This window comes from Musca vetustissima, unplaced genomic scaffold (genome assembly GCF_032173495.1).
Source record: "Musca vetustissima isolate MV318-11 ecotype Yass unplaced genomic scaffold, APGP_CSIRO_Mvet_v1 utg10441, whole genome shotgun sequence".
NCBI lineage: Eukaryota > Metazoa > Arthropoda > Insecta > Diptera > Muscidae > Musca > Musca vetustissima.
This window is the reverse complement of record NW_026880011.1, coordinates 182,641-284,428: the sequence shown is the minus strand read 5'-3', so window position 1 is coordinate 284,428 and position 101,788 is coordinate 182,641. Positions and strand designations below refer to the sequence as shown.

Sequence of the window (101,788 nt, the reverse complement as noted above, 5' to 3'; positions counted from 1 at the left end):
TGGAGTTTGAAGAATATTTTTTAAAAAATCAAAGCCTATAGTGAGGTTTAAAGACATTTTTTAAAAATCCAAACCTATAGAGGAGTTTAACAAAAAAAAAACATAATCTAAAAAATCCACGCCTATATTGGTCGTAGGAAAAATATTATTTAAAAAATCTATGCCTATGATACAATAAATTGTAATAGTTTCAAATACTACTAATTGTTATGAATTACTGTTCTGTCACTTAGTATCATTCAACTATAGAACATTAACTAAATCCTTACAAGAGGCAGCCGTTATAGAAAGTTAACTAATATTTAAGCCTAACAATTTGTACAATCACTTTTTATCCCAGCAAACATTGCCGAAAAAAGGAAGACATTTTCAATTTTTAATACCAGAACCAAAAGGGACCAAAAGGGTCAAAATGTCCCACATATCAGTACCCGCTGTTTTTACAGTTTGATTGTTTGGGGCCAATTTTCCAAAAATATGTTTACATCATATTTTTTCATCCACATGCATGATAAAATTGGACCTTGTGGCTTCGTGATTTGTCATTAAATTCGATGTATATACTCCAGAATAAAATTTCAAAATAGGTCTTTACGATTTTTATATGATGCAATGGTCTAATGACCATTGCATCATCCGATCCAATTTTTTTTAATTTACTCAATAAACAAACACTGGAATATTTTACTGGGATTTAAATCACAACCCCTAGTTTTACACTACCAACTTGCTCGCAAATCCCTCTTGTCGTACGGCATCACAAGCATCGGGTGCAAGCACTGATGTTTGGCCTTAATTTTAAACGGATACGGAAATGAAAACCACAGCTACGGATGTGGTTGTGTTTTTGTTTCTTGTACACTGCCACAGTAGTAGACAGCCAGCTAGCTAGTCAACTGTGAAGTGGCAAGAATGGTTTTAAGTTCTCTGCTGTTGTACTACAGTGGCATTCAAGTCACCCCGACATTGCCCTTAGCATTGCGGGTATGCTCCACTCATTTAACTGTCTGACTGTTTGTCTACTAGGGGAAAGAAAAAGGGGTGAAGGGTAATAAGTTTGGGGAATTGAAGTGTAAACATTTCATGATGCAAAGAAAATATTTCCTAGAGAGTTACGTTCTTTACCCACTGGTGGATATGCAAATTAAAACCATTAAGGCCCAAATTTGTATGGTGTGCAATATGCACCCCAAAAATTTTGAGTGTATGAAAGAGGTCCTGCTGGGGGCAAAAAGTACCGATGTTAGGTTCCCTTAAAATAGTTTTAAATAATAAATGAACCTATATTCAGAAGTATTCGGAATATTATCAGAAAATGATGGGGCTGCCATCTACAGTAGCATAGAATAGAAGCCTCCTTGAAGTTTGTGCAGTGGTTGTGATCCTTGCTTTAGAGTTATCATTTCCCTCCGGGTGGTGATATATATATATATATATATCCATATATATATATATATAGTGTTATCCTGATGTGTGGTTTCATTTCATCTATTTTTTATTTATTCCTCTGGTGAAATTCGAATCCGGGATCGATCGGTTCGTAGTCTGACACATCACCCATGCGGCTACAATTTTGAAAATTCATAAATTGGAGACGACCTTTTATATTTGATCAATGTCCAATAATGAACTTATATTGGCAAAAAATTCCGATGTTAGGTTCCCTCAAAATAGTTTTAAATAATAAATGGACCTATATGCAGGCGTATTCAGAATATTATCAGAAAATGATGGGTCTGCCATCTATAGTAGCATGGAATCGAAGCTTCCTTGAAGTTTGTGCAGTGGTTGTGGTCCTTGCTTTATATATTGGTTGGTTGTGGTCCGTTTATATATTGTGTTATCCTGATGTGTGGATTCATTTCGTCTATTTTTTATTTATTCCTCTGGTGAAATTCAAATCCGGCATCGATCGGTTTGTAGTCTGACTCATCACCCATGCGGATACAATCTGGAAAATTCATAAATTGGAGACTACCTTTTATATATGATCAATGTCCAATAATGAACTTATATTGGCAAATATTTGTTAGGGGGTACCCGAATTTTAGTCAAAAATATTTGAAATGTGGTATTAATCTTCCAATTCGCAAAATTAGAAGTATCATTTTAATTGGAAAACTCGGTGAGAAAAAACGGGTCGAACTTTGCACACACTCCACTATGAGGTAGACATCAGTATGTGGGGGCTATGCTGAAAACCGGTAAGGAAAATAATGAAGTCGGACTGGGCCGAATATATGATAACCTTCACCACTACGGGTATATTCTACATATGTATCCTAATAATTGTTCCATCGAGGGAAGATTGACATGAAATTGAATATGTGATCCTTATTTATAAGTCAACCGACTTTGGAACACAATTTACATTAAATCGGACGAAAATATATATGGGGGCTAAATCTAAATAGATTTTTAAAAAACCTAGCACCCATCATTCTACACTTAATTCAGTACACTATGCCAAATTTCGTCCAAATCGAAAGATATATAGGGACTTTCCTGCACCATTTACATAAAATCGGACGAAAATATATATGGGAGCTATATCTAAATCTGAATCGATTTCCACGAAACTTAACACGCATTATTACAAACTTAATTCAGTGCGCTATGCCAAATTTTGTGAAATTCAAAAGATATATTGGGGCTTTGGTGTACCATTTACATAAAATCGGACTAACATATATATGGGAGCTATATCTAAATGTGAACCGATTTTCACGAAACTTAGCACACATCCTTCTAGACTCAATTAAGTGCGCTATACCAAATTTCGTGCAAATCGAATTATATATAGGGGCTTTGGTGCACCATTTACAAAAAATCGGACTAACATATATATGGGAGCTATATCTAAATTTGAACCGATTTTCACGAAACTTACCACACATCATTCTAGACTCAATTAAGTGCGCTGTGCCAAATTTCTTGCAAATCAAATCAGACGAAAATATATATGGGAGCTGTATCTAAATCTAAACCGATTTTTCCTAATTTCAGTAGGGTTCGTCCTTGGGCCAAACAAATGAGCTGTGCCAAATTTCATCCAAAATTGGATTATAAATGCGACCTGTACTTCGTTTACAATTTAACACCAACAGACGGATGGACAGTCGGACATTCATAAATCGACTCAGAAAGTGATTCTATGCATATTCTCAAAAGCAACCATGGGTCTATCTCGTTTCCATTTGCATATTACAAACATATGCACAAAGACATAGTACTCTGTACCAGCGTGTGTTGAATTACAATCACAATCACTTCGGTTGGACCTTTAATAAAAATAAAGCGGCTCTTTTATGTGGGATAATTCAAAATTACGGACCTGTATTGATTATTTTCTGTGAAGGTGTCTATCACCCTGAAAAATACGAAATACCAAATTACTACCACTTCGAATATAAAAACGCGACTTAAACCTTCCGAAAATAGGACGGGACATTTATATGGGGTCTATGCCAAATGGATCTGGTTCTTGCCCTCCAAGAAGTCGGAATATCACATTATGGCCACTTCGGATGGCAAAATAGGCTAAGATCTCTAGAATATATCAAAAAGGGCGGAACCTTTATGTGGGTGTAAACCTGGACCTATATTGAAAATTGTATGTGAATATGTTTATCTCTCATCAATCGAGTTATTGGTTTACTAAAAATCCGGAATTGCAAAGGTCAGTCTCTTCGTTTGGAAAATGCTACTGAAACATTCAAAATACCAGGACATTTATATGGGGGCTATTCCACAACATGGACCTATATTGACAATTTTCTGTGAAGAAAAGTTGGAAAATTCGCCTAAGACCGTTAATATGCCTCAAATAAGCCAGGACCTTTATATGGGAAATATTGTAAACAATGGACGTAAATTGACGCTGTTCTGCGAAGAAGTATATTACCCTCCATAAAATGGCAAGTTCCAGCCTTTTCGATTGGGAAATTTGCTAAAACCTTTAAAATGTCGAATGTGTCATATGGGGACCATGCACCGACATATTCCTTTTTCAGTGCCATACATCCCAGAAATATGCATATGTACAATTTCAAACGGCCATCTTTCATATTGAAAGTTATATCTGCCCGTCTATTGAAAGCCTTCAAAAAACTTCCCCGACTTTTAGTACTATCAAAACTCTACGCCTCAATAAAAATTCCTAAACTGTTTATGACACCCACATCCTAATATCTAGAAAATATCAACTTGTTATTGCAACATCCCGTTGTGCAACATCTTGCTTGCGGATGTTCGGTGTTCCCGTTACGAAATACCAAAACATTGTTGTATGCGTTTAGCGACGAGTCTCGATTCGGGCGAAAGAAAAGTTGAAGGTGTTCTTGTATTGGTTGGGTTTCATTCCACTCCATTCTCTCCGGGTACTTCATGAATGAATTCCTGATGCCACATTCCATGTACCAAAAGTCAATGTCTTTATTTTTTGCACAAAACGAAAAAGGATGCATGGAGCGCAAGGACACTTTAATCGTTGTGGGAGGTGGTGGATGGGGACGGTAATATTCGTAAACATTCTGTCGTATTGCTGCTGCCGCCGTTATTCGTTTCATCCTTGCCATTTGTTTTCCACACTTTCCAAAATACGACCAAGTCAAGCAGAAGATAATGTGGATATCCTGACTCCATCTCCATCCATATATAAAAGAGTTTAACTGCCGGCTATGCCATTTAGTTTGAAGTGGTCTTTCAATTGCAACGAATGTGCAGCATCCTTACAAAAGTAGTTATTTTGTAGTTAGCGCGGGAAATTTCTATACGCGAAATAATAAATTCGAATATTGAAAACAAGTGTTATCGGTTATTGGAGTTAACTTAGAGACCAAAATGTTCATTGTCAATATTGTGATAATTATTTGTTCAATTACAAAATATAAAATATCCGTGCAAAGTTTCCTGCCACTGGGCATTTTTGAACCATTAACCTTGCCTGTTGCTGCCGCAGATGCAATGACATTCGGTAGTCATGGAAATAATAGTAATAATGGATCAATTGCTTTTGTAAATTATGGAACACAGAATCCTTTGTGTTTATTTGGTAGTACTGTGGCGCCAATTGATTTGAGAAATACAACAACAAATCGTAAGTTAATTAAGCATTTTCGAAGTTGTTTGGAATATTTATACCCTACACAACTATGTTGTCAGGGTATTATAGCTTTGTGCAGCCCCAAATGTTTGTAACGCCGCGAAATATTGGTCCTAGACCCACTTTTAAGTATACCGATCGTCATATCTCGACTAGCTGAGTCGATCTAGACATGTGTGTCCGTCCGTCCGTCCGTCCGTCTGTCCATTATAATTTGTAAACACTATACAGGCCACAGTTATGGACCAATCTTCACGAAATTTTGCATGTAGGATGGGTTCTGGCCAATGAAGACCCCTATTGTTTTTGGTAAAGATCGGTTAATATTTAGGGGATGAAATGGACCAAATACTAAATTTTTGTCGGTTTTTCTGGCCGCTCCAGAGGCCGCAGTTATGGTCCGAACGTCGTGGAATTTTACATGGAGAAGGGGATCGGGCCTAAGAATAAGCATGCCTGTTTTGATAAAGATCGGCCAATATTTAGGGGGTCAAATGGACCCTGACTTTTGTGTGAAAAATTACAAAATTTTTATTCTGGGGCGTATATACTTGCTCCTGAAGGACATATACTCGAGATGTTGATAGTTTGTCTAAGATGAGTTGTTGACCTTCAAATTGATACCAATTATATGGCTGTATGTACTCCCATGCGGGAGTTATACGTAATTAAGTAAATATGATTATGTGCATATTATTACTATTACTCCATTAGAGGACGGAAATGTCGCGCTGATTGCTTTAAAATTGTACATGAAGTTCCGATTATGGTCAAGGATTCCGCTTATAATTTTCGGTGAAGTTGAGATTTCATTCAGGGGGTGCAATGAACCGAAAACTTTAATTTTGTCAGATTTTCTAGTCGCTCTAGAGGCAATTATTATATGCAGAACATCACATATTTTACAAGGTGAAGGGGATCTGACAAAATACTTAAAGCGGCTGTTTAGATGATGATCGGTCAATTTTCTGAGGGTCAAATCAACCAAAACCTAAAGTGACCAATTTTTTATTTTATTGCGTAAAAATTCACTTCAAGAAAAAACATTTTGGAAAATATGCAAGACATAGAAAGATGAGTTGTTGATCTATAATCGGTACAAAGGGTGCAAATATCACGAAATATTGCCCTGGCTCAGAATATAGAACCGCCGAAAGTGTACTTTTCGTGGTAGTTGTGTAGGGTATCATATGGTCGGCCCCGTCCGACTATACTGCTCCGCTCACTGGTTTTTATCTATTTTTTTATATATTACTAAACCAAAGGCGTGGATTTTTTTAAATAATATTTTTTATGGGTTAACAAAGGCGTGGAATTTTTAAATACAATTTTTTCATGGTGTAGATTTTTTCAATAAAATTTTTTCATGGCGTGGATTTTTGAAATAAAATTTTTTCATGGCGTGGATTTTGTAAATAAAATTTTTTCATGGCGTGGATTTTTTAAATAAAATTTGTTCATGGTGTGGATTTTTTAAATAAAATGTTTTCATGTCGTGGATTTTTTAAATAAAATTTTTTCATGGCGTGGATTTTTTAAATAATATTTTTTCATGGCCTGGATTTTTTAAATAATATTTTTTCATGGCCTGGATTTTTCAAATAATATTTTTCCATGGCCTGGATTTTTTATATAATATTTTTCCAGTGGCGTGGATTTTTTATATAATATTTTTTCAAAGGCAGTGGCGTGGATTTTTTATATAATATTTTTCCATGGCCTGGATTTTTTATATAATATTTTTCCATGGCGTGGATTTTTTAAATAATATTTTTCCATGGCCTGGATTTTTAAAATAATATTTTTCCATGGCGTGGATTTTTTAAATAATATTTTTCATTTCCCTACCAAGTTAGAATTAATCAAATCAGACATCAAGGCATATTGATTTGCATTAACGGCGTACGAAACTGAATGAAGCAAACAGCTGATATTTTTATGATCTGTCCCAAAACAATTTTTTGCTTTAAATTGACATTTCTTAATTACGCCATTCCATTGTGGTCGCGTCTTCCCTTTTGTGCTGCCTAAACAAATTGATTTGTTTTAAAGTTTCGAAGTTTTTTTGTAATTAGAAATGGATTTGGGTAATGAAAGTGGATTTGAAAGTTTTATAATGGAAGATGACTTAGATGCGAGTTCGCCAGACATATCGGAGGAGTCTCCTGATAGAAACGAAAGGCATCTACCGCCGGAATTGGTAAATTTCACACATTAAATTATATACGGAAAATGTTGTCTGGTCATCAATTATATATTTTTATAATGTATAGATAAATTCCCCGAGAACTCCCAAGGGTGTGAGTAACTCTACATTAAAATTGTTGCCGTCATATCGTCTGGGACGTTTGCGACATCATTTGGATGCTCATCGGCCATATTTGGCCCATTAATATTTTGAGTTTTTATTTTTTTTTTTCTGTTACGTATTGTAATAATTTATTTATTGAAATGTTTTAAATTTTTGTAAATTTTCTTTGTAAATAAATGTATAGTTTTTAAATAATTTATTTCAGAGACACCATTAGGTCAATAGGCGTGGACTTTTAAATAATTTATTTCAGAGACTATCTGGGCAATAGGCGTGGATTTTTTAAATAATTTATTTCAGAGACTATCTGGGCAATAGGCGTGGATTTTTTAAATAATTTATTTCAGAGACTATCTGGGCAATAGGCGTGGATTTTTTAAATAATTTATTTCAGAGACACCATCAGGTCAATAGGCGTGGATTTTTTAAATAATTTATTTCAGAGACACCATCAGGTCAATAGGCGTGGATTTTTTAAATAATTTATTTCAGAGACACCATCAGGTCAATAGGCGTGGATTTTTTAAATAATTTATTTCAGAGACACCATCAGGTCAATAGGCGTGGATTTTTTAAATAATTTATTTCAGAGACACCATCAGGTCAATAGGCGTGGATTTTTTAAATAATTTATTTCAGAGACACCATCAGGTCAATAGGCGTGGATTTTTTAAATAATTTATTTCAGAGACACCATCAGGTCAATAGGCGTCGATTTTTTAAATAATTTATTTCAGAGACACCATCAGGTCAATAGGCGTGGATTTTTTAAATAATTTATTTCAGAGACACCATCAGGTCAATAGGCGTGGATTTTTTAAATAATTTATTTCAGAGACACCATCAGGTCAATAGGCGTGGATTTTTTAAATAATTTATTTCAGAGACACCATCAGGTCAATAGGCGTGGATTTTTTAAATAATTTATTTCAGAGACACCATCAGGTCAATAGGCGTGGATTTTTTAAATAATTTATTTCAGAGACACCATCAGGTCAATAGGCGTGGATTTTTTAAATAATTTATTTCAGAGACACCATCAGGTCAATAGGCGTGGATTTTTTAAATAATTTATTTCAGAGACACCATCAGGTCAATAGGCGTGGATTTTTTAAATAATTTATTTCAGAGACACCATCAGGTCAATAGGCGTGGATTTTTTAAATAATTTATTTCAGAGACACCATCAGGTCAATAGGCGTGGATTTTTTAAATAATTTATTTCAGAGACACCATCAGGTCAATAGGCGTGGATTTTTTAAATAATTTATTTCAGAGACACCATCAGGTCAATAGGCGTGGATTTTTTAAATAATTTATTTCAGAGACACCATCAGGTCAATAGGCGTGGATTTTTTAAATAATTTATTTCAGAGACACCATCAGGTCAATAGGCGTGGATTTTTTAAATAATTTATTTCAGAGACACCATCAGGTCAATAGGCGTGGATTTTTTAAATAATTTATTTCAGAGACACCATCAGGTCAATAGGCGGGGATTTTTTAAATAATTTATTTCAAGGCTTCAACATAGGTGGGGATTTTTGAAATAATTTATTTCAAGGCCTCAACATAGGCGGGGATTTTTTAAATAATTTATTTCAGGGACTATCCGGTCAATAGGCGTGGATTTTTTAAATAATTTATTTCAGAGACTATCTGGTCAATAGGCCTGGATTTTTTAAATAATTTATTTCAGAGACACCATCAGGTCAATAGGCGTGGATTTTTTAAATAATTTATTTCAGAGACACCATCAGGTCAATAGGCGTGGATTTTTTAAATAATTTATTTCAGAGACACCATCAGGTCAATAGGCGTGGATTTTTTAAATAATTTATTTCAGAGACACCATCAGGTCAATAGGCGTGGATTTTTTAAATAATTTATTTCAGAGACACCATCAGGTCAATAGGCGTGGATTTTTTAAATAATTTATTTCAGAGACACCATCAGGTCAATAGGCGTGGATTTTTTAAATAATTTATTTCAGAGACACCATCAGGTCAATAGGCGTGGATTTTTTAAATAATTTATTTCAGAGACACCATCAGGTCAATAGGCGTGGATTTTTTAAATAATTTATTTCAGAGACACCATCAGGTCAATAGGCGTGGATTTTTTAAATAATTTATTTCAGAGACACCATCAGGTCAATAGGCGTGGATTTTTTAAATAATTTATTTCAGAGACACCATCAGGTCAATAGGCGTGGATTTTTTAAATAATTTATTTCAGAGACACCATCAGGTCAATAGGCGTGGATTTTTTAAATAATTTATTTCAGAGACACCATCAGGTCAATAGGCGTGGATTTTTTAAATAATTTATTTCAGAGACACCATCAGGTCAATAGGCGTGGATTTTTTAAATAATTTATTTCAGAGACACCATCAGGTCAATAGGCGTGGATTTTTTAAATAATTTATTTCAGAGACACCATCAGGTCAATAGGCGTGGATTTTTTAAATAATTTATTTCAGAGACACCATCAGGTCAATAGGCGTGGATTTTTTAAATAATTTATTTCAGAGACACCATCAGGTCAATAGGCGTGGATTTTTTAAATAATTTATTTCAGAGACACCATCAGGTCAATAGGCGTGGATTTTTTAAATAATTTATTTCAGAGACACCATCAGGTCAATAGGCGTGGATTTTTTAAATAATTTATTTCAGAGACACCATCAGGTCAATAGGCGTGGATTTTTTAAATAATTTATTTCAGAGACACCATCAGGTCAATAGGCGTGGATTTTTTAAATAATTTATTTCAGAGACACCATCAGGTCAATAGGCGTGGATTTTTTAAATAATTTATTTCAGAGACACCATCAGGTCAATAGGCGTGGATTTTTTAAATAATTTATTTCAGAGACACCATCAGGTCAATAGGCGTGGATTTTTTAAATAATTTATTTCAGAGACACCATCAGGTCAATAGGCGTGGATTTTTTAAATAATTTATTTCAGAGACACCATCAGGTCAATAGGCGTGGATTTTTTAAATAATTTATTTCAGAGACACCATCAGGTCAATAGGCGTATCAATTTCTGAGTCGATTTATGCATGTCCGTCTGTCCGTCCGTCCATCCATGTATTTTTGTTAACAAAGTACAGATCGCATTTATGATCCGATTTGGATGAAATTTGGTGCATGTCACTTATTTGACCCCAGGATGAACCCTATTGAAATTGGAGAATATCGGTTCAGATTAAGATATAGCTCCCATATATAGATTCGTCCGATTTTAGGTAAATGGTGCACCAAACTCCCAAAAATTGTCCGATTGAGACACAATTTTGCACAGAGTATTGAATTAGGTCTAGATTGATGTATGTCAAGTTTGGTTAAAATCGGTTCAGATTTTGATATAGCTCCCATATATGGTTTCGTCCGATTTTAAGTAAATAGTGCACCAAACTTCTAAAATTGGTCCGATTGAGACAAAATTTTGCACAGGGTATTGAATTATGTCCAGATTGAGGTATGCCAAGTTTGGTTGAAATCGGTTCAGATTTAGATAAAGCTCCCATATATAGTTTCGTCCGATTTTAGGTAAATGGTGCATCAAACTCCCAATGTTGGTCCGATTGAGACAAAATTTTGCACAGGGTATTGAATTATGTCTAGATTGAGGTATGCCGAGTTTGGTTGAAGTAGGTTCAGATTTCATATATAGTTTCGTCCGACTTTATGTAAATGGTGCACCAATTTCTCAATATTGGTCCGATTGAAATAAAATTTTGCGCAGAGTACTGAATTAAGGGAACCCCCCCCATTCACGATTTTAATTTTTCAAGATTTTCAATGGGCTGGTAAATCAATACCATTGATTGTTAATGTTTGTAACTTTACACATATATATTTGAAGATTTAAAATAAAAGAAAAATAATTTAAAAAAAAAATTTGTTGTTGTTTTGTTGTTGTTTTTTGTAGTTAAAGAAAAGTCCTTATTTTTGATGGCGGGCATGATAACTCCTCACTGGAACATCGGAATCCGAAAATTCCAACGGTGTTAGAAAGACTACATGTCTGGCTCTCGTATGAACTAGGATTATTGACTTCGATCTAAAATTAACAAAATGGCGGACCTTTGAAAAAATATTTTTGGAAAATCGCCAATTTTTCATCAAAACCAAAGTTAAAAAATAAGGAAGATCTTCAACGATTGGCTTCATCCTAGTTCATACGATAGCTATACACTCACAGAGAAACGTGTAAAAAGTTGAAATCGATTGGGTTATTAGTTTTTGAGTTATCGTGCCCGCCATTCGCAAAAAAATGTTTAGAGAAAAACGCGTTTAAAGTTTGAGAAGTCCTTCAGCCGTCACTTGATGCTGACACAATAAATCGGCTATATCTTCAAGAGTTCTTGAGATTTTCATTTGAAAATTTGTAGGGACATTCTTTAATTAGTGTAGATTCGAATTATATCAACAAAATTTTTGACCCCGAGAATGGGGGGTCCCCTTAAGTCCAGATTGATGTATGCGATGTTTTTTCTTGGAATCGGTTCAGATTAAGATATAGCTCCCATATATATTTTCGTCGGTTTTTATGTAAATGGTGCACCGAAGAGTCTATGTTTGTTCTATATTCACGAAATTTTGCAGCGTGTATTGAATTAAGTCTCGATTGATTTAGTTAAGTTTGAAATCGGTTCGGATTTAAATATAGCTCCCATATATACTTTAGTCCGATTTTATGCAAATGGAGGAGCCTATGTCTGTTCGCTTTACATGAAATATTGCATAGCGTATTGGATTGAATAAGTTTCAAGTTTAAATATAGCTTCCATATATATCCGATTTCATCAAAATAATGTACCAAATGACTAAAGTTTGTCCGCTTAGGACGAATTAGTGCACAACGTACCAAATCTAAACTAGAATAACGTGTATTGGATTTTGTGTCGAAATAAATTTTGGGTAGCGCATAGTGTTGCAGCATACCAAATGTTGGATGCCATGGTTGTTCAAAGACGTCCATTTATATATAGATCTTACACATATTTTGCTCGATGATTGACATTGAATTTTTCATAGATTTCAGATTGTATCTGTATGAGCTGTTTTAATTTAGTTCAAATATCTACAACTTCGCTCGATTAATTGCGTTAGATTCCATTTCAACGGTCCTCCAAAGATGATATGTATTTTCTATCTAAACGATATTGTACATATGCGAATTTCTAGTATGTACCCAAAGTGGTGAAGGGTATCATATAGTCGGTCCCGTCCGACTTTTGAACTTTCCTTACTGGTTTTTAAATAATTTATTTCAGACTTTAAAATATTTTCCTATCATGTTAATAAAATGACCACCGTGTACTTTTCATACTTCCCAATTACTATGGAAGTGCTCGTATGTAAATTTTACGGAAATTAATTGTGTATATTTTGCCGTTGTAATAATTACTAAGCATGCTTAGTTACGTTTTAAAATTTACTCAATATTAATTTCATCTCGTGTAATTTTATTACACTAAAATCTCTCTAACCTAATGTCGATATAAACTGAAGAGTTTATTACGTACTAAAAACCTGACATTAATCTCTTTATAATAGACAACAACAAAAACCAAACACTTCCAATTTCTCCAATTCCGCTTAAATTCAAAAAATAAAAATTGAAACAATACCAGAAATAATAATTTTATTCTAATTATAAACGACTTTGTTTCTTTTTATTTTTAAACAAAAATTTCCATTGGCATTTTTTCGAAAAAAAAAGAAAACATGTTTTTCAATTTCAAGTCAAAGCACTGGACAATTCCGCTTGTACTTCCATCACCAGCATGTTGTTGTTGTTTTTATTGTAATTGTTGCCACAATAACAAAGTTAAGTTCAAAGTATTATTCATTAGACGTGGAGTTTAGTTGTTTTTGTATATGAAATGAAATTGACTGTATATCTATCTATCTAGCCAACGGACGGACGTCTAATAAAAACATGTTTTAATTTTTCGTTTTTGTTTTTCTTAATCTGATTTAAATTAAATTGACTTAGATGACTAAATTGTGTAATTTAATGGTAGAAAGGTATCTGCTGTGACGTCACGGAATGTTTACAAACAACTGTTAGGTTCGTTGACAACCATTATTGTGTGACACATTGCCGACAGCGTATGGTGTATTGATTTCTGAGGCACTCGCCAATCTTGTACGTCACATTCAACCGGGAGAATATTTTTAGCTTGAATTCTAATTGAAATTCGAAAAAATTCCAATTTTAACAAAAATAAAATTGATTTAAATTTAATTGTTGCATTGTCGTTTACATGCTATATTATAAAATTCGGAATTATTATGTATGAAATATAATACACAATTGCACGATTTATATAGTATTTATAAGCCATTGAGTTTGAATATTAATTTTCGAAAATTTAGCTTCTTGTGCGAGGAAATTTAATTTTTATTAAAAAAAATTTGAAAATTTTGACGTGGATTTTTTAAGGAATATTTTTTCAAGCCTCCACACAAGAGGTGTGAATTTTTTCCAGAATATTTGAATTTAAATTTTACTTACCTACTTAGCTGACTTGTGACAGAACTTTCGTTCCATAAGCCGAGCTTAGAAAAGATTTCCAGGCGCGTCGGTCATTTGCGCAGTTTTTCCAGCATGAAAGACCATTTTCGGCAATGTTGTCTTCGACTTGATCTTTCCATCGTATTTTTGGCCTTCCTCTTCTGTGTTAACCATCAGCTGGTTCGCTCTTATATGCCTTCTGGGCTGGGGCATCTTCATCCATTCTCACAACATGACCTATCCAACGTAGTCGCTGCAGCCCAATACGTGAACAATGTCGATGTCTGAGAATAGCTGGTACAACTCATGGTTCATTTGACGGCGTTATTCACCGCCAACGCAGATCGGAACATAGATCTTTCGGAGAATTTTCTTTCAAACACTCCAAGAGCTGAATCATCTGCTTGCACAAGTACCCATGCTTCAGAACCATATAACAGCACGGGTAGTATCAGCGTCTTGTAGAGTGTGAGTTTGGTCTGGCGGGAGGTGACCTTGCTTTTGAGTTGTTTGCTCAGACCTTAGTAGCATCTGTTGGCCATCCTTCTCCTAATTTCAAAACTGATGTCATTCGTTTTATTTATGGCGGTACCAAGGTATATAAAATCTTTGACTACCTCGAAGCTGTAGTTCTCAAGTTCCACAGTTGGTCCGAGTCTACTGGACGTCATGATACCATCGCTTGGTCTTCTCGCCGTTTACTGCCGCATCCACTTTAGCAAACTCCTTCTCAATTTGTTCAAAGGTGGCTATTACCGCTCTCAGTGTTCGACCCATTATGTCGATGTCATCGGCGTAGCCGAGTAATTGGTGTTGTTTGGTGTTCAGAGTATCATTTCTGTTCACATTTGCCTCTCGTATGAGCTTTTCCAGCAGGATGTTAAAAAGGTCATACGACAAACTGTCACCTTGTCTGAATCCTCGTTCGGGCTCCGAGAGGTCCTTTCCGACATTAACTGCTGATCGTGTGCCAGTTAAAGTTATCCTGCATAGCCGAATTAATTTTGCAGGAATGCCAAACGCAGACATGGCTTTAAACACCTCTGAACGAATAGGACTGTCGAATGCGGCTTTATAGTCGACAAATAGGTGGAATGTGTCGATGTGTTTTTCGTGGGGTTTTTCCAGGATTTGGCGCAGAGTGATAATCTGGTCAATGGTGGATTTGCCAGGTCTGAAGCCGCATTGGTATGGTCCAATAATGTCATTGACCATTTGCTTCAATCGTTCACACAGCACACTGGATAGCACTTTATATGCGATTGGAAGAAGGCTAATTCATCTATAGTTAGGCTCCGTGAGGTCCTTTCCGACTTTAACTGCTGATCTTGTGCCAGTTAAAGTTATCCTGCATAGCCGAATTAATTTTGCAGGAATGCCAAACGCAGGCACGGCTTTAAACACCTCTGAATGGATAGGGCTGTCGAATGCGGCTTTATAATCGACAAATAGGTGGAATGTGTCGATGTGTTTTTCGTGGGTTGTTTTCCAGGATTTGGCGCAGAGTGATAATCTGGTCAATAGTGGATTTGCCAGGTCTGAAGCCGCATTGGTATGGTCCAATAATGTCATTGATCATTTGCTTCAATCGTTCACACAGCACATGTGCTATCCAGCACTTTACATGCGATGGGTAGGAGACTTATTTCTCTATAATTGGCACATATCGTCTTGTCTCCTTTTTTGTGCACGGGACACAGGATGCTGAGGTTCCAATCATTGGGCATGCATTCTTCTAGCCAAATTGTACTAATCAGCTGGTGAATGCTCCTTACCAGCATCTGACCACCAGTCTTGAATAGTTCGGATTGTAACCCATCGGCACCTGCTGCTTTATTATTCTTCAGTCGATTGATTGCTATTCTGACTTCATCTTGGCTAGGTGGTATACACTCTATACCATCATCTCCTATTGATTCTGGGGTATCCACTTCACTGCTACTATTTGATACCAGAAGTTTTTCAAAATGCTCCTTCCAGATCCTCAGCACGCTGTCTGTATCTGTCACCAGGTTTCCTTCTTTATCTCTACAGGAGGATGTACCAGCACCAAAGCCTTCGGTTTGGTGTTCTACTCGTTGGTAAAATTTTCGGAACTCATTCTGACTCCTCTACATCTCGATTTACTCACGCTCACGTTTTTCTTGCCCTTTCTTTTTTTTTTTTTTTTTTTGAAATTACGTTTCTCCTCTTCTCCCGATAGTTCTCCGTCGCATTGCAGGAGGATGTGCCTGCACCAAAGCCTTCGGTTTGGTGTTTTACCCGTTGGTAAAATTTTCGGGCTTCATTCTGACTCCTGTATATCTCGATTTGCTCACGCTCACGTTTTTCTTGTTCTTTCTTCATTTTTTCTGAAATTACGTTTCTCCTCTCTCCTCTTCTCCAAATAGTTTTACACCGCATTACGTGTTGCTACTGTCCGTAGGGTTGCCCTATACGCTGCGTTTTTCATGTCCGTAGCATTACGACACTCCTGATCGTACCATGGATTTCTTGCTGGTTGTCTTTGGTACCCAAGTGTTGCTTTATTGAAAATTTAATTTTCGAAAATTTAGCTTTTTGTGGGAGGAAGTTTCGTTTTTATTACAAAAAAATTGAAAATGGCGTGGATTTTTTAAGAAATATTTTAAAATAATATTTCTTCAAGCTCTAGATGAGGCGTGGAGGCGAGGATTTTTTAAAGAATATGGTTTTCAAACTCTACAACAGACGTGGATTATTTAAAGAATATTTTTTTCAAGCTCTACAATGTTTTCATATCCAGAAAGGGAGGTATCAACATACAACAATTTTAAATCTTTATATTCCTAAACACTATGTAACTATGCGTCGGCGTACAGTTTGCGTTACGCAGAGCGTTCAGTTTAAGGTTAACCTCAAAACTGAAGAGTCTAACAAAAACATATGATCAAACATCATGGGATAAATGTGACAATTTAAAAGTTACAATAGACAAACTATTTTAATTAAAATAAATATTTAACTAATTAAAATAAAAAATACAAATATTAGTAATATTAATAAATAATAAAAAAAAAACAATACTGACGTCAAAAAAAAAAACAAATTAAAAATAAAAAATTCTAAAAAAAGTTCATCGAAAATTTTAAAAATGGATTCACATAATTCCTGTTATAGTGTGGACACTATTCCCGACTATGAGAATTTTCTGCATAGAAATAACAACTATTTTCAGATGAATTTGGAAACAAGCACCCCATTGGACTCCATGACAATAATAATTGACGATATTTCTCCCGCAATTGAAGATGACGATGGCGTAGAAAATTATGATAATAATGATGACGATATTATAAACTGTGATGAATATTCACCACGTACTCCACTGGAACAAAGCCATCGTCGAGTGGATCATTTGATTCGCAGTAATTATCGTTTGAATCAACACGAACGGAAACGTTCTACAATTGTGGACAATACAAAGTTGCATCCCTACACAAATGGCAATCTAATTACACCATCGCCAAGAACACCAAGGGCTATGCCCAGTATATGGAAACCATTGCCTAGTTATCGTCTGGGACGTTTACGACATCATTATGATGCTCATAAGAGACCACAATATAGCTAATTTAATTAGTCATTGAGTGTTGAGAAAAATGTATTTAAAATTAGAATATTTATTTAAATGATTGTTATTAATAAAATTCGATTTGAAATCATAAAAATGAAAACTTTAAAAATCTGGTAGGCCATGGAAAAATATTCTTTAAAAAATGCACGCCTTTGGTAGGTCATGGAAAAATATTACTTAAAACCAGTAAGGAAAGCAGTAAAGTCGGACGGGGCCGACTATATGATACCCTTTACCACTTTGGTTATATTCAACAGATGAATCCTAACAGACGTCGAATTTTTAAAGGACCAGTAAAATGAAATTGGATCCATAAATATGTCATTCTGCAACCGATACTAAATTTTTCATTTGGTCAGATATAGAAGCTATATATAAATCTGAACCGATTTCAGGAAACTTAACACACATCATTCTAAACCTAATTCATTACGCTGTGCCAAATATCGTGCAAATTGAAAGATATATAGGGACTTTGGTACTCCATTTACATAAAATCGGACGATAATATATATGGGAGCTATATCCAAATCTGAACCGATTTCCACGAAACTTTGCACACATCAATTTGGGCCTAATTTATTACGTTGTGCCTAATTTCGTACAAATCGAAAGATATATAGGGACTTTGGTACATTAAATCGAACGAAAATATATATGGCAGCTATATGTAAATCTGGGCCGATTTTCAGAAAACTTAACACACATCATTCTATTCCTAATTCATTACGCTGTGCCAAATTTCGTGCAAATCGAAAGATAAATAAGGACTTTGGAGCACCATTTGTCTTAAATCGTGACGAAAATATATATGGGAGCTATATCTAAATCTGAAACGATTTTCAGGACACTTAACACACATCATTCTAGACCTTATTCATTACGCTTTGTTAAAATTCGTGCAAATCGAAGAATATATAGGGACTTTGGTACACCATTTACATTAAATCGGACGAAAATATATATGGGAACTATATATAAATCTGAACCGCTTTTCACTAAACTTTGCACACATCATTCTAGACTCACTTCAGTACGCTATGCCAAATTTCGTGCAAATCGAATGATATATAGGGACATTGGTGCACCATTTACATAAAATCGAACGAAAATATATATGGGAGCTATATCTAAATCTGAACCGATTTCCACGAAACTTAGCACTTATCATTTTAGACCTAATTCAGTATGCTGTGTCAAATTTCGTGCAAATCGAAAGATATATAGCGACTTTGGTGCACCATTTACCTTAATTCGGACGAAAATATATATGGGAGCGATATCTAAATCTGAACCGATGTTCACGAAACTTTGCACACATCATTCTAGGCCTAATTCATTATGCTATGCCAAATTTCGTTCAAATCGAATAATATATAGGGATGTAGGTGCAGCATTTACATAAAATCGAACGAAACTATATATGGGAGCTATATCTAAATCTGAACCGATTTTCAGAAAACTGAACACACTTCATTCTATACCGAATTCATTACGCTGTACCAAATTTCGATCAAATCGAATGATATACAGGGACACTGGTGCAGCATTTACATAAAATCGGACGAAAATATATATGGGAGCTATATCTAAATCTGAACCGATTTTCACGAAACTTTGCACACATCATTCTAGGCTCGATTCAGTACGCTATGCCAAATTTCGTTTAAATCGAATGGTATATAGGGACATTGGTGCACCATTTTCTGAAAATCGGACGAAACTATATATGGGAGCTATATCTAAATCTGAACAGATTTTTCCCAATTTCAATAGGGTTCGTCCTTGGGCCAAATAAGTGACCAATGCCAACGTTCATCCAATTGGCGTCATAAATGCCACCTGTTTATCTAAAATCTAACTTCCTGTTGTTCTATATTCTGAGCTTGGGCAATATTTTGCGATATTTGCACACTCTTGACCGACTAGAGGTCAACAAATATTACTAATATTCAATAAAACCCTTCTAATTACTTGGCCAGATTCCTTCCCGTGGGTTGTGTTGTAATGTTCGGCTTTCACCGATCGTGTTGTGATGTCGTGACTATTGTTATCTGATCATCACCGAAAATTACAGGTGTTGTCCTTGATCATACCTGGATCCCCATGGAATATTCCAAAATATATTTCCGCCCTCTAGTGTGATAATGGGTTACTAAATAATATATGAATACATAAGTACCTGTAAATATTTAAGTGTAACTCCCACATCCGAGTACAGACGACAATATAATTGGCATCAATTGAAAGGTCAACCACTGCTCTTGGATATAGTATCAACTTCTCGGGTCTATGTCCTTCAGGAGTAAATATACACGCCACAGAATACAAATTTTGTATTTTTTCACACACAAATCAGGGTCCATTTGATCCGCTAAATATTGATCAATCTTTATAAAAACAGGCATGCTTATTTTTTGGCCCGACCCCCTTCTTCGCGAAGTTCGGACCATAATTGCGCCCTCTGGAGCCGACAAAAATTAAATATTTGGCCCATTTAACCGATCTTTTCCAAAAACAATAGGGGTCTTCATTTGCCAGAACCCATCCTACATGCAAAATTTCGTGAAGATTGGTCCATAACTGTGTTTACAAATTATAATGGACAGACGGAAGGACGGACACACATGTCTAGATCGACTCAGCTAGTCGAGAAATGTATTTTGCGGCCTGACAACATAGTTGTGTAGGGTATAAAAATCGACACATTTAATATTCCTAGAAAACATATATTTTTTAATACACATTTGTAAAATTAAGTTTTTTTTAATTTCTTTAAATAAAATCATTTTTATTGAAGTTATAAATTAATCTCTTAAATATTTGTGTCTAATCTTCTTATAACTAAATGATGATTATGAATTTGTATAATATGACCCCTGAAAGGAACACCACAAATGAGTTATGCATTTAATTAGGTAGATTGGTTCAGGAACTATAGGAAAATATATTTCAATAGACTCCATGTCAGCCACAGCATACCGCCAATGAACAGGGCATGGACAATGAAGTTAAGGGTGCGGAATCTGCAAAATATAAACACGTTTTTTATTATTTGAAAACTCCATATCCTAAGTATAGCTCTACACTTACATTCTCAACATTTTCATACCCTGAGGTATGGACTTGGGATCCTCTTTGGCAATAAAACGACGCATGCCCTTCAAATCGTCATAGAAATACCGGCTCCAATCCAATTTGGACATATCGAAATTATAGATTTTCTTATCTTCCGCTGACATTGAATCCCACAGGTTATAGCAATTGGTCATGTCAAAGGTAAAATCGAAGGCCAAAAAGTAACGTAACATACTGCATTGTGTGTGGATTTTCTTATAGGTTTTGGTCATTCTGCAAGAAGATACATTCAATTATAAAAACAGATTTTCAAGAAACAAGTATGAATTCTTACCTTGTAGGTTTTCCCATTAGTAGCAAAACAAAATCAATTAAATATCCCGGCAGCGTATGATAAATCAATGTCAATAGCTTGTAACCAATATATGTTTCAGCAAACAACAATATCGGATACCAAATCATATTTGGTAGCGGCATTTTGAAACCATGTTCCACAGCATAATGTTTAAAGGTACCCCAATCCAGTTCGTTTGTTTTGTGTGGCACCAAAGTATAGATGCGTGGTTCTTTGGGTGGACTAAAAATACAAAATACTTTATAAAAATTTCGATGAGGTCTTCAGAAAGCTTACTTTTGTATAACAGTAGTGGCAGTTTCCCAGGCGCAGGCCATCATCATATTGGCACAATAATCCACCGGTACATAGGCAGCATTTTGATTAGGTCTGGCATACATAACCCGCAACACACCATAAGCACAACCATAGACAATACTATTGGGACCATATAAATTATCAATCCAGCCTGGTATGGGATCCTCACTTGTGGCCAGAACTAGAAATATAAAAGACATAGAAAACAATTTTTTATGAATATTTTCATAATTTTTAGTTATTTTTTTCATATTGTACATGTAAATCGCTAGGATACAAGTTAAAATTCTTATAATGAAGAGAATGTCACAATTTTTTCCAAAAAATGTAAACATTTCATTAATATCACATCCATGTTCTTACTTTGCTCAACTTTACCACTATTTGCGCTCATTTTTCCTCTCTCTCTCTCTCTCATTGATAAAAGCCGTTTTGCTTGACTACTGTTTCTGTTGCTAATAACCGCCGACTCATACGATTGTAACTAGTTTTGCATTGCATTGTTTCCTTAAATTCAGAAACTTCCACCGACCTCTGCATTGATGTTACAAAATTCGCATATGTATTTTCCAAATTATTTCGATATTATTGCTAAGTACAATATATCAAAAAAGTGTTGATACGACAAAGAGCGCAACCGAATGTTTAAAATTGAATGTGATTGTCCTAATGCCGCAAAACATGAGCATTAAGAACTAAGAAAAAAGGGGCCAGAAGATCTAAAAAAGGTCTACCTTCGCTATTGGGCGATTGATACGAAAACGGAGGTTGGAAACCTATTTCAAAAATGTACGGATAGTGCTATTATGTACTGAATTTCTTGGATTTTTATACCCTTCACCACTCTGTGGTGTTTGTGCATATGTTTGTAAGAGACAAAAGAAATCGAGAGACCCATGGTTCCTTTTGAGAATATGAATCGAATCACTTTCTCTGTCGATTTATGAATGTCCGTCCGTCCTTCTGTCTGTCCAAGTTAAATTGTAAACAAAGTACAGGTCGCATTTGGGATCCGATTTGGAAGAAATTTGGCACAGTTCACTTATATGGCCCAAGGACGAACCCTATTGAAAATGGAGAAAATCGGTTCAGATTTAGATATAGCTCCCATACGTAGTTTCGTCCGATTTTATGTAAATGATGCAAAAGACTCCCAATATTTGTCCGATTGAGACAAATTTTTGAATCAGGTGCATGCTTATGTGTGCGGAGTTTTGTTGGAATCGGTTCAGATTTAGATATAGCTCTCATATATAGAGTCGTCTGATTTTATGTGAATGAATGCACCAAACTCCCAATATTTGTCCGATTGAGATAGAACTTTTCACAAAGTACTGAATTAGGTCCAGACAGATGTCTGCGAAGTTTTTTTAAAATCGGTTCAGATTTCGATACAGCTCCCATATATAGTTTCGTCCGATTTTATGTGAATGATGTACCAGACTTCCAATATTTGTCCGATTGGGTCAAAATTTTGCACAGAATTAGGTCCAGATTGATGTCTGCTAAAAGTTGTTAAGATCGGTTCAGATTTAGATGTAGCTCCCATATGTACTTTCGTCTGATTTTTTTGAGTGATTCACCAGACTCCCAATATTTATCCGATTGGGACAAAATTTTGCGCAGAGTACAGAACTAGGTCCAGATTGATGTCTGCGAAGTTTTGTTAAAAATCAGATCAGATTTAGATATAGCTCCCATACATTGTTTCGTCCGATTTTTTTTGTGAATGATACACCAACCTCCCAATATTTCGCCGATTGAGCAAAATTTTGCATAGCGAATGCAATTGAGGAAAAAAAATGATGTGTGATAAGGTTTGTTGAAATCGGTTCAGATTTTGATATAGGTCGTATATATATTTTCGTTCGATTTTATGTAAATGGTGCACCGAAGGGCCTATGTTTGTTCGATTTACACGAAATTTGGCAGAGGTTATTAAATTAAATTTAGAGTGATAATAAAAAACAAATGGTGTATGCAAAGGTTGCTCAATTAGGTCCATGTGTTTATATATAGCGCCCATACATAATTTTACTCGATTTCATACAAATGGTACACCAAAGAATCCAAGTCTGCAAGTTTGACATGCAATTTTTCATTGAAGAATTGTATGTATATGTATATGTTTTTTTTTCAATTGCTTCAAATATCTATCTAGATAGCACATTTAATTTCGCCCGATTCCATCTCAATGGTCCTCCAAAGATTCTATGTCTGTTGTATCTACAGAATATTGTAGATATTAACATCTCGTGTATGTACCCAACGTGGTGAGGGGTATCATATAGTCGGCCCCGTCCGACTTTTGAATTTTCCTTATATTTTTTCATGGACTACTATAGGCGTGGATTTTTTATTTATAATTGACAGACGAACGGACACAGATAGCTAATTCAATTGGTATTAAAAGTATATAATTTGTTCTATACTTACTTATTCCAGGTCTAAATATGCATATTGGTATGGAATTGCCAACTTGTTGTACTGCCTCTTCGGCCACCGATTTGGTATAGCAATAAGTATTGGGATATTTTCCAACCAATTCTTTTTCCATTGCATCAAATGCTATTTTGCCTAATTTATCTTTCAAATCCAATAACTTATCACTCGTAATACCCAAATGTTGCGTATAGAATTTCTCTTCGGCATCGATGACCACACAATTGGCAAAGGCTGAGGAAACGTGGACAAAGGACTAAAATAAAAAATAAATAGGAAACTTTAAAAAATAGGAAAAATGCAGTCTATTTACAATTATCATAAAGAATAAAATAAAAAGAATAGAATGATTTTTATATAAAATATTTAAAATGCAATTTGTTATAACACCTTTTCCTTACATTTAATTCTTTTATAAACGCACACTCACCTTCAAGTTTTTCATTTCTTTGGCCATGTCCAGCATATCTCTTGTCGCTGCCACATTGATTTGTGTTGCATTGCTTAGCGGTTCATTGAACCGCACTGTGGCCGCACAATGAAACACCACATCAACCTGTTCGATTAGCTCTTTACGATCTTCGGGAGAAATACCCAATTTCGGCAGCGTACAATCACCTTCTATGGTTTTTATATATTTCATTGGATCCGATCGTACGGTGTGTAATTTTTCAAAGAGCTAGAATTGTGAAATTTGATTTTTTTTATTTATTTCAATTACATGTCGAAGATTTAGCAACTATGACTTACTGGATCTTTTAAGATCTGTGCCATACGATCGGTGGCTGTAGTGCCACGCTTAGCTCGAGCCAGCACATAAATACGTTCAACATCTGTGGTGCGTAGTAGTTTCTCAATAAATACTGTAATGAATAGCAAAAAAAAAAAAATAATAATACATTAATTGCAAATTGAATTACAAAAAATACATTTATAAATAAAAATTGTATCAATATTTACATATACAATTTATTACAATTACTTCAAAAATGGTGAAAATTTAGAAGCTTTCTTATTTTAGAGATTTGATCAAAATAAGCACATTAACGAAAAAAACGATATTTGAAATCACATCTAAGTGATTAGAAATTGGACCTATATAAATAACACAGTCAGAACAAATCGAGGCCATGGTCTGGGGTGAAAAATTCCAATTGGAAATAAAAAAAAAACCCAGAAGTGGTGGTGTTATAATTTTTTTGCTGTCGCCTTTATTTTACACGAAGAGATAGCTTCATATCTTGTTCTGTAGCTAAAATATGAATTTTTTGATATTATAATTCAGTAAAATCGAATGAGGAATTTTTGTGTAGAACTTTCGTCCGTCTAACTCCATTCCTTGTCCTTCGAACTAAATTCAATAGACATCCCTTATTATGTAGAACTATCGGATACGTCCGAATTATTCCAAATGCTTCACAAAACAATTTAATAAAATTTCAACAGGCCACAGTTATGGACCAATCTTCACGAAATTTTGCATGTAGGATGGGTTCTGACCATTGAAGACCTCGAATTTTTGCCCAGGCTTCGAGCGCGAAACTATATATGGGAGTTATACAAAATCTGAACCGATTTTAACTAAACTTCGCAGACATCAGTCTGGACCTAATTCAGAACTCTGTGCAATATGTTGTCCAAATCGGACAAATATACGAAACAATATGGGAGCTATATCTAAATGTGAACCGATTTCAACAAAACTTCGCATATATAAATCTGGAACTAAGTCATTACTATGTGCAAAATTTGTCCCAACCGCACCAATAATGGCAGTATGGTGCTCCACTTGAATAAAATCGGCCGAAACTATATATATGGGAGCTATATCTAAATCTTAACCGATTTCAACAAAACTTGGCATATATCTATCTAGACCTAATTCAGTACTCTGTGCAAAATTTTGTCTCAATCGGACCAAACTCCCAATTTTGGTGCACCACTTACATAAAATCGGACGAAACTATACACGGGATCTATATCTCAATAGAGTTCGTCCTTGGGCCAAATAAGTGACTTGTGCAAAATTTCATTTAAATCGGTCTATAAATGCGACATGTATTTTGTTCACAAAAATACATGGACGGACGGACAGACGGACATGCTAAAATTGAATGTTGCGAAAGTTGTGTAGTGTTTCATATGGTAGGCCCCGTCCGACTATACTGCTCCGCTCACTGGTTTTAAGGTACCTTTGGACAAATGTACACTTGGACAAAAGTTAGAATTTTTTAATTGTTCGAATTTTGTGACAATAAATATTAGATACAAATATTTTGTTTTAATGGAATGGTCCACGATATATACAATATCACCTCTTAAAACATTTAACTACCTCATATTAATTATAATTATTTGATTAGTTCGGACCACAAATATGGCCAGAAGACGGCACAACAAAACGGAAAAGAAGATATTTATAATTGTCATACCCCTAGATTTTGGTATATCTTCCGTATACGACCACATAAAAGTCATCACATCCACGTTCATAGACCCTAGACTTCTTCAGGACAGACATGCCATAAAATTTTAGTTTCATTTTGCCATCCATCCATCTTGATCAGTAAAAAAATTTATGTCGATTTAGCCATATCCGTCTGACTTTCTACCAATATCTCTGTTGAAATCACGATAGTGTTCCCCGTACTTAAGATAGAGCTTTGAAATGTTGAACGTACATTGCTACTATTCCGAGATACACTACCTTCGGTATTTTTTGGAAGTTTCGAGATTGCAATTGGCTGTAATTTTGTACTTTTGAGCGGGTAGAAAATCTTCTAGCAAATTTTTCCAATTCTTAGGGTTACCAGAGTACCTACCAATTTTCGGTATCGATATTTTGGATAGTTTTAACACATTTATAAACTACGCGTTCTTTTCGGGTAGCAAATTTCCCGGCCAAAAAATAGTAATGTCGTTACGTTTTTCAACCGAATTGGATTTGATTTGTTATATTGTATTTTCGATGTTTTGTATCAAAAATATCAAAATTGCTCTACTTTTATTGCTCGGCACCTTTTTAAGAATTTCATGTACAAACTTCATTGGAAGTAGCCTCCATGTAAAGTTGCAGAACTTATGTAGGTATATTGAATTTTTTTAAAGAAGTGGCTTTATTTTAGCATAACGGAGTGGCCACATTGCGAGACCTCCATAGAAGATTTTCAATACAAGTTCATGTTTCATAGCCCCCATACAATGGTCACGCCTCATATTCGGTATGTTGAAGGTTCCAGACCAAGTTTCCAATTTGGTTGTCATTAGTTTGGTATTTCGTTTTATACTTCCAAAAAGTTCGGTCCGTCTAAAATAACCGACATTTCTACTTATTTGTTTAACCGGTTTTTTGTTCTGATAATAAAAAACCCACTTTCGTCAATTTTTGTGTCCTAATTTAATATGCATATTTCATACCAGAACATCGGACCGGAATCCAGTCCAAAAGTCCATTTCAGGTAGAGAGAATGAGGTCCATAGTGTAAATCTGGTTCAATTTAAAGGAGAATTGGCATGTGCTAATCGGTTTGAAAACACATATGGTAGCTATATATATTCGAAATCGATGGTATATATATCTAAATCTGTATCGATTTATTACAAATGTTACACACGATATTTCATAATTATTTTTGTACGCTGTGCAATAGAACAAACGTTGGGTATTATGTGGATAATTTCAGAAATATGAACGGGTATAACCGAAATTTAATACCAGAAACTAAAATATATATGGGAGCTATATCTTAATCTGCATCGATTTCGACGAAACATAGCATATGTCATTCTATGCTTAATTCAATAGGCTATGCAAAATTTCGTTTAAGGGAACCCCCCCCATTCTCGATTTTAATTTTTCAAGATTTTCAATGGGCTGGTAAATGATTACAAATGCTTGTTAAGGTTTGTAACTTAACACATATATACTTGAAGATTTAAAAGAGAAGAAAAATAATTTACAAAAAATTTTTGTTATTGTTTTGTTGTTGTTTTTTGTAATTAAAGAAAAGTCCTTATTTTTGATGGCGGGCATGATAACTCCTCACTGGAACATCGGAATCCGAAAATTCTAACGGTGTTAGAAAGAGTACATGTCCGGCCCTCGTATGAACTAGGATTATTGACTTCGATCTAAAATTAACAAAATGGTGGACCTTTGAAAAAATATTTTTGGAAAATCGCCGATTTTTTACCAAAAACCAAGTTAAAAAATAAGGTAGATCTTCACCGATTGGCTTTATCCTAGTTCCTACGAGAGCTATACACTCCCAGAGAAACGTTGTAAAATGTGGAACCGATTGGATTATTAGTTTTTGAGTTATCGTGCCCGCCATTCGCAAAAAAAATGTTTAGAGAAAAACGCGTTTAAAGTTTGAGAAGCCCTTTAGCCGTCACTTGATGCTGACACAATAAATCGGCTATATCTTCAAGAGTTCTTGAGATTTTCACTTGAAATTTTGTAGAGACATTCTTTAATCATTGCAGATTCGAATTATATCAGCAACAATTTTGACCCCGAGAATGGGGGGGTCCCCTTAAATCGAAATATATGCAGATTTCAGCTTTACCAAAATTCCTCAAAATCGGATCATATATGCCACCTGTATATTTTACATCAACAGACGGACGACGTGCATAAATCGTCTCAGAAAGGGATTCTATGCATACCAAAGTTCCCACGTGTCTACCTGGTTTCCTTTTGTCTGACACTGGAAGCCAAAACTTAGGACTTTTTAATTTGTTTACAGATGTACACTTTTCAACATCGGAAAATAAAACTCACAGCGTGGAATATAGGGAAATTTCGATGCGTAAAATTGAATTGAAAAATGTCAACCTTGGTCAAAATGTTCTTGAAATATTCAATTGGTCAGATAGACGACTAAAAAGTTTTAAAAATCTACGTCTGAATATTCTTCAAAAATACACGCTTCTTGGTCTGGTAGTTCCATAGAAAAACTAACTTTAAAAAGTTCATGCTTCTTGGTGAAACCTGTTAGTATTTGCTAAACTATATAATTGGAATTCTGATCACTATTGAATCTGTATAATGAAAATAAGAAAGACATTTCGGAAATTAGACCTTATGTGTATGAAGAGTACCAAATAATAATCTCGATATTAGATGTAGGAATAGTGGAATTATAGTACAACCATTACAGTATTACTATTTGGTATTCACGATTTCCATATAAAATATTATTTATTAGTTTTGTATTTTTTCCGCATACGAATTAGCGGGAACTTCGCTAGTAACTAATATTTGATCAGGATAAAAATCAAATTTCCGAATAAATTGAAACACAGTCGAAATCATTTATTTTTGGAGACGTATATGGAGGCCAATTTCACTTGTCTCATGAATGCCATTTGGCGTGACTATAATATTAATTGAAATATCGATCTAATATTTAGTCAATTTTTCCAGATTTTCCATATTATTCATAATGGATAGGATATATCCATTTTAGAAATCAATACCTATGATTGATTTCTAAAACTTAGCTTTCAACAACATTTGCATCCAACATTTAATGAGGATCGAATTAACGGAAATTTTTGTCCCTTAGTTGTACAAATTAATATTGTCTTATTTCTTAAGGATAAGGAAACTTTGACAATGATTGGGATTTAAAAAATAAAAAAATACATATTTTTTTAGATTTTCAAGAGAGATTATTGTTTTAAATCCATTGGCAGTTAAACAATTAATCCCAAATCCTGCAGGGTTTCAAAATAATGTTGTTAACCATAAGATCGGAGAAATTGTTGTGCACACAGTCATTGGTGCCATTTAATTTTTTATTAACCGAAGTACTAATTCCGATGAATCAGTTCGGAATTCGATCACATATTTCACTTCTTTTTGTAGGAGTTTTAAATATAATTTATATGAATTTTCATATTTCAAATCCTTCCAGGGGAAAATTTCTCACCAAACAGTTCTTATTTCACAATATATTTTTTATTAAATAAAAAATATTTTTTTAATAATATAGTCCATAAAATTTGTTGTATCATTTCCATTATTAAAAACACAAACACTTTTTTTTTAATTTTAATATCATAAATAAATATTAGATATGTGTGACTTTAAAAGTGTATATTTATGGCCACGTCTTATATGGATAATTTAACATTTTTAATTGATGCCCAAGTTTAGTCGATGCCAACAGAATAGAGATGACACATTTTTTTATTGTTTTAGTTAAATAAAAAAATAGTATTAATATGACACACACACCTTTTCCCAAGAATCCGGTACCGCCAGTGATGAACACTTTTTTATTACGGAAAAAATTTTGGATTTTTGTATCCATTTCTAAGACATTATTTTGCATAGTGTTCACCATGTTTTATTTTTAGAATTTTATTTTTTTTAATTACACAGAAAATTATGATTTAAATAATTTAATTTTTAAATGTATTATTTTTTAATTTTTTATTTATTTTTATTTCGTTATACTTTTCGTTTTTATTACGAAATTATTATTTAATTTTAATTATAACGCATGCGCAACTCAACTGTTTCCGCGCCGTGAAAAGTAAATTGACAAAGTGACCGCTTGCTTGCTCTACGTTCTATCAGCAAATAGAAATGAAATTTCAATTGTCGTCTTTTATATATGCACTTCTGTTTCGGTTTCGATTTCAAACCTAACTGTGATTCAAACTTAAACCGGCTCGGCTTATTTTGCGTAAGTGGTCTACAGCGAAGCGAACATTAGCCGTTGTTGCATTACCCAGCCGTACGGACGGACGTCAGCGTGTGAAGCTTTGCTTGATCGATCGCTGAGACGCTGCTAATAAATGTTGTCCCAAGAAATTCCTACCGTGGCCGTGCTGTTGTTCTTCTTCTTGTTGTTGTATGTAAAATGAAATGTATATATTCCCGACGTAAGTCATTCGTAAAATAACAAAAAAAAAAAAATAAATAAAAAATAAAAATCGAATTTAAGTAATTTTCAATACTCTTACACTTTGTACATTTCTATGTCTGTCTGACCGGACGATTGTCTGTCGGCCGGTATATGCTCCAGCTTAGTATCGTAATGATTTATGCTAATAGCAAAACATGTATCCCAAACACGATTGTGATATTTGATTTGTTGTTGTTGTTTTTTTATTATTATTTTTTGTTGTTTTATTTTTTGTTTAGTTTCATTTTATTGAACTCATTATTAGAAACGGTTAATTATTTCACCTATTTAATTTTTAGTTTTTTTTTCGTTTCGTTTTCATGTTTGTTGAATTCAATGCCTGAATTAATTTCGAATTTTTTATATAATTTGGGAATGGATCGTATTAATAAATTTATAGTTCAGCCAAGAACATCTCTGTTCGTGCATACAAATATATTTGGTACTTTTTTTCAAAACTAGCTTGATTTAGAGCCGGTTGTTAAAATATTATATTGCGGTAATAAATAGACGATCTGGTCAGTTTTGTACATTCAAAACAATTGCGGAATTTTCCCTATGTAGATCTAATAAAAATGTTGTCTTTTATTGATATTGTTTTTATTTCACCTATTTATCTTATTCTGGCGCAATTAAAAATATTTAAGATGGGGGATTTGGCTTTTAATCTTTTTCGAACGGATTTTGGAATATGTGGATATGTTAAAAATATTTTTTCAGGGACTACCAATAGATTTTTTTTTATAAAATATTCTTCATGTCCAACAATAGGCGCTGATTTTTTAAAAAATATTTTTTCATTGCCTACAAAAGGCGTGGCGTAGGAGATGATAGATACCAAGCAACGGCTCTGATTGGCTTTAACATGGCGAACTCCAGGCTCATCTTGGTCCCTCTTTCAACTCAATTGTGTGCACTGACCTCCCCGTGGTGTCACCTGGGGTAGCTATTTTCATCACCCGTTGAAATAGTGAGCTAATATGTACTGACCTGTCAGTATATTTATATACATATTTATATCTATAGACTTGTAATGAATATATAGGGAAAATACCAAAAAGTGGACTTTTACCGACATTTCTACAAGCTCATTTGGTAACCATAATACAAATTTCAGAAATTGTTAATGGATAATTATAGACTCAGCATTATGGCTAAGGAGGGTGTATACACTTTGTGAAAATGTGCATCATCGAAATATTGGTTCTAGACCCCATGTTTCTTTAAACCAAATCCATTTCAGAAAATTTTGATTTTTTCCAAATTTTGCCCATCTTATTATTTCTTCCAAACTTAGTTAAAGTTCGATGATGGGGAATATATGTCCACTCCTTCTGGTACCTCCCACACAGGGACTATACCTAAATGCGGGTTATAGTTCATTATCGAACCTTACGTTTAAATTTTTTATCTCGCTATCCTCCGCAGGTGAAAAGACAGACAGACGGACATGGCTATATCGTCATAGAATTTTAAGCCGATCAAGAGTATATATACTTTATAGGGTCGGAAATGATTATTTCGATGAGTTACAAACGGAAAAACAAAATTAATATACCCTCCATACTATGGTGGAGGGTATAAAAATGGGTTGAGGCGTCGGGTTAGTTGCCCACACTCGAAAAATCCCTCCTACTATGAAAAAACAAAAAAAAAAAAAAAAAAGAAAACCAAACCCACCTAATATTGACGACCCCCGCAAACGTATAAAGGACCACGATCTGTGAATCTGTACTTGGAATATGCGCCGTTGTACGGAACAGGCGCAGTTCTCGCTTTGTCCGATGTACTCGAGAAGTACAAAGCCGATATTATTACCTTACCGGAAATGCTATGGAAAGGGACAGGCGTAAGAGAGACGATTACGCCCTGTATTATAGTTGCCATTAAACGAGACGTGAATTTGGCTGCGGATTTATGGTTAAGAGGAGAATAAAAGACCTTGTCTCCAGATTCACTCCAGCAGATGAGCGAATTGCTATAATTCGTATAAAAGCGAAGTTCTTCTACATCAGTCTCATTTGCGCCCATGCTCCGACCGAAGACAAATATGAGCAGACCAAAAACATATTTTACGAGCGCTTAGAAACAGCATATGATCGCTGTCTTGGTCATGGCATTAAAATTCTGTTAGGAGATTTTAATGCAAAAATCGGAAGGGAAAATGTCTTTGGCCTAACCGTTGGAAAACTCAGTCTTCATGAAGAAACATGCGACAACGGCATGAGGTTGATTGACTTCGCGGCAGCAAAAAATGTGGTAGTTAGCAGCACCAGATTCAAGCATCTCGATATACACAAGATCACTTGGATTTCTCCCGATCGAACAACGAGAAATCAAATTGATCATGTTGTGATAGACGGAAGGCATTCATCCAGTGTATTAGGCGTTCGATCGATCCGAGGAGCGAATATCGATTCGGACCAATACCTTGTGGCAGCAAAGGTTCGCACTCGTCTTAATGTTGCAGTAAAGGTGCGATCTAACACAACGCGGAAACCCCATCGATTCGGCAACGAATATCGATTCAGACCATTACCTTGTAGCAGCCAAGGTTCACACTCGTCTTAATGTTGCAGTAAAGGTTCGATCTAACACAACACGGAAATTTGACGTCGAAAAGCTGCAAACACAAAAGATAGCAGAAGCCTACTCCGCTCAACTTACCCAACTGCTTGACGAAAGCACCCTTTGTCCCGATAATAATATAGTAGCACAATGGCAAAGAATTGTCCACTCTCTACAAACTGCAGCAAAAGCAACACTTGGATACCAAAAACCACCATCAAGAATCCCATGGTACGATCAGGAGTGTCGTATTGCTACTGATGTGAAAAACGCAGCGTATAGGGCAACCCTGCAGACAGTAGCAACGTGTAATGTGATGGAGAATTATCGGGAGAAAAGGAGAGAGGAGAAACGTGTTTTTTAAGAAAAAAGTAGAAAGAACAAGAAAAACGTGAGCGTGAGCAAATCGAGATGTACAGGAGTCAAAATAAAGTCCAGAAATTTTACCAACGAGTAAAACAGCAAACCGAAGGCACATCCTCCTGTAGAGATGAAGAAGGAAACCTGGTGACAGATACAGCCAACGTGTTGAGGATCTGGAAGGAGCATTTTGAAAAACTTGTGGTATCAAATAGTGGCGGTGAAGAAGATACCCTAGAACCAATAAGAGGTGATGGTATAGAGTGTATAGCCAAGATGAGGTCAGAATAGTAATTAATCGGCTGAAGAATAATAAAGCAGCGGGTGCCGATGGGTTACAAGCCGAACTATTCAAGACTGGTTGTCAGATGCTGGTCAGGAGCATGCACCAGCTGATTAGTACAATTCGGCTAGAGCAATGCAGGAACCAATGATTGGAACCTCAGCATCCTGTGTGCCGTGCACAAAAAAGGGACAAGACGATATGGGCCAACTATAGAGGAATAAGTCTCCTTCCCATCGCATATAAAGGGCTATACAGTGTGCTGTGTGAACGATTGAATCCAATGGTCAATCACATTATTGGACCATATCAATGCGGCTTCAGACCTGGCAAATCCACCATTGACCAAATTTTCACTCTGCGCCAAATCCTGGAAAAGTCCCACGAAAAGCACATCGACACATACCACCAATTCGTCGACTATAAAGCCGCATTTGACACCCCAATTCGTTCAGAGGTGTTTAAAGCCTTGTCTGCGTTTGGCATTCCTGCAAAATTAATTCGGCTATGCAGGATAACTTTAACTGGCACAAGATCAGCAGTTAAAGTGGGAAAGGACCTCTCGGAGCTCTTTAATACCGAAAGAGGACTCTGACAAGGTAACAGTTTGTCGTGTGACCTTTTTTACATCCTGCTGAAAAAGGTCATACGAGAGGCAAAAGTGAACAGAAATGGAACTCTGTACACCAAACAACACATGTTACCCGACTACGCAAATGACATGGACATAATGGGTCGAACACTGAGAGCGGTAACAGCCTCCTTTGAACAAATTGAGAAGGAGTCTGCCAAAGTGGGTCTGGCAGTAAATGGCCGATCTGCGTTGACGGTGAATTTCGCTTTCGAATGAACCATGAGTTGTACAAGCTATTCTCGTGCATCGACATTGTTGGACGTATTGAGCTGCAGTGACTACGTTGGCTAGGTTAAGTTGTGAGAATAGATGAAGATGTCTCAGCCCTGAAGGCATATAAAAGTGAACCAGCTGATGATTCACGCAAAAGAGGAAGGCCACGAATAAGATGGAAAGACCAAGTGGAAGACAACATTGCCGAATATGGTCTTTCAAATTAGAAAAACTACGAAAAACTTGTTTAAGCTCGGCTTATGGAGCAAAAGTTCTGTCACAAGTAAGTAAGTACCAAAGGCGTGGTTTTTTTAATATTTTTTTCTGGGTCTACAAATAGGCGTGGATTTTTTTAAATATGTATTTCTGGGACTACCAATAGGCGTGGATTTTTTTAAATATATTTTTTCAGGGACTACCTATAGGCGTGGATTTTTATACCCTACACAACTATGTTGTCAGGGTATTATAGCTTTGTGCAGCCCCAAAAGTTTGTAACGCCGCGAAATATTGGTCCTAGACCCACCAATCTTCACGAAATTTTGCATGTAGGTTCTAGCCAATGAAGACCCCTATTGTTTTTGGAAAAGATCGGTTAATATCTGGTCGCTCCAGGGGCCGCAATTATGGCCCAAACACCGCAAATTTTTGCATGGAGAAGGGGATCGGGCCAGTGAATAAGCATGCATGTTTTGATAAGGAACGTTCAATATTTAGCGGGTCAAATGGACCCATACTTTTGTGTAAAAAATGACTAAATTTGTATTCTATGGAGTATATGTTTACTCCTGAAGGACATAGACCCGAGAAGTTGATATTGATCCAAGAGGAGTGGTTGACCTTTAAATTAATACGAATTATATTGTCGTATGTACTCGGATGTGGGAGTTAGCATAAATATTTACGGGTACTTACGTACTTATATATTATTTAGTAACCCATTACCACACTAGAGTGCGGAATTATAGCGCTGATTGCTTTGAAATTTTCCATGAGATTCCAGTTAGGGACGAGCAAAATGCCTATAATTTTCGGTGATGATCACATAATCATTTTGGGATGAAATGGACCGAAAACATATCTTTTTGTGTTTTTTCGAGTTGATCTATAGGCCACAATTGAAAGCGAACATCACAACACAACCCACGGTGAAGGGAATATGGACAAGTAATTAGAAGGACTGAATATTAGTAATATTCGGAAAATATGTCAGTGTAAGGAAAAGGTGCTGTTGACCTCTAATGGGGCAAGAGGGTGCAAATATCACGAAATATTGTCCATGCTCGGAATAAACTACAGCAGAAAGTTAGAGTTCCGTGGTAGTTGTGTAGGGTATCGTATGGTCGGCCCCGTCCGACTATACTGCTCTGCTAACTGGTTTAAAAATATATTTTTTCAGGGACTGCCAATAGGCGTGGATTTTTAAAAAATATTTTTCATGTCCAATAATTATTCCAAAAATATTTTTTCAGTTCTGTGGTTTATTCCCAAAATTTTCTTTTTAAGTTCTGTGGATTATTCCCCAAATATTTTTTTCAGTTCTATAGATTATTCCCAAATGGACGCCTATAACAAATATTGTCTTCAAAATTATATAATTAATAAGTTCAAATTTCAATATTGAAAATTTGTATAATCTCCCATTAACAGGTTCAACAAAATAATATTTTATTAATTTCTTTCTGTTTTTATTAATTATTCAATCTCCAATTCACCAAAACCGGCAATATCAGATAATGAAGATTTAATAAAATAATGAAAACAAAATACAAATTATTTAATGCGAGACTAGAAAAATCTAAATTATTATCTATTGTAGACGGATTATTAGTGGGTATTTTATTACTGTAACGCTTCCAATGAAATCACGAACAACAACAACAACAACAACAACAGCAGCAACAACACAACCACACATAAATTCAATACAGAATAAATTAAATACCGAGAATTTAAGTATTTTAATTTACAACAATAACAACAACAATTTAAATATAACCGAGGAAATAAAGACACACTTCGATATTCATGAATTGTAATCGACAATATTATGCAATTTCCAATACACTGACCTTTAATTAAATATTGATTGAACCGTTTTTCCTATTTTTCTTGATTGATAGATAGAAAGGCGACTTGCATTACAGGTTGTTTGCCCTTTTCTCCATTATTAAAAAAATTAATAAAAAATAATACAAATGTTGTTGTTGTGCAAGTTTTGTTTAGTTACTTAAAACGAAAGCATTGCTGCTATTAATTGTTTAATAATATTTTTTTTTTTTTTTGCCTTTCCCATATTTAAATAACAACAACGATAACAATTCAATACCAAAACAAATTTGTTTATTTATTGTTAGCAAATCCATGATGTAGTTAGTAAAGGGGCGAGAAAATCTTATTAACTAAAATGCAAAAATTAAAAAAATACACATTAAACAACTAAACATAATCCACTTCCTTGGGAAATATCACTATGACAGGAAAATAAATTTCAAAAATGACCACAGCAACCAGGCAATACCGACAAAGGCAACAAGGTGTACGGCACAGTGTAAAATTTGGAATCTGAAATTAAAATAGAGAAGACAAAATAAGTAAATAGTTTTTTATATATTCTAAATAAAATATGTTAAAGGTTATTTGACTTAATTATTCATTATTATTTAATTATTCAGATTTATATGATAATAAAGGTTTATATATTACTGAATTCATAATTCAAGGGAGGGGTGTCCAAGTATAGAATTTATTGAATGAAAATCGTGGGAACAAAAAGTGAGATTTATTACAAAAAATTACTTTTCATTGATTTTTTCAATTGTGAAGAAATTATAAAATTTCTTCTTATACCCTTCACCACACTGCACTATAGGTAATTTGGACAGTTTTTTAGGTAAAAAGTCATTTTTTCAATTTTGGAAAATAATATCTTTTTTAATGGCATTAAAATGAAAACATGTCAAAATTTATGATTCTGTAAGATTTTTTGCGTAAAAGTATCCTAAATGCGGTGAAAATCGTAACTTTGAAAATAAAATTAAAGAAATAAAAAATGTAAGAAATTAAGGCGTATTTTAAAACGTTTGAAACCGCTAAATACAAAGCATAAACATAAAAATTAAACATGGGGAGTATTGGTGGTGGTGTGTGCTGTTTATTTAAAAAATAATATTTGTTAATACGTTTGTGTAGCGATTCAAAATTTACATGGTTGACTATAATCAAAGAAATATGTTTATTTGTTAAACATAAGTAATTTTAGATAGACTTTTACTAAAATGTTTGAATTTGTCTGATCTTTTGACGGCTGAAATATATTAATGAAAGCCTTCAAAATTGATTCCAATAGGTTTCAAACTGCGATTTTTTGCGTTTTACATGATATAACAGTTTTTTGTAGGGAACTTCAGAATAAAAACCAGTGAGCGGAGCAGTATAGTCGGACGGGGCCGACCATACGATAACCTACACAACTACCACGTGGCTTTAACTTTCTGCGGATTTTTATTCCGAGCCTTGGGCAATATTTCGTGATAGTTCACCCTCTTGTCGGATTAGAGATCAACAGAACCTTTGCCTTACACTGTCATATTTTCCGAATATTTCTAATATTCGGTACTTGTCCATATTGAATTCCCCGTGGGCTGTGTTTTGATGTTCGGCTTATAATTTGGCCTATAGATCGACTCAAAAACACAACAAATTTAGTATTCGGTCCACTTCATCCCAAAATTATTATCTGATCATCACAGAACATATAGGCGTTGTCCTTGACCATAACTGGAACCTCATGGAAATTTAAAAGCGATCAGCCAGATGGCGGACCCTCTGGTGTGGTAATGGGTTAATACATAATATCTGAATACGTAGACATCTGCAAATATTTAAGTGTAACTCCCACATCCGAGAACATACTATAATATAATTGGTATCAATTTAAAGGTCAACCGCTTCTCTTGGATATACTATCAACTTGTCGGGTGTATGTCCTTCAGGACATAGACACAAATTTTGTAATTTTTCACACAAAAGTCAAGGTCCATTTGACCCGCCTAATATTGACAGATCTTTATCAAAACAGGCATGATTATTCTTTGGCCCGTTCCGTTCTCCTTGTGAAAATCGCGATGTTTGGGCCATAATTGCGGCCAGAAAATCTGACAAAAATAAAGTTTTTGGTACATTTCATCCCCTAAATATTAACCGACCTTTACCAATAGGGGTCTTCATTGGCCAGAACCCATCCTACATGCAAAATTTCGTGAAGATTGGTCCATAACTGTGGCCTGTATCGTGTTTACAAATTATAATGGACAGACGGACGGACACACATGTCTAGATTGACTCAGCTAGTCGAGATATGATCGGTATACTTAAAGGTGGGTCTAGGACCAATATTTCGCGGCCTTACAAACTCTTGGGGCTGCACAATGCTATAATACCCTGACAACATAGTTGTGTAGGGTATAAACAATAGAATGTTCGATATTAGGTTTGATGAAAGAAATAAAAGCAAAGAAACTTATTGTTATTTACAACGCCCCCGCAAGTAAAGTTGAGAATAAGAAAACTAATGAAAATATCTGAGAATGAATTAGCTTTGTTCGTTATATGTGTAGTTGCGTTGTGTATTTATAACCGTTGTTCGTTATATCCGGTTTCTGCTGTGGAAATCTGTTTCTACTGTGGAAATCTATATAGCTCCCATATATACTTTCCTCCGATTTTATATAAATGGTGCACCAAAGTCCCTATATATCCTTCGATTTACACGAAATTTGGCATAGCGTACTAAATAAAGTCTAAGCTGATGTGTGTCAAGTTTCGTGAAAATCGGTTCAGATTTAGATATAGCTCCGATATATATTTTCGTCCGATTTTATGTAAATTGTGCACCAATGACCCTATATATCCTTCGATTTACATGAAATTTGGCATAGCGTACTGAATTATGTTTAGAACGATGTGATTGAGTTTGAAATGATGAGTGGTAAGTTTCGGGAAAATAGGTTCAGATTTCTATATAGCTCCCATATATATTTTCGTCCGATTTTATGTAAATTGTACACTAAAGTCTATATATATCCATCGATTTGCACGAAATTCGGCATAGCGTACTGAATTAGGTCTAGAATGAAGTAAGTTAAGATTCGTGAAAATCGGTCCAGATTTAGATATAGTTCCCATATATATTTTCGTCCGATTTTGTGTAAATGGTGCACCAAATCCCCTATATAACTTTCGATTTGCACGAAATTTGGCATAGCATACTGAATTAGGTCTAGAATGATGTAAGTTAAGATCCGATTTCGTCCGATTTTACATAAATGGTGCACCAAACTCCTAATGTTAAGCGAAATTTTGCAGATGAAGCCATAGCTGTCATATGTGTTTCGAACGGGTGTCTGATTACAATTGATTTTTAACAATGCGGCGTACCGAATAGCGTGTATCAATTTTGCTATAAATCGTTTTCCATAAATTTGTCCCATGGTACGCAGACGACTCTAAATCTGCCCCAAATGAAATTGAATTTATCATAGGTTGCATGAGTATGTTCCTTCGAGGGAACATTGACATGTAATTGTAAGGATACATATGTAGAATATATCCAAAGTGGTGAAGGGTATCATATAGTCGGCGCAGTCCGACTTTACTACTTTCCTTACTGGTTTTGTATTCCCTTCCTGGGAATTTTTGAATATTTTCGAATTATGATTTCTTGAAATCTTTGCATTATAGGTATATAGTGGCAATATTACTGATAAAATATCGAGGAAATATCAACCGACTCAGTGAAAGGGTATTTTCGGCCCCCTTTTCCAGAAGTGATTTAAAACTCATTCAAAACGGGATTAAAGCTGCTCAGAATATTCTACAGAAATGTTCGCCATAATGTTTTACTATAAGTCTCAGAATAGTCTAAATCTCAAAAATCAGCCAAAATCTCAAAAAACTTAAAAAAACAAAAACTCATTTTAGGGTTATAATCGAGCTTATACTAGTTTTTACCCACAAGATGTTCATTGTATGGAACTTTTAATATTAAAATTTGTAAAGTTTAGAGCAAAACCGGTTTATATGAGATATTTGTATCTACCAAAATTTAGATAATTTATTGAGGAGGTACGAGGAAAAGTGTACTGGTATATTCTATTCTCAGATTTGGTCTAGATTTAGTATCCAGAACTTATACTTTATTGGTTCTCAGATATTTAATTAGGTCCGGATCTAATATACACTAAATAAAAAAGAAACTGTGCAATTAATTCATTAATAAAACGTTCCATTATCCTTTATTTATCAATTTTAAACGTTATTTTTTAAATATTATCAATTTACTAAATGCCGTCGATGCGTTAACCTAATTCTAAAAATAACTTGACGTATGAAATGCAAAATAACAAATATGGTAAATGATTTAATTTTTTGATTTATATGGGAGTGTTTTTTTTTTATTATTAACACGTAACAACAGAATGTTACTAAATAAGAATTGACGTAAATGAAATTACTTATTTTGTTGAATGGACACAAACAACTTGCCGAATGTATGGAAAGTTTTTAATAATTTTTGTATTTTTATTAAACAAAACGGAAAGAACGATTTTTGAAAAAAGCGATCAAACGTCATAATTATACTATGGAACATTTTGTCGTTTGTACTTTTGTCATAAAACAAATTACTTTGCTATAATAGAGCCATATTCAGATACTAGATTAAATATCACAATTCACGAGATTATGGAACTAGTTATACGAACATTTCTTCTTCGACAAGGAAGAAATGTTTTCACTTATATTCCGGTCCATTGAATTGGTTATAAAAAAATATTTCTCTTCTATCGCCTTTAAAAACAGAAAATTAACATATATTTGTAGATAGGTACTTAAATTGATTTCCTGAATCGATTTCAGTGGACTTTCGACAAATGACAAAGGTTTATTGACTAGTCACTTGTTATAGGAGAAATGCTACATATAGTATCAAATTGTTGTAGTTATGTTAATGAAAATGTTTTTTTTTCTGTGATATTAAATTGTTTATGCCAAACAAGATAGTTATTATGATCTTTTAGTGGATAATCGAGTAATTTGTATAGAGACATATTAAACATTTTTTAATTGTAAATAAAATCTAATAATTTATTAACGTTGTTTTCTAGTGCTAACAATATTCAGAATTTTGAATTTTCAAAAATATTCTAGTAATAAAAATAATAATTAATGTTAATTAGAACTTCAGGATAAGAAATATTTTGTATTACTAGGTCAATGTGCAGTGTTAAGGGTTCATCGACTTATATAATTTGCTATAATTAAAATTAATTAACAGTCAACCACAACATTTCTATTGACATAGAAAAAATCTTACGTGCCATTAGATTTTGTTGACATCAGTTTAAATTATCCAAAACAATTTTAATATATAATTATAGAAACAACTTCAATATGCCTATGGGAAGAACTGCCTCAAATTTCCCCAGTATTTTTTTCTTGTCATTAGAAAATCAACCAAGAAAGGACCAAAGTCGGATGTATCCAACAATATGATACCCTACACAACCTCGTTGAGTATAAGCAAGAAGTTCTCCAATCATATTTATATTTGCAATTATTTGAACGGAACCTAATTTGTCATGAAAACGAACTGATGATTTGCCTTCATCTGATTTCATTAACACACGTCAATGAAATCGGACAAAATATTCAAAATATTGAATATTCATCGGCTTGAAGTAGCATCATAGTTGCACCTACTACAACAAATCAATAAAATTACTATATTCAAACTTACTTGAATCAAACTTCATAGTCTCAAAAATTGAATTTTGGTTATATCCACTATAAGTTGGAGTGCATATTCAATGTTCATTCCAATTGCAATATTCACCGGAGACCCTACAAAGTACATATATTTGATATTACTCCTAGGATGTTTGGTAACCCCAAATATACGGTATTATGGAAATTCCTGACACTTTTTTCAACCGAATTAGTTGAAATCTGTTACCTTGAGTTGTGATTAAGTAGAAAATGTTGCTACCAACATTTTAGGGTAGCCCCCATGAGACGTACCTATTATTGTTCTATGTTTTTGTTAGTTTGGGTACGTTTTTATACGAATTGGCTGTAATTTGGTACATAGAATTCACATTGGTTACTAAATCTTCCTAATATTCCTTTCTAATATATAAATTATTTGTATTGTCCGATTTTAGGGACAATAAAGCAGTACCACCCGATACTCGGTACTTTCTGGCTTTTGGGCTCGTTTTTAAACCTAATTGGTTAATATTTGATATTTTGGGTTATCACTGTGTTCAAAATCTTCCTACTAAAATTGTCAATATTGGTCCTCATTTTAGGGTAGCCCCCATATAACGTTACATCCCAAAGTTTCCGTATTTTGTTTAAACGAAATTGTAATTTTATATTTCGGATGATCTTTGGGTAGAAAATCTCCTTATCAAAAATTATCAATATTGGTTCAAGATTCCGGATAGCTACTCATGGGCGTGTCAAATCTTTCTGCCAAAAATTATCAATATCTTTTAACGTTTTGGATTGGATACGAAACCGACCCATTTTCGCTATTGTTAAGTCTTTAGATTCATTTTCCACCGATTTGGCTGTAGTTTGGTATAAATAATTCTTGAAGGTTTACATACATATATACAGCAAATGATCAATATAATCCGAATTTTGAAGGTTGTAACCGAAGAGGTATAATTTGACATTCCGGAACATTGGAATTTAAAACACATTTTTGCGTAAAATTGTCTATATTTGTCCATGTTTAAATTTTAAAACCCCATATAAAAACCAGTGAGCGGAGCAGTATAGTCGGACGGGGCCGACCATAATATACCCTACACAGCTACCACGGAGTTCTAACTTTTTCTGGATTTTTATTCCGAGGCTGGGCAATATTTCATGACATTTGTACTCTCTTGCCCGATTAGAGGTCAACAGCACCTCTTCCTTACACTGACATATTTTCCGAATATTCCCCCCTAATTACATATCCAGATTGCCTTCACCGTGTGCTGTATGGTGATGTCTGGTTTATAAATGTGGCCTATGGATCGACTCGGAAAAACACAAAAAATAAGTTTTCGGTCCACTTCATTTCAAAATAGTTTGATCATCACCGAAAACTATAGGCTCTGTCTTTGATAACTGGAACCTCAAGGGAAATTGAAAATCGATCAGCGTTATATTTCCGCCGTCTAGTGTGGTATTGGGTTACTAAATTATATCTGAATACGTAAGCACCTGTAAATATTTAAGTGTAACTCCTACATCCGAGAACATACGATTATATAATTGGTATTAATTTAAAGATCAGACACTTCTGTTGGATATACTTTCAGCTTCTCGGGTCTATATCCTTTAGGAGTAAATATATACGCAATAGAATACAAATTTTGTCATTTTTCACACAAAAGTCAAGGTCCATTTGACCCGCTAAATATTGACCGATCTTTATCAAAACAGGCATGTTTATTCTTTGGCCCGATCCCCTTCTCCATGCAAAATTTCACGATGATCGGACCATTATTGCGGCCTCTGGAGCGATCAGAAAAACTGACAAAAATTTAGTATTTGGTCCATTTCATCCCCTAAATATTAGCCGATCTTTCCCAAAAACAATAGGGGTTTTCATTGGCCCGAACCCATCCTACATGCAAAATTTCGTGAAGATTGGTCCATAACTGTCCTGTATCGTGTTTACAAATTATAATGGACAGACGGACGGACGGACACACATGTCTAGATCGACTCAGCTAGTCGAGATATGACGATCAGTATACTTAAAGGTGGGTCTAGGACCAATATTTCGCGGCGTTACAAACTTTTGGGCCTGCACAAAGCTATAATACCCTGACAACATAGTTGTGTAGGGTATAAAAATATTCGAAATTTTGTTTCCGAATTTTGGAAATTGGTTCCTGTGTTGACATATTCACTATTGTGGTAATTTAGCAATGCTATATCAGACGATGTTTAAACATAGCCCCCATATGAAGGAATCTAACTATTTTTTGTATTATCAATTTTCTCATCGACGTATAATTTGGCATAATGGATTCCTGATGAATAATTAAAATCTTCTTTGAAATTATTCAATATGCGTTTTTTTTTAATAGCCCTCATACAAATGTTCCTTTTAATGTTCGGTATTTTGAAGTTCCAATCCCAGTTTTCCAACCTGAAATTTGGAGCATAATTTTTTTAGAGTTAAACATGCTGCTACGACATCATACAATATCAAAGTTCCCATATAAAGGTGACGATCAATTAAAGGAATTTCGAATGCATATCACATGGCCGGAGGGACGCTTTTCCTTCTTTATTAAATTTATAATTTTTCATAATCATGGCCGTTTTTGTGGGAGGTAGTAGATCTGATGGACCCATATAGCCGATAATTGCACTAAATCTGTATTTCATATAAATATTAAAGTCTGTCATGTTTATATGGTATATGATTTTATCAGACACTTGACCATTTGTGGGGATGTACCTAAAGAGGTTGCCCTATAGACCCCATTATCGGAATTAATGTATTACCATGTACAAACAATGGATTAAATCGGTTACTCCATTCACTCAACATCAAATTCACAAGTTTAAAAAATTGTGAGGGTGGTACTAGAAGGTGAGGACCGACGGGTCCCAACTTCGAACTTGATCTATGTAAGTTAAATATATTACGATGAAATCTGATATATATTTCAATATATCGACTTTTTGTAGAGAGGTACTTGAAGGAGTGGAGAAGTTCCATCCTCCAACATAGGCATGATTAAAATATTAGATTGTACAAAGTTTAGTTCAAATCGGATAGCCCGTTCGCATGTTATTATAAGATTATTTTCAGCAAAATTTTTACTTCCTTCGAGCGTTATCAAGTGCACCAGCTAGACAGATAGATTTGGTCCAACATGGGTCTAAAACCAAAATTTCGATGAGACACATTTTAGCCGTACCAATATATAATCATAAGGACTTAGTTATATAAGTGTTTGTACGTGTTTTATTTTGAGATGTTTCCAATACAGTTTTCAAATATTTTTCCATAGGTCCGTCTATCTGTTGAAATTACGAAATTCATATTGAGAATTGATATTTCAGGGATCCAATGTATTTTATTTAAATATAAGTTAATGTATTCAAAGTATTATATAAAGTATTTTGATGATCCTAGCCGCATTTTCCAGCCTATGTGTCGGTAATTTGGTATTTCCGATTCTAAATATATAAGAAAGCATGAGACATTTTATAAGCTGAATCTATATTTGAAATAACCTCCGTTATGGGGTTCTATCTGATTTTATATATTTTGAATTCCACATCATGCTGGAGGGTATAAAAAGTTCAGCCGAACGTTCCGAACGTTCGGACGAATATATATATATATATATATAGCTCCGACTTTCGTCTGATTTTAACAAATGGTTCACCAAAGAGTCAAATTTAGGCTGATTGACACAAAAATTTGCACAATGTACTGATGTTAGGTGGAAAAGCGCGCTTAAGAACCCCAAAAAGACGAAAATTGGTGGGTACCGTTATAGGAGGGCTACCAGAAATAGTGGAGAAATTTAGTACTCAATAAGAACTAATTGTTCCAAATTTCAGCGAATTCACTTGAAAAGCTCGCTCAAGGAAATGTGTGGGGGCGGGGGCGACCCTTATATGGGGCTATGCCTAATCGTGGACCGTTTCATTTCATTTAGATGCTTGATTGATTACAACAGACAGACGGAGATGCTAAATTGATTATGATTATATCGGAAATGATTATTTCGTCCCGTCCTACTTTACTGGTTAATTTTAGGTAATGTACGGATTAAAAACCTCCTCACTAAAATATTAGTATTCAAATACGATTACTTACTTTCTCAGCAATTTCTTGGCCTGTGGTATTGTCGATGGATCTTCTTTGGCCAAAAAGCGCCGTAAACCATACAGACTATTATAGAAATATTGACTCCAATCCAGAGCAGCCATATCAAAATTATATATTCTGCGATCATCGGCTGACATAATTTTCCATAAATTCTTCGTATTTGTTGTGTCGAAAGTGAAGCTGTTCTGTAAAAAGTAACGCAACAAGCTGCACTGTTTGTGGATTTTCTTGTACGCCTTTGTCATCCTAAAAAAACAACAACAACAAAATTATTAAATAAATAAAATAATAAATAAATTTTCAAATATCTTACCTAGGTTTCTTGCCCATTAGTAGCAATACAAAATCTATAAAATATCCCGGCAAGATGTGATAGATTAAGATCAGGAAACGATAGAAATAGGCATTTTGGGCGAATATTAAAAATGGATACCAGATCATACTGGCCAGCGGTATTTCCACACCATGTTCTTCGACGAACCGTTTATAGGCACCCCAGTGCAAGGTGTTCGATTCGTCGGGTACCAAATTGTAAATTGGTGGATCACTGGAAGGACTATAGGCAATTTTTTCTAAATTATAATAATTGTACAAATAATCTGAAAAATTATTCCGCCTTACATTTGCTTAACCGCTGTTGCCGTATACCAAGCACAGGCCAACATCATGTTGGCACAAAAGTCCACAGGCACCAAACCGGCATTTTGATTTGGATTACCATACATGACACGCAATACACCATAGGCAGCTCCATATAACACGCTCATGGGTCCATATAAATTATCAATCCAACCGGGCACAGGTTCAGCACTTGTGGGTAGAACTATTTGTAAAAATCAAACATCAAGTAGTTATTAATAAAATGTCCCTAAAACAATATATATTTATACTAACTTATTCCCGGTCGAAATATGCATACCGGCAAATTGCCACTATATCTCAGCACAGCCTCCTCCGCCAAGGATTTTGTAAAGCAATATGTGTTGGGATACTTTCCCACCATATCCACTTCCATGCGATCAAATTTCTCATTGCCCAAAATATTTTTAATACACAGTAAATCTTCGCTATTAATACCCAAGTGCTCGGTATAGAAACGTTCTTCCCCGTGCAAAGCCAAACAATTGGCAAACGCTGAGGAAACGTGAACAAAGGCCTATATGGGAGGAAGAAGAGGAAAAAAGTTAGAACTAGTAGCTCATTGTTATTCCGTGCTGTAAATAAATCATTGATTACAAATTAAGATGTTATCGAGACAAAATTTTGTCTCACTTTCGCCCACCTCCTACAATTTGCTATATGCAAATTCTAAGGTGCAGGGCCATTAAGCGAGCGTTCATTCATTCAGTTACTGAGTTATTATTGTTAGGTGATGACACTTGGAATATCAATGAATTGTAAGAAAATAAATATTCGATTGCATTTACATATTTACAGTGATGACATGTTCCTGCGGAGAGGTAGTGAAAAAATTTTAATTAAAAAACATAACTTGTTGAATGATTTTTTAAACAAAATACAAGAGCATTTTTATGGGACATGGGACGTAAAACGTCAAAATTTTAGTTCCCTACTCATAATATAAAATTTTATGTAAATATAATTTTTATCCCCGGAAACCCCGCAATGCCAAATTACTATCGATGGGAAAAATTGACAAAAAGGGTAATTATTTCGAGAATAGTGTGGTAACGCATCGATACGAACCTTTGGGGACGTAATCTAATCATAAACTATGTATATACCCTCATTAGGTCTAGAAATATCGACCTGATCGAAATATTAGTTCAGTTATTATCAATCTTTGAAAATCGTAATATTTCATTCAAACATAAACTAGTACCTCCCCCACTGACAATTAGTTTCCGCAATTTAATATTTTTACCAGACTTTTTTAATTTTTTAATATTAGATTTATCGGCCCACTTCATATATTATCTAAATCCCCACAAAATCGAATCATTTGAATATTTGTAAACATTTGAAGATTTAACATAACAATTTCGACATGTTCATACCCTCAGCCTTATGACTAATGAGGGTATATACGGCAAAAATGTTCCTCACAGAAATTTTGTTTTAGACCCCATGGTATGTTTACAAATATCCTACTGTCTGACCGACTGGTGCGCACCACAACTCTCGACGGAAGTAATCGATTTCATCCAAACTTTACACATCGTAATATTTCTTTCAATCTCAAATCTATATCGAATATGGGGCCCATCGGTCCCCTTCTTCTGAAACCTCCCACACAAAATGGTCAACATTTTGCTGAAAATTATTTTTATAATATCATGCGATCGGACTATCCGATATAAACCAAACTTTTCCCAACTTATTATCATTACTAAACCTAGATAAAGTCCGAAGTTGAGTCCCATTGATCTATTCATTCTGAGAGCTACCCCATAAAGTGTCAACATTTCGAATTTTTTTAAATCCAAATTATACTACTGGTATATCTCTTTTAGTTCAAATTTTGTACTTCCATTGGGATTGTATAGAGATATTTGACCTTGGCTTGTACTAAATTTTAATTTGGTTGACTCAAACCGTATTAAGTGCGACCATAACTAAAAAAAAAAACAATATCGACCATAATTATATTTTTAGTACCATTTAGTACATGTATTCCTTTATAGTACGTATTCCTGCTCTATAAAATTTTTATTTACTTAGCAATATTAAACTTCAAAGTAGCTATGACATACCTTAATTAAATTTGAAATGTAACCGTTTTGGTTGAAAACCCTGCTCGAAATCTTCAAAATACCGAATAATGAAGAGTCCGTTTATATGGGTACTAATCAATATTAATAGTTTTTACTAAGAATATTTCACCCCAAATGAGAATTTTAAATACCAAATTATGGTCAATTACGACAAAATCGTAATTTGGAATATATCGTAATAGAAGGAATAAGTACAATTATCCAAAACTACATTCCTAACCCAATCCTTAACTTCAACATTTATCTTAATTCCAAATTTCAAGATTACCGCTATTTCGGTTCGCCTAAACCCAAATTGCATTAAATTTGGTTATTAGTAATTTTACATTTAATTAGTACATTTTAGTACTTTTAGGTATAGTTCGAATATCCAAAAAACCTTTGGTACATCTATTCTACACAAATACAAATAGTACCATACTAGCATATACCCGCTTCTTCGTTAGCGAATGTGGGAAGTATTTAAAATCCAATATCAACCAATATTAACACTTTTAGAACCGTTTAGTACCTATGTTCTCTTATAGTACTTTTTCCCAAAAATACCTCCATATCTCAACCCTACACACAAATTCTGACCGCAAAGGAAATCTAGCTGTATACAAAGTTTGGTGTCATTTTTTACCCTTCACCCAAACAGTCATAAATACGAATTTCAACACTTTCCACTTTCCAAAACTGTGTACATACCCCAAATCTACACCCACAGTGATCCTGACTCTAATTTTCAGGATTTGAACTCAATCGCTTCACCCACAATTCAAATTGTACTAAATTTAGTACACAGTCGTACGAAATTTTAAAACTTCCTACTTAACCTAAACATACACCCCCACAGTGATCCTAAATCCAAGTTTCAGGATTTCAACTCTATCGGTTCACCCACAATTCAAATTGTACCAAATTTTGTACACAGTAGTACCAATTTCCAAAACTTCCTACATAACCCAATCCTACAACCCCACAGTGATCCAAAATCTAAATATCGGAATTCCAACTCTATTGCTTCATCCACAACATAAATTGTACCAAATTTGGTACACATTAGTACAATTTCCACATATCTCAATCTTACACCTCAACAATGATCCTGACTCCAAATTTCATGATTCTAGCTCTATTGGTTCACCTAAAATTCAAATTGTACCAAATTTAGTACAATTTAGTACCTATAAGTTAATGTATTAAACTGAGTCCAGACCCCAATCCTACACCCCTACAATGATCCTGACTCCAAATGTCATTGTTCGCGCTCTATCGGTTCACCCAAATCCAAATTGTGCCAATTATAGTACAATTTAGTACTTTTCGTACACGTAAGTAAACAATATGTACGTAGTTTTGGAACTACGTACATATCCCAATCCTTCACTCCGACGGTAATGTTAATTTCAAATTTTACGATTCCAACTCGATTTGTATCTCCAAATTAAACTTGTACCAAGTATAGTACCATATAGTACTTTTCGTACACATGAGTACACGCTTTCGAAACCATCTCCTTACATAGACTCCACATCTTAACCCTAATCCGCATTCCAAATTTCAAGTTTTTAGCTCTATCCATTCACATGCTACGAAATTGTACCAAATTAAGTACATTTTAGTACTTTTCGGATAGTTATAGTTCGAATTTCCAAAAACCCTTTGGTACATCAGCGATTACCAATCCAAATTTCCGAGTTCTAGCTCTACCGGTTCGCCAAATACGAATTTCCAAAAACACAGCCTTATCTGTCGCCTTTGGACCAAGAGTGACCCTCACCCAAAATTTCAAGATTATAGCTTCAGCCGTTTCGTCTGGGCTTTGATGAATCGTTAAATCAGTCAGTCAGACACTTTTATTAGTATAGATTAGCACTTTTCGTTCCGTTCTAGTACGAATGACCCTCATCCAACATTTCAAGATTCTAGCTTCAGCCGTTTCGTCTTAACTAAATGACTGAATGAAGTCCATCACATTTGTTGATCTAATTACATTGACTATGGCAACTCAACAATTGTTTTCTCTTCAGTTGTTTTGTCTTTTCATTGAAGTCGGGCGCGAGGAGTTCGTCGAGAGTTTCGTCGTGTTTTCTTTAATTTTCGTATTAATTTAGTGTTCCATCATCTGTAAATTTGTATAATTAGTTTAAAACAATTTAGTGATATTAAAGTGTTAATTTGATCGCGTTTTTGGTTTATGCATAGTTTTTATTTACAAGTTGCCTTGCTGTCCATCATCTTCGTGTTCGTTTTTTGTTATTTGTTTATTTTTGTTTGTGTTCTGTTGTCCCTATGTCATCCCTCCTTGTAAATTAAAGTTATTGGCAAAATTGAAGTGAAAAGTGTTTGATTCAAGTGTTTCAATTGAATTTGTCGAAGAAATCATTGAAAATATAATTATTTGCCAATAAAAAAAAGTTGTGTCAAATAAAATTGTGCTATGTTTTTTTGTTGTTTCTATCATTTGTTCTTTGTTTTGGTTAGTGATCATTTCGTGGTGCCATTGTTTGTTTACGTTTTTCGTTTGTGTCATCCTCGGTCGTATGAACAATCGTTGTCGTCGCAGTCGCCGTTGCCGTCGTCGTTTGATCTCTATTGCACTCGTGAGCTTAGAAGAGTAAGGCTATGGGACACGAGCTTTTCTCCAAGGTAAGAACTGTATGTTGAAGAGTTGTTGTTGTTCTAATATTGCTCACTTATATGATAGGCAGGGATGGCAAAATTCGTCCACGGCAGTGTTGCCAATACTTGTGTGGGGTTATTCTCTCTAAATTGGCGTGGATTTTTAAAAATTATTTTTTTTTTTTTGGGGTCCTTACATAGGTTTTTATAACCTCCACAATAAGGTAGAGTGTGTATAAAATTTGTCATTCCGTTTGCAAATTCTCGAAATATTCACCGGAGACCCAAAATATATATATTCTTGATCAGAATGAAATCCAGATAGAGATTGCAATCTTTAAGATAAAGCTCTGAAATTTTGCATAGACATTGCTAGTACTCCTAGGATGTTTGGTATTGCAAATCTTATATATTGGTCCACATTTTGGTGTAGTCCCCATATAACGATATTCCCCAAATACTCGGTATTTTAGGGATTTAGACAGGATTTCCAACCGAATTATCTATATATTTTTTTTTGTTATTTGAGGTTCTCACTGAATGACACATATCCGTACTTAGAATTGTTAATGTTGACATAAGTTTTGGGGTAGCCCCTATATATCGGTACCACCAGTATTCCGAATTTTGGGATTTTAGACAAGTTTTTGTGAATTTCAATCTTTTTCTTGCATATTTTTGAGGTCTTTATAGACGTGTATTATTTTAAATTATGTTTTAGGGTCCTTACATCCGCACGGAGTTTTTATACCCTTCACCACACTGTGGTACAGGGTATTATGTCTTTGTGCATATGTTTGTAGCTGGCAAAAGGAAACGAGATAGACACATGGTTCCTTTTGAGAATATGTGTAGAATCACTTTTTAAGTCGATTTATGCATGTCCGTCCGTCTGTTTATGTTAAATTAACAAACTACAGGTCGCATTTATGATCCGAATTGGATGAAACTTGGCATATGTCACTTATTTGCATTGAAATTGGGAAAAAATCGGTTCAGATTTAGATATAGCTCTTAAATATATATTTAAATGGTCCCTATATAACTTTTGATTTGCACGAAATTTGGCACAGCCTCCTCAATTAAGTCTAGAATGATGTGTGTTAAGTTTCCTGAAAATCGGTTCAGATTTATCTCCCATATATATTTTCGGCCGATTTAATGTAAATGGTGACCAATGTCCCTATATATCTTTCAATTTGCACGAAATTTGGCACAGCATAATGAATTAGGTCTAGAATGATGTGTTTTAAGTTTCCTGAAAATCGGTTCAGATTTAGATACAGCTACCATATATATTTTCGTCCGATTTAAGGTAAGTGGTGTACCAAAGTCCCTTAATATTTTTCGGTTTGCACGAAATTTGGCACAGCGTAATGAATTAGGTCTAGAATGATGTGTGTTAAGTTTCCTGAAATTGGTTCAGATTTAGATATAGCTTCTATATCCGACCAAATGAAAAATTTAGTATCGGTTGCAGAATGACATGTTTATAGATCCAATTTCATTTCACTGGTCCTTTAAAAATGTGACGTCTGTTAGGATTTATCTGTTGAATATACCCAAAGTGGTGAAGGGTATCATGTAGTCGGCCCCGTCCGACTTTACTACTTTCCTTACTGGTTTTTAAATTGTTTTTATGGTCCTTACATATGCATAGATTTTTTAAAATATTTTTTTGGTCTTTACATAGAAGTGGAGTTTTTTTTTAATTTTTTTTGTTCACTTCTTTTTTTCTGTTCCATACAAAGGCCGGTATTTTGTAAATATTTTTTGTGGTCCTTTCATAGGCTTATGCTACCATTTGTATTTGGCGAACCGGTAGAGCTAGAACTCTTAAATTAGGGGTTAGTAATGGAGTGTAGGATAGATGTGCCAAAGTGTTGTTTTTTGGAAATTCGTACTGAATGTGTCCGAAAAGTACAAAAATGTACTAAATTTGGTTCAACAACATAAACTTTGGAATGCAAATCAGGGCCGACATAAGGAGGTGGCTTTGAAAGTGTATGTAATAAATTTGGTAAAATTTGTAGGAACGGATGGGGCTGGTGTCCTAAAATTATTGTAGAAAATTGTACTGAAGTGTACTCAATTTGATATAATTTGGATTTAGATGATCCGATAGAGCTTAAATCCCGAAATTGGGAAATATGATTTCTTTGAATTGTATGAATTAGGTAGTAACGGAAATTCGAACTTATGTGTACAAATTGGTACTAAATTCATATATCACAAATTTGATTATGTTTTAATCCATTTTATCGAGAGATTTTGTGGAGGAGGTACAAAAAGTGTGGTCCGATATGCAATTTGAAATATTGATTTAGACCCCAAAGAAATATGGGACCTAAACCAATATTTCTATGAGACGCATTTTTACCGTATAAATGTCTATATATCTCATTTATCATAAGGCTAAAAGTATAAATTCATGAAAAAATTCTATTAACAAAGCCACTCCCACAGCTCATATAAGCATTTTTATATTCTCCAAAAATGCATAGTCCGAACTACAGTTTATATAGTTTCCCAAATTTATATCCTCTTACATAAACTCAATTGATTAATGTATTTCCCCTTGCATTTATTGCCATTACCAATTATTAGTACTTTTTCATTGTCTTCCTTGAATATGTAAATTTTGCAAATATTTAATGTCTTGCAATAATGAAAAACTACTCCGAGATAAGTCGACTGCAACTAAGCCAACATGACACTTTCACATGTATCTGGGCATCGTATAATTTATGTCGTTGCCAGTTTGACTCCAAAGACGCCAACAACGACGTCGAACAAGAAGAAAAACACTCCATGTGATATATGATAGGAGGAGACGCCTTAACTTGAGTAAAGAAAATAAAATAAAAAATCGTGAAAATCTACACACATTAAACCATACTAACGAATTATGCAATGTAAAAGTGTGTTTTTATTTTCTTTTTTTGATTTTCTTTAAACACACTATAGCTTTACTTTATATAATGCCAACAAATAGCTTCTCAAACTCTTACTCTCTTTGACGCCTTGAGATAGTCCTTGAAAAAATATTCTTTAATAAATCCACGCCTTGAGATAGTCCTTGAAAAAATATTCTTTAATAAATCCACGCCTTGAGATAGTCCTTGAAAAAATATTCTTTAATAAATCCACGCCTTGAGATAGTCCTTGAAAAAATATTCTTTAATAAATCCACGCCTTGAGATAGTCCTTGAAAAAATATTCTTTAATAAATCCACGCCTTGAGATAGTCCTTGAAAAAATATTCTTTAATAAATCCACGCCTTAGTCCTTGAAAAAATAAATCCACGCCTTGAGATAGTCCTTGAAAAAATATTCCTTGAAAAAATATTCTTTAATAAATCCACGCCTTGAGATAGTCCTTGAAAAAATATTCTTTAATAAATCCACGCCTTGAGATAGTCCTTGAAAAAATATTCTTTAATAAATCCACGCCTTGAGATAGTCCTTGAAAAAATATTCTTTAATAAATCCACGCCTTGAGATAGTCTTTGAAAAAATAATAAATCCACGCCTTCAAATAGTCCTTGAAAAAATATTCTTTAAAAAATCCACGCCTTGAGATAGTCCTTGAAAAAATATTCTTTAATAAATCCACGCCTTGAGATAGTCCTTGAAAAAATATTCTTTAATAAATCCACGCCTTGAGATAGTCCTTGAAAAAATATTCTTTAATAAATCCACGCCTTGAGATAGTCCTTGAAAAAATATTCTTTAATAAATCCACGCCTTGAGATAGTCCTTGAAAAAATATTCTTTAATAAATCCACGCCTTGAGATAGTCCTTGAAAAAATATTCTTTAATAAATCCACGCCTTGCATATTCTTTAATAAATCCACGCCTTGAGATAGTCCTTGAAAAAATATTCTTTAATAAATCCACGCCTTGAGATAGTCCTTGAAAAAATATTCTTTAATAAATCCACGCCTTGAGATAGTCCTTGAAAAAATATTCTTTAATAAATCCACGCCTTGAGATAGTCCTTGAAAAAATATTCTTTAATAAATCCACGCCTTGAGATAGTCCTTGAAAAAATATTCTTTAATAAATCCACGCCTTGAGATAGTCCTTGAAAAAATATTCTTTAATAAATCCACGCCTTGAGATAGTCCTTGAAAAAATATTCTTTAATAAATCCACGCCTTGAGATAGTCCTTGAAAAAATATTCTTTAATAAATCCACGCCTTGAGATAGTCCTTGAAAAAATATTCTTTAATAAATCCACGCCTTGAGATAGTCCTTGATTAGTCTGAAAAAATTAATAAATCTTTAAAAAATCTACGCCTATTGGTCAGATAGTCCTTGAAAAAATTTTCTTTAAAAAATCTACGCCTATTGGTCTGATAGTCCTTGAAAAAATTTTCTTTAAAAATCTACGCCTACTGGTCAGATGGTCCTTGATAAACTATCTATAAAAAATCTACGCCTATTGGTCAGATAGTCCTTGAAAATAATTTCTTTAAAAAATCGATGCCTATTGGTCAGATAGTCCTTGAAAATATTTTCTTTAAAAAATCGATGCCTATTGGTCAGATAGTCCTTGAATTTTTTTAAATCTACACCTATTGGTCAGAAGGTTCTTGAAAAAATTTTCTTTAAAATATCTACGCCTATTGGTCAGATAGTCCTTGAATTTTTTTTAAATCTACGCCTATTGGTCAGAAGGTTCGTGAAAAAATTTTCTTTAAAATATCTACGCCTATTGGTCAGGTAGTCCTTGAAAAAATTTTCTTTAACAAATCTGCGCCTATTGGTCAGATAGTCCTTGAAAAAATTTTCTTTAAAAAATCTACGCCTGTTGGTCAGATAATCCTTGAAAAATGTTCTTTAAAAATCAAAGCCTATTGGTCAGATATTCCTTGAAAATTTTTTCTTTAAGAAATCAAGGCCTATTTCCAGATAGTCCTTGAAAAAATGTTCTTTCAAAAATCTACGCCTATTGGTCAGATAGTCTTTGAAAAAAAACTTCTTTAAAAATCTACGCCTATTGGTGAGATAGTCCTTGACCCTTATAGGGAGTCCATGAAAAAACCTTGTCAGATAGTTTTTGAAAAAAATTCGACCATTTTGCTTGACCAATTTTGGAATTTCAAACCGGCCACTATCGACCACAAATATCGAAAAGATCGTTGAAAAAAGGCTACCATGGCGATATCTTACAAACAATAACAACAAACTTTCATACAATTTTAACTACTGCCTATTTTCTTTTCGATGTCTCAGCATGGCTCAGCTTCAACTTGTCTGCTTGCTACTACCACTTTTTCTTCGTTGAAAGAAGAAGAAAAAAATTAGTTGCGTTACGTGACTATTGTTGTCTTTGGGATTTTTTCTTTTCATTCAGCCGGTTTTATAGCGTAACTGGCATAATAGTTTTATTTTAAATATATACGACCAAATCTTCATACATACAGACATACATATGTATGTAATTTTATAATACTTGCAATGTTAGTCAATTTGTAATATTCAGTAGCAGGCCGTCCTGCTAAGTCGTTACAACTGTTTTTGTGGGCTTTGTTTTGCTGGTCACACATCTACCGATTATTGTAGCACACGTTTTGACTTGGCTCGAGATTTTAGTAACCCGAAAACCTACATTTCCACTAGACCACCAGCTGTTCGGTATGTGAGTAATTGTGGCCAGACGTGTGCTGCACTCCGCCGCTTTGATGGGTAGTTTGTGTCGCGTGCTTAAAACCATGTGACGTTTATAATAAAACCGGTATTTATGCGGAAGCTGTTTACAAATAAGTTAACAATCTGATGTAAAACACTTAATTTCAGCAATATTGAAGAGTTTTGAATATTTAATGGCGATACAAAATATGTAGATATGTAAACAACATAATTACACATTGTCAATGAAACAGAAGGTATTAAGATGCAACTTGGATGATAATTTTTTATCATTATTTTTTTATTTTTTTATAAGCCTGTCGGATTCGATCTGATTTATACAATTAAATGTTTTAAATATTTATCAAAGCCATAGGCATGGATTTAAAAAAAAAAAACTTTTTTAAAAACATGTTTTCAAGAACTATCCACAGCACTATCCATAAGCGAGGATTTTTTAAGAGATTATCCATAAGCGGGGTTTTTTTTTAAATATTTTTTTTAAGTACTATCTAAAGTCGTGATTTTTTTAAAGAATATTTTCTTAAGATTTTTATATAATTTTAATTATAAATATTTCATGCAAGCATTTTTTTATATAAATAAATATTTTCAGGGATTTCTGCAATTTTTACAAGTTTAAATTTTGGAACTCTAAGGTTGGCTCTTGTAAAAACTTTTTTTTAGAAATTACCACTATCTTCGATTTTATATTATTTCCATCAAGTTTTATTGAAAACTTGCATATGCACGCATCTTCGTTAGCGAATGTTGGAAATTGCATATGTCAGAAAAAACAATCCACACATTAATATCGGTCATAGTACCATTTAGTACCAAATTTCATGATTTGAGCTCTAAAGGTTCACCCATATCCAAAATTTCCATTTAGCACACATTATTTCCATAAGTACCCTCTTCAACCATCCAACAAAACTTCATGCATACTCCGAACCTACACCCCCACAATGATGATTCCAAATTCAAATTTCAGGATTCCAACTCCACTGGATCACCCACAATTAAAACTGTATCAAATTTAGTACACAGTAGTACGAATTTTCCAAACTTCCTACATACCCAAACCTAAACACCGATAGTAATTCTAAATCCAAGTTTCAGGATTCTAACTTTATCGATTCACCCACAATTCTAATTGTAGCAAATTTAGTACACAGTAGTACTTATTTTCAAAACCTCCTTCCTACCCAAAACCTACATCTGCCACAGTCATCCTAAATCCAAGTTCCAGGATTCCAACTCTATTAGTGCACCCACAATTCAAATTGTACCAAATTTAGTACATAGTTGTACCAATTTCCAAAACTTCCTACATACCCCAATCCTACACCCCCACAGTCATCCCAAAATCCATGTTTCAAGATTCCAACTTTATCGATTGACCCACAATTCAAATTGTACCAAATTTAGTACACAGTAGTACGAATTTCCAAAACTTCCTACATACCCCAATCCTACACCTCCACAATGGTCCTAAATAAAAATTTCATCACTTCATCGCTTCACCCACAATTTAAATTGTAACAAATTTAGTACACATTAGTACGAATTTCTAAAACTTCTAACATATTTCAATCTTACACCTCCACATTGATCCTGACTCCAATTTCATGATTCTTGCTCTATTGGTTCACCTAAAATTCAAATTGTACCAAATTTAGTACCATTTAGTAACCATAAGTATTAATTTGTTAAACTGAATCCTGACCCTAATCCTACATCCCTACAATGATCCTAACTCAAAATTTCATTGTTCCAGCTCTATCGGTTCACCCAAATACAAATTGTACCTATTATAGTACGGTTTAGTACTTTTCGTACACATAAGCAAATATTTTCCAAAACTGCGTACATATCCTAATCCTACACTCCCACGGTAATGTTACTTTCAATTTTCAGGATTCCACCTCGATTTGTACCTTCAAATCAAATTTGTACCAAATATAGTACTTTTCGTACACATGTGTACACGCTTTCCTAACTCTCCTCATATCGACCCTACTTCTCAACCTTAATTTGCATTCCAAATTTGAAGTTTTTAGCTCAATCCATTCACATGCTACGAAATAGTACCAAATTTAGTACATTTCAGTACTTTTCGGATACTCATAGTTCGAATTTCCAAAAAGCCCTTTGCTACATCTGGTGCCTTCAACGAACACCAATCCAAAATTTCAGAGTTCTAGCTCTACTGGTTCGCCAAATACAAATGGTATCACATTTAGTACATTTTATTACTTTTCGTACCATTCTAGTGCGAATTTCCAAAAACCCAGCCTTATCTGACGCCTTAGGATCCTCACCTAAAATTTCACGATTCTAGCGTCAGCCGTTTCGTCTGGGCGTTGCTGAATCGTTAAATCAGTTAGTCAATCACTTTACTCTTTTATTAGCATAGATTATAAAATCAATGGTGTAACAAAAAACATTTCGGAATTAACCTCTCTTGTCAACATTGACTACACCAAATGCCAAGCCGCCATCTACTCACCTTCAAATGTTTCATTTCTTTTGCCAGCTTTAACATATCGATCGTCGCTTCAACATTTATTTGCGTTGCATTGCTTAACGGTTCATTGAAACGAACTGTGGCGGCGCTATGAATCACCACATCAACATTCTCGATTAACTCTTGACGATCCTCATGGGATATACCCAAATTGGGTAGGGTACAATCACCGGCAATCGTTTTGATGAATTTCAGGGAATTGGGGCGAGCGGCATGTAATTTTTCAAATACCTTTAACAAATCAAAAATAATTATTTTTAAATAAAATATTTTGTCAATAAATTTGTCACATAACTCACAGGCTCCTTGAAGATCTGGGCAAATCGTTCGCTAGCATCTTTGCCAGATTTGGGACGGGCCAACACGTAAATGTACTGCACTTCAGTTGAACGCAACAACTTCTCAATGAATACTGTAACAAAAGTATGGAAGCAATACAAAACAAAAATTAAGAAAATGAAAGGAGATAATATAAAAAGTAGTAAAATGGGAATAAAAAAGAAGAAGAATTGAAAAGTAACGGTAGATAAGTAATAAAAAATACACTGAGAAAAATTAAATTTAAAAATTTTGATTTTTTGCCAGTCTGCTGAGGGCGATTATTTAAAATCCTTTTATATAGAAGGCGTGGATTTTTTTAATATTTTTCTAAGGTTCAACTATAGTCGAAGATTTTTTATACCCTACACAACTATGTTGTCAGGCTATTATAGCTTTGTGCAGCCCCAAGAGTTTGTAACGCTGCGAAATACTGGAATACCTAGACCCACCTTTAAGTATATCGATCGTCACATGTGTGTCCGTCCGTCCGTCTATCCATTATAATTTGTAAACACGATACAGGCCCCAGTTATTGGTCCTTCACGACATTTTGCATGTAGGATGGGTTCGGCCTATCTATTGTTTTTGATAAAGATCGGTTAATATATAGGGGTTGAAATGGACCAAAAACTTTATTTTTGTCTGATTTTCTGGTCGCTCCATAGGCCGCAAATTTGGTCCATACATCGCAATTTTTACATGGAGAAGGGGATCGGGCCAAAGAATAGGCATTCCTATTTTGATAAAGATCGGTCAATATTTAGCGGGTCAAATGGACCCTAACTTTTGTGTGAAAAATTACAAAATATGTATTCTATTGCGTATAGATTTACCCCTGAAGGACATAGACCCTAGACTCCTCCAAGAGGAGTGGTTGACCTTTAAATTGATACCAATTATATGGTCGTATGTACTCGGATGTGGGAGTTAGGGCGGAAATATAGCGCTGATCGCTTTGAAAGTTTCCATGAGGATCCAGGCATGCCAAGGTTAACGCCTATAATTATCGTTGATGAACAAATAATTAGTTTTTTGATGAATTGAACCGAAAACTTATTTTTTGTGTTTTTTCGAGTCGATCTATAGACAACAATTGAAAGCCGAAAATCATAACACAAGCCACGGTGAGGGGAATCTGAACAAGTAATTAGAAGGGCTGTACTGAATATTTGTTGACCTCTAGTCAGTCAAGAGGGTGCAACTATCGCGAAATATTTCCCAGGCTTGGAATAAAAATCCGCAGAAAGTTAGAGTTCCGTGGTAGTTGTGTGGGGTATCGCATGGTCGGCCCCGTCCGACTATACTGCTCCGACTATAGACTGCAAACATAACCAGTTTAACCGCTGGTTAAACTGGTTATGTTTGCAGTCTACCTAAAGGCGTGGATTTTCTAAAAAAATATTTACCTAAGGTCCATTCATAGGCGCGGATTTTTTTAAAAGGTCCACCTAGAGGCATGGATTTCTTAAAAATATGTGTCTTAGATCCACCAATGGATTTTTACACCCTTCACCACACTGTGAAACAGAGTATTATGTCATTGTGCATATGTTTGTAACAGGCAAAAGGAAACGAGATTGACACATGGTTCATTTTGAGAATATGCATAGAATCAAATTTTAAATCGATTTATGCATGTCCGTCCGTCTTTCCATGTTAAATTGTAAACAAATTACATGTCGCATTTATGAACCGAATTAGATGAAATTTAGATATAGCTTCCATATATATTTTCGTCCGATTTAAGGTAAATGGTGCACCAAAGTCCCCAAATATCAGATCGATTTGCACGAAATTTGGCACAGCGTACTGAATTAAGCCTAGAATGATGTGTGCTAAGTTTCGTGAAAATAAGTTCAGTTTTAGATATAGCTCCCATATATATTTTCTTCCGATTTAAGGTAAATTGTGTACCAAAGCCCTCAAATATCTTTCGATTTGCACGAAATTTGGCACAGCGTACTGAATTAAGCCTAGAATGATGTGCGTTAAGTTTCATGAAAATCGGTTAAGATTTAGATATAGCTCCCATATATATTTTCGTCCGATTTAAGGTAAATGGTGTACCAAAGTCCCTATATATCCTTCGAATTGCACGAAATTTGGAACAGCATAATGAATTAGGTCTAGAATGATGTGTGTTAAGTTTCATGAAAATCGGTTAAGATTTAGATATAGCTCCCATATATATTTTCGTCCGATTTAAGGTAAATGGTGCACCAAAGTCCCCAAATATCTTTCGATTTGCACGAAATTTGGAACAGCGTACTGAATTAGGCCTAGAATGATGTGTGCTAAGTTTCGTGAAAATCGGTTCAGATTTCGATAAAGCTCCCATATATATTTTCGTCCGATTTATGGTAAATTGTGCACCAAAGTCTCTAAACTTATTTCGATTTGCACGAAATTTGGCACAGCGTACTGAATTAGGCCTAGAATAATGTGTGCTAAGTTTCGTGAAAATCGGTTCAGATTTAGATATAGCTCCCATATATATTTTAGTCCGATTTAAGGTAAATGGTGCACCAAAGCCCTCAAATATCTTTCGATTTGCACAGCGTACTGAATTAAGCCTACATATGTGAAGGGTATCATATAGTCGGCCCAGACCGACTTTACTACTTTCCTTACTGGTTAAAAATACTGTTAAGAGTCCTCTTATAGGCGTGGATTTTTAAAAATATTTTTCTAAGACCCAATTATAGCAGAGATTTAAAAAAAATAGAATTTACATAAAAGCGAGAATCTAAAAAAAAAATTGAATCTTCATATGGACGAGATTTTTTTTAATTTAGAATCTACATATAGGCTTGGAATTTTTTAAAAATATTTTCAGCAGTCCACTTATAGGTGTGGATTTCTTCTACCTATTATTTTATTAGTAAACGAACGCACCTATTATGTCTATGCATACATCAATCTAATTAAAGCCAATCATACGTTGGCGTTTACGTTATGCTTTACGTTCTATATTAGGTTAATCCAAACAACAAATCGTTCATCAAGATTTTTTTCCACTTTGACAAAGACTAACCAATTAGCTCTTTTTGGACAATATTAAATAAGCGAAAAATATATAAATTTACAACTTATAAGGTATTGTATTATAATTGTATACATTTTACATATAAATGTAATAAAAAATAATATTCCGAAAACAGAAACCATCAATTAATTTATGAACAATGGATGAAACACAACGCCGCTGTAGTTTAGATCTTGATCCAGCATTTGAGCGCTTTGTCCTGAATAAAATCAAACAAAAAAAGTATCGACAACTGAATTCACCATCTGACGACTCTACTGACTCACAAAACTTGATTGTGGAAAAATCACAATTATTGAAGTCTCCAAAAATTGAAATTGGTAATTATGACGAATATTCAACACATAGTCCAATACATAATAAAAAACAAGGAGAACAAATTATAAATACATTGACTTTATCTGGGCGTAGATCGCCTCATTGTGGCGGGAAGCAGCGTACACCGATTATTGACACAACAAAACTGCATCCATTTAATATCGGAAATGATTTTGCCAAGTTATCGTCTGCGGCGATTACGCCACCACTTACATGCCCACAAATCTCCACAGTTTTCTAATTATTAGTTAAAATTATTTGTTATTGATTTGTTAGAAATAGTTAAATATATTATTGAAATATTTGAAATAAAGTTTGAACTTTTATTTGGATATTACTAAACACATGCTATTAGCTGCAATCAGATTGTTTTGGTTATATGACTTAGAAAACGGCTTGATGGTGCCGTAATATGTTTCCCCTCATATTACGGTACCCTCAAATATTCTACATTTAGGAACTTATTTTTGGGTTCTTACTGGGTTACAAATCTTCAAACAAATTTTTCGATATTGGTCCACTCTTTAGGGTGTGGCTAATTTGAATTAGACATTATCAATGGGTAGCAATTTTTTCTACAAATAAAAATAATCAATCTTGGCCGATATTTCAAGATAGCAGCCATAATATTCTTGACAAAATATTCTTTAAAAAATCGACTCAGTTGGCCCTTGACAAAATATTCTTTAATAAATCCACGCCTCAGTTGGCCCTTGACAAAATATTCTTTAATAAATCCACGCCTCAGTTGGCCCTTGACAAAATATTCTTTAATAAATCCACGCCTCAGTTGGCCCTTGACAAAATATTCTTTAATAAATCCACGCCTTTTTTGGGTACTTGACAAAATATTCTTTAAAAAATCCACGCCTATTTTGGGTACTTGACAAAATATTCTTTAAGAAATCCACACCTTTTTTGGGTACTTGACAAAATATTCTTTAAAAAATCCACGCCTATTTTGGGCCCTTGACAAAATATTCTTTAATAAATCCACGCCTCAGTTGGCCCTTGACAAAATATTCTTTAATAAATCCACGCCTCAGTTGGCCCTTGACAAAATATTCTTTAATAAATCCACGCCTCAGTTGGCCCTTGACAAAATATTCTTTAATAAAAATCCACGCCTATTTTGGGTACTTGACAAAATATTCTTTTTACTCAGTTGGCCCTTGAAAAATATTCTTTAATAAATCCACGCCTCAGTTGGCCCTTGAAAAATATTCTTTAATAAATCCACGCCTCAGTTGGCCCTTGAAAAATATTCTTTAATAAATCCACGCCTCAGTTGGCCCTTGAAAAATATTCTTTAATAAATCCACGCCTCAGTTGGCCCTTGAAAAATATTCTTTAATAAATCCACGCCTCAGTTGGCCCTTGAAAAATATTCTTTAATAAATCCACGCCTCAGTTGGCCCTTGAAAAATATTCTTTAATAAATCCACGCCTCAGTTGGCCCTTGAAAAATATTCTTTAATAAATCCAGGAAACGAGATAGACATATGGTTCCTTTTGAGGATCACTTTCTGAGTCGATTTACGCATGTCCGTCTCTCCGTCCGTCTGTCTGTCCCTCCATGTATTTTTGTGAACAAAGTACAGGTCGCATTTATGATTCGATTTGGGTGAAATTTGGCATAGGTCACTAATTTGGCCCAAGGACGAACCCTATTGAAATTGGGAAAAATCGGTTCAGATTTAGATATAGCTCCCTTATATATTTTTGTCCTATTAAATGTAAATGGCGCAACAAAGTACCAATATATCGTTCGATTGCACAATATTTGGCACAGCGTAATGAATTAGGTCTAGAATGATGTGTGTTAAGTTTCCTGAAATCGGTTCAGATTTAGATATAGCTTATACATCTGACCAAATTAAAAATTTAGTATCGGTTGCAGAATGTCATGTTTTTGGATCCAATTTCATTTTACTGGTCCTTAAAAAATGCGACGTTTGTTAGGATTCGTCTGTTGAAATTACCCAATGAGGTAAAGGGTATCATATAGTCGGCCAAGTCCGACTTTACTAATTTCCTTACTGGTTATTTTTATTTTTTTGTTATTTTCAAAAACATAAACAATTGTCTGTGTTCATTTAGATAAATACGGAAATGTCAACAAAGTTTTGCAACAAGAACGTGGGCGCATCGGTGCCATATGTAGAACCCGTTTTTGGATTTCACTTTCGTTCACCTTTCATAATTGTTATCAGTTTTAAGCTAATCAACCTTAAATAGTATTATCCCATTTTGGGAAGAAAACTAAAAAACAATAACCTCGTAAAATAAATTGGCTTTGTTAAGTAATATTTATTTAGTTTCGAAGTGGGGCAATAAGTGACTAGACACCGTCCATTGAAATTGGATGTCATTTTGAATATTAGGATGTTATCAATGTCAGTAGTGTTGGCGGATTATTTGGGATGCCATTTGTACCATTTGCAAAATAGTCAGGCTGATCATGTTTTTTTTTTTTTTTTTGCTTTTAGAAAAATCTGCTATTTATTAGTGAGGAAAGTATGACATTGTCCAACATGGGGTAGTTCAAAAACTAATTAATTGATGTCATTGATTTGGTGTAACATCTTTGCCTTATAGAACACACCTCGAAACAAATATTTTTTGTTTGTTTGTTTTTTTACCTTCTGCTTTGATTTTAAAATGTACAGACATCAAAACGAAATAGAGAATTTGTACACATCAACAACAAATTAGGTATGATTTGTCAAATTGTCTGCATGATTGTTGAAATGATTCATGCTAATGGTGAAATACAATGAAATTAAAATAGTTAGCATGAAATGCAAGTTTTTTATTAGCAAATGTTTGACACCTTGTTAAACGTGTTAGTTCGGATGTTGGCACTTCTTATAAAAAACGGAAAAATAATAAGTTGTATTTTAGAAACATAAAGAAATAAGTAACTTTACAAGCATACATATTTACAAACAAATGTATACATATTTACTTTATATTGTTATATATCCTAATTATTTTGTAATACACATTTGTTCAACGATTATAATATAGTTTACAACAAAAAATAAAATTGAAAAAAAAACTCAACGATTGCGAAAAATTCGTGAAAAATTTCTTTAAACCAGTAAAGAAAGTTCAAAAGTCAGAAATATATATGTGAGAGCTATATCTACATCTGAACCGATTTCAACAGAAAAATATTGTGCAAATAGAACAGGATGTATGGTGCACCCTTTACATAAAATGGATGAAAGAATATAAGATGAAAAAATATAAAAATATAAAAAATAAAATAAAAATATATGATATATCTAAATCTTAAACTATTTCAACAAAACTTCACGAATGTCAACATGTAGTGACTTCAATACGGTATGCAAAATTTTGTCTTAATCGGAAAACAATGACTGTTTGGTGCTCCATTTAGATAAAATCCGACGAAGCTATATATGGGAGTTATATCTAAATCTGAACCGATTCCAAAAATAATTAGCGGTAATTTCAGTGCGCTGTGCAAAATTATGTCGCAATCAAACAAATATTGGCAGTATGGTGCTCGATTTACATAAAATCGGACGAAAATATATATGAACCGAAAAAAATATATATGAGCTATATCTAAATCTGAACCGATTTAAAAAAAAAACATGACATATACCAATCTAGACCTAATATTGCAATATTGGGAGTTTGGAGCACCATTTACATTAAATCGGACGAAAATATATATGGGTGCTATATCTAAATCTGAACCGATTTTCCCCAATTTCAATAGGGTTCGTCCTTGTTCCAAATAAGTTAAATGTGCCAAATTTCATCCAATTCGGATCATAAATGCTACCTGCAGTTTGTTTACAAAAATACATGGACGGACGGACAGACGGCCATCCATAAATCGACTCAGATATGCATATTTTTAAAAGGAACCATGGGTCTATATCGATTCATATTTCCTGTTACAACATATGCACAAAGACATAATACCCTGTACCACAGTGTGGTGAAGGGTATAAAAATCCACGCTTTTTTATTAAATACACGCTTTTGGATAGTCCTTCCAAATTTCCAAAAAAATCACGCTTGTGGATAGTCCTTAAAAATGTATTAAAAAAAAATACACGCTTTTGGAAACCATTTACAAAATATTTTTAAAAGTTCACGCTTTTGGATATTCTTTTAGAAAAGAATTTTAAAAAATCCGAACTTGTGGATAGTCGTTCAATTTTTTTAATAAATACTTGCGAATTCAGTCCTTGAAATTTCTTCAAAAATATTAATAACAAATATTTAAGAAAAGTCCACCCTAGACCGTTAAATAATATTTTTTTGGAAAAGGAGTGAATTATCGGTTCACTCCTTCTGGTACCACCCCCTCAAAATGGCCAAAATTGTGCTAAAAATTAATTTTATAATATCATGTGAATGGATTTCCCCACGAGTATAATGTCCGAATTGCACAATTTATTATATTTACCAAACCTAGGTCAAGTCCCTCACCTTCAAACTAGGTCAAGGCTTGGTAAATATAATAAATCCGTCGGTCCTCTTTTATAAACTTCTAAATTTATGCAATAAGCTGGAGGGTATGTAAAGCAAACACAGCTTATATATTTATTACAAATTGTATGTTTTTCCCAATTAAAATTAATAGAATGTATTTTGTTTGTCTCAATCGACCTTACCCATGGACAATGGTCAAACTTACATATGTAAATATCGAGGAAACGTTTTCCTCTTTAACAATTCCAAATTTAAAAGTTTTTTTCATATACAATTTTAGTCGAGCCTATTTCATAACTATGGGCAATTTGAAATTTAATTGAACATATCCAAAAAAGACAACATTCTAGAATAGGTCAGTTCAGTGAACTTGACTGATTGGTTTTTGTTGTTGTTGTTTGGTTTTATTTTCAAAACTACACGTGAAGAACGACATATGAACGGAAATCCATAGAATCGATTTCAACAAAAATAAAAAAAAAAAACAGAACCGCGATTTTTGTTATTTTATTTCATTTCTGTGTTTTTTTTTCATTTGCTTACTCTCATTCATACATAGCATGAAATACCATAAAGCTTCATTAAAACATCAAACAAAGATAATCATGATGATTAATTATTTAAAATAAGTTTTGCACATTTCAGTTTTTTTTGCTTGAGTTTTATTATTTTGGAACGAAAAACAATTAAATTTTAATAGTCATTATAAGACCTGTTTACACTGCTGGCATTTTTTTGCCGGTCATTGTTTATGACGCTTGGCAAAAACCGAAAGAATGGGGAAAGAACAAAAATGAAATCATGTTAAATCATGTTACTCAGAATGTAACACCCACATCCAGGGAAAGAGTGGAGGTAAGAAAAAAATTCTTCAAAATTTAGTGACATTACTAACGACTACGAGATAAAAGGGATCATATTGTTGGTAGACTTTGGAGATTCATAATTTTTAGTCGATGATGGATACAACTTTTTAAGCACTAATGACTCTTATGTTTCTCCTTTGATTCTTGCGTGTGACGTGAAATTAAATAAACACACAAATTGTTGGGTCATCTGTCATAAATTCAAATATGATACCCAATTATTTTTTATTCTTCCCTTACATCATAGAAACCAGTTATCAATTATCCATTAAGCAAATATTTGTTTTTATTTTATATTTTATTTTATATTTACAAAAATTTATTTAAAAATTTGTTCGATTGAATTATCGAATTTTATTCCAACGCCCAGAAATATAAATAGCAACCCTCGTCTATTTCCTACAATAAAATTTTTATTTTTTGCTATTTTTTACAACAAATTCCACACATTCATTATTGACAAATTGGTTGATGTAAAAACAGACACTTTTAGCACTCAAATAAAAATCAGGTAGCATGAAGTTTAGAATTTCTTTGTTCGTGAAATGTAAATTTTCGAAAAGGTTATAATTAAGACAAATACTTGTACAAATAAAAAGTAAACAAATTAAGAAATTTAAAAATACAAAACCCCCTTAAAACAATAATAACAAAAATTATCTACTATGAATAGACATTTTGTGGCAAATTAATTATTTTTAATTTTTCTCTCATTTTGAAATCCCAAAGACATTATTGAAAATTATATACAAGTAACATGCGGAATATAATCATTTGGGCAGACTATTTGATGCGCTACGTAACTACTAAGGGCAATTTGGACGAAAATAAAATAAAGCACAATTGGAAATGTAAGCCCTGCCTTAATTAAGGAAATTTATTTTCTACACAATTTCCTTCATGTCCGATATACTGATTATAGTAACCATTTTTTCGGGTTTTAATTACGAGGCTTTAATTTTGAATTTCGGATTCTTGGATTGTGAAAAGTATTCAATATAGGTATAAATTTTTAGCTCCAAATACCTTTTCAACCGAAGAGGAAGTAATTGCCGATGTGGGTTCATGGATGGTTTTTATGGTGAAAAATTCATCCTCAAAATATATATCTGTTGACGGTTTTCGATATTAAAAACCGCATTCAGTTGGGCGATACCTGGGAGCTTTAAGGTTGATCAAGAAAAACCAAACCTATTTTTGGTGAGACTGGAAAACAAGACAAAAAAAGTTCTCCTTGACCATAACCAATATATTACGTAATATTATGTTTTTGGTCCACTTCATCCCAAAATTATTATCTGATCATCACAGAAAATTATAGGTGTTGTCCTTAACTGGATCCTTATGGAACATTTCAAAGTGATGGTTTACTGAATAATATCTGAATACGTAAGTACCTGTAAATATGTAAGTGTAACTCCCACATACGAGTACATACGACAATATAATTAGTAGCTTTAACACTAGATTGCCGAAGGCAGTCATTTTGACCGTTTTTCAATTTCAAGTACAAAAACAATTGTGTATATTATGACCCAGCTTTTTAAAATTTGGTGACTTTTTGTACCACATAGAACTACGTTTATTAATCATAGTAGCTGCTTCCTCCCCTCTTTCATTCCCCGTATTCACATGTGCTATACCTATATTGCCTAAAAGCGGTCATTTTGACCTTTTGTGAAATATTAAATAATCAAACTACTTTTATTATTGTATAAAGTAAATTTCTTATATAACCAGATCAGTACAACAACATCGAACCCCATTTTCTACTATAAAAACACAAACGAACATACAAATCGGGAAAAATAAATTTTATATTTCCAGTCGATTTCACTTTCACAGTAAAGACTTCCTCTTTTTCGAACATTTTGTCCGCGCTCTTATTTTTCAAAAGGGGAAACTCGAGAGCCCTACCACCGAAAACAAATAATAACAACGTTTTGTATGATTGTAAATAATGTAAAAATATTAAAAATTTATTTACAAAATTTTCTTTACACAATAAAAATTCTTTCAGAATAAGGTCATTTTGACCGATTTTAGGCAATATAGGTATATACAAAATTCCCGTCTTTCTAGTGTTAAAGGCCTACCTACCTATGACCTATCGATCAATTATTTGTGGCTGGCTTTTCGAGTTCGGATTAACATTTGACCTAAAATTATATTTGTATACCCTTCACCACACAGTGGTACAGGGTATTATGTCTTTGTGCATATGTTTGTAACAGGCAAAAGGAGATGGGCACATGGTTCCTTTTGAGAATATGCATAGAAACACTTTCTAAGTCGATTAGTGCATGTCCGTCCGTCTGTCTGCCCATGTTGAATTGTAAACAAAGTACAGGTCGCATTTATGATCTGAATTGGATGAAATTTGGCTTAGGTCACTTATTCGGCCCAAGGACGGTAACAATCGGTTCAGGTTTAGATATAGCTCCCATAAATATTTCGTCCAATTTAATGTAAATAATACACCAAAGTCCCTATATATCTTTCGAGTTGCACGAAATTTGGCATAGCGTACTGAATTAATTATAGAATGACGTGAGTTAATTTTCCTGAAAATCGGTTCAGATTTAGATATAGCTCCCATATATATTTTCGTCCGATTTAATGTATATGGTGCACCAAAGTCCGTATATACCTTTCGATTTACACGAAATTTGGCACAGCGTAATGAATTAGGCCTAGAATGATGTGTGTTAAGTTTCCTGAAAATCGGTTCAGATTTAGATATAGCTCCCATATCTATTTTCCTCCGATTTAATGTAAATGGTGTACCAATGTTCCTATATATCTTTCGATTTGCACGGAATTTGGCATAGCGTAATGAATTAGGTCTAGAATGAGGTGTGTTAAGTTTCCTGAAAATCGGTTCAGAATTAGATATAGCTCCCATATATATTTTCCTCCTATTAAATGTAAATGGTGCACCAAAGTCCCTATATATCTTTCGATTTACACGAAATTTGGCACAGCGTAATGAATTAGGCCTAGAATGTGTTAAGTTTCCTGAAAATCGGTTCAGAAATAGATATAGCTCCCATATATATTTTCCTCCTATTAAATGTAAATGGTCCACCAAAGTCCCTATATATATTTCGATTTACACGAAATTTGGCACAGCGTAATTAATTAGGTCTAGTATGATGTGTGTTAAGTTTCCTGAAATCGGTTCAGATTTAGATATAGCTTCTATATCTGACCAAATAAAAAATTTAGTATTGGTTGCAGAATGACATGTTTATGGATCCAATTTCATTTTACTGGTCCTTTAAAAATGCGACGTCTGTTAGGATTCATCTGTTGAATATATCCAAAGTGGTAAAGGATATCATATAGTCGGCCACGTCCGACTTTACTACTTTCCTTACTGATTTTTAATTCGCTCTTTAGGCCTAATTATGATCCTAAGATCATTGGTTAGGGGAAACTTGTCGACATATTTTAATTTTATTTCTATAACACTTAATTTTTGGTATTGTCCCTGTATTTGTTATTCAAGGTTATTGGAGGATAATATAATGTATTTCAGAAAGATTTCAAAATAGCTTTTTTTGGTCCCCCTGAATTTTAGATATTTTAATGGGCTTAAAGAGTATAAATATCAGTTCTCTTGAGAAATTTCCGCCTCATTTTAGATATTTTAAAGGTCTTAGCAGCGTTTTCCAAATGTTGATAATTTGCCTTCCGGGATTTTAGAGGATTAAGGTAATTTAAGGTAATTTGAAATTATGTCAATTAGTAATTTAAATTTTCGAATATTTTAAACTTCACATATACTTCCCCTAGAATTGTGAAGATTATAAATCGACTGTTGAAATAACATTCCAAATATTTTTTTGTTTGTTTTCAAATCACAACATTGTAATTTATTGTTCACAAATAGTTGATTTATTTCTCTTTAGATTTGCCGTCATTAATTATATTCGAGCATTAATTGTTTTTTAAACGGAATCAACTTAAAATCACACAAACAAATTGCAATAATTTATATAAAATTCAAATGTTTACTATTGTCAATGCACAAAAATACAAAACACAGTTTAGACATAAATTAGACATAACCTTGTCACTAAAGTTTTTCCCAGGGCAATTTCCTGGTCATTATTGCAATTTAAAATCACTTGCATTTTTTTTTTTTTTTTTTTTTTGTTGTTTACTTCGCTAATAAAATAACAATAAAGAGGTTTATATAAACACACACCTTTGCCCAGAAATCCTGTGCCACCAGTTATGAAGACCACTTTGTTGCGAAAGAAACTTTGAATATTGGAATTGATTTCCATTATGGATGATTTGTTAGATTTTTTTGCACTTTCAATTTTCTTCAATAAAATTCTTTATATTTGCTTTGTTAAAATTTTCCTTTATTATATAATCGATACACAAAAAACAACAACCGCTTAGAAAATCCAGAAATTAGTTTTCTTTTCGCCTGTTTTTCTTTTTCACTTTAAATGCACTTTGTGTGTTAGCAGCGCATGCTCGCGCGTTTTATTTACAATGACCAACCAAACGATGGCGAAATATTCCGTTCCGCGTTGTGCGCAGAAATAAAAACTTATTTTCAAACGTCAACGTCTTTTATAGATGGCCAACACACAAAGCAACGATTCGGCCAAATTGCAACTTGCCAATTGAAATTGAAACTAACAGCTCCAGCTCCAGCTAACCATCAGACAGAGCTTAGACGCTCTAAGATGTGACGTGTGTGTACGGATAGTTAATGTTGTTGGTGTGTGGGGGCTAGTTAGTTATTCTCTGTCGCCGATTTTTTGCCATCATCCTAGTGAATATATGTAGTAGTGGGAACTTACTTTGCATTGTTGTTGGAATTTTTACAAAATTTTGCATTTAAAATATCCCATTGTGCTATTTTGGAGAAAAGTTGTTTGCCAAAACTTTAAGCTAAATTAATCGCTTTGAAGGTAAAAGTACAGTGGTCACGAAGGAGAAATATTTTAATTAAATGTATAAACTATCAATCCGAGATACAGGAAGGTATACAAAAATGGATATGCAATTTCGACATTTCGATTTCTCAGATGATACTCACAAAATTGTTAATATATGATCATCTTTACACACCTCTCCATAAGGACCACGCCCCATTTTAAGGATTTTAGTGACTGTGGTTAAAATTTTCAGAGAGGCATTTCAGATTCACGGAGAATAGAGAATGTGACTGGAAAATATCAATATGAACTATTATAAGTGACACTGGGATCTTAAGAGGATAAACGATCTTCTGGTAACCAGTAAAAATGTGAATCAATGCAAATTTAAGCATAGATACAATATCATGGGACCGATCGATCTTTTATTTATTATTTTAATGGAGGTTGTAAACTATCGAAATTTTGAATCGATTTATGGACATGCATTTACTTTTTTCCATCATGAAACATATAGAAAATTTAGCACCGAATTTCACTTTGGATTTCAATCGGATTAAAATAAAAAATCGCACACTCGATATTACGTTTATTTGAATTTTCATTGGTTAGGAATACCTCCTGTATATACCCAAAATTTTGTAGTCAGGATATTCCTCAAATCATTAAAAAATATCGATTTTTATGATCCTCTGGGGCTCTTCTTTCAATGCATTATTTGTGTTCTATAGCTACACACAGATCCAAAATTTGCCACATTTGGTGTCATTTAGCACACATTAATATTTATTTTCATAAGTACCCACCTCAACAATCCAATAGAAATCATATTTCAAAATCCCATCTCGATCGGTTCACGCAATTCAAATTCAAATTGTACCATACCTACCAAAACTACCTACATCCTCATTCATATAATCTAACAGTAATCTTTATTCCAAATTTCAGGATCGATTTACTTACCATTCAGTACACATTGGTACGAATTTTCAAAACTTCTTGCATACCGAAATTATACACCCCAAATTTCAGGATTTTAGCTCGATTGGTTCACCCAAAATTCCAAGTGTACCAAATTTAGTACCATTTATTACACATTAGTACGAATTTCGAAAACATTCTTAATACTTTGAAAAGTATAGGTAAGACTTTTAAAATATTTGGGTCTGTGTACAAATATAGACACCTCAATTGAAAAATGCGGCTGGTAACCCTAAAATCCAAAAAATATCGGTACATAAAAAAAGGACTTAGTCAAAACAAGTACCTAAATAAAAAAAAAAAAATCGGCGAGAACTCGGAACGCCAAAAATCAGACACATTGTTTCGAAATGCAAGTAGGTACTTCAAAAGACCTAAAATATTGTCGCATCTGTTGAAACCCAGACCTCCGCAAACCATATACTGGACGTATAAGGGATGCCCATATTCGACGGACCCATCTGGCAACGCCATAACTTTTGACAGAGATGTCACATCGCTTAATGACATACCGCGTTTAAAGCGTCAGTTCAAGCAGATTTTTGCCATGAACCAATACACGCCACGCGAGCGCTCTGAAATAGTTGAAATTTACATTCAACAGAAGAAGTCAATTGTGAAAACTCAACGTGCTTTTAAAACATTAAAAAATGTGAGAAGTGCGCCTTCTAAGAACACCATTAAGGGTTTATACGAAAAATTTTCGACTGGTAAGGCTCTTTCTAATCCGAAGAGGCCATATAAAAGTCGACCAAGGCGATCGGCCGAGAATATCGCTGCCATACGAGCCAGTGTTGAGAGGTCCCCAAGAACATCCCAAAAACGCCGTTCTCAGCAGTTGGGCATGGCTCGGTCCACTTTACAACGGATTATTCGCATTGATTTGCATTTGTACCCGTACAAAATTCAATTGACGCAAAGAATGTTGCCTGCGGACAAGCCTCGTCGATTGGAATGGGCCCAAAGAGTCATCGAAATGGCCGAAGATGATGAGCAATTTTGGAACAAAATAATCACGTCCGATGAAGCCCATTTCACATTGAATGGGACCGCAAATAAGCAAAATTGCCGTTTTTACGCCACTGAAAATCCTCATGAGATTCAAGAAGAGCCTCTTCATGACGAAAAAGTCACAGTTTGGTGCGACGTTAGTGCGAAAACGGTCATTGGGCCGTTTTTCTTCCAAAATGAAAATGGCCATGCTGTTACCATCAATTAGGAGCGTTATCGCAACATGATGACCAATTTTGTGATGCCAATTATTCGTCGAAAGCGTATGAGGCAGTTCTGGTTTCAACAAGACGGCGCTCCACCGCACACAAGTCGCATAACAATCGATTTTCTGAAGAATTTGTTTCCGGGCCGTTTGATGTCAAAAAGTGGTATTTTGGACTGGCCACAGCGTTCGCCCGATTTGACGCCGCCTGACTTCTTCTTGTGGGGATATTTGAAGTCAAAGGTTTACGTTAACAAGCCAAGGACCGTAGAAGAGCTCAAGGACAACATTCGTGAAGAAATAGCCGCTATTCCGGCCGAAATGTTGTCAAAAACGATGGTAAATGCAGCAAAAAGGGCACAATACGTCATCAACGCCAGAGGCGGCCATTTGAGAGATATCATATTCAAAAATAGATGTAAACAAATCTACTTGGAACAAGTTAAATGATTAACATTGCCAACCGCCAAATTTTTTATTTTTTTCTGTGATTTTTTAAAAAAAACATGGGTCCGTCGAATATGGGCAACCCTGTACATCTGCCAGTATCATCGACTGACACTTTTTTACTTGAATATTTAGTATATTTTACATTATTTCTGATCGAATATTGAAATATACTCTCAAAAATATTCGATTTAATAATCAGATACCACTGTATTTGACGTTACATCTTCAGACATAACAAAGCCAGAAAACCGCACAGTGCTCTCAAAAAGGAAGAACAGTATTACCATACAAGAGTAACTGTATGAGGGCGTATTGGATTTTTTGAAAATTATAATTTTAAAACGACAACAAATTTAAAAAAGATAACAAATTTAAAAAAAAATAAATATGGAAGATGAAAGTATTATATAATTTTTATCATCGAATGATTGGTTATAACAATAATTCTCATATTTGAGGTAAATATGAAAGTTTCAAATGTTGCTTACTTCCATTGTTTCAAAATGTTAAATTGACATTGAAAATATTTTTTTATACTTTAAAATTTAAATTTATTATACTTTAAATATATGAAAAATAATGTCCATTTAAATATATTTGTTTATGTATGTTTTGTTTAATGTGTATTAAAAAAATAAATATGGAAAAACTACTTCTGGCGACCATTGACCCTCTTAACTTACAATTAATTAAGATAGAACATTGACACTTTGCCCCCACACACGAGTGGATATTATTATCGAGAGCGAGACCAACCAAATTTGGTTTATAATGTGAAACAAAATACTTCCTTTAAATAATATTTCAGATTTGGAATATTATTTCACATTCTGGTCAATTTGTGTAGTTTTTATATGTTATTCACTAAAGCTCCAATATTATTTCGAAAAGAAACAAAGACTTGGACACAGGATGATTTTTTTTACGGAGCTTTCACATTCCTATTCATATTAGTAATATACATGAAATCAGTTAAAATGCAGGTACGAGGAGTACCATGTACAATTCTGGTCTATTAATATAGATCCGAATATTTCTAATCAAAAATTATTTATTTTTGCTGGAGACACTTCCAAAATGTGGTATTTGGTCGTTTCTACAACGTATTCTGCCGACAAAATTCGTTGATTACTTTATGTTGTGCGATAACCAAATAAAGTCATTGGGCATATGACCCGTCAATTTCCCGTTTTGATCGGCCAAAGTGCCGTTGATCTGTGTCATTGTCAGAGAGCTCGCATTGTCTTTGTGCACCATGATTGCTCTCTGAAGACGTCAGACCAATAAATATTATTGTGCGGAACAATCGCCAAATGAACTGTGATTTGTTTCGGGTGCATACGCATGATATATGCTGTTACAAAACGTTTTTGAAGCGTCTACGATCTTATTTTTCAAAATTTCTTTTCACTGATCGACAAAAATAAAATTTCTGTTTAAATCACAGTAATTTTAGAAACATAATTTCAAACTTGCATGCCGATGTGGGTTTAAGGTGTATAGATCACACCTTCCTGACTTTTGTTATCCTCACGAAATTTTTCCGAAGGATATATTCCTAAAAGAACAATTTGTTTATTTCTACAGTCATTGGTGACAAACAGATCGCAATTTTAATTATACCCTCAGCCTTATGGCTAATGAGGGTATATACACTTTGATACGGTGAAAATGTGCCTAATCGAAATATTGAGTTTAAATCTCATGTTTCTTTGACCCAAATCCGTTTCAGTAAATTTGGAGTTGATTTACACATGTCCATCCGTCCATCTGTCTGGCTGGTGCATACGAAAACTCTCTAAGGGAATAATCGATTTCATCCAAACTTTGCACATCTTAATGTTTCTTCCGAACTTAGTTTTTGTTCGATGATGGGGAATATCGGTCCACTCCTTCTTGTACCTCCTACACAAAAGGGTCAAAATTGTGCTAAAAATTAATTTTATAATAACGTTTTTAACGAAACTTAGTGCACCCTATTATCTTTACCAAGTCTAGATTAATTAAGAAGATTGGACCCATGGGTCCATTCTACAGTTACGTCCCCCACAAAGGGTCAACATACTTAATATTGTTGAATCCAATATCAGGCGAATGGAATGTCCGATTTGAACTACATTTTGCTCAACCTATTACCTTTACCAAGCCCAGATCAAGTTTGAAGATGGGACCCAATGGTCCACCCCCTCAGGTACCTCCCACACAAATGGTCTAAATTTTTCATATCTATGAATCCAACATCAGGTGAATGGAATGTCCGATTTAAACCAAACTTTGCAGAACCTATTATATTTACCAATTATAGAAGAGGGGTCCACTTCTCCCCACAAATGATCGAAATTTTCAATGTTTATAAATCCAATATCAGGCGATTGGAATGTCAGATTTGAACCAAACTTTGCACAACCTATTGTCTGAACCAAGAATAGATCAAGATTGAAGATGAGATCCAGTGGTCCATTCTTTTTGGTACCTCCCACACAAAGGGTCAAAATTTTCAAAATTTGACCCAAGCTATGCATAAACTGTTATCTTTACAAGGTCTAGATCAAGATGGGACCCATTTGTCAACTCCTTCTGGTACCTCCCACAAAAATGGTCAATATTTTCAATATTTATAAATTTAATATTAGGCGAATGTAATGCCAGATTTGAACCAAATTTTCCACAACATATTATCTTTACCAAGCCTAGATCAAGTCCGAAGGTGGGACCCGTCAAATATATAATATTTTTGTACATTCTACAAAAATATTATATATTTGATCAACATAAAATCCGAACTTTAATTAAACATATAACTTATATAAACGAATAATAAAACCTGTGTATAACACCGAAGACCTCCTCCGCAAACCTTGGGTGTCGGCAACACCGACTGACACTTTTTTATTTACTTGTTGAAATAGTTATTGGACTATCCTTCGATTTCAGGCGCCCAAACGAACGGAACTGCAGATCCTATGCTTAACCTGCCGCATATTTGAATCGATTTTATACACGCTTCGTATATTATTTAGCTTATTGATTTCAGTACCTTTACTTGCTGTGAAAGACTCCATGTTATGTCTCTTCTCTGAGAACTGACATTATTCATTATTTCTTTCAGTACACTAGTGAGCAGTAAGGGGTGCAGACCGTTTATCTCTCTTATTTGTTTCCATTTTTATACCCTGTACCACACTGTGGTACAGGGTATTATGTCTTTGTGCATATGTTTGTAACAGGCAAAAGGAATCGAGATAGACCCATGGTTCCTTTTGAGAATATGCATAGAATCACTTTCTAAGTCGATTTACGTATGTCCCTCTGTCCGTCCGTCTGTCCATGTTAAATTGTGAACAAAGTACAGGTCGCATTTATTATTCGAATTGGATGAAATTTGGCACAGCTCATTCATTTGGCCAAAGGACGAACCTTATTGAAATTGGGAAAAATAGGTTCAGATTTAGATATAGCTCCCATATATAGTTTCGTCCGATTTCATGTAAATGGTGCCCCAAAGTCCCTATATATCTTTCGATTTGCACGAAATTTGGCATAACGTACTGAATTGAGCCTAGAATGATGTCTGCCAAGTTTAGAGAAAATCGGTCCAGATTTAGATATAGCTCCCATATATATTTTCGTCCGTAATAATCGGTCAAGATGGTGTACCAAAGTCCCTATATATCCTTCGATTTTCTCGAAATTTGGCATTGCGTACTGAATTTAGTCCAGACTGATGTGTGCCAAGTTTCGTGAAAATCGGTTGAGATTTAGATATAACTCCCTTATATTATAGGATTGATTTCAAGTAATTGACGCACCAAGGATCCAATATATGGTTGATAGGAACAAAACGTAATGAAATTAGTATAACCTAACCTGTGACAAGTTCCGTTGAAATCGGTTCATATTCGGATATAACTTCCATATATATTTTCGCCCGATTTTAAGTAAATTGGACATAAAACTCATCATGTTAGTCAGATTGACATCATATTTTGCACAACGTACAAAATTGAACATAGAATTACGTAGTTGCGTTTTGTAGAAGTACAGACATAGCTCAACGAATGACCTATTGATATTTGTTTGAAGTCGATTCACAGTTAGATAAATATCACATATTTTATTTCATCCAATTTCATGTTAATAGTCCTGTTTAATATACCCATAGTGGTGAAGGGTATCATATAGTCGGCCCCGTCCGACTTTACTACTTTTCTTACTGGTTTTTCTATGCTTCCTGGTCCACATAGCTTCTATTTGGTCTGAAATCAGCTTGTTATTATTATTTTTGTGCTTCCATTGTGAATCTTCATCGCAGAAGATAAACAGCGTTTTTATATAAAATTAAACACAAGTGCACCGGTGTAGACTAAATTTGGTAAAAAAAGTACTTCTTGACCAAAGCCGGTATGTTGGACGCAACATGTAGACGAAAGGTTAAACATTACGACTTTAGTGATTAATTTATATGAAATGGGAGGGAAGTATATACAAGAATCGATTACAACAAATTTCAATTCTTGGTGCTACAGTGGTTTTTGAGAAAAACATATATTTGGGTTTCCTGATATCGAATTTTCCCGGTATATCTTGACACAAAGTATTGGTCTTCATATTCATATTATACTCTAGGTTTGAAAATCCTAAGGAGACAATATTAGTGGTTCATCAAAGATCCAAAGTTTTTAGAGTAAGTTGAAATAGTTTCTGAAGATAATTATACCAGATAATTATACCAACTGTCACTTATAATTTACTTTGCAAACTATTACCAATTCAAGCATTAGATATCTTTGTAATTGATACTCTATTTAAATCAAATCTTAATTGGATAAATCAAAACCAATTTTCATTCTTTTCTAATTTTGACAAATAAATTGATTAATTAATAATTGATTTTTTTAAATACCAAAGGTGTTTATTTAATTATTTTGAATTATTTACTAAAGTACGAATAAAATTATTTATCTTAATTACAACACATATTCACATGTCTGCATGCTGTAAATTTTAAATAGGAAATATATATAGTCAAATTTATAAACATAAAAAACACAAGCTACTGTCCCTAACACCTTTTTTTTTAATAATTTGTTGTCATTTGATTCCCACCTAAATAAACACTCAATGATCAATAGAATTAGACGAATGACTCAAAACGGAATTCGATAGTTACTTTATTATCTTTTATTGTTTATTTATTAGTCAATAGGTGCTAAGTGATAAATTAGCATAACAAATGAAAACAACAATGTGTATAGTGGAGTTCAGTTTAACATATTCAAGCAAAGCGATTGTTTTTGCTATCTGTTAAAATTAAATTAAGCATTGTTATACTACGAAACCCAATCACGCCTAAAAGTATGCTACATATTTTATCAATATTGGATATGCATGTTGCTTAAACAACCTAATCGAAATGCGTTGTATTTTTAAGGTGCCATAATAAATAAATTGCAAATATCAAATATGATACGAATAGGGTTTCAAATATATTTAGCATAAATTTTGTTACTTATGATATATTCTGATTAACCAATTCAGGAAAAAATATTTTTTTTGCAAAAATTAATAAATTAAACCCTATTTGGTTTTCAAATAAGACTGGTAATATATCAGATCAATATAGGTCAGGAAATTTTGGAGAATTAGACTTAAAATCAAATAAAAAAATATACCTCTATATAGGGCTCATAAACTAATAATACAACCTAATTTCATACCCTCTCAGAGTAAGCAAAACGATATTCCGACTTATTTTCTTTACTAAGAATACGATAAACTGGCATTCGCAGGACAGGTTTTCCTACAAACTTTGAACCAAACAAGTTAAAACGAACGGCCGAACTTTTTATTTCCTTCATCATGAGGATGACATTCAAACATGTAAAGAGAAAACTCATGTCATGATAGGACCTTGAATATGCGAATAAAAATTGTTACATAAAAAAGGCTAGCGTTTTAGGGGGCTATACCAAAACGGGGATCAATTTTGTCATTTTTAGTAAAGTGATGTAGGGGTACCGTTATATGGGGGCTACACTCAAACTTGTTCAATATACCCAATATAAGGCGGTACTGTTATATAGGTTCTGCCCTGAAACATGGATCAATATTAATACTGTTTAGTGTGGAGATGTACTATACAACATAAACCTCAATTGACTGATGTTTTATGGTGGTGAACTTGCAACTGCAAAATTTTCGAAGGAGACTGCATATTTGTAATAAGAGTAAAAATTATATGTCGATATATATTGACGTTTTGCTATAGCCCCTTTCATGTTTTTCGGAAGTTCCTTGTAAAGACCCGTTCCATTTAAGGAGTGTTTATGCTTCTATGCGTATGTATCAACGTAGGTGCTGTATTTTGGCATCCCGGGTTCTTGGTGGGTAAAAAACTTCTTTGCAGAAAATTTTATTTTGACTTGACGCCTATCATTTTTGGCCACATGAAAGCCAGTCCCACATTAGCCACACTTTTTGCTAGGGCAAAGCTCTTTAGTAAATTTGATGTTGATCCGCACTTCTGCACTATGTGGTTTCTGAGACAAAAATACATTTTTATACCCTACACAACTATGTTGTCAGGGTCATATCTCGACTAGCTGAGTCGATCTAGACATGTGTGTCCGTTCGTCCGTCCATTATAATTTGTAAACACGATACAGGCCACAGTTATGGACCAATCTTCACGAAATTTTGCATGTAGGATGGGTTCTGGCCAATGAAGACGCCTATTGTTTATGGGAAAGATCGGTTAATATTTAGGGGATGAAATGGACCAAATACTAAATTTTTTTCGGTTTTTCTGTTCGCTCCAGAGGCCGCAATAATGGCCCGAACAACGCGAAATTTTGATAAAGATCGGTCAATATTTAGCGGTTCAAATGGACCCTGACTTTTGTGTGACAAATGACAAAATTTTTTGATATTATATCCAAGAGGAGTGCTTGGCTTTTAAATTAATACCAATTATATTGTTGTATGTGCTCGGATGTGGGAGTTACACCTAAATATTTACAGGTATCTCCGCGGTCGTATATTACTAGTAATCCATTATCACTCTAGAGAGAGGAAATATAGCGTTCCATAAGGGTTCAGTTATGGTCAAGGACAAGCCTATAATTTTCGGTGATGATCAGATAATAATTTTGGAATGAAGTGGACCGAAAACTCATTTTTTTGTCGATCTATAGACCACATATGAAAGCCGAACATCACAACACAACCCACGGTGAAGGGAATCTGGACAATAGCTGTTTTGAATTCTCGTAATATTCGGAAAATATGTCAGTGTGAGGAAGACATATTTTCTGTTTACCTCTAAACGGGCAAGAGGATGCAAATATCACGAAATATTGCCCAGGCTCGGAATAAACATCCGCAGAAAATTTGAGTTCCGTGGTAGTTGTGTAGGGTATCGTATGGTCGGCCCCGTCCGACTATACTGCTCCGCTCACTGGTTCTCAAAATTGTAAGTCTCATATGAAGCGAACGGAATATCAAAATTTTACACCTTATAATATTTTAACCACATAAATTAAGACAACATACATACGCACAACAATTAACAAAATAGCGGAAAATTGAAAAATATTTTTTGGGAAATCGCCTATTTTTGACCACAAAACTAGTTAAAAAATAAGGAAGATCTCCACCAATTGGCTTTATCCTAGTTCATACGATAGCTATACACCCACAGAGAAACGTCCCAAAATTTGGAGTCGATCGGTTTATTAGTTTTTGAGTTATCATTCCCGCCATTCGCAAAAACGCTGTTTGGAGAAAAATGAATTTGAAGTTTGAGAAGCCCTCTTGCCGTCACTTGATGCTAGCACAATAAATCGGCTATATCTTCTAAAAGTTGTGAGATTTTCACTTGAAAATTTATAGGGACATTCTTGAATTCGTGTAGGTTCGAATTAAATCAAAATACAAAATTAAATTTTTTGAAACCGAGAATGGGGGGGTTCTCTTAAGTGAGAAGAACATACTTTTGGCAACTAAACCACAAATTGTCAGTATTTTAACAAAACAATCCAATGATCGAAACTTTGCACATCGTAATCAAGAAGATCAAGTCTGAAAATGGAAGCCAAAGATCCACTCCTTCTGGACCTCCCACACAAAATATAAAAAAATTTTAAATTTATAAATCCAAAGGGACAAACTTGCAAATTGCAGTATGGAGTATCCAATTTGGCCCATTAATTGCATATAGGGTCTTTTCTTTCTTGTTCTTCATAATATTTGTTTGTTCTTCATTAATATTTTCTCATTTTATTTCTTTATATAAACTATAAAACTATAAACTATATTTCAAAATATTCAATACTATAAAAAATTATTTTTACATAACGTTTTTATACATATTTAATATTAATTAGGATTAATTTATTAACATATTCCATTCGTCGTCATCGGAAAATTAAACATTTCAGTGCCCATAGCAGACCGATGCTGGCGATTGATTTAATTGTCAGATTAAGAAAATAAAATCTAAAAGAAAAATATTTTGATATAATTATTAAAAAAAAAAATCAATGACAATATACCATTGTACTCAAAAACAAGTAATGAAGGGAAACAGTTCGATAGGGTCGAGTCAATTATATCCTTCACTACATGTAAAGGACATTTTCTTCTTCAAAATGTTACAGTCCAATGGTATTTTCGTAGAGTATTACATGTTCGATACCATATGTCTATAAATTATTCCAAATATTAACTACTTTACCTTTTTAATGTACCTATAGCTGTGGGTATTGTCTCCGGTCCCTCTTTGGCAATGAAAAGTCTCAAGCCTTCTGCATAGCTACGTAAATAATCATTCCATGACAATGAGACCATATCAAAATTAAACATTTTTCGATCCTCCGCAGACATTGATTGCCACAGCTGTCTGGTATTTGCTGTGGCAAATGTGAAATCCTTGTTAATGAAATAACTTAAGACTTGGGTTAAACGAAAAACTTTTTCGTTAATTTTTAATACACTGAAATTTAATTTTAAGTCATATTTATAAAATCGAATATAATGTAGATTAATATCGCACAAATTTACCTCATCTTTGAACCTTGAAATTTCAATATCATATCCATAATATAACCTGGAATTGTTTGATAAACAACTACTGCTAGACGATATAGAAATTTATTAGAAATAAATTTAATCATTGGATACCATAACATTTTCGAATAGGGCATCTGTCGATTGTTGTCTAATAAAACTGTTATATATTGACCCCATGTTATTAGATTTGATTCTTCGGGTATGAAATTATAAATTATGGGGTCTTTGGTCGGACTGTAAAAATATAAAAAAATTAATGTTACTGTGGTATTGATTTTTTCTATATACCTTGATTTCTCAAAATTAGCTGTGTGCCACGCTGCAGCCAATAAGATATTTGCACAGTAATCCACCGGTACCAGTGGTGCCCTTCTACCATACTTTGTATTTATGACTCTTAGAACACCCATTAAAGTACTATATGTTGCACCCGCTGCTCCTTGAATATTGTCTATCCAACCACCAAAGGGTTCTGCCATTGTTGCGATAACTGAAAAAAGAATAGGAGGAATAGGAAATAGAGGAAAACCAGTAAGGAAAGCAGTAAAGTCGGACGGGGCCGATTATATGATACCCTTCACCACTTTGGGTATATTCAACAGATGAATCCTAACAGGCGTCCCATTTTTAAACGACCAGTAAAATGAAATTGAATCCATAAACATGTCATTCTGCAACCGATACTAAATTTTTCATTTGGTCAGATATAGAAGCTTAATATAAATCTGAACCGATTTCAGGAAACTTAACACACGTCACTTTAGACCTTATTCATTACGCTGTGCCAAATGTCGTGAAAACCGAAAGATTTATAGGGACTTTGGTGCACCATTTACATTTAATCGGACGAAAATATATATGGGAGCTATACCTAAATCTGAACCGATTTTCAGGAAACTTAACACACATACTTCTATACCAAATTCATTACGCTGTCCCAAATTTCGTCCAAATCGAAAGATATATAGGGACTTTGATGCACTATTTACATTAAATCAAACGAAAATATATATGGGGGCTATACCTAAATCTGAACCGATTTTCAGGAAACTTAACGCACATCATTCTAGACTTAATTCATTAAACTGTGCCAAATTTCGTGCAAATCGGAAGATATATAGGGACTTTGGTGCACCATTTACATTAAATCGGACGAAAATATATGTGGGAGCTATATGTAAATCTGAACAGATTTTCAGGAAACTTAACACACACCATTTTAGACCAAATTCATTACACTGTGCTAAATTTCGTGCAAATCGAAAGATATATTGGGACTTTGGTGGACCATTTGCATTAAATCGGACGAAGATATATATGGGAGCTATATGTAAATTTGCACCGATTTTCAGGAAACTTAACACACATCACTCTATACATATTTCATTACACTGTGCCAAATGTCGTACAAATCGAAAGATATATAGGGACTTTGGTGCACCATTTACATTAAATCGGACGAAAATATATATGGGAGCTATATCTAAATCTGAACCGATTTTCAGGAAACTTAACACACATCATTCTATACCTAATTCATTACGCTGTGCCAAATTTCGTGCAAATAGAAAGATATATAGGGACCTTGATACACAATTTACATTAAATCGAACGAAGATATATAAGGGAGCTATATCTAAATCTAAACCGATTTTCAGGAAACTTAACACACACCATTTTAGACTTAATTCATAAAGCTGTGCCAAATTTCGTGCAAATCGAATGATATATAGGGACTTTTGTACATAATTTACATTAAATCGGACGAAAATATATATGGGAGCTATATCTAAATCTAAACCGATTTTCAGGAAACCTAACAAACTTCATTCTAGACTTAATGCATTAAGCTGTGCCAAATTTCGTGCAAATCGGAAGATATATAGGAACTTTGGTGTACCATTTACATTAAATCGAACGAAGATATATATGGGAGCTATATCTAAATCTGAACCGATTTTTAGGAAACTTAACACACATCATTCTAGATCTTATTCCATCGCTGCGCTAAATTTCGTGCAAATCGAGATATATAGGGACTTTGGTGCACCAATTACATGAAATCGGGCGAAAATATATATGGGAGCTATATCTAAATCTGAACCGATTTTCCCAATTTCAATACGGTTCGTCTTTGGGCCAAATATGTGACCTATGCCAAATTTCATGCAAATCGGATCATAAATCCGACCTGTACTTTGTTCACAAAAATACATGGACGGACAGACGGACATGGGTAAATTGACTCAGAATGTGATTCTATGCATATTCTCAAAAGGAACCATGGGTCTATCTCGATTCCTTTTGCCTGTTACAAACATATCCACAAATACATAATACCCTGTACCCCAGTGTGGTGAAGGGTATAAATATATACTCTGATATAATATCATCAAACAGAAGGTGTTCATAAAGGAGAACAGAAGGTCGTAATTTTGAAGGATCGAAGTCTTCGTATAGAAAAGCTCAAGAAAAGGGTGCATCTATACAAGAGCTAATGGTATTCTTTATAGAAAAACTTAAGGTATTCTTTATAGACGAGCTGAATGTCGTATTTATAGAAGAGCTGACCAGAGGGTCTTCTTCTGATAGAAACCCGGAATGTCTTCTCTTTATAGAAGACCAGAAGATACTGTTCTCATAGAAGACGGGAAGGTCTCCTTCTCATAGAAGACCAAAGGCTTCTTCTCATTGAAGACCAAAGGCTTTTCTTTTTATAAAAGACCTGAAGTTATTCTTCTTATAGTAGACTACAAAGTCATATCATAGAAGACCAGGATGTATTTTTATAGACGAACTTAAGGTCGATTATACAAATCTTAAAGGTCTTCGAAGAGAAGAGCTGAAAGAATTCTTATAGAAGACTCTCTTATAGAAGTCCTGAAGGTAGAATATTTTTTGATCATAGTTTACTTACTTACTCCCGGTCGAACGATACAAATTGGTAATGATACCGCATGTGTTCTTATAAATTCTTCCGAAACCGCTTTTGTAAAGGTATATGTGTTGGGATATTTGTCGACAAATGTCTCAGACATCGAATCAAATGTTTCACTGCCTAATGATTGCTTTATATTCAAAAGATCTTGACTGCTGACAGACAACAGCTCGCTAGAAAATCGCTCTTCAGCATGGGTTGTTACACTATTAACAAATGCTGTGGAGACATGGACAAACGACTAAATAAAAAAATTAATAAACGAAGTGATTTTTTGACATGAATCTTCAACTCACCACCAACTGCTTCATTTCCTTTGCCATCGCGATAAGATCTATTGTGGCCTGAACATTAATTTGCGTAGCAATGCTAAGCGTCTCATTAAAACGTATTGTCGCCGCACAGTGCAATATGACCTCAACATTTTCGATTAATGTTCGATGATCATCATTGGATATACCCAAGTTCTCCAGCATACAATCACCTTCGATAAGATGAATTTTATGCATAAAATTCGGACGTAATGTATGCAGTTTATCGAATAGCTGTTAGCGGGGTATTAACAATTATCAAATGCATGAATGAGTTGATAGATTAATTGTTGATTGAATTAAATACTTACCGGCGTTTTGCTAATCTCGTTAAAACGTTCAATTATAGCTTGACCAGCTTTGGGTCGTAGCAGAATATAAATGCGGTTGACATCGGTACAGCGTAAAATTTTTTCAAGCAGAACTGCAAAGAAATTTACATTTGTTAGTCAATGAGGATAGAATTGATTATAGAAAAATACAATTAAGCATATCGGTGTAGTCAGGCTGACCCCAAATCAACTATTAACCTATTTAACATTCACTAATTTGTAGTATAACTTCAATTGATATATGGGCAATATTGCCAATTTTTTAACATAGCTGAAGCGGAGGTTCACCCCTTTATAACTCGGGAACTACTTAAGTATATGAAAAAAAGTGAATAGTTTTGGGTTAATTGATCTGTCGTTGCAAACTGTCCATGATATTGACCTCCAAACTTTATTTTGGTGGAAGCTGTGTCTACTTTAATGTAAAAAAATGTGTAAAAACACGTTGAGGCGAACCAGTTTTTCTATGTTCTCTATCGATTTGTGACTAAGCCACTCATTGCACGGTCTTCGTGTCAAAATAAAACTAGAAGCCAACAAAATAGGGACTATGCCCCTTATGTATCATTTTTCAAAATTTTCACTGCTTCTACTTTTAAATGATGCTGACATTTTGAAGCTCGATTTTGAGTGTTTTTTTTTAATTTTACTTCTAACTTGAATACGCAAACAGGAATTTATAAAAATCGATTATAAGATTATTGTAGTCGCGAATCTGCGTAATTTGATATGTATTTTGTGTATGTAGTATGCACAGCTTCAGAGTAATACTCATCCGAAGGTGCGAATTTTGTGCGATCAAATTTCTAAAAAACCTATTTTTTGGGCCAAATTTTTAGATATGTCAACTGAATGATATGTGTACCCGCGATCAATAAGGTTTTTTACGTTTCGGATGATATAAAATCTTCTTCGTGAAAATCCATCTACTCGAACGGCGGGAACTGGCCTTCCAAAAACACGAAATTTGGCAAAAAATGTTTTTGAAAATATCGCGGATTTATTTGCGTTTTCTGTGTATCATTTCCGCTTCGATAAATGACCTCATACGGATTTTGATCTTTTTCGAAAAGAGAACTTTAAAAACTTCAGCCGAAAGAGAGATGTACGCAATTTATCTCAAAAATAGATTTTGCTGGCACATCCATGGTTCTTAATGGACCACATTGAAATGGTATAGATCGATGTATTTTTTTAGGGTGCACACCGAAATCGGATGCGCGTTAATGGCATATAAAGTTTTCGGAAATTATTCGCGTTTTACGATTTTTTTGGGCACTTCAATGTAACGTGTGGCACATCTTAGCCGTCAAATGAAATTTCGCAAAATATACATGGATTGGAAGATAAACTTCAGTACTTCCTGGAAACCGCATGCGCATCAAATGATTTTGAGAATTACGCGATTTACTCGCAATTTAAAATGTATATTTCGTAATATTATTTTATTTTAAGATTTATTCCTATTTATAGAATTCTAAGATTTATCGGAAGTGTCTTGATATAATCCGCAAGGCGTATACTTATACACAAAAAGTGATTATTATTATATATGTAAATTTTTCGGCGATATTCGGGTAAAATAGCAGAATAACCCCAACATTTCTTTCTGAAATTTCTTGTATAAAATTAAAAAAATAAATATGATGACATAATTTCTTCGAACAAAAAACAAATATTTTTCCTCAATATCTTGTTTTGTTGTCGCTGTGATTTACAATCCGCTACACGGACTTGTGTGATTTTAATATCATTTAGATTATGTAGATATTTTTAAATTAATTTTTAGGTGTGTGCATGTCATTAATATAATGAAAATATTGATGTAATCTGCTATATTTTTTTATTTTTCTCATATTTCGCGAATATGTGCAACTTTATCGTGATTATTATAATATATTCATATTCCTATTTTACGGAGGAAGATATATATCAACGTTTTTGGTCAATATAATAAACGGCGTAATTTTAAGATTTTTTTCTTATGCCTAAAATTAAAACCTCGATAACTTTTGCGCGCATCAACCAAAAATTTGATCGCGAACGGTTTCGGAGTCAGAACATTTTTCTCTATATGTGTACCAAAAATCATTGATGTGCCACAAAAACAAAAAAGCTGATTTTTTGAAAATGGAATATTAAAAAATTGGCAATATTGCCCATATATGTAGAGATTAGTAACATTTTTTCGATCGTGAATTTTTCAGACCAAGTGCATGTGAATATATACAACAAAAATCGATTTCTTGTCTTTGAGGACCATATCTGAAATCGTTTGAGCGACATTTTTGTAGAACATTTATTTATAAAAAATCGAGTCTTGTAGTATTTAGTTAACATACGGACGAAAAAGACGCAAATGGATTCGAGATTGAAATAGGATATGTGTTGTAAAATACACAGCGAACAAAGCTTTTTCTTCAATTTGTCATTCTGAGTTCTTAATATACTTGCCAAAGGCATTCAACCCCAAAAGAAACTTCTCACCCCCAGACCATGAGCTATATTTAGTCGCATTTTTTATTGTGATATTCATTTAGAAATTCGAATGCATTACCATCGATATCGATTGCGAAGAGCTCAAAATATTTCTATAGTAAATGTCTGTGACTTAGGTAGTTTTATGGAAATAAAAATGACACCTATCAAAATAATAGTTGACATAGCTGGAACTTCATTCAAAACTACGGTCAATATCCGGATAAAAATAATCGTTGTTTTAAAACCAAAAGGAAAGAAAAGAATGTGTTCTTTACGGAAGGTCCGAAGGTCTTATTTACGGTATTTCCGAAAATATTCCTTTTAGAAGGCCAGAAGAAAATATTCTTCTCACGGAAGACCAGAAGGTCTTCTCATAGAATACCCGAAGGTCTTCTCATAGAATACCCGAAGATATTCTTCTCACGGAAGACCAGAAGGTATTCTTCCCATGAAAGACCAGAAGGTATTCTACTCATAGAAGGCCAGAAGTTCTTCTTTTTGTAGAAGACCAGAGAGTCTTCTTCTCATAGAAGACCAGAAGACATCTTTTCATGGAAGTCCAGAATTTATTCTTCTCATAGAAGACCTGAAGCTCTTCTTCTCCTAGAGGACCAGAATGTCTTTATCTCACAGAAGGTCTTCTTCTCATAGAATACTGGAATATTTTCTGAACAGTTGCTGACTTCCACGAGTCGCCCTGATGGTCACGCGTTGTCTGGGCCTACAAAAATTTGCAGAGGGTTGAAAATTCGAAAACTATAACGAACTTACTATAATTGTTTTCCATAGATTATCAATTAAAAGTGGACTTTAACATATATTATTTTAATGTATATTTTATGTATTCCTCTGGAGCGACCAAAAAAACCGAAAAAAATTAAATATTTGGTTCATTTTATCCCCTAAATATTAACCGATCTTTTCCAAAAACAATAGGGGTCTTCATTGGCCACAACCCATCCTAAATGCAAAATTTCGTGGAGATTGGTCCATAACTGTGGCCTGTATCGTTTTTACAAATTATAATAAACAGACGGACGGACGGGTTTTCTGGTCGCTCCAGAGGCCGCAATTATAACCCAAACATCGCGAATTTTTACACAGAGAAGGGGATCGGGCCAAAGAATAAGCGTGCCAGTTTTGATAAGGGTCGGTTAATATTTAGCGGGTCAAATGGACCCTGACTTTTGTATGAAAAATTACAAAGTTTGTATTCTATAGCGTATAGATTTACCCCTGAAGGACATAGACTTGAAAAGTTGTTTGTATATCCAAGGGCAGTGGTTGACTTTAAATTGATACCAATTATATGGTCGTATGTACTATGATGTGGGAGTTACACTACAGGTGTAACAGGTGCTTATGTATTCAGATATTATTTAGTAACCCTTTACCAAACTATAAGGTGGAAATATAGCGCTGATCGCTTTAAAATGTTCCATGACGTTCCAGTTATGGTCAAGGACCACACACAAATTTCGATCAGATAATTATATTGCGATGAAGTGGTCCGAAAACTTTATTTTTTGTGATTTTTTCGAGTTGATCTATAGGCTCCAATGGGAATAAGAAGTTCACAACACAAGGGAAGGGAATCTGGACAAGTAATTAGAAGAGCTGTACTGAACATTAGTTATAATTGTCGGCCTCTAGTTGGCCCAGATGGTTCAAATATCGCGAAATATTGCCCAAGCTCAGAATATAGACGCACAGAAAGTTAGTTTTTCGTGGAAGTTGTGTAGGGTATCATATGGTCGGCCCCGTCCAACTTACTGCTCCGCTTCTATTTTCTATTTTACAAAAATGGAAAGGTCCAAAGCTACATTTCAATTAAAATATAATCTATAATTTTCAGAATATTTACCGTTTTATACACTAACTTACCTTTGCCAAGAAATCCCGTTCCACCAGTCACAAATATTGTTTTATTTCGAAAAAATTGCTGAATATCGGTAGTCATTCTATTGCTATAGAACAATTAACTGTTTTGATTATTGTTATGCGGTTTGTTTTATTTTAAACAGTAGCTTGTACACCTTTAAATGTTAGACAATAAACTGAAAGACAAATGTGCTACTGTGGTATATTTATCACATTCTAAATACAGTAGAAGTTAGATAAATGCAATAAATGTATATTGCGTTTACAATATTCGGTACTCAATACACCACCTTTGAACAGACATCTTGTTCAGTGACTTATAATAAAATGTTATGGAGAATATTTTTGTTTTTGGTTTTCTCGAACTAAACGGCATAATCTTGGTATAAAATCGAAATAAAATCTTGAGGTTGAGTTTTCATATTTTTAAGATTTTTGACATTTAGTCTGATTTTCCAATTTTTGTCTATTCTGAGACTATTCTCAGCTCATTTCCTTCGGTATTACTCGGAAATTATATTGTACATACATATAGCAACATAAGTTTTATAGGCTTGGAATCGGCTAAAGGTATCCTTGGCATTTTTCTTTTTTACGTAGCATACTGTAAGAAATACTTCAATATTCAACCTATTCCATTCAACACTACTAATATTATTCAATACTGGAATTTCTCTGTAATGAAATATCACAAAATTAAAATAATAAATTGACTTAAACTGTCAATGTCATTGATGAAACCAAATTAAATATATGCGAAAGCAAACAATCTTGGATTGGAAGCTACACAATTAATTTTTTGTTTAAGAATAAAAACATGCATTCCACTGAATTGAATACATACGATTTTATTGACATAAGGCGTTAATGACCTACTCAAAACCCCCTACTCCATTATAATAATCAAACCGATTTTTCGACAAAAAGATTCTAGTATCGCATATCGACAAACTTTTTACCGTAGTGTATTATCTAAGAAAGTACGGATTATATAGGGATATCCATTTCGTGGTTTCCAAAGTAAACGTATATAAAATACGTATTTACTTAACTGGCTCTTGACAGTAGGGTTATTCCATAAGCCGAACATAAAAAAGATTTCCAAGCGCGACCAATTTGAGAGACCATGTTCCGTGATGTTGTCTTCTACTTGATCTTTCCATCGAATACGTGGTCTTCCCCTTCTTTGTGAAACATCACCTATATGCCTTTTGAGCTAGAGCATCCTCATCCATTCTCACAACATGACCTAGCCAATGTGATCGCTTCAGCTCGATCCGTTTGACTATGTCGATGTCCGAGAATAGATGGTACAGCTCATGGTTCATTCGACAATAATATTCACCATCGACGCAGATCTGTCCATAGATCTTTCGGAGAGTTTTCCTCTCAAACACTTCAAGAGCTGCCTCATCTGCTTGCGCAAGTACCCATGCTTCAGATCCATACAACAGAACGGGTGGTTGGGCAACACTATTCTTCTCCGAATTATTAGTTTTGTTTACCGAGGTATATAAAATCGTTCACTACCTCGAAATTGTAGTTTTTATGTTCCACAGTTGATCCGAATCTACTGGACGTCTTGCTCGTTGATACCATCAGCTTGGCCATCTCGCCATTTACTGCCATTCCCAGTTTGGCAGACTCATTCTAAAGTCGTTCAAAGGCGGCTGCTATCCCTCGCAATGTAATGGATTGAGCATATCGATGTCATCTGTGCAGGTGAGTAACATATGCTGTTTGGTGTACTGAGTTCCATTTCTGCTCACATTCGCATCTCGAATGACCTTTGCCTGCAGGATCTTAAAAATGTCTGAATCTACATTCGGTATTGAATGGTTCCGAGAGGTCCTTTCAGACTTTAACTGCTGACCTTGTGTCAATTAAAGTTATCCTTCATAGCCGTATTAATTTTGCAGGAATGCGGAACGCAGACATGGCTTTAAATACCTCTGAACGGATTGGGTTGTCAAATGCGGCTTTATAGTCGACGAATAGGTGGAATGTGTCAATGTATTTTTCTTGGGTCTTTTCCAGGATTTGGTGCAGTGTGAAAATTTGGTCTATGGTGGATTTGCAAGGTCTAAAGCCGCATTGGTATGGTCCGATGATGTCATTGACTATTGGCTTCAATCGTTCACACAGCAGGCTGCATAGCACTTTATATGCGATGGGAAGGAGACTAATTCCTCTATAGTTTACACATATCGCCTTATCTCCTTTTTTTACACGTGACACGGGATGCTGAGGTTCCAATCATTGGGCATGCATTCTTCTAGCCAAATTGTACTAATCAGCTGATGCATGCTCCTGACCAGCATCTGACCATCAGTCTTGAAAAGTTCGGCTGATAACCCATAGGCTCCTGCTGCTTTATTGTTCTTGAGCCGATTAATTGTTTTTATGACCTCATCATAATCATCATCATCATCTCTTATTGGTTCCGGGTTATCTTCTTCATCGCCACTATTTGATACCAGAAGCTATTCAAAATGCTCCCTCCAGATCCTCAACACGCTGTCGGTATCTGTCATCAGCTTTCCTTCTTCATCTCTACAGGTGTTTTATTCGTTGGTAAAAACTCCGTAGGAGAGATTTTCCGAGTGTGGGCAACTAACCCGACGCCTCAACCCATTTTTATAGTTCTTATGTGTGAACTCGCGGGATTCCAAAGTAAGCGGGTATAAAATACATAAAATATATATAAACGGTTAAAGTACGTTCCGACTCAACTACCCGAGCTTAATCAATCACGTCTGCTGATGGTACCACGGACATCTCCTCGCCAAGTTCCTTCATCGGAGTACAGATGCCATAGAGCAGTGGTTGTTGTTTTTTAAAATGTTATACTTTCAGTTGAGCTTGATGCTGCTCGTGTCAACACTTATTAGTATACCCTACACAACTATGGTGTCAGGCTTTGTGCAGTCCCAAGAATTTGTGTACCTTCAAGTATACCTATAGTCATATCTCGACTAGCTGAGTCGATCTAGACATGTGTGTCCGTTCGTCTATCCATTATAATTTGTAAACACGATACAAGTAACAGTGGACCAAACTTGACGAAATTTCTCAAGTAGGATGGGTTCTGGCCAATGAAGACCCTATGTTTTTGGTATAGATTGGTTAATATTTAGGGAAATCAGGTCAAATGGACCGGTCAAATGGACCTTGACTTTTGTGTGAAAAATTACAAAATTTGTATTCTATAGCGTATATATTTACCCCTGAAAAACAATGACCCGAGAAGTTGATAGCATATCCAAGATGAGTGGTTGGCCTTTAAATTCATACCAATTATACTGTCGGATGTACTCGGATGTGGGAGTTACACTTAAATATTTAAGGTCATATATTATTTAGTAACCCATTACCACACTAGAGGGCGGAAATATAGCGCTGATCGCTTTGACATTTTCCATGAGGATCCAGGTATGGTCAAGGACAACGCCTATGATCAACGGTGATGATAAGATAATAATTTTAGGATGAATTGGACCGAAAACTTATTTTTTGTGTTTTTTTTTTTTTTCTTTTTTTCTATAGGCCACAATTAAAAGCCGAATATCACAACACAACCCACGGTGAAAGGAATCTGTACTGAATATTAGTAATATTTGTTAAACTCTAGTCGATCAAGAGGGTGCAAATATCGCGAAATATTGCCCAAGCTCAGAATGTAGAACAATCGATGAATATATATAGGACGTTTAATATTTATAGTTAATAAAATAAATATTAATGCATATTATTTTCATCTATTTTTTATTTAAAATTCTTATACATATCATTTATATTTCAAAGTATTTAACAAAGTAAGTATTTTGTTCTATCATTTCCCATGACCATTTGAATCTTATGATAATATTATGGATTTCAATGTCCATAACAGACCAATAAAAACGATTAAATGTACCACTATATTAAGTATATAAAACCTAAAATAAAAAAATAAAATAAAAAATGTAATTAATGAAATTTCGATTTGAAAAAATTATATTTTGAAATAGATATTATTAGAATAAATAATTCGATTTTCATATGTGTACGGCGCATATATCATATGGAGAAGGAGTGGACCGATATTCAAACTTGAACAAAATTTGGAAGAAATATTAGGATGAGCAAAGTTTGGATGAAAACGGTTATCGTGCGGTGCTGGGGTAGACGGCCACACAGAACAGACATTTGTAAATCGACTCCAAATTGTCTGAATCGGATTTGGGCCAAAGAAACTTGAGGTCTAAAACTAATATTTCGATGAGGCACATTTTTGCCTTAACAAAGTGTATATAACCTCATTAGCCATAAGTATATAATTACATACCTATTTAATGTCCTTTTAGCTGAAGATATCGATTTCTCATTCTCCTTAGCAATATACAATCGTAATCCATTGGCATATCGCAGCAAATAGTCATTCCATTTCAAAGAGGCCATATCAAAATTGAATATTTTTTGATCTTCCAGAGATAATGATTTCCACAGATGTCTTGTATTCGTGGTCTCATAGGTGAAATCATTGTTTATAAAATGTTTCAATGCTGCTGTCAGGCGGGTTATCTTGCGATTCAAACGTACCATGCTATCAATCGCAAAGTTTTCGAATAAATGTGTATTATATAGAAACTCTATATAATATTTACCTTATTTTTGATCCTTGCAACTTTAAAAATACATCCATAACATAGGCAGCCACGGTGTGATACCAAAATACCGCAATTTGATATAAAACTTGATTTGGTATTAATATCTCCATCGGGTACCATATCATTTTTGAATAGGGCATTTTTAAATAATAATTATGTATCGACCGGATATAATCTCCCCACTTGATTGTGTTTGTTTCGTCGGGTACAAAATTATAAATTGTTGGTTCGCTGGTGCGTCTACAAGGAAATTTAACATTTTTTAGTAATGTTAATTAAAATTTTAAAAATATTTATTAATTACCTTGATTTGTGGCTTGAAGCTGTATACCATGCCGCTGCCATTATCATATTTGCACAATAATCCACCGGTACCAATGGTGCTTTTGTCTTATAGGCAACATTTATTATTCTCAAGACTCCGATTAAAAAACTATATGTTGCACCGGCAGCTCCTTGAATAGTATCTATCCAACCGGGAATTGGTTCTTCGACAGTTGAAATGACTGCAGAAAACATTAAATATAATAAAAATAAATAATAAATACATTTCAGGGAAAAATGAACCGGTTTTCGGTTTCAATGCCTTATCTACATATCACTTGAAATATACTTAACAAACGTGTCAAATTTATTGAATCATACAAGTAGAAAACCGGATCTTTCTTCCTCGATTTTTTTACGTATTTGACATAACAGCTCTCATTAGCTTTAACATGATGGCAAAGCCCAGGCTTATATTGGTCCCTATTTTCATCATCCGTTGCGATGGAAAGGGACAGACGCAAGTCAGATGATTATGCACTGTATTATATCTGCTCTGAACGAGACATGCATTTGGCTGCGGATTTATGGTTAATAGGAGAATAAAATACCTCGTCTCCATACTCACTCCAGTAAATGAGCGAATTACTATAATCGAAGCGGAGTTTTTCTATATCGGTCTTTTTGCGATCATGCTCCGACGGAAGATAATGATGAGCAGGCCAAAGACATATTTTACGAGCGCCTAGAAACAGCATATGAACGCTGCCCTGGCCATGGCATTAAAATTCTGCTAGGAGATTTTAATGCAAAAATCGGAAGGGAAATATTTTTAGTTCCACCGATGGAAGAAGCAGCCTCCACGAAGAAGCATTCGGCAACGGCATGAGATTGATTGACTTCGCGGCAGCAAAAAGAATAGTAGTTAGCAGCACCAGATTCAAGCATCTCGCGATAAACAAGGCCACCTATATTTTTCTATCATGTTGTGACAGACGGAAGGCATTAATCAAATGTTTTAGATATTCGATTGATCCGAGGACCAAATAATGTTCGGACCATTACCTTGTAGCAACCAAAGTTCGCACTCGTCTTAATGTAGCAGCAAAGGTGCGATCTAACACAACACGGAAGAAACTCGACGTCGAAAAGCTGCAAACACAACAAATAGCAGAAGCCTACTCCGCTCAACTTACCCACTTGCTAATCGATAACACTCTTTGTCGCAAAGAAGAATATACTAGCACAATGGCAAAGAATTGCCCACCCTCTACAAACTGCAGCAAAAGCAACCATTGAGTACCAAAGACCACCACCAATAAATGATCCGGTACGATCAGGAGTGCCGTAATTCTACTGAGGTGAAAAACGCTGCGTATGGGGCAACCCTGCAAACAGTGGCAACATGCAATGCGAGAGAGAATTATCGGTAGAAAAGGAGAGGAGAAACGTATTTTTTGTAAAAAGAAGAAAGTACGAGAACGTGAGCGGGAGCAAATCGAGATGTACAGGAGTCAGAACGAAGTCCGGAAATTACCAACGAGTAAAACGCCAAACCGAAGGCTTTCGTGCAGGCATCCCTGTCGGGATGAAGGAAACCTGGTGACAGATACAGATATAGTGTTGCGGATCTGCAAGGAGCATTTTGAAAAGCTTCTGGTATAAAAATTGGCGGTGGAGAAAATACCGCAGAACCTAGACAAGATGAGGTCAGAATAGCAATCAATCGTCTGAAGAATAATAAAGCAGCAGGTGCCGATGGGCAACCAGCCGAACTATTCAAGACTTGTGATCAGTAGGACCGGTGGTCAGGAGCATGCACAAACTAAGGAGACGAGACTCTCGCCATACCTGGAAAAGACCCACGAAAAAAAAACAGCGACACATTTCACCTATTCGTCGACTATAATACCGCAATCGGCGTTTAAAGCCATGTGTGCGTTTGGCATTCTGCAAAATTAATACGGCTATGCAGGATAACTTTAAATGGCACAAGATTCAATGCCGAACGAGGATTCATACAAGGTGACAGTTTGTCGTGTCACCTGTTTAACATCCTGTTGGAAAAGTTCATACAGGAGGCAACGCATGATATTCGTCTACGCTAATGCATCGATATAATGTATCGAACATTGTGAGCGGTAACAGCCACCTTTGAACAAATTGAGATAGAGTCTGCCAAAATTGGTCTGGCAGTAAATCGCGAGAATACCAAGCATATGGTATCAACGCGCAAGACGTCCAGTAGGCCCGGACCAACTGTGGAACTTAAGAACTGCAAATTCGATGTAGTCAAAGATTTTGCATGATCTTTCAAATTGGAAGAGCTGTGCAAGAGATCGCCGCGCCTGAAATTCTTTTTTAAACTCGACTTATGGAACAAATGTTTTGTCACAAGCCAGCTAAGTAAGTAAGACTATTGAAAGTCTCGCTAAATTTAAAATCGTGGGAAGGTGGCTTCTCATTTTATTTCAGAGTTAGGCATAATTCAATTTCAACATTTACTTACTTATTCCGGGGCGAAATATACAAAGCGGCAGTGAACTTTCTTCCTGCTTTATTAATCCTTCCGTGACTGCTTTGGTAAAAATATATGTATTTGGTAATTTTCCTATAAGATTTGATGTCAAAGAATCAAATGTATCGCTCTTCAACGATTTTTTAATATTCAACAACAAATGTTCGGAATTAAAACGTTCCTCAGTATGTATGGTATCGCAATGGACGAAAGCTGTAGAGACATGAACAAAGGACTAAAATGAAAATGATTTATAAATTCTAAGCAATATAACAATTAAAAATTAATTCACAATTTTCATAAAAATTATTATGTAAAATTTTTGGCAATATTAGATTACCTTTAATTTTTGCATCTCCTTAGACATCCGGATTACATCCATAGTGGCTTGAACATTAATCTGCGTTGCAACACTAAGATTTTCGCTAAAATTTACTGTTGCCGCACAATGCAATATCACTTCGACATTTTCAATTAATTCGCGATAATCATCATTGGAAATACCTAAATTTTCCAAAGAACAATCACCTTCAATAACACGAATCTGATCCAAAATGTTTGAACGCAGTGTATGAAGTTTATCAAATAACTGTAACAGAAAATTGTTAATATTCAGAATGTAAAATTTCAAATTTA

At 34.3% G+C, this 101,788-nt stretch overlaps 2 protein-coding genes across 2 annotated transcripts; both read right to left on the bottom strand.

Annotated features, from left to right (window-relative positions):
- Positions 1-20,482: 20,482 nt before the first annotated feature.
- On the bottom strand, positions 20,483-30,066 carry LOC133325277 (fatty acyl-CoA reductase wat-like). The gene is made up of 8 exons (XM_061534064.1): positions 29,964-30,066; positions 24,470-24,582; positions 24,150-24,398; positions 23,714-23,975; positions 21,257-21,458; positions 20,960-21,202; positions 20,641-20,898; positions 20,483-20,573 (listed from the first exon to the last, which is right to left on the bottom strand). The coding sequence occupies exons 1-8, from the start codon at positions 30,058-30,060 to the stop codon at positions 20,483-20,485; spliced, it is 1,515 nt and encodes a 504-aa protein (XP_061390048.1). The 5' UTR covers positions 30,061-30,066.
- A 7,096-nt stretch (positions 30,067-37,162) lies between these two features.
- LOC133325276 (fatty acyl-CoA reductase wat-like) lies at positions 37,163-77,933 on the bottom strand. The gene is made up of 9 exons (XM_061534063.1): positions 77,842-77,933; positions 73,372-73,505; positions 60,428-60,540; positions 60,111-60,359; positions 47,512-47,773; positions 47,239-47,440; positions 46,931-47,173; positions 46,606-46,863; positions 37,163-37,262 (listed from the first exon to the last, which is right to left on the bottom strand). Exons 1-9 carry the CDS (start codon positions 77,931-77,933, stop codon positions 37,169-37,171), a joined length of 1,647 nt encoding a protein of 548 aa, XP_061390047.1. The 3' UTR covers positions 37,163-37,168.
- Positions 77,934-101,788: the final 23,855 nt, after the last annotated feature.

Bases quoted from the DNA above. Each gene is read 5' to 3' on its own strand.
- LOC133325277 (XM_061534064.1), bottom strand. From the start codon at position 30,060: ATGCAAAATAATGTCTTAGAAATGGATACAAAAATCCAAAATTTTTTC. The intron at 24,399-24,469 runs GTAAGTCATAGT...TCACAATTCTAG, and splicing joins CACAGATCTTAAAAGATCCA to CTCTTTGAAAAATTACACAC. The intron at 20,574-20,640 runs GTAAGTGTAGAG...TATATTTTGCAG, and splicing joins GGTATGAAAATGTTGAGAAT to ATTCCGCACCCTTAACTTCA.
- LOC133325276 (XM_061534063.1), bottom strand. From the start codon at position 77,933: ATGACACAGATCAACGGCACTTTGGCCGATCAAAACGGGAAATTGACG. The intron at 60,360-60,427 runs GTGAGTTATGTG...GATTTGTTAAAG, and splicing joins CCCAGATCTTCAAGGAGCCT to GTATTTGAAAAATTACATGC. The intron at 47,441-47,511 runs GTTAGTATAAAT...TTTTACAAATAG, and splicing joins CATATTTCGACCGGGAATAA to TTCTACCCACAAGTGCTGAA.